General features: G+C 43.3%; 2 protein-coding genes across 6 annotated transcripts; both read right to left on the minus strand.

Annotated features, from left to right (window-relative positions):
* Positions 1-12,278: 12,278 nt before the first annotated feature.
* Positions 12,279-16,935, minus strand: LOC147900283 (AT-hook motif nuclear-localized protein 1-like). 4 transcript variants are annotated; one of them, XM_087376808.1, is made up of 6 exons: positions 16,460-16,935; positions 15,139-15,874; positions 14,811-14,878; positions 14,289-14,420; positions 13,409-13,570; positions 12,279-13,326 (listed from the first exon to the last, which is right to left on the minus strand). In XM_087376808.1, the coding sequence occupies exons 2-6, from the start codon at positions 15,770-15,772 to the stop codon at positions 13,000-13,002; spliced, it is 1,323 nt and encodes a 440-aa protein (XP_087232934.1). In that variant the 5' UTR covers positions 15,773-15,874; positions 16,460-16,935; the 3' UTR covers positions 12,279-12,999. The 4 variants fall into 4 exon arrangements, with proteins under 4 accessions (XP_087232934.1, XP_087232932.1, XP_087232935.1 ...); XM_087376806.1 differs by having other exon boundaries at positions 15,139-15,917; XM_087376809.1 differs by lacking the exon at positions 16,460-16,935 and adding an exon at positions 16,049-16,442 and having other exon boundaries at positions 15,139-15,917.
* Positions 16,936-46,362: 29,427 nt separating this feature from the next.
* LOC147900284 (uncharacterized) lies at positions 46,363-107,338 on the minus strand. Of its 2 annotated transcripts, none has more exons than XM_087377350.1 (4): positions 105,635-107,338; positions 81,552-81,869; positions 81,245-81,412; positions 46,363-46,485 (listed from the first exon to the last, which is right to left on the minus strand). In XM_087377350.1, exons 1-4 carry the CDS (start codon positions 106,958-106,960, stop codon positions 46,414-46,416), a joined length of 1,884 nt encoding a protein of 627 aa, XP_087233476.1. In that variant the 5' UTR covers positions 106,961-107,338; the 3' UTR covers positions 46,363-46,413. The 2 variants fall into 2 exon arrangements, with proteins under 2 accessions (XP_087233476.1, XP_087233474.1); XM_087377348.1 differs by having other exon boundaries at positions 46,403-47,461.
* Between the last annotated feature and the right edge of the window lie 14,007 nt (positions 107,339-121,345).

Genomic DNA, 121,345 nt, shown 5'->3' on the forward strand with positions numbered 1-121,345 from the left:
CCAATATTGTTGTGAATGGTATAGTGTCCTATGTTGAGCTCCATTTTAACTAGTGTGTAGAATTGGATCATTCTAATGGATTTTATAGGTGCTCATTTTTCATACTAGATTTCTCCTCAACAATTGATTGGATTTGTAGCCTATAAATATGTGGTCATCTTGTAGTTTTATGTATTTAACACTATACAGATTGCATGTTATCATAATGAGCAATAATTGTTAATGAGCCTAGCATGCTAGCCTACCTTTTGGAATAAGAGAATAGAGTGACGTGTATCTTCAGCAAAGTGCTAATTTTGACTGGCATAGATGCACCATCATCCCCCAAAAAAATTGTATCCAGCGCATCTTCTTGCGCCCGTGTGATTCAACTCATTCGTTCCTTGAATACCCTGTCATGTGCTGCTGCAAGAGATCCCGCAAATCCATATCAGCTACTGCTTGTTGCTACTTGGCCACTTCCTCTTGGACTGTGCTGATGGACCCCACAAAAAGATTTTGATGCTGGTAGAACTCCGTAATGCCTTCCACATCAATGGTGAATATTGGGACCAACTGTGGGTTAGCTTTGAGGAATTCTTCCTCCTCCTCATCCTCCAATCCATTTGCCATGTTCACAGTCTCGGCCAACACTAGTCGAACCGCATCTACCAAGGGTGTTGCCACCCCCATTGTGGCCGCATCTTCTTCTTGCCTCTTCGCACGGAGATGACATTATGCTCCCAGTTTCGCTTGACTTTTGCTTGCCATAGCCAGGGCCTACCCAAGAGTACACTATACTCCAGTGTTGGGGCTTCCATATTTAGCACCATGAATGAGATGCCAGCAACCTCCAAGACTACTGCTTGTGTAAGATTCCAAGTGGTTTAACTCGGCGGTGCTGATCTGCCATACGGACTAGGAATGGCACCGGTTCCCAGGACATCCATCCCATTTCCCGGCATGTCTTCAAGGTGACTATATTGACTCCCAAACCTCCATCCACTAGAACCTGTGCAAACGTCCGCCGGCCTTCTGCTTTTGTTGTTATCACCAGAATTCTCATGTTCATGAGAGGAACTGCTAGTATCGGAGAAGAATCATCTTGGCACGGATCCACCTCTTCTAGTTCCAACTCCTTGTGGAGGGAGTGCAACAATTGATTGTGGAATTCGAGTACCAAATTGAGAAATCTACCCACAATGAAATTTTGCAAGCAACAGCCAGCTACCATGCGTTGGCAATCAAAGGATGGTGTTGGCAATGGAAAACAGCACCTAGGCATAGCAGGCGATGGCAAAACACGATGGCAAAACAGTAGACACCATGTTGGCGATGGCAAAACAATGATGGCTAATCTATCCTATCAACTCCTCCGACCTATGCATCCATCAAGTTTGCCTAAGAGCAGGTGCAGCCCAGCTCCCCAGCAACACAGCAACATCAATATTTGGCTACACAGCAAGTTCCACTGCCTCTCATCATAGTGCCTCCTTTTCGGCCAGGAATGCCAAGCTTCCATATTGGACAGTAACGAGTCACGACTTGTCACTTAGGTAAAGACCATGTACAAACTTTGAAGCCCTCAGCTATGGACCATCTCAGGTAACCTCAACTGTGGACTCTAGAGCCACTGGAATTTGGAGACATGCAGGCAGTAGATTCACAGAAACTTGAAACAGCCCTCTTGACCCCCCCCCCCCCGACAAGTCCCTAACTTGCTCTGGCCCGATGATTGAATGATTGCAAGCCTCAAGTTGCACACTATGCTCGGCCTCCACTTTAAGTCGCGACTCACAACATCTCGAAATGCTTCAAAGTTCAAACTTCAAAGTGAAAGTGAAAGTAGTTTTGGAATCGATTTGCAAGCGTTTTATTGGGTGCCCAATTCGATAGATTGGAAGTTGAATGCCCAAGAGACCTTTGCTGCATGCAACTGATCGAGTCTAATGGAGCACTAATCTGTGATTAGAGTATCTTCCATCACGGTTGCATTCTCCAAACTCGCCCGTCGGGCTCTCTCCGAGTCTCGACTTTGCCTCACAATACCTCCTCATTAGCTCCCTTGCCTTTCTTACCAATATCTACTTTTGTTGTGGAGTTAACCCTTGAGGAAACATGCCTTCTTCCACATATTGTTGAACATCTTGCAGTTCTAGCCATCCAATGTCAACCAAAGAAACCACCCCCCCATCTTGTATTGCAATGGCTTGAGTATCTAGCTCATCTCCCCTTTGATTTTCTTTTCTCTTTATATAAACAAACTTGCAAAAATCAAACTGACCACATAGTGCCATAGCCTTCTGATTAAGCTCCCTAAAATGAGGACTTCTTGTCTTGTAATTCCCTTGCATTTGTTTTATAATCAGATGAGAATCTTATGTTACTTGCAATTGTTTAACTTGAGTTTGAGACAAGCCTCCAAACCAAGAATCAAAGCATTATACTCAGTTGCATTATTAGAAGCTCTTGTCCTCTTGCCCATACCGCTTGACCTTCATAATTTATCAAGACCATCCCCCCAACTCCTTATTGGCGTGAAGGACTAAAAGCCCCATCAAAATATCCCAAAAAAACTATTGGTGGTCTCCCTTTCACCCATAATATCCTCCTTACATTTCTTTTCTTCTCCTAGATCCTCCCATCCTGTGAGCAAATCTACCATAGTGGACCTCGTGGTATTTTCAATGACAAAAGAGAAAGAGATCTCCTGAAGCTCTGACAACCATTTTGCAAATCTCCCCCCAGGATTAGACTTGCTAACTAGATATGCTAATACAAACTGAGAGGTAAGGAAGAAAAAGGGTTGAGGCAATAAAAAGGAGTGAAACTTTCTAACTGAACACACCAAAGAGAGAGCTTGTTGCTCCATTTCTACATACCTTATTTCCACCTCTGTAAGCTATCGGCTGGCATAATAGATGGGTTACATTCTACCTGCCTCTCCTTTCTGTAGCAATACAGCACCAATTGAATGCAAAGATACTCTTGGATTTACATAAAAGTCTTGGTACCAATTAGGGGGCTTCAATATTGGTCCCTTACTCATGGCCTCCTTAAGTTGTTGAAAATATTCCTATTGATATTGATCCTCCCCCCATTGGAAAGAAACTCCTTGTCTTGTCAACAAGTTCATTAGATGCACAAAATCGATAATACTTGCTCTTTCCTAGAATTCTACGAATACCATTCACACTATCAGGACTTGGCAATGACATGATTGCTTGAACCTTGTCAGGATCCATTTGCAAGCCTTCTTTAGGCACAATATGACCCAACAAAACTACTTTTGTTTGAGACAAATGACACTTGCTAGGATTTAGACACCCTTTTGCTTCATTAATCCTGGCTAAGGCCATCTTTAACTTCTCCATGTGATCTATTCGCCGAGAATAAATGAAAACTGCATTGGCCTCCATAGGGGGCTTTCTTTGGTGCAACATGGCTTACAATGCACATAGTTAACGGTTATCAATAACATGTATTTTCACTACATGAAAACAAATCCACAGAAAATACTTAAGGGTTATCTTTATCTTAAAAACATCAAGTCCCCCTTACTTCGGGGACGAGCATTTTTTGAGCGAAATCTTCCGAGCGTCCGAGCGAAGGAAAAAAAAAGCTTCCAACTATGCATAAATATGGCAAAAATCGATCAGAAGAAACCATAGTTTCACTTAGAAATATGCAAAGTATTATAGCAATTCCTATTTTATACAAAAATCTTTAGGTGAATCTGTAGGAATGGTGAGAGCATAATGGGATGGCTTTTGAAGAAACCCACATGTAGAGTAGACTTCTCTATGAAAATTCCCTTCTGATCCTTCTTACAACTTTTACTTAATAGGGGGTGACATTGAAAACCCTCTCTCAACCTATCTTCATGAAAGAGTTTCTTCAAAGAAAACTCATTGAAGCAAGCCATCCAGGTAGTTTCGCCAGCGAAACCGCTTTGAAGCAAGTCTCCCAAGGTAGTTTCGCTGGCGAAACTACCTTGGACAGCACTTTTAAAAGTGACATAACTTTCATATCCAATGTCCAAATATAGTCATTCAACCACTCAAATTGATCGGAACACCCCATTTGAGCACATCTATGGAGTTATATTTTGGAAAATCTTTCATATATAGTATTAAATATTATATGTATTTTATGAGAGGATATATAAGCCCAAGTTAATACTTATTTATAGTAATTTAAACTTCTTTAGAAACATGTCCATAAATATGCTATAAAAACACTAAAAAGATATTGCCATATGATATAAATGTGTTAATAAGTAATTATATATGCATAGTATTATTACATTGAGAGTGATTATGAGGAATGTTTCTTAAAGGAATCAACACTTTTTTAAGGTAATAACAGGGGTACAAAGGGATGTCTCTAAATAAGAAAATTATGTTGTGTAAAAATGAATGAGTGACTAGTCTGTATATTTTTATGATAAAGGGATCTAGTTCTAGTGAAAATAAAAGTGTAAAAACCATGTTTCCTAAAGAAAAACATTTTTAAAAATCTCTTGAAAAACACGCTCGGATAAACCTGCTCATAGGTTTTTGCTCGTAAAATTGACACATCCCTTACTTCTTGTCCTTTATTTGAGATCCAATGCTTTAGCCACTATTCTATAGCTTCAATTAAGCAAGATTAGAGGCCTCCACTTCTTGAGTTCCTTCTTACTATTCTTTTGTGGGTCTAAGTATTTTCCCTACCCACCAATCTTTGAAGTAGACCTTTTCTTTTTCTATCACCAACCTCATTCTAAGCTTGAGATCACTAAGCTCCATTTGAACTATGGTGCCCTTAATTTGTTCTCTTCCAATTCCATTTAGGTTTTGTTTGCTCTCTTCTCATTCTCATCCTGAAATCCTAAATTCCATGTGAGCTATGGTATCCTTAGACTACCCAAATTTTTCACCTTAATTATTTGTGACTTCTAGTCGATCCCTTCTATTGCTTGATGATAGTGCTTTTTTTTTTAATGCGACTACACAAAATCTCACATCCTTCCGGATAGCCTTCAATTTGTTTTGTATTATTGTAGCAAGTGTACGCATCAACTGGAGCAAATCCAATGGCTTTTGGATTGTTGAAGAGGACACCCCAGCCTGGGGGATGATTTTGGTTTCACTTGGATCCAGAGGGGTGGTTGTTGGGTTGGATGCATCTCTCCTTCACATCAATTTTCCTTTGTGTTGGATAGTATCAAGAGGAAGCCCCTTTTTTGGAGCCAAGCTAAACATGAACGTGCTTCTAGGTTGGTCATGTTGGTGCCATTAAAAAGGTTGCACTAGTCAACTAAAAAGGCCCATAAGGAGTTTTATTTGGATTGGACTAGATAGTTTGGTAGGCACCAGAGCCAAGGTGGCTTGGGAGACTCCTTCAATCATCGGTTCTGGGGTTCAACAATTGGGAAGAATGTTACGACCACAAATGAACCTATAAGATTTTCTTTTTTTCTTTTTTCGAAAAAAAAACTCCCATCAAGTATGAACAAAACCCTACAGCAACTTGAAAGTAGAAATACATCATGCAATGCATGAGAAAAAAACACTCCTCTTAAAGAGGTGGAAAACAATCAAGGCTGAGGATGAAAGTTCCATCTCAACCCTACTGTAGACTCAAAGAAGAAGGGGGAGCCTCTCCATTCTCTAAAAAACTTAGCCCTCCGAGCAGAAGCTACCCAAGACGACCCTTGCATGCTTGCCTAGACAACCATTAGTGTATGTACAGTGTTTGTCCATATACTTCCCAAAGTGTGATAAGGGTATGAACCTAGGATCCATCCAATTCCTCCATGCTTCTAGCTCTCCAAGTAGAAATACATCATGCAATGCATGAGAAAAAACCACTCCTCTTAAAGAGGTGGAAAACAATCAAGGCTGAGGATGAAAGTGCATCTCAACCCTACTGTAGACTCAAAGAAGAAAGGGGAGCCTCTCCATTCTCTAAAAAACTTAGCCCTCCGAGCAGAAGCTACCCAAGACGACCCTTGCATGCTTTCCTAGACAACCATTAGTGTATGTACAGTGTTTGTCCATATACTTCCCAAAGTGTGATAAGGGTATGAACCTAGGATCCATCCAATTCCTCCATGCTTCTAGCTCTCCAAATATGCCATACTTCTATACTATCTAGTATTTCCCACGAACCCATGGCTCTTGCTACTATACTAAAATGTCCTTTCTCACTCTTTTAAGTCAAGCTCAAGCTTATATTCTCAACCTAGTTGACTTCACTTATTTGGCCAAATTATGATAACCTAGCTTTGAATATCTTCCATGTTAAAGATCATTCGATCTACCATGAACAAAGATTTGTTCTGAATCTCGAGCCAAAGTCACATGAATATCCCACATGCTTGTGGTCAAATAGCACGAAAGTGTGGTAAGTTTTAGTGTCCACCTTAATCATAACTCTCCAAAGTGGTTTGGTTGTAAATAATGTTTTATCTCACTTTCTTGAAAGGTCTCTTGTTTGCTTATAAGAGCAATAGAATTCCCATATATTCCCTAAGACTATGAGCTATGAGTTCTATTTTAGGTCATCTCAAACTTGCATTTCAAGCCCTTTAATACCTCTAACCACCTATCTTCTTGTTTTCACCCATGTTTAAATCAACCACCTTCACACAAAAATTCTCCCATTGAAAAGGAAGAGAAGACTAGAGATCTTTTCTAGAGCACACTATTCAACATTTTTGGAATTTCTCACTTTGTTTAGAATGTCACTCCACTCAATATGACATAGTAGACTCCAAAATTGGTGAACTTGCAACAACACATAGGTCACCTCCATGCAACAATGTCCTATTAAAGCTTTAAGAAAAGGTAAATTTGACGTCCACTCAACAATGATCTAGTAAAGCCCAATTTTTTGTTTAATTGCAACACTATTGTTAACCCTATGACAACAAGGGAGCAAGTGGTGCCAGACATTGTACTTGTAGTAACTTAAGCATCAAGATTTATTTGATGGATCTGATAGGATAAAAATAGCCAAAACCCTTTCTTGAAAAGATCAAGATGTACTTTCACCTTGAGAGATAAACGCTAATAGGGTTAAACAGTGTCTCCAAAAGATTAAGATGTACTTGCACAATCATGATCTTGAGAGGTAAACGCTAATAGGGTTTTTACACCTATTCCCATTCTTTTATGGGATAACAAGGTTGAGTAGAGTTGTATGAGGTTTAGGGGTGCAACGAAACACCTCTCTCTCTCTCTCTCTCTCTCTCTCTCTCTCTCTCTCTCTCTCTCTCTCTCTTCATTTGTCCATATGAAACAAAGTGGGAATGTCTTTGATTATTCATGCCCTCCAAGTTCGTATCTAATGCTTAGGGTTTAAGGTTTCATGTGGGTGTGCGACAAGGTGATTAATCATATGACAAGTGAATAGCTCCTACTTTTGAACTATCGAGACCCTCTTCCCCAACATTTATTCCCTCTACTCTTGCTTTTACCTCTCTAGTAATACCTATGACCTCTAGGATGTGTCTCCTCTAACAACTCCTATATCAAGGGTAAGAATTTGATGAAGGTGGTCATTGTCAATCTATTGGTGCATTTCATCACAATACACTCACGCCAATGCCATCTACTGTATTCTCACCACCATCGATGATGTTCTCATGGAGGATTTTTGTATGAATTTCAATTGCAATTGACAAGCTCAAAGTGTTGTAGGTGTTCCTTGAAAAACCCCTTTGTATATTTTCTACTGTGACAGAGTAGTGCATGCACGACATCAACCTTATGCTCTAAGAAAATTGATGCAATGTCCTTGGTGGAGATGGCACAAAATAGCCTATCTCTTCCCCATAGAAGTGGTGCCCTCTCTACCTTGATATATACTCTATTTGGTTCTTGTTGCAAGAGTTGCAAACCTGCTTTTGTAGTATCAATGAAATCACACTTAATTTGCTAGGGCAAGGAGTATGCCATATGTACATATACCACCACATGGAGCAGTGTACAAATGGTACAATGGACTAATGCTAAGCTTTACATAGCACCCTTGTCCCTAACTTTTATTCTTAACCATTTACATACGTTGCTCAATTTGGAGGATAGGTAGACATCGACCATTCTAATTTAAACCATACACTTGACTCATTGATGGGGCTTTTGTGTGTCATATTCCTGGAGTTACCCCATTCCAAATTGCACCAATTCTTGCATTGATCACAATATTGTAGGCATGTTGTCTTGTTTTAGATGGATAATGCACTCTTTGTTAACTACGTTAGTTGTTTGGTGGCAATGTAGTGGCAAGTCCGTAGAGCTAGGATTGTGCCTTGGAGCCAAATAAGCCCAAGATGGTTGTAAACAAATGAGGAAAGAGAGTGGTATAAAGGGAATAGGGTTGGCTCTCCCTTCAAACGGTGACATGTATAAAAGGCCAAGTGTACTTTGGTCTTCATTGTTGGATGCACAACTTTGGAATACAAGCTCCCTCTTCTCTTCCAAGAGTGTTTTTGGGTGTTCTCTTGTTTCCTTTGTAGTGCCTTTGTGTTTTCCACTCCATCCCCGTTCATTCTCCTCCCCTTCCCCCTCTCTTCTCCCATCTCCCGCTTCCCTCTTTCTCTCGTGAAAACACATTGCAATAATTTAGGAGTCACTTGAGTCTCATTTATGGACGACTTGTGCTTTGCATTGCTCTCACAAGGAGTAGCTTGGAGTGGGGGCTCCATCAACATTCTGTTAAGGTCCCCATGACACATGAGTCACCGTCGAGACCATAAAATCTTTGCTCTTGAAATTCCTCATACTAGCCCCTTGAAATGGTTTTGCTTACTATGAACGTTAAGCTTTGTACCTTGATAGTGTCATGCAATCATTTAAGGTATGTGAGCATAGGATACTTGTTTTCCTAAATTATTCCTCATTTCTTGTGTTTGATTCCACATGACTATAAGAACTTTTTGAAGGCCTGCTTTGATCTACTAATTTGTCATATAAGCTAAATTGCATCACAAAGTAATGTCACAATTGTGGTCATGAATCTTGAGTTTGCTTGTCTATGCTGAGATACCAACCATCCAATTCCCCTCGAGGGGGTCACCATGTATAAACCCTCTATATCACGTGTGCGTTCAAGGCCTATATTTAAAGTCCCTTATCTGTAAAAAATTTCATTAATAAAATGTACCCCTTTTCTATACAAATCTGTAAATTTCTTCCAAAACTATTTTAAATAGTCCCTTATGTATATTTATTTCTGTAGATTTTAGAAATAAAAAAAATCCTTCTGTTGAACTCACGTGATAGGGTTACATATGATAAGTGACCCCCTCGAGCAATTCCCTCCCTAGAGATTGAGGAAATAGATTCAAGTATTCTTTCTCTAGCTTTATCGTGCATGTTATAGATTTTTCTTATACTAAACTTCTCTTCCTAGAACATCTACGAACAGTAAAAGAGGGAGTGAGAAATCCTCACTTGTATCCATAAATAGATATGATATATGTAGGCAAAATCACACTAGCACCAAATGCCCACAGCTTCACGCAAACCCAATCTCTATTGGCCCCATTGTATGAGGGGGGGGAATCCTGAAAGTTGCCAATGTTGATACCACAGGGACCCCAACCTCATGACATATCGACCAATGCAAACTTCCCTTACTTGCACACCCAAATGCAACAAATCACTCCATGATGTTCTGTTCAAGGAATTCCTTGGTTTGACATGACTTTGTAAACACTATGCCAAAATGGCTTCAATAATAATCAGCCATTTGAAGCAAAATGCATTCGTGTGAGGTTGTGCAACTCAAGCAACTTTAACAATAGCCCCTATTTCGCAATATCCACTTTAGTAAAGCATTTATTAATGAAGTTGGATACAAGCTTTGGGCAAGGGTTTAGTAGTAGTTTTGAAGCAAGAATATGGGATAACAAAATTTGAATGTAGTAAGCTGAACGAGACCAATTCCTATGGGCTACTCATTTAAAGATATGCTAGCTACCGTACATGCTATTAAAAATGGACACTACTATGTGTTGACACTTTAACTCCTAGGTCACTAAAGTGAGTCTGAGATAGACATAATTGTTGGTGCTACCTTAGCCATGTGCAAATGTACTACCATCTCAAAAATGTGCACATTATCCAAGAAAACTAAGGCTAAGAGCTATCTCAATTTTTTGAATCTTTTTGAGACCCCTCTATTTCAAAATATCCACATTATTGCTTACAGAATGATTCCAAGGTAGAATATTACTCTTAACTTCAACTTCAAACATTTGGAATCGAAGGATTGCATGGTAGGCCACATTAGGACTCAATAAGGCCTTTGTCGAAAAGACTTTTGGGTAGAAGGATTGTATTTATTATGTGACGAAGTGTGCTTCTATCAACATAACATTGTGTCTACTCTAGCCTCTTGCCATCCCTGTAAGTAAAGGACACATAAATATCAACCTTATCATAGAACTTCCTATTTTAATTGAAGGATGGAATAGCATCATAATGGTGGTTGATAAGATGAATAAGATTGCACATTTCATCCCAACAAGACAGCGTATTCTACCTCTTATGTTGCAATTTATGACTCATTTATTCTAAGCTACATGGGCTTCCTCAAGAGATTGAGAGTGATTGAGATGCAGAGTCCATGTGATTTTCATTTGTAAGAACCCTTCTCAATGATGGTTACTAGGCTCTACTCCTTGCACTTTCCATACCCCAAAATGGATGAGAGGAGTAACTAGGATTTTTCAACCATGACACAAAAAGCGGTACTAGGAATGGACCTTGGATCAACCTTATCTCCCATATATGCATGCAAGAAACCCCAAGATGGATAGTAAATGAGAAATTAAAAAATAAAAATAACCTAATAAGCAAAGCTACACTCATGTTCTAGCTTGCCAAGTAAAAATTGGGAAAGATAAGAGAGACGGTATATATTTGAACTTGCACAGGCATTCAGATGCAGTACTCAAAGGGAGCAATAAGCCAAAACTAGCTCTTAGTTATTATAGACCCTAAAGCATGTGAAAAAGGCTGTGGACTTTGGCCCATGAGTTAGAGCTGCCCTCCCCATCTATTCCATGTCTCCCTTTTCAAGCAACATATAAGATTCTTGGTTTCAGAGACCAAGAGACTTACTGAATTCAAAGTTAGATAGCAAGACCCGCCTGAAAATGAGGCAGCTTGGTTGTATAATTTCTTCGCCCATGTTACCACTGACCTGCCCAACATCTACGTTATTGTCTTGGGAGTCTGAGTTATGCAAGGCAGCGCGGTACTCTCCAAGTTATATATACAGGCAGGCCTACAAGCGCAACGGATTTAGTTATCAATAAACTTTCATGAGCTCAATTGATATACTTCAAAAGGGAAATTGGAACCATCCTCGTTGTGGACCCCTACCCCTCCTTGATCCCAACCCATTTGCTGCTGTACATCTGGATTGACATAGGAGGCAGTTGTATAAGGCACTATTAGTGGAACCCATGAGAAATTGGTTGGTCCCACAAAGGAAGAAACTACAGGTGCTCTCCCCCCCCGCAATCTGTCTAGGAGCTGATTCAGTACTTATCATATACCTGGGGCCTCATTGTTCATTCATCTTGGAATAAACGTTTGCTAATGCTGCAATTCTAAGATCATCCAATCCAAATAGAATTGTCTCTCCCCTCCTCTGCTCCTGGCTGGCTTTGTTACAATCCGCAAGTGTATTTCTTGAAGCAGGGCAAACAACTCTCATTCTACGAGATCTAGTGATGTTATCAAGACATTAAAAATATTAAGTACAAATATTGTGGCAAAGAGGGATATTATGCCACAGAATGTTGGAAAAAGGCTCTTGATGAGTCAAAATGCCAGCGATTGTTGGAAAAGGGCTCTTGATGATTGTAAAGAAATGAAAGCACATGCTCATCATGCAGTCCTTCAAAGATCATTCAGTTTATGATGTTCAATTTTTTATGAGCGAGAGCCCCATCAATTGTTCACTACAGCTTCCTAAAAGTTTCAAAGAGTGGTTCAAAACAAAGCTCACGAGCAAGTGCACAGTTTATTGTTTGATGTAGATGCATAATCCAATTGAAGATGCTCAATTTCAGCACGAGAAGACTACAAAGCTAAATGAAAGACCTCAGCCAGGGATAGATGGAATACACACGAAGTTGCATTAACTTGGAGGTGCATACAAATAGAGACGTTCATGATCCCAATAGTTACAGCATTTAGTCACATCGCCTCACATCTGTGAAAATAGGTTTCATTTAGACTAATAATTGCAGACTAACATAGATGTTAGAACTAGTTGTATCAAAACCCTATTACCTGTACAGATCTTTTGAGTCTTCTGATTATTGAATAATTTGTCCTCTCATAATCGAGTGCCTCTGGCCTCATCTCTTGTTTTGTAAGCATTGCACGAGTACTCCATCAAAATCAACGCATCCATCGATGGCAGTGCACACCCTTAGAAGAAATCAAGCACCTTACTTGATCATCCCATCTTACAAAGGTGTCAACAAAGCCTAAACGATTAAAAATGAGACACCTGCAGTTGGGGCAGTGGTCTTTTGCAAATCCATTTGATATGAATCACAAGAAATGAGTAAAATTTTTTGGCTATAGATTATTGTACTGAGCTTCAGAGAACAGATTAAATGTGATGCTTCTAGTCAGGGAGAAGACTTGCCCAGGAAGAGAGAATGTTACAAGCAGGCAAGAAACAAGAGCTTCAAAATTAAGCTCAAATTTGTTCTCCAGAAAGTTGGTAAGTGAAAGGAAACAAAGGACCACAACTTCCAGGTAGCTACCATCATCAAACAATGAACCTCTTTCTCTTGGGAACAAACTAAGCTCCCTAAAAGGTCAACAAGAGGCCCAGTAAAATGCCTCAGGTTGTGCTCAATTCATGCAATTCTAGATTAGCCGCAGTAATGTCAGCCAAAATTTCTGGGGAGGGCTTTGTTAAGCAGAAAAGCAACAGGCTGTTCAAACATTTAGGCCTGACTAAAGATCACTGATCGAAACTCAAAGGGTGCCAAATTTATCATCCTCCTCGCAAAGAGATGTCGATGTCAGTGTTCCGCCTTGCCTCTGGTATGACGTGAGAGCCTGAGCAATACATTGATTGAATCGGAATTGCATCTGCAACTTTTGGAGGTTGTGAATCGCTGCTGCCTGCAGCCCCTGTACTGTGATTCAGTGTGGGACTTTCTGGCACTGCAGGTTTTGTATCAATCACTTCATTTATTGTGGATCTCGCTGCTGGAATACCAGGGGTTGGTGTGCCAAAAGACACAATTTGAGAGAAGCCAACTGTAGCTGGTCTAGCTTGAAGCTTTCGGGTATTGGACATAAAGCTGCCAACTACTACCTACATGTAAAGGGGAAAATTTGTCACTTACCTCTAAGGCATGCACTTATTAACTGAAAACAGTCCATGCTAAAGGTCTTACCTGAACAGGGCTAGCAGCCATTAATAGTCCAGCAACCCCTCCCCCAATAACTCTGCCATCTGGCCCGGCTAAAGACACACTAAGCCCACCAGTCCTGCTGCGTGTCCCCCCAGATTCTGTCAAAAGGAAAGAGCCAGACAGAGACAGAATTTCAAAACGCCCCTGCAAAACAAATATTGCAATCAACAGAAACATTAATTATCCCACTTGTAAGATGACAATTGTGATATTCTCAAAATAGCCAGCCACCATTGAGGAAGAATGATAGATCAAAGGATCACAAGGGACAACAAAAGACACTAGTGAATGAAGATTATCACGGAAGGATCTCAAAAGACCCTAGTGAATGAAGATTATCATGTCATACTAAGGGTTCCCATATCGCTAGTTCTTACCAAGCTAAAGAAGCATCATTTGGATGACTAATGTAAGACGACGAGGTAGTAAATGCATATTGTACGGAAAAACATGACCAAGGGTGCTGATAGGGATACTTTCCTCTATGACCCACCAAAGTCTGTTAAAATGGACCTTGGGATCAGTGTCATTGGTCACTGAACCAAAGAGGATAATAAACATATAGAAAATAAGCATAAGAAAAAACTAGACTTCTATTTCAAAATATAAGACAACACAATAGATTTACTAACAATTATTTTCTGTGTATGTCGAAGGAGCAAGAGAAAGGAAGGGCAGCAGAAGAGATGGAAGAAAACCATACTTCGTATGTTACATACAAACCCAACCCCAAAACACAGACCCCATGATTCAGGTTACCAACACCAACACCTTTTACTGAAACCAAAAACATAAGACGAGCCATAATTATTGTCATAATTTCATGAAGAACATAGAGTCCGAAAGACTTGAAGAACCCAACCTCATATGTTACAGTACCACCAGAGGTTGCAGGTTGCCGAAGCGTAACATTTGAAATGGCACCATTTGCAGACAGGATACACACTCCTCGAGGCCCTTGTTGTGAAAATGACATAATTTTACTCGCCACATCCTACCTTGTCACAGAACAAATTAATTGGTGAACCCCTGTAGAAACTTTAGACAATCAATTGCATCTAGCTCCAAAGCGAACCAGTGTGTCAACCCTGGACTACACAGCTAATAAACAAAAGAATAAACCAGTTTGATAAACACATTGACCAAATTTTTCAGGAAACACGACTGATAAATAAAAAGAATGAACCACTGGACTTCATTGTGGCTTAGCCAGCCCATCCACTGGGCGCCCACAGATAGTCCACGTCAAATGTTTTCCTTAACAATCTAAGCTCTCCATCTTAAAGAAGATAGTTTCCTCTGATGAACTTATGCTGCTGCCCCACGAATAAGTATTCAAGAATGACTTGTCAACTCTTCCATGTTTAAATATTAAAAAACTTACCTCCCCTGCTGCGACTGTAATGGCATGTGGAGTAAAGCCAGAACCCGCAGAGCCTGCCATCAATTCTCCTAGTATGCATACAAAGGATGGCCAATTTAGCAAAGGCCTAAAAGCATGTGACGGCTTAAACCAGACCAAGCGTTGTCCACGTCTGTTAGTCTATCTGAGACCCTGACCACACGGGCACAATTCCAACTCGCCTGGATTCATTCATGTATCTAATTCATTTGAAGAAAACTGGATGAATCTTGCAACAAACATAGCAATGCCCCACAAATTTTTGAGAAAGAACAGCCTCAGTATGATGCAAAAAAAGAGGAAAATTCACCTAGAGCTGCCAAGAGCTGCTTCCTGCCGGATCCTGGCGGCCTGCCCCTGCCTCGCTTTTGAGATGGCGACACAGATCTCGGAGCTGTTGTGGCTGGAGATGGCGACACAGAACTGGGAGCTGTTGTGACTGGAATAAGTGCCAAGGTCATACCGCCATCGGGTGCATACTTTCTGGGCCTACCTCGCTTCCTCTTTAAAGACCCCGTTCCAGCGCTCACGTTTGCAGCCTCTAAGTGATTGGACGTTCCAGTGCTCACGTTTGCAGCCTCGGAGTGAGTGTACGTTCCAGCGTTGTTTACAGCCTCTGAGCGATTGTACATTCCAGCGCTCACGTTAGCACCCTCTGATTGATGTCCAACCGCAGTCGAGACGTCCCGAGAGTATAGAGGGGAAGATAGATGGGCTGAAGTGGAGGCCGCATTGACGACTGGACTTGCTGCGGGCCTAGTACTCTCAGGTCTCACAGCTGCTGGGGTATGCACAACTGAGGATGGTGTCCCTGAAACCTGGAGTGGCAAGTCTCCCGGTGGCAAGCCCAAGGTTCTTTGAAGCATCGCACTGAACGACCCCGAGCCTGAGAGCACACCAGTAGATCCCGGGGAAGGTATGCCCATAGTAGCTTTATTTTCCATGCACAGATTCCGCTTTCTTTACAACAATCGTCTCTCAGACAAAAATGGACGATCAACAGAGCGGGACGATGTGGTTTCCCATATGTCGCTGATGAAAAGATCCTGTCAAAGCATTATTGGTAGCCAAGGACCGGTCAAGGAACGTCTGTTTTTTTACAGTCAAGAAACAAACTTACAGGTGAGCAGATTACGAATTTATGGTGAGAGAGCGCGCCCAGAATTGAAGGCACATTTTCAATGAACTCATAATCATAAATTCGTGAAAGCGCAATCGACCTCCATCATCGATCAGAGGACTTAGCCGGTCGAGAGTCGTGCGCAGAAAACGGAGTTGAAGGTGAAGAGCGGATTTTTTCATGTAGGGCGTCCGCAGCAAAGCGTTTCACAATGTGTGACAAGACTATGAACTGTGACGATGCTAAGCTATTGAAGGCCGCAGCAAGCGTTTGTTCTCGTGGCGGAAGATCTAGTGCAGGTTTGTTACGATAGTCGTGCAGGCCTGTCGTTCTTGGATTCTTTAGCGACGAACGTCTGTGTTCAGAGAGAGAGAGAGAGAGAGGCTCGATTTCTTCCTTGCGTGAATCAGGCAGAGCTTGCGCATTTTGTCGCAGGCGCAAACCGCTGGCAAAAAATCTACCGATTTCGACAAAGAAAAGGAGGATCTGGAAGCGACAACAAATCACTCACCTGGAGGGGAAACAGTTTTTGGTAGGATTGGAACGATTTTGCGAAGCGGACTGGGAGCTCAGATTTCTAAACTCGGAAGGCAAAACTTTGGGAAAGCCTCTGGCTCGACCTATGCAAGAAGAAACGCCTCTTGCGCTTGCTCCCTGGTGGCCTTCTTCAAGAGATGGAGCAAGAACCCGCCTTGCCCGCTTTCCATAGCCAGGCCTCCGTCTCTGCGGGGTGCACTGGTGTATCTGCGCTCCCGGTTCCCCCTACAGAGCCATGATGTGTGCGGTGTGTCGCGCTAAGAAGCCATGGCGAATGAGAACCATAGACGAGGGAGACGACGCTGTGCGAGGGATTGATGAGCAAGAAGGCGGCGACAGTCCTTGATCAAGTGTCTGGCGCTGCAAAGTCTTATAGGAAAAGCAAGAAGGACGATGGATTTGCTGAGGATGGGAGCGCCATAGCCGAGCTTGAGAACAACAGGATGAGCAGCACACAGGTAAAAAAAACTCAGTACCAACAAAAACAAGCACACGAGAGAGATGACCCCCAAATTTAGCCCATTCTTATCCACATTTAGCAAAACCATCTCCATCTTTGGCCCCCGCCGCCAAATCGGCCGCTTCCGTTTACCCATTTATTTTTATTTTCAAATCCCAAAATACTATATATATATATATATATATCCCCCCCCTCTTTTTTTAAGGAAAACTTGCTTTTTTGGAACTCGCAAATTATTAAATATTCCTCCTCATTATTTTTTTAAAGCGCGCCTTTCCGTAAAGAAATTAAATTCAGCTTTTTCTTTTTGTGCATAATTAAATTAATACTTTGTCCTTGCTTACAATCTTTACTTTATTGATTTTCCTGCCTTTTTTCTCTCTTTTTTTTGGGCCTGTCTTTTTCTAGCATTTATCACGCCAAAAAGACCCATATCCTACCTTTTTTTATTTTCTATTCTCCATCTTTCTTTCTTTTTCCCCCAATTGCGTGCATTATAATTATATGACGTTACTCTACTTTATTTGCACTTTCTCATTAATTTGATAACAAGTTAGACAAAATATATTTTCCCCAACGTCCTATTACAAAAATGATTTTAATTTTAAAAGGAAAGATAATTATCTAGTCTATTATTTTATTTTCAAATATGGAAGTTTTCCACTAGCACCAAGATTGAGAAAATCACATAAAGTCCTTGCTTTTGAATTGACAACTGCTATTATCCTCTTTTTTTCACTCGGTAATATCAAGCTTACCCAATTTTTAAATACCATAATTTCTCATGAACAGTTTCAAACTTCGAGGAGGAAATTTTCACTCGGTATTCAACTAGGCTCTGGTTTTCATTTGGAATCTTGATGGTGAGTCTAAGTATGACAAGTGCATGTAGCTCTATTGCAGAGACTTGTACTTACATCATTTGATAGATTACCGCTACTTGATCATACATAATATTTTATAGTCTCATTGTCTCATAAAACATGTAACTGCTAACTCAAAACTCAACCTGAAGCTGACCTTTTTATTGTTTTGTTTTTCTTAAAGAATGAGTAAATTGTGGACATGAGACACAACAGAAGGTCCATCGGGACCTAAACCTCCCTACAAAGCTCCAAGGTACTACTTTTACTATTTTCCAAGATTGGTACTTTTTGGGAGGTGAAAAGGCACACAAGCTTCTCTATCTCCACTACCTAAATCTAATACATCCTCTACTATCTTGTCATATCACAAATAAATGCATAATAAATACCAAGAACTCAATCCAAAAGACAAAAGTAAATCAACTACTACATAACACCTACAGAAACCCTTAAAGCTAAAGTTGTCGAGAGATGACAAAAATCTTCTACTACATAAAGGAAACCCTTAAGTCAACACAAACTTGATGAGGGATGGAAGGGAAAGTAGCTACTACATAACACGTACAGCATACTCTTAAAGTCGGCACATAGTCAAAAAGGGAAAAGTTGACAACCAACACATAATAGCAAAGTGCATCAAATGAAGCCCGTTGCCTTAAACATTAGCATTGGGCAAACAATTGAAACAAAACACGCATGCATCATGAGACATGCTCGAAAGCAGCATCACTAGCAAGTATAAGATCAATTAGTTGCACAAAGCACATTGTGTGTGATAGGAGCACATTCTATGTGACAGTAGCACACACAATGACTTTTACTATGAGATCCCATCGAAGTAGCTTTGCCATTGTGCCTCCTTTACCTTGTTCATTACACTCTTTTGCTTTAGCTCTATGAGCTCCTCTAGCTCATCGCAACCTTTCAAGGCTCCACCACTAATTGGTCTCATGTCTTGTTTGTGATCTGTGTCTTCTAGCTCATGCAACTCATGCTCGCTTCCATTAACCTCCTTAGTCCTTTGCACCTTTGCATTGCCGCTATGCCTTAGTGTTGCCTTTAGCCTTGCTACAGGGTCATCACTGGCTAAAGAGTTAGACCTTAAACCACTAGCCATAGAGTTTATGGCTTCTTCTCCTATGATGGTCATTGAGGACCATCTCTAGAAATCATCAGCCCTACTACTCCTTCATGAGCTCAATTAAGCTCTTTGGCTCATCGTTTAGGCCCTAACTATGACCTACTACATATAAGAACTATGTGGAACCCTCAATATGGAGCTGAGGATGCGAGGAGCAATGGATCTCGGTTCAAAACACACTAGGAGTCCCAATATTGTGGATGAATTATGGCAAGAATCTAAAGAGAAAATGACTCTTTATCATCAAAATGTCAACCTACTCTAGGCATTGCCTCACTATATACAAGGTTTTCTATCACCAAGCTTTTTAGAAAAATCTATTAGTAATGCTTGAGGCCTTGTTCAAAGCTTCTTCAAGCTCAACTATTGCCACTCATTGCTCTTGCTTTGGTTCTTCAAACTTTACTATTGCCACTCATTGCTCTTCCTTTGCACTTGTATTGTTTGCCACCCAAATCTTTCCCAAGGCCTCATAGGCCTTTGAAGGATTTATTGTCCACTAAGAAGCTTGGAAGAAACAATGCATTCATTTTGGTAGAGATGATGGCACTTGTTTGTGAAAGGATCAAATACTTCACAACTTGAGTGTATCATCTGAAAGACCCTTATGATTTTAAAAATCTTATAGAAGGTGGCAAAGATGATATTAAGAAATTGAATGTTTTGAAATTTCATCATCTGTTTCTTATATAGAGAGAACATATTTGTACAAGAAAGGTGGAAAAGCAATGTCATACAAGATGCTCACAAGGTGGCAAAGGTGAAGAATGGTGTATCAATCAATTCAATTTTTTAAAATTTAAGCATCTCTTTCTTATAGGGGAAAAGTTTAAAGAACATATTTGTATCGCTTGATCATGACCTTCTTGGTTGCTTATACTGTGAGCTGATATCTAAGCTCATCATAAGAAATTAGGCCACCTTAATTGCCTTTGTTGAAAGCCAATCTTGGACAATACCACCGCATTGGAATTGGAAATATCATAAAGGTACATACTTATAGTTTTGGAGACATGGAACCATGAAAGTAATGAATCCCCATAAATCATCCACATAGGGAGATACTTCCCCACCCTATGTGGACACTTTGAAATCTAGACATGTAATTCCCCGTTTTTCAAAGACACAAGACACTATACATGCAAACCCCTTCTAGGATCAAGCATGATTGATTACATGGTCATGAGCTCGTTGACTACAAGTCGCACAATAAAATACCTCAAGGATTCTTGTGTTGTAGCTAGTCATGGCTTCCCTACTCATCACGTGGTCATGCTTAAATAACTCTTATGCACTAAGTTTCAAACCCTTAGTAATCAAATCCTCATGGGGCTAAGAAAGGGAATCCGTCTCAAACTATTACGGAAGACCAAGATGTTTTTTGAATTTTAGGTGACAAATTCCATGGTAAGAAGTAGAGTCTATCTCCCCACCATGTCTCTTGACTACAAGTTATAGTCAGGAGATGTAGTGATGATATACACTCTGCTTATCACCACTAAATTCATCAACCATAATTCAAGGACCACCATGTATTCCACACCATGGACACCATATTCCTTCAATAGATCTATCTCATTTGAATCTCCTTCACACTCATTGGCTTGCAGTTGTGGTTGACCCTTACCCCAATATATTAAGCAAACCACTACTTCCGCAAACACAATGAATGATCTTTCTCTCCCTCTCTATTTCTCTCATGACTCAGTTGTGGTCCACCTTACCCCAGCATGCTAATTGCAAGAACTATGGACTACAATGAAGAGCACTCGTGGCTCTCACAAGTCTTTTAGAGGCAAAATGGGTGAGAAATATAGTCAAAAGTATCGGTAATAAATGGTGTGATCCTACTAGTATATATAGATGTACCAGTGATATTTACCACTGTTCCAACAATATCGTTAAAAAAATCATTGGTATTTTGTTACCACAGAATTAGACCTAATATTGTTGGTATATTTATCTGGTTCGTTGGTGTATTTTCTAGGTTATCAACGTGATCATGTTATTTTCAATGCATTTTTGGAATGAATATGATGTTCGTGAATAGCGTCTTAACACAAACATGAAATTGTTCACAAAATCCCTCTTGTCCAAGCTTGTATCCAACTCGTTTAGTAGACATTTGATTTCCTGCACCCAAGCACCAATAGGACATAGAGTGCAAGCAACAAGAGTGCAAGAGATGGCAACTTCTTGAGACAAGCACCAGGACCCAAGCACTCACCAAGCACCAAGTAGTCACCGATCAACTCAAGGGTGAGAGAAAAATACCAATATTTGGTGATCCTAGTAGAAGAGTTACAGAAACAATTGGAAAAAGTGGGTGCATTGAGCATTAGCACATTCACTAGTCACGAGTTCACACGCATTAGTTTATGCTGACAAGTAGCGAGCTATGACAGTTGCTTGGAATAGCATAAATTGCATGCAAGTCATCCAAGTGTCAGAACATGACTATGCATCAACAAGCATCTAAACAAAGGATTGTGAACAAGGAGTTTACAGAGTACTTGGAGACTTAGCCAATGTTTGGACACACTTGGAACATCATGAGAGGTAATAGATGTTGGCAAAACCAAGCTAATCTGAGACTAGAATTGGCACATTCACTTAGCAGCTGGCAAAGGAGGCATCAATAATGATGATGGTAATGAGGCAAGTCACTTTCAATTTACAGTTGTTAAAGGAGGAGAATTCATTTCATGTATAACAACAAGATTAGCAATTCAAAAGACAACTGTCAAAGGAGGAGAATTCATCCCTTGTATCATGACAAGGCTAGCAATGGTATAGATAATGTGATTGACAATGAGTTCATAATGGTTTTCAAACCTTGAAAGATTATAACATTGTATATGATGCTCAAAGTGAATCAATATTTGTTGCATTGAGAAGCTAATTTGTCATGAAAAACAAAAATACTAATTTTGTGCCTTTATAATAACTAATATAAAAATTGGGCACCCGAATTCAAAAATTCAGAGCTACTAATCTACGAGCGATTCTTAGCCCAAATCAATTGCAGGCAATTTGAAATATTCTGAAGAAAATTCTGAGCACTAAATCAAAGTGCTCACCTGCTCTACCCCCCTACATATACCTTTCTAGGTGAGGTTCCATCCTCTCCTTTTTCCCACTCATGCACTCACTCATGATTGCACATATTTCAACATCCCCCCTAAATCATGGTTTGGGATTCATGCTATCGATGTTGTCTGCATGTGGTCCATCCTCTGAAGGATGCAATCTTTGTCCATCTTTTCATTGTGAACCACCTTTTTCATTCTATTAAGAATTCTTTTGAGGATATTCAAGCCACCTCCACAAATTTTCAGCCCCTACTTCTCCTTCATGAGCTCATATAAGCTCTTTGTCTCATCTTTTAGGCCCTAACTATGACCTATTGCACATTTAATGAGCTCTATGGACCCTCAGTGAGGAGCCAAGGATGCCAGTAATAACAAAATATCTTAGTTACAAAGGCACTAGGTCTTGCAATGTTGTGGATAGATTATGGCAAGAACCTAAAGAGAAGATGAAACGTTTTAGGAAAAATGTCAATCCAATGATGAATTATGGTGAGCCAGATACCTAAAAGAGAAATTCTTAGCACTCAAATGATAGTTCAATTGTAGGATGAGAGTGAGCTATCATGACCAACAAATTGAGATTAGTAGATAGAGGAAAGTTAGTAGAGGGGATAACCGTTGTACCATATGTGACAGTAAGGAAGTGGAAGACGAAGAAGATACATTAGTTTTTGCACTTTGCTACCACGAAGGCCTTGTCTACCTCTAGTTATGCTTCTAGGTTCTTGACGTATTACTCGTCATGCAACCTGCTCTAGGCATCACCTTCCCTAAGAAAGATTTGGTATCATTAATACTTTTAGAAAGTTTGATTAGTAATGCTTGAGGCCTTGTTCAACTATCTTATCTGCCTCGGTTAGTCATGATGAAGGCATGTTTGACTATCTACCTCTACTTATTCATGATGAAGTTGTCTTTAATTCCCATGCCCCTAAGCTTTTTCAAGCTTTGCTATAGCACTCATGCCTATTCCTTTGCAACTCTATTTGCTTGTCAAACATTTCACAAGCAATCAAGCACCTTTGATGGGATTCATTGTTCAAGAAGCTTGGAAGAAACAATGTGCTCACTTTGGTAGATATGATGGCATTTGCGAAAGAATCTAATACTTCACAACTTGAGTTGCATTAGCTAAAAGGCCCTTAAGATTTCAAAAATCTTGTACTAGGTGGAGAAGGTGGATAATGGTGTATCAAGAAAATTGAGTGTTTTGAAATTTTAACATCTCTTTCTTATAAAGAGAAAAGAGCATATTTGTACCAAAAGCTAGCAAATAAATTTTAACTAGGTGGAAAAGGTGACAAATGGTTTATCAATTTTTGGAATTTCATCCTCTCTTTCTTATAGAGAGAAAATAACATATTTGTATTGCTTGGTCACAATCTTCTTGGTTTCTTGTATTGTGAGTTGATCTCTAAGCTCTTCTTAAGAGCTTTGGCCACCTTAATTACCTTTGTTAATGTTGTCTTTGATGGTATCCTTGTTTTTTGCAACTAGTCACGTCTTCCTTGTGTTTTGCAACTCATCACAACTTCCCTGTTTGTCACTTGGTCGTACCTAAATAGATCTTATGCACTAATTTCTAATCAAATCTCATGGGGCTAAGAAAAGAACTCCTTATCACACCTGCACATGCCCTCCTTTTTTCACTGACACATAGACCTATGTCTAGCAAATTCCATAATGTGAGAAGAGCAAAGTATATCGTAGTTTAATACACATAGAAAAGTAAAAACATGGTATTAATCCATCTAATAAATTGAGCCATTAAAGAAAACAAAACAATACCTCCTAAGATGCTTTTGTAGCTCTAGCAAGTGTAGTTTTTTGCTCAAATGCCTTGGAATCTACATTCATCTATCCTACAGCTTCTTGCATTTGAATATTTTCATATTGCATAAAGACATTAATATGCCACTCCCCTTCTAGTTCCAACATTAGATCAAAATGTTCTTGCTAAGAAATAAATACCTCGGCAACAATACTCTGAGTCCCATTATGCAAATCATCGTTTATCACTTCCCATCATAGGTTTTTCCATCTAAAGCTTGTAAATATGAAAGACATGCAAAGATTTTTCATTTCAATGAAATACTACAAAAATTAGAATCTGCCTATACCTACTATCCTATAACATTATCATTATTTATACAAAAGCAAAGCTATTAAGTTTCAAATGCATTTGGTATTTGGTATTTTGTTAGAGTTATTTGGTACAAGAAAACTTCCAAATAATTGTTTAGCATGCTCATTGAGGTGTCACATCTAAAATGTTCAATCAGCATTGTGTAAGGTCTTCAATATGAAATGTTTCTATTGTCCATGCATTGTCAAACAATTCTTATAGCTAGTCCTAGTTCTAAGCTCTTGCAAGTATATATTATCTTTGTGTTTCTTAATCACCTGCAATTAGAAAAGGAACCAACAAAGCATGGAAATGGAAGAAACTAGCTTAGCCTAGCATTTCTTCCACTCGTACTTGGCTTCATAGCATTTCTCACATCATTGACCAATCTATTTCCATATGAATCACTAATCTCTGTGCTTGGATGCAGCCACTCTTAGCTGTCAAAAGAAGGCAAGGGAAGATATTCTAATCTTATATACTTGCCTTCTTGATCAGGCATGCTAAAAACAAGGTATCCTTCTTCAATTATCATGGTGTGTGACCTTCATACTAAAGACTACCAATCTCAGCATGGAGGACATGCAACACCCTAGTTATGCATCTTGCAGGCTCCCAATATTTTGTAATTAGATGGATGCAAATCTATCAAATGAATGCATGGGATAAGAAAGTTGTGTCAATGTCCCCAACTAAATTAAATACTTTGAAGCATGACCCAGTACACTATGAAGGACTTACGACTGGGCCTATGATATGGAATGCCCATATTTATCTGCACGTATATGTGCACGTGGGTGAAGACATGTTGAATATATATGCACATGACTCTCTTGTTGCTGGGATACAATTCCAATTTTCGGAGGTGCCCTTTTCATCCTTCTGAGAGACTTCTTAGAGGGTTACATTGTGATCCAAGAACGTTTCTTGTAGAGTTGAGGAATCCATTCCTTATGTTCATCCTTGATGTTCTTTAGTATAATAGACTATAAAATACCTCAATATCTATCATTTTCCATCTCCATAGTCTCTGTCTATGTACCATATGATTAACAATATCTCTCTTTCTCTCTCTTCTCACCCATAAACATAGTAGTCATTTGAAATATCCCTCAAATTTGATAATATATGTCTCTCTCTCTATCTTTATTCTCCCTCTCTTTCTCTTTCTCCCTCTCTTTCTCTCTAGCTCTATGTCTCTCTCCCTCTCTTTCTCTCTCCCTCCTTCCCTGTCTCCATTAACCTACCCCCTCACACAAACAAACAAAAATTTATTTTGACATACATAGATTATTTCGCAAGATATGATCTGTGTGTGTGTGTGTGTGTGTGTGTGTGTGCACGTACACATGTGCGTGCATACATGCACATGCATGTGTAGCTCTGTCCCTCCCTCCCTCTCCCTTTAAGCTACCCCTCATAGGCCCCTCACACAAACAAATAGAAAACTATTTCAAAATACTTAGTTTGGGATATTACCTCTCCCTTCCTCTCTTTCCCCTTTCCCTTTACTCTTGGATATGATCCCTCCTTATCCTAAAATTTGTAGCTTAGTTGCAGATGTAATCTCTCTCTCTCTCTCTCTCTCTCTCTCTCTCTCTCTCTCTCTTTCATCCCCCTCAACCAAAATAAAACATAGCAGTTTGAAATACAGCCTCTCTCTCACTCTCTCCTCATCCCTCTCACCCCTCTATATGTCCCTCCTATACCAGAGAAGAAACTAATGTTAAAATAGTATTATGGCTCTAAATATCATCTACCTCTATCTTCCCTCCTCCATGCATTTTGCAACAAACATATAGATAGATTGTGAGATGAAATTTTATCTACCTAATAAAGAGACAACTTTCAAAGGAAATCATTTCATTACCTTAAAAGTATGTGCTCCTTCTTCTGAATTTGATCATCTATACTCCAATAAGGCAGAGAAAGGGAAAAAATGGTAGGACACTAGTTTTCATTACTTCGTCCAATTTCATTCAAGTCGCACCTTGAGTTTCTAAGAGAGAGAGGAGTAAGTAGAGAATGAATGGAAGCGATGACAAAATAAGACAAAAGAGGAATAGATAGAGCTTGGATGGAAGTTTTCTATGAGATATTTTTGCAATTGGGAAGAAGAATGTGAACAAAGAGTACAGCGACTAATCAAGAGTGAAATGAAGATAGTTTGAAACAAGCTACTAGAGGGTCGTAGGAATGCATTTTTGGAGTGCATGAAGAGGTGAAACGTTTGGAAGAGAGAGAGCTATGAGAGAGTTGTTTTGGAAGTCAATGTTTTGGGCCAAAATGGTTGAAACAAAAGGAAAACATGAGCACAGTTCTAGTTAGGTGATAATTTGGATGGGATGAAAACAAGGAGGCTTAACATGGTAAAGCTAGGCGTGCCAAAGGCAATATTTTATTGTGAAGTGCCAATAACATCTTTTTCGGTATTTTTTACAAAAAAAGTGGAATTTTATATAGAACTCGAGAGCCTCTGTTACAAAGAAATCCACGTGGCATAATCTCCTTGATGGATTCCATATTCTCTTCTCTAGGCTTCTAATATTTTAGTAATTCTCTAAAGGGCCTCTTTCAATTTAGAATTTTTGTAATTTATGTATATGCCGTCTATTATGAGACCCATGGATGATACCATTGCCATTTACAAGAGGGGTATAGCTTTGGGCCCCTCTCATCCATTTTCATGACTAAGTTTGTGTTAGTCCTCTATCTAATCGAGATGCAGCAACATAGAGAGACTCAAGTAAGAACCAGAGCAGATACTAGGATATGATTGCACCATAAAAGATAGAGATAGACCAAGCACAATGACATGTCACAAACTTCTACGCATTTGAGTAAGCCCCAGAATGAGACAATGTGAAGCTATGGAGTTAGAGAAATTGAGACCACACATGGTGCAGAGATTGACTAGAGCGCACATGATGGAGGTCTAGCCTATCTAACTTTATTTAGAGAGGACCATCAAAGTAGATGTATCACTCTCGATATGGCCCATTGGGTATAAATGTCACAAAGACCACACCCCCCACCAGAGTGAGAGATGAGCCGATAGAGACGGATACGAGATATCTTTGCATGCCATCGAGTGCATTGACTATTCTCAATCACATCACTTGTCATCTCGTGATTTCTGAGTTTTATATTTTGAGAACTAGTATTTTCTTAGTTTCTTAGTATACTTCTCAATAAGGTCTCTAGCAAGCCCTTTTCCTCAGCCCATACTTGCTTGTATGGGTTACTTATTTTGTTGTACAGTGTCTTATAAGGACTCCCAAAGATGATAATACATCTTTCTTATTTCTTCATTTCTCATGCAATGAGATAGTCACCATAGAGATGACTTGTATACAATTAAAAAATTTGTATCCTAGTGCAACCACATGCCACCAAATGAATTGTATAGAAACCATTTTCTTTGCTTGACTGAGGCTGGCTTTACCCAAACATTGAGACACATAAAAATCCAATTATTATATGTTGTATGGAATAGCTATGGACAAGATCTAGATGGCATCCCATCATTTTCACATGCTACCAAATTAATTCTATAGACTCCATTTTCTTTGCTTAATTGAGGCTGGCTTTACCCAAACGTTGAGACACATACAAATCCAATTATTATATTTTGCATGGATAGATATGGACAAGCTCTACATTCATCCCTTCAATTTCATATCAAAATAGTATAAGAAGTTGAGGCACCACAACACCACCAAGAGGTAAGACTCTACACCTTATGTGGCATGTAGGAGGTGGAGACAAAGTAGTACAAACTACAAAGATGTCCCAAATATTGTGATATCAATGATAATTACTATTGCTTTTTGGATTCTAGGACATAAGTTGAGCCATTGACTACCCCTACGCTAAGGTCACAAAAACAAGCAAAGATTTATGCAACTAATAGCAAATCAAGGCCCAAGGCAATAGAGAAACATAGACTTTTGTGGTAAAATGTGGGTTACCTCATGACATGAAATCCACAGCACACTCTTCATAATTGTCAAACCAAGAAGAGGATGCCTACAAGGTCAACAAACAAGCATCCTATTCCAGGCACTACGCAGATTCCATCATGGTGCCAACTAATCTCAATAAGTACCAAAAGAGTCAAGCAAAGGGAGATAGCAACAAATCTCATATATGGTATAGAGACAACAAGATTCTTAGTGGGGCCTCAACTTTGCTTATGTGTAACTTGGATCATGCACAATAGATTAAGAATCGGATCCACCCACCTAAGATATATATGGTGAACATACCATATCTTTGGCTCATTCCATCCATCCCATATATCCATGACTTTTTTCATGTTTCAGTAGATACATAAATGTGTGCTACACACCTCTAGTTCCCCTATAGACCATGCTCATGGGTTTTTGAGGATTTGGCCTTCCATAACCACTAGAGCTAGTCCCCATGGAATCCATGTTCCCCTCTTAATCGACTCTTTGCAACTAATGTTTGAGTCCCCATGCCCTAGTCTTCCAAACTGCCTTGCATTCATATGTTCTAGCTAGCAGAGTATCCAGCACAATCTTGCCTCTTCCATCCATGGACTCTGGCTATGACAAACCAATTGTGAGGCTACTAAGTTCTCACAACTGTGAAACATTGCTTCACTGAGTAAACCTCGTTCTGCTTCATTTGCAACCTAACAAGAAACATTTGGGGCCTAGTGATTTTAACTAGTATCCCCTCCCTTTCCATTGCATGGGGACCCGATCTTATTAAGATTCTCTCTCTCTCTCTCTCTCTCTCTCTCTCTCTCTCTCTCTCTCTCCCTCTCCCTCCCTCCTTCGCTCCCTCCCTCCCTCTCTCTCTCTCTCTCTCTCTCTCTCTCTCTCTCTCTCTCTCTCTCTCTCTCTCTCTCTCTCTCTCTCTCTCTCCCTCCCTCCCCCCCCCTCTCTCTCTCTCTCTCTCTCTCTCTCTCTGCCCTCCCACTCCCAGATGTCGCTCTGCCCTCCGCCTATGCTCCCGACTGTTCTGCCCTTGCTCCACCTCCTACTTTGCCTTGCCCTCTCGCTCTATGCTCCTCCACCTATGCCTCACTTTCCTTCCTGGGCCTTCGCCTCCAACTTCGCTGCCCCTCCTTGGCACTCTCCGCCCACATGCAGCTTCCCCACAGTAGCTCCCACACCTATAGCTCCTCTCTCCCTGCCAGCAGCACCCTCCCTCCTGGCTCTCTTCCCTGCCAGTAGTACCCCCCCTCTCGGCTGCAATCCCTCTACCCCCCTCCCATATTTTTTGCCTTAGCCTCGCTTCCAATTGCTCCACCTCCCCTCTGCTCTTGCTCCTTCTTCTCCATACATACCCCCCTGGCACAACAACCCCTCCCTCTTGCAACTATCTTACCCCACCCCTGTCGTCGCTTCATCGACCCACTCCCCTTCCCTACAATGAGTGTGCCTCCCACCATGGGGGGGGCCCTCGTACTCATGCTTCCACTCCATGTCCTACACTAGGACCTATACAAGGGAATGTGAAGTCAGTCCAAGAAATGGGAAAAGGCGATAAAGAGGGACAAATCTAAGAAAGACGATCAAAACAAAAAATAGTAAACACAAGTGAAACTCGAGGATGTAAACACACGCTACAACCGGAGTGGTCTTGGGGTTGATAGCAAGGAAAAGGTGGGACCCAATTTGAGTTTCAATTTGAGCCCCTGCTACATCCTCATCTTTAGCTTCAGCCTCATGTCGGCTACAGCCTCTACATCCCTAGCCATGGTTACTGTTAGTGTCATACCCATGACAGCCAGTGATATACCCATGACATTCACCTCTTCCCTTTCCTCTGGGATAGTGAGGTTGTCATAGTCCCCTCTCTCTCCCATTATATCTCTCGCATTGCTTATGACACCTACTTCAGAGGTGTCATACATTAATCCACATTATGCCTTGACCTTTCTCTCCCCTCTCCCTCTCAATCAGCCTATGCTCCCATATGCCATTGGGATCACCTCATCCATGCCATTGTCATCTCCATACCTTTCCCAGCTCACGCTGTCACCACCCAGCTTCCGGCCTCATCCTCATACCTTTATGTCACAACCATTCCAGTTTCATCTAGGACACAAACGAGTTGACACACTAGAGGAGGCCTGGGAGACCTTGCTCATGGAGGTAAACAATTTCCATGAGCATGAGATGGATCTGACACGCTTCGCATAGGAGCAAGTCCGCTTCAACTAAGAGCAGAGCCCCATCATACAAGAGCAAGCTCACACCATTCAAGAGTAGGCTGATCTCATTTAGGGACTTAGACAGGATATCTTGCAACTTTGGTAGGAGGTCACAGCCATTCACACAATCCCAGGAAGCACCCCAATTGTTGAGGCATAGATTGTGAGCATGCAATCTGTATTTGAGGAGTCTTCCAAATGGGTTGATGTGGCCAAATGGGAACCGGCAAGGGTAATCATTTCAGCTACCCTCTTGGAGTAGCAGCAGAGAACTAGTAAGGCTCTCAATATCAAAGTTCATGGGATCCCATGCATTGAGCCTACATCGATGATAGGTGCAATGGCTTTCGTGGTGGCCACTACTCTGGGTGTAGTTGAGCACAGGATTGAGCATGGTGGGTGGAGAGAGACCCCAACCAATCAGGGTCCAGAGTCTTCTTATAGAGATGAGATGAGGGATATAGGGGGAGTACGAGGGTCAAGAGGAGTAGCAGTCCTTTATAGATCCACCCTTTCCAAGTTTCTTTGGATCCGAATTTAACACATGGATAGTCAGGATCTATTGTTGCAATATGCTACTTCCCTCCTAATACCTCCTACTTTGCTAGATATACTCGACATAAAGATGAGACATGCCCTTTATCAAACCATTGTCGACTTCTCTAGCCACAGACATGTCCTCCTAGTTGGGGACTTCAATGTGAGGATAGGCACCTATCAAATGCCACTCCTTGACTTCAAGGATGATTCCATTCTACTTCCAAACATTGACCTTGAGGATGCAGGTACACTACGAATTTCGACTAATAGACAAGGTGCCACATGTGATTTGAAAGCCTAGGTGCTCCAATTAGGAGTGGAATAATGTACGGAGCCAATCAATGGATGATTTGGATGCACAAGCAGCTATCTTCTCTAAGCAATGCTTTCTATACTATGAGTGATGTTTTTGTGGTGTCTATTGCTCTATGAGTTGATTGGGTCGATTTTATGCATAAATTTTGGGTATTCTCCTTAGTTTATGTCGATGGCTTCTCTCTTATGAGCCCCAACCAAGCAATATATGCCTGAGAGGATGTTTATCAAAAGATCCATTGATATGGCTGTAGCTTTTGTTTGCCAGTTTGATTTCTAGATAGAGATCAATTTCCTCTATTGCAAGCTCTTACATTTTCATTACTATAAATCAACCTATTTTCCTACAATGTGTTGTCACTCAACAACCCTACCACTACTCCTATCAACCCGCTCTAGCCTCTGCTCTTGCAATGTGGCCACATGTACTCCAGTTAGCTAGTTGGATGTGCTTCTTGGCCCTATGCTTTTGTGGCCCTGTAAGGGTCTAAGGGATGGACATGATTAATTTTTCCTAATCATGTCCATCCCACTTATTTCAGTTCATTTGGTCAATTTGATCACTTTAAGTTTTGCTTTAGTGGGCTACTTAAGGCTTTCTAATGCATTGTGCTCCTTATGTGTTGTTAGGGTCAAGTTTTGTCCTCTTGTGGAGATCCTAAATGCTCTTGTCTTTTGTTCGGTATTTCTCTCTAGAGATGTTGTCTCTTGTATGACACCACCTTTATTAAAAGCATGTGTTATTACTCTTGCCAAAATAGCCACATCCTCTCTTTTATTTAATGGTCCATTCACCACACACACACATCTTTTCTCTCCTCTCTTTCACTCATCTAGCTTTCCCAGTATTGCTTCACCTTATTTGCTTTTTCTCTTTCTCTTTCCTTCCAATTTACACCTATCATTCAAAGGTGGTAGCATCTAAAATGGCTGAGTTAGTGAGTGTAATGCCATAGACCCTGATGTTGAGAGCCTTATTGTCTCTTTAATGCTGCTCAAGTAGAGTGGCTAAAATGGTTGCATTTGCAAGCCCATGTTTCACAACATCCACCCATTTGGAGGCCTCCTCAATGAACATCTCCATCATGGTGATTCTCTCCTCTACCATGGGACTGCTCCCTGGGGCTACTTCGATAAGCAATGAAGGTCATCCACCTATTTCCAATGATCAGTGGGGCCATTGTCTCAGCTGCTCCACATCTCTACCCCTCATGTGGTCCACCATCTCCATGAGGAACTACTGTGTGGGATAGGCATACATCATGGACGTGGTGGGCTTTGTATGGGTTGGAGAGCAACTGGTCATGGTCTGGTATGGCATGGGTGCCTTAGGAGGGGAGGGTGTGACATGAGGGGAGAGAGGAGACATTGTGTGAGTGGGAGAGGGAATATGATCAGAGATGGGGGTATCAAGAGGGGCAATCTTAGTGTCCTTAAGGTCTGGGTAGCCACCATTGGTCAATGGGAAGAGGTGCATCACATCTGGCCATGTAGTGGTGCTATTCACCTAGTCCGTTCTTCCCTACAAGTGTACCTTGTATTGATTCTTGATATTGTCTGGAGCTGGACCTTTTTCCTTTTTGTTTTCATTTTTGTATTTTTCTTCAGGCTCCTCCATTTTGCTTATTTCCTTAGCCGTATCCTAAGACATAAGTGAGAGTACTATCCTAATTGAGGATAAAGGTGGGGGGGGGTTCACTTCTTTGGACTCTCAAAGTCACTGAGGCTCGAAGGTAAGATTTGGACCATTGGATCAAGGTACTGTAAATCTCAGAAATGGGTGGGTGCTATAGCTTACCTAACGTGCTGAAGACTTTGGAACTTACCCATCACATCATGATAAAACATCCACAAAACATTTGACATGTCCAAAACTTTTGATTTAGCCTATCACATCATGGTTAATTTTTCAATGATTACCTCGTCCTCACCTCAACTTTGACAATTGGTAGAAGCCATGAGTCAGCCTTACCTCAAAGTAAATGAAGCTTAAATTAAAGTGACTCACGATAAATCTGAGGTAAAGGCCTCCCCTTGGAATCCGAGGTAAAGGCCTCCCCATGGGCTCTACTTGCTCCATGAAAATCAAGAGATGTAGTTGTAGTATGTAGAATTATGGGCCAATGTAGGTAGCACAAGAGGTTATTACAAACAAAGTTGAACAAGGTGGGGATCCCACTAAGCATAGCACACTGAATGAGACACCACTAGGGATCAACATCACTAAATGCCTCACTATAGATAGCCTCATTGGAGACCTCATAGGGGGTTGAACAAGACCTCACTAGAGATCAACCTCTCGTGATATGTTTGAGACACATAAACTCGAGTAGCAGCATTGCCAAGTGTGCATCTTTATGGGACCACCCTCAAGATCACATGGATGAGAATATTACTCATCTACACATAGAGGAGAGGCTGTCTCTTATAGTAGTAAGATGCCATATGTAAGGATGAGAAGTGAGATATGGTATGCGGGGTTCGGCCAGACCTAAGCAAAGGCTTGTTAACACACGCATATAGGGATATAAGGTTTGTGAGACTCACAAGACCATGACCCTTGCTTGTACCGTTTGAAACTATAATGGAACCTTGTTGTTAGAGCCAAGAAATTTCTTGGAGTCAATACACAAGATGATACATTGCCATCCACAAAATCAAAGCCTAGAGCATCCACTACCACGAGCCTGTGGATACACATGGGAGTCTTCTTATTGGGATGAGACTAGGAAGGCTTGAGGGGTACCTGGATCCAACAAGATCCCACTTTTCAACCTATCATCTTGCATGGGGATGATCACCATGGAGAGACACAACCCACATGCTAGATTCATCTAGTTTCGGAGCAGAAGAGTACATTGTCGAGGGATAGTTTGCCACTTTTCTCTAGAGGGATGCTTTCATGATAGTTTGCTACTTTCCTCTAGAGACCTCACATTTTGCCAAGGAGATTTGGTAGGAGGGAGAGGCAAATCGTTGATCGCCAAGTACCAATCATTGATTTTCAGCATGACTTGGCCAATTATGTTTCCTAACAGTGATATACATGAGGCAAGTATAGAATCACAAGTGTCTACAAATCAATGATCCCTAATCACTTCATATAGGCATGCCTTCATTGGTATGTGAAAGATGCATGACCTAATCATATACACTAGTCTGAAGCGATAATTGTCTTTAAGTGGGCTCACGTGTTTCCCACATGGAGGAGGGACTAGCATAGTTGACTATCTCATGGGATCCCTTGCCTTTGCCTCTCACATCATAGGCTTTTTTATTCCCAACCACCTCCTAGAGTTGACCTTTTCTTTAACTTATCCATCCCACTACCACCACCAAGAGCCTGACCCTCTGATATGGGTGTGAGCCTCAATGATATTCCTCTTCTCGAGTACAGAGCCACACTAATCACCCATTTCCTATATTATGCTGCCATCTAGTCTTTCCCACACTCCACTAGATCTACCCTTCCACCATCTGTGGAATCAATTTCCTTGAAATGGCTAGTACAATGAAAAATGTAAGGTCTTGTGCTATCAACTCAGACTCGAGACCAACTATCACCTTCTAACTAAGACAAAGACTAAGCAAGAGTATCAATGTCTAGTCTATCAGAAGAAGAGAGAATTTATTCATCAGAATGAGAAAGAACTACAAGGATTTCTTGCAAAGGCTTCTCGAGTGAAGGATCACATCCCCTCTCACTGACCTGATCATTGTAGACTCACACATGCAAATTTCTATCATCTCTCATCAGCCTAACTAGACCTCCCATATTTGTGTGCCCTACTTCCTATTTAGTCCACCATCAAACAAGAAACTCTCAAGCTACACAATGGTTGAGCCAAAGATCATCAATGGCTATGTTTTGAGTACATTCCAAATGGATTGATACCCTAGCCCCAATCTTGGCAAATCTATTGAATGAAGTGGTTTTCATCGATCCCCCCCCCGCCCCTAAACTCCCCCTAAACAAATATGGAGAGAGGAGAGGAGAGGAGTGGAGATGAGAAGAGAGGGCACAGTGAGAGAGCACACCACAAATGACGAACTGTACACTAGATTTAGTTTAAAAAATAAAATATAAACAAACCCTTTAGGATTAGGGTTACAGCTTCTAACCCTTTCCTTTATAGCACTCTATTGAGTTAGTGCTATGCACATATCGAACATATGATGTTGAGATGGTTCCTCAACATCTTCCCTCAAGATCAAAATCATGAAGTAGGCCTTCCCTCAAGATGATGATTCTGTGGAATGGAAGAAGGATTGAACATTACATTCCATTAGACCCCTTTAATGGGAATGTCCTTCATCTACATCAAATGAAGAGCTTGTTGGTGCTTCTCAAAAAGCTCTTTGCCAAGTGGTTTGGTAAAGATGTTTGCAAAATTCTCTTTGCTATCACAATGCTGCAGTGTAATGTCAGCAAGTAACACTCTTTCTTTGATGAAGTGTTCTCTGACATCAATTTGCTTTGTCTTGGAGTGGTATACTAGATTCTTGACCAATGCTTGAGCCGATTGATTATCACAGTATATTGTTGTTAGCTTTGCTTTGGATTTGCCATAAAATTGTGCAAGTGAACTTATTGCATAACAAATATATAGCCATGTGATACTCAGATATATAAGAGATTTGAGGAGCTACTGATAGTACCTGTCATTGACTGTAGGCTTTTTTGAATCTTTATAAGTTTCAAACTCTATTCCATGGGAGTGGCTACAATCTTATAATCTTCCATATGAAACTTCTTCAGGAGACTGCAACATATTTTAGCTGACTTGTGAAGGTGCTTTTTGAGTCTCTCATAGAACTCAATTCCAAGATAATAGTGCATAAATCCAAGATCTTTCATGTCAAATCTCTGTAGATAAGTCTTGTTTCAACTTCTTGATGAAGTTATCATTACTTCCTATCACAATCAGATCATCTACATACAAAAGTGCAATAGTGATGTCTTCCCTTGAACTTTGTAGTAAAGAGTATGATTTGCATTGGATGATCTGCATTGAGTCTGCATTAGACTTCATGTATCCTAGATTAGCAAAATACTTGTCAATTTTATTGTACCAACTTCTGGGTGCTTGCTTTAAGTTGTAGAGAATTTTATTTAGATGGCAAACTTGATGCTCTTTCCCAAGTTCAAAATAAGTTGGTTGTGGCATGTAGACTTCCTTGTCTAGGTAACCATTGAGAAAAGCATTCTTGACATCTAGCTGGTACACATTCCATCTGCTGAGTGTCGCTAGTGATACCAAGAATCATATGGAATCCATCTTTGCTACTGGAGCATAAGTCTCATCATAATCTTGACCATATTGTTGTGAAAATACTTTTACAACTAATCTAGCTTTGTATCTTTCAATACTTCCATCTGGATTATACTTCATTGTGTAAACCCATTTGTTTGTGATGGCCTTCTTTCCTGGTGGAAGGTCGCATAATTCCCAAGTATTATTCTTGTACAAAGCTTCCATTTCTTCATTCATAGCAATTTGCCATTCTGGCTTGTCAACTGCATCTTTGAAGTAGATGAGGAGATGATTGTGGAGCTCTGCAAGTCATTAGTGATGTCAGTGAGCATGTATGAGGAGCCTACTTAAGGACCTCACTCTTCTTCATTCCATAATGCAAGTATTCTGAGTTTGTGTCCACTCTTCCCTTTTCCTTTCAGTTTACCAACATGGTATCAGAGCCCTTTGATCCCCCTTGAGCCCATTTCTGCCACATCTCTTCTTCTTCCCCATTTTCCTCCTTCTTCCCAAAATCTTTGAGAGCTTGGTTCTCTGCCTACCATCATGGCTCTTTTGTAGCCATGATGGTAGTCGTAAGAGCATAATTGGTAGTTTCAACCTCTATTGCTTCGCCTTTTTGACCATATGTCAATCTAGCTAGTGGTCTACTTTCCCTAGTAGATTGTTAGAGTTGTTGCTCTTCTTAGGATGTCTTTGGCAACTCTTGACCTTCTCGAGGTGTCTCTGGCAACTCTTGCTCTTCTTCTTCAACCTTTTCTGTATGTGACCAAGCAATCGGGGTGTCTATCTCCTAAGAATTTGATGTTTTCCATTCCAATTCTTTATCAAAAATTACATCTCTGGAGATAATGACCTTACGGTTGATGGGATCATGTATGTGGGCATATGCTATGCAACCAAATATGCGGAGATGCCCAATGCATGGCTTGTGTCCAGTGAATGCTTCATAAGGTGTCATACCCTTAATCAGTTCGGTTGGGTAAGCAAGTAGTTTGTAGTGGCAATTGCTTCTGCCCAATACTGATTTGGAAGATTCTGATCACTGAGCATTACTCTAGCACTGTCTACTAAGCTACCGTTCTTCCTTTCAGCTCTTGCATTCTGCTGAGAAATAGTTGAACAAGTGAATTGTCTCCAAATGCCATTACTTCTACAAAAGTTCATGAATGTTCATGAATGTTGAAGATATGTATTCACATCCTCTACCTAATCTCATATTGATCTTTCTGCCTCTCTGGTTCTCAACCATGGCTTTGAGTTCTTAAAATCTTGAAAACACTTTAAATTTCTTTTTCAAAAAATAGCCCCAACAATATCTACTGTGGTCATCGATGAAAGTCAAGTAGTAAAGTGAACCATTGATGATGCAGTTCTAGGCATAACCCCATACATTTGTATGAGTCAAATCAAGAATACCTCTAGCTTGAGTGGTGCTTCTGCAAAAGTTGGTTCGCTTTTGTTTACCAAAGAAACATGCTTCGCAAACTTTTCCAAGAAACTAAAGCTTAGGAATTCCAACTTCCATATTCTAATTTCTGAGCTATATCAAGCTTTTGAAATTGACATGTCCATATCTCTTGCTGCGGAAAGTGGCATCTATTGTAGTTGAGCTGACGTGGCATGAAAATCTAAAATTGAAGCTAGTATTTTGAGCAAGTGTCCTTCCTTGACTGCTTTTCCTGCTAGCTGATATCCTTTGGATTTGTCTCTGATAGTGCATTCATCTACGTCAAAGATGACTCAATAGTAATGTTCCGTCATTTTTCCAACTAACAAGAGGTTCTTGCTGAGCTTTGGAACATAGAGTACATCTTTCACCAATGCTTTCGTACTAGTGAAATTGTTCATAATGACAATTTCTTTCCCTTGAACTAGATTTGGTGTGTTATCTACCGTATAGATAATGTTTTTCTATCCTTCTAATGGTTTCATCTCCTTGAACTATTCCGGATGCTTTGTCATATGGGATGATGCACCATTATCGATGTACCAAGGATCATGGTCTGCTTGATTGACTTGATAATTGCGTTCCCCTTTTAAATTGCAATTAATGTCAAGATACAGTCTATAAGTCCTCTGCATATCCTCACTTGCAAGAAACATGTTCTTAGCTTCATTGGCACTCTGACTTGAATGTCCACCATGATGATTTTCTCTTCCATGAAAATTCCCTCGATTGTTGCTGGTTTGACCACCTTGGTCATACTGTTTATTGCGGCAACCTCTTTCATAGTGTCCAAACTTATGACAGTAGTTGCACTGAATGGTTGACACATTGGTGGATGCATTCCCTCATCGTTGGCATCTTCCTCTATTGGAATGATTTCCTCTTGGTTGCTAATGTTTAGGCCACCAAGGATGATGCTTATGCTGATTTTGCTGATGATGACCACTTCGTTTTACATGATCTAACTCTGCCTCTGCTTCTATCTGAACCTATGAATTCTTGATCATTAGAATGACCTTTGCGTGCATGACTGGCTTGAGCCATGAGTTCTTCACCAAGTAACACTGACTGTAGCTCTTTCAGTGTTGGAATTTATCATTGAATGGCAATACTCTAGACTAGATTCTCGTATCCCTCTCCTAGTCCATTCAGGATGACTTGAACCATTTATGTGGGATTCATGATCTCTCCTGCTACTGCGAGTTGATTGTTTAAATTCTTGATTTTGAGTACATAAGCATCACCGGTTTCATTGCTATTGTGGAAACTATAGTTGATTTGGTTTCTCAGTGTGAGAATCTTGGAAGTGTTCTTAGACTTGTAAAGAGCTGCGAACATATCCCATGCTTCTTTGGATGTCTTGACTATGTTGAGTTGTCCTAGCATGACATCTTGGACATTTTGCTTGATCAAATGATATGCATATTTGTCTTTCTTGTCCCATTTTGCCTGTGCTTGAGCAATGGTAGGATCTACTACAGGTGTAGACCCTAGTGGTGCAGCTATAAATCCCGCTACTGCTGGTGCTACGACAACCATGGGAGTGGAGTTACTCTGGCTGGATCATCCAATGGTCTAGGTGTAGACCCATCCACATACTCCCATTTTTCTTGAGGTACAAGAATGGTCTCCATTCGGTATTTCCATGTGCCATAGTTGGATTTGTCTAGCTTAGCAGATGCCTCCAAATTGAGGTTGCTAGTCATAGACATGGTCCAAGAAATGTACTCAAAGTGCTGTGAAAATCACTGTCTGAATCAACTGTGATACACTATCTGTATCAAGTGAAATCTGAACTATCGTGAAGATAGACTGATAGCACTGCAATATATATCCAATTTGGTACAAGGCTTGTGGCAAATGATGCCGGAATAGCCAAGAGTCTTTACAAGGCTTAAATGATGTGCATAATGCTGGAAAATTGCCAAATAGGCTTTACAATGGTGGCATGTGTATGCAAAATGAACAAATGTGCAATCTGTCCACTGGTGATCAATCGGCCAATGCCTCTGAAAAACTCTGAAGTCTGCTCAGTGAATTGTGGAATGTCAAGTTTCAGAGAATGTAATGATGTGAAGCCGCATGTGAGAGTAGGGACTGACTTTGAGTAGGAACTATTTTTTGGGCATGGCTTTAATTGGCTGCTTTGGAGTTCTCTCGGCTATGGATGATCTAATCTAGTCTGATCTAGATCTAGACCAACCATCGAGCGATGAAAAAGCACCAAATAATTCCTTTTCTTTGTTCGTTTTAGGTGATCGATCAGATGTGTCGATGTAGAGGTTGATGTGAATGCAAGAAGTGGATTTGATGCCGAGATTCAAAAGTGTGTGATACTTGTGCCGAAATGTGTGCATGATGTGACGAGCTTGTAGAGCACAAAAAATTGAGCGTTTTTCCTTTTGTAGCGCCCTCAAATTCTTCATGGATCAAGAGATATGACTTGATCTAGGTGGAGGGGCAAAAAAGGGTGTAAAATGCACAATGATGGTGTGGCAGGGTGAGTCACATGCATAGGTCTGCCTACCAAGGGATGTCCCACTAGAGCCTATGATGATATGGTAGCTAGGTGCACCTACAATGCCTGTGTGTGGGGTACCTGTGCCTATTAGGGGATTGCCACATGGTAGTGCTGAGGTGGCAGATTTGCTAATGTGGATCTGTTGACATGGCATAGATGATGTGGCAATTGACTATGCAGGGTGATGAGGCCCTGATGATGTGACACCCTTGGCTAGGTTGATGATGTGGCATCGTTGCTAGCATGGCAGTGATAGTTGGCAGATGCCATGGAGGCATGGACATGGCACAAGAATAGGGATGCTAATGTGGCACTGCGTCGGTGGTGATGTGGCATCGGATAGGGTGCTACCTGGCTTCCTTTAGACTACTAACCCTAGGTTGATGACACGTCTAATAGGGCTATCACATGTTGATTGGCGAGCAAGCCACGTGTCACTTGTTTGGTAGTTGCCACGTAATGTGAAGATAAGGTCGATGAACAAAATCTTTAGGATTTCGAGAGAATCTTAAAGATTTTGTCATCATCCACGACAAGCAAAGGGAGTCGATGGGAGCCCATCGTCGTTGTGCAAGAGGTGCAGGTAAGGTGTGTAAGGGGTTACAGTCCTGGCACTATTCGGGTCTACAGAGAAGGGGCCGGCATTGATGTTTGTAGAGCCACTCGTCGGTATGGAGATAATGAGCGCTAGAATCGTCCGGTGGTTGAGAGTTCACCGCCATATCCTGTACGAAAATTTAACTCGTTCACATAAGAAGTACGTGATTAAAAGAAGCAAAAAAGAAAGCTTGTAATAAAGATGGTGCCATAGAAGCTAAAAGATAAATAACTAGCACTACTAGCTAAGTCTATAACTAGCAATTCACTAAAAAGCCGTCAAGGAGGCCGTCTGGACTGTAGAGTCAAGTTGCTTAATGAGCTTGATACTCTTAGAAGCTTGAAGGGTTTCTCTGTAGATGATAGAGCATACTAGAGTCCTCTCTCCACAAAACTCTTTGGACACGAAATACATCTCTCTATCTGAGTCACGAAGAAACCTTTCTCTCTATTTCTCTCTGAGACAAGAAGAATAAACTGCTCTTTTCTCACAATACATTAGAAGGAACCTTTAATCTCTCTTTCTCTCAACAATGAAAATTCTCAATAATGGAATAAGTAGAATTCGACAAAAATTCTTTCAAAAAAATGAACGGAAGTCTCTCACGGTAGATAACACTAAAGAACTCTCGATCTCTCAATCTCTCTCACACTCTTGCAATGATCACAATGCCTCAGCAGAAGGCAAGGGAGCTTTGATACCATGAACAAATATGGAGAGAGGAGAGGAGAAGAGTAGAGATGAGGAGGGCACAGTTAGAGAGCACACCACAAATGACTAACTATACACTAGATTTAGTTTGAAAAGTAGAATATATGCAAACCCCTTCAAGGTTAGGGTTAGGACTTCTAACCCTTTCCTTCATAGCACTCTATTGGGTTAGTGCTATGCACATATCGAACATATGATGTTGAGATGGTTCCTCAACACACACACCCCACCACCACCACCACCACCAGCTAAACCCTTAACACCATTATTCCAAGGATTTCTAGCAAAGGTTTTTGGAGTGGAGCTCCATATCCCCTCTCGCTGACCTGATCATTATGCATGCAAAATTTATGGCCTTCATCGTCAACCTAAACTAAACCTCCCATATTTGTCATGCCCTACTTCCTATTCACTCTTCACCATCAAACACGCAACTCCCAAGCTACACAATGGTAGAGAGTTTACTTTTGCTTTGCGGATTCCCACAAATCCTTTGACATTGTACCACAACCCGACTATTCAGACTACTTAGTTTGGGGGACAATCAAGACATCATACAGGTCACTCCGAACATTATATGAGCCGGTATCAGGCAGAGTCAGTACATCAACTAGATGGACAACATACATCATGAGCACAATTGGGGTCAAACAAGGTTGCTTGATATCACCGACCTTATTTCACCTATACATCGACGAGCTCGAGTTCTTCATCACTGACTCTGGGAGGTGCTGATTCCACCTTAGTTGGCTTGTTATCTCAAATCTACTATAGGCAAATGATGTGGTTCTACTCTCTTTCTCAATTAAGTGCCTCCAACAGCATTTGATTGCACTCGAATCAGTCTACGAGACACAAGATCAACCTGGTAAAACCAAGGTTGAGATCTTCATCACATTCTGTGTAGCCGCACATCAAGAGCAAGTTACCTTTGACTGAGGCACCTGATTTGTGAGTTCTCTTCTTGGTCCCAATCTTCACGATGCATCCAGGCATATAGGCTTGTTTGAGCAAAGGATATGCTACACTGGCTAGACTCAAGCATCACTATTTTCCCTTGCATTTTAAGGACCCAATACCACGTCTCTTTTATTTGATTCACTTGTTTGTCCAGCTGGGATGTATGACAATTCCGTGCTCGAGCCTCCTCGATGACATCACTCAATGTGAAGATGGTCCATCGTATTATGATCTGCTTGAAAGCTTGACTGCCCCATCACTCTAAATCTCGCAACGAGGATGAAGTGGGTGTCAAGTACTGCAGCATAAATCTTGGACATAAAATGTCTGATCATGATGCTCTTGTAGTTTTTCAGACTCATGGGATCCCTTGCCTTGTGGAATGGTGTTAAGGGTCTAGGGGTTGGTGGTGGTGGTTGGGGGGGGGGGGGAGACGGAACTGATACAAACCACTTCATTCAATAGATTTGCCAAGATTGGGGCTAAGGTACCAATCCATTTGCAATGTACTCAAAATAGCAGCGCGACTCCTCTATAGCTCAACAGAGTCTTTCAAGTGGTCACTTATTTCCATAGAGTTAGGACTTTGGTACCAAGACATCTGGATGGTATAGATTGCCATGGCTAGCCTAACTTTGTCTATGGCATTGGAGGCAAAGGGGAATTAGAGTTGGTACACTCGAACATAGATATGGTTTGCAGGCTTAGGACTACAGATGGACACATTGCCATAGTTTGTGAATAAGTCTGGAGGCTCCATCCATTCTGCTTGCCGACTAGGACATGAACTAGGTCATCAATAGATAGAGAAACAACTCATCAGCATAGAGAAGAGGACAAGAGGGATCGTTGCAGCCATGTCATAGCACAATCATGAATTTTTCCTCCACTGATTTGAGCCAAGGACAGCCAAGGACCAAATCTAGAGAGAGCCAAAGTGCACAACTCAGCAGACCCGACCTTGAGCAAACACCTTCTTTTCGACTCAAGAGATAGGCCATTGGAGTGACGATAACACTAATCAAACAATGGGCTACCTCACAGATACTACTGAGAAGGGACCTGGATCAGCTGAGCACCAGTAACGATCCATCAATGATTTTCTTTCTTAACTTCAATCCTCACTAGATCGAGAGCCATTGTCAGATAAGCTCCTCGTCTTTCCTACGTCATCCCATGGAGTTGGTCTCACAAACAACATACATAGGTTCAACCACTCAGATGGATAGTTGACCAATTGGTAGATGACCAAGGACTCCCCCTCGTCACTTTTTCCTTTTTGGGTTTTCGATCTCTCGCAATGACAATTGGATGTATGATCACTATCTATCTATCTATCTATCTCTCTTTATCTATCTATCTATCTACACCTCTATCTATCTCTATCTCTATCTCTATCTCTATCTCTATCTCTATCTCTCTATTTGTCTCTATCTCTGTCTCTGTCTCTGTCTCTATCTCTATCTCTGTCTATCTCTATCTCTATCTCTATCTCTATCTCTATCTCTCTATACATCTCTCTATCTCTATCTCTATCCCTATCCCTATCCCTATCCCTATCCCTATCCCTATCCCTATCTCTCTGTCTCTGCTGCCTCTGTCTCTGTCTCTGTCTCTGTCTCTATCTCTATCTCTATCTCTATCTCTCTATACATCTCTCTATCTCTATCCCTATCCCTATCCCTATCCCTATCCCTCTCTCTCTCTCTCTCTCTATATATATATATATATATATCTCTGTCTCTCTATATCTCTATATATATCTCTATATATCTCTCTATATATATCTGTCTCTGTCTCTGTCTCTATATGTCTTTGTCTCTGTCTCTGTCTCTCTGTCTATGTCTCTGTCTCTATCTCTCTGTCTGTCTCTCTGTCTCTGTCTCTGTCTATATCTCTATATCTCTATCTCTCTATATCTCTATCTCTCTATATCTCTCTCTCTATCTCTATCTCTATCTCTATCTCTATCTCTATCTCTATCTCTATGTCTATCTCTATCTCTATCTCTATCTCTATCTCTATCTCTATCTATATATCTCTATCTATCTATCTATCTCTATATCTCTATATATCTATCTCTATATCTCTATCTATCTATCTATCTATCTCTATCTATATATCTCTCTATCTCTCTATCTATCTCTCTGTCTCTTTGTCTCTCTATCTTATCTATCTATCTATCTCTCTATCTATCTGCATGTCTGTCTATCTCTGTATATCTGTCTACTTGTCTATCTATCTATCTATCTTTATTGTCGCTTTGTGGGTTTCAACAAAGCCTTTGATACGATATTAAGGGCTTGACTCAGTAGGCGACCGTAGGAGTTGGGATATGACCAGGAGATCATCTGGGATGTCATGGCAAAGTCTCAGGCAAGGGCCTCTCTTTTTAGACCTTGTTTTTACAATGAGAGGAGTGATCCAAGCCCATCTCAGTAGAGGATATACCTCCTTAGCCAAGCTAGAGAGATAATGCTTCCACTCACATTTTAAGGATTCCCCGACCAAGGCTCTCTTGTTTGACTCTTTGGTCTGGCCAACTGGGATATATGGTATCCGTTGTTGGGAGCCCGATCTCTCAGATGCAGAGAGAGCTCAAGTGGAGCGTCTTCAAGTTATCATGCTATCACGACGACTAATTCTCAACAAACCGTAAGCTCTTACCAAGTCATTCAAGTTGAGTTTGAATCATCTCCACTACGACTTGATACAACATTCCAAGTCATCACATGTTCAAAGAACCATGAGAGCTTTTGATGAAGCGTGGCTTTTACACAAATCACTACCGACTGAGGGTTTTATTGGTCCTTTTGGCTATACTCACATTCACCTCCCCCATTCACTGAGAATCTCTATTGGGTATTTCCGAGTCCCTTCACATAACTCCGCATTTAGACTAAACGATGTACCTAAGGAGAGCCACCTCCGTGTCTTGTGTGAGCTGCAAGAGATCGAGCCAAAGGAACATTTCATCTTTGAATGCACAATATACTACAAGATCCGAGAACACTTTTATTGCCTTTTTAGAGATAGCTTCATGCTACTCTCCCGTTTCCTCACCTTCTTAGACCAAAGATGTCTTACCGCCTTCAATCCATGTACAATCTCATAGACCCATCGCTCTTCTAAAGACTTTAATAAACTCTCTCTCTCTCTCTCTCTCTCTCTCTCTCTCTAATTATTCGAAAGTCGAGAAATGTTTTTCCCTTAGTAGATTATATATAGCGAAAATTCATTGTATTGCTAGAACAAAGCATATCCATATGTATTGGTTATCCTTTCTTGTAGGATGAAAGCATGCATGCATGCACAACATAGATACTTGTAGCATTAAGAATTCCGAAAAGTAGGTGCTAATATAAAGGACGCGTATAGTATTACCTAGGTTTATAAATTGCAAGGGCACCTATGGATCTAAGTGAATAGCTTTACATACAATTGCATTGACTTATTGTTGCTTGCATAGCTATGCACTCATGTGAATAAATGTGTTCTCACACCTCTAGAGATTTCATTCAAAGTCTTTTTTTAAATCTTACTTGAGAAAACTTCTAAACATCCATGTGCATGATAAAAGACAACACATGTAACTATTTCTTTATCAAAAAACAAAACGCAACACAATTATTAGAGCTTAAGTTCCTTTACATATGCAAAAAGCATGAGGAAAAAATTTTAGATCCTTCTTATTTAGATTTGTGTCATCTTTGTTCTTTTATTCCTTGGGAAACAAGGTGGTGGGATGCTTGTGGCCGAGTGGTATAATTAATTGTCTGCAAAAACACAAAACATAAAGTAAATTTCAATACCATGATGAATTTCAATGTTTGAAAGATGATACCAATGAATATCTATCATGCAAGCTTGGTGCAATGTATGCTACTAGAAACTTCAATGTTGCAAACAAACACCAAATAATTGATTTTCAAATAAATTGGGATAAAATGGTTACCAAGGTCACTCTTTCACTAAACAAATAAAACTTTCTCCAAAAGTGGTGTGAAAATAGTTTACAAGCTTATAGTAGAGATTGCTCCATGTTTTAAAGAACATGTTTGACTTGATAAATAGATCATGCAACGTGAATTGGCATAATGCACTAAGCTAATGAATCAGACTAGGGCCAAGTGTCGATTATTTTATAAACATGAAAAGGATAATAATACTATATAAAATGCTATTAAGCTCACCTAGAGGATCCACAAACAAATCACTCATTAGTTGCTCCAGCTACTCTATAACCTACGCCCATATGAAGGCCTATGATACGTGCATGTGAAACCAATGCAAGGCTTTCAATACACTAAACATGAAAATATGACATTGACTGCAAGCAAAGTCAACATCAGATGCATGGATGTGTTCAAGCTCTCAAACAGGCATATGCGCACAATACCAACAGAGGTTGTATTCCTTACACACCCATGTGCAGATCACCCCAGATTAGTTCCCTTTAGAGTCGTCCTGATTTTCACTCAGAACATCCAAAAATGCCCACTATTCCTTACGAGTGTTTCATCTAAGCAAGCTGAAACTTTTCTCCTTTTCTACTGCAAGTGAGCACTCGAAGAGTCATAAGAACAGGGGGGAAAAAAAAGGAACAAAATCTTTTTTTTTAGTAGGGGCGGAGTGGTAAATAATTTCATAGACAAAGGCCCCCTAAGACTCGAGCTTGAATGCATGAATCCAGATTCCACAAGGGGAAAGAAGCTGATAGTGCCTTGCGAACGAACTGGGGTAAAACTTAACCTGCATCAAAAAAAAGACATTTTCAAAATCCTGTAAATTAAATACTTGCAACCCCCATGCCCCCCCCCCGGCCCCCCCCTCCTTTTTGAACCCTCGTGTTTCAGTGTTCTGCGATCACCATAGCTCTCTAGTTTAAGAAGCTGAGGCCAAAGGCAGTGTCTCCACTCCCCACAGCATGTGAAGCATTTAACGTTTACCCTGCAGCATCTTCAGAGTCCATGATAGGCTCTCCTCAATAGCATTCACGGAAACACTAAGACGGCCCAGCTTACTGCTGAAGACAAACTACCACTAAGACGCCCAGCTTACTTCACTAATACAATACTACCACGTAGCACAAACGTTCACCTAGCAAAGTTTCCCCAGCTGGCATGAGCAGCCAATCCACTCCAAAAACACTCCATCAAAAGCTAATTATTAGTTATGAGCCGAATACAAAAGTTCTTAACCTTGATGAGGATGCATTTGGATTTTGCAGCACCTTGAAAAATTTCCCCCATATAAACTGATTGCTCCACATAAAATAAATCCGTGCTCATCCTACACAGGACACTAATCCCATTCAGCCTATGGGATGGAAATTTCAACATGGCTCCATCGCAATTGTGTTAAGATTTTGCACATTTCCGAGCACAAATAGTCTGAACTAGCATCCTAAACTCAAAACAATGCATATGATCTTGACATATCAATACAATACTATCTCCTCTCAAGTCACCAGCTCATATCCAATGGATTTGAGTTGTGCATCTCAGAATATTTCCTGCATTAGTGCAGAAGCAAATGTTAAGAATGGTGTAAATTGCACCATATACTAAGGTCTAACACATGGGAAAACCTAACCCTAAGGGATAAGTTGTATCTATTCTCATTCCTCTTCACTCTTCAATAGAGTTGTACATCTCAGGTTTCTATGGTGTACTCATTCCTAACCAAGGGATAAGTTGTATATATTCTCATTCCTCTTCACTCTTCAAACAGTTGTACATTGCAGGTTTCTATGGTGTACTTCGTCACTCGTATCTCTCTCTTGCCTCTCCACTTTTACATGGTATCATAGCCTTCCACCAATGGGGGATGTAGAGATTATAAATGTGTTGCCTTCTAATGGGGCTTGTGTTTGCACTCATCCTCACACGCTGGGTCCATTTTAGTGTCAGAATGGGTGAGTTCTATGGAAAATATAGCAGCTGCATGTGTAAATGGACTTGGGCTTTTGGTCCTAATTATATGAGGTTCGGTCACAATAATAAGGATAGTTCAGTTCAGTTACACACAGTAACCCAAGATAGGTTAAGTTAATCAAACCCTTGTTAATGTAACCTTGATGATGTGGCAGATGCCATGCGTCAGCTTGTGAAAGCTCACCCTATCTGCCATGTGACAAACTTTAATGTATGTAGACATGGCGGATAGATTGTCATGTGTCTCTTCCTCCTTTTACATCCGAGTTCTCCTGTTGCATTGTCGTCCGTTTGACTATTCCATCTCCATGAGCATCAAAAGCCCAACATCTTGGCACATTTTCCAAGTCAGTATTATCACTTTTGGGCATAATCACAAAGTGCAGGAATTAAGTTCAAACACTACAGTTTTGACAAAATCTTGATCACCATTGATTAAAATTCAGTTCTATCTCCACAAGCAAGTTTCCCACACTGAAAGTTAGTTTCAAAGGCTCAAAACCCCCAAGTGGAAATTTCAACAATAAAGTACAAAAAGGTGACAAAACTCATGTGACGTCATTTTCTTGGACCGGAATACAGAATTGAACGACAGCTATGGCAATTGAAAGCTCACATTGGTGAATATCTTCCAATTAAAAGAATTTCCTTAAACAGAGAAAGACTTGAAGCCCCTAGATCAGTAACTATGCAAACCAATCAGCATCAATTAGCGAGGAAATAAAGAATGAAGTACTAGCTCAGATTGCACTAAATGATCAGCATCAATTAGCGAGGAAATAAAGAATGAAGTACTAGCTCAGATTCGCTAGCAATTCAACCAAGTTGTTGCACATGCATATCGGACAAAGGCAAGGAACCTGTACCCTAGCATGGGCATCAGTCGGACTGTTTGGCTAGGTGGGCAAACTCTCTATTACAAAGACTCGGACAGCCATGATGCTTTCTCCCCGCCACGCGGAGGGTTTATGGATATCAGTCCTTCAGACCGTTCAGCTTCAGCAGCCTGCTCGACACAGTTTTGGATATCAATCCTTCAGACCATTTCATTTTGAGCAGACTGCTCCCTAGTATGGGGATTACCTTGGCACAAACAACACATTCTCTGTACCTCCAAGCATCTTTTTTTCGGGCTTGAGGCCATCATCCAGTTTACAGCTCTCTGCACAACTTGGCAAACGGAGCCATCTATCTTGGGCCGACCCACTGGTGTACATTTGAGCACAGGTGGTCCTTTTACTACACCAGCTAGCATGCATAGAGTTGCTTTGGCTTCACATTGTCAGTTTACAGCCCTCTGCACACCTTGGCAAATGGAACCATCTATCTTGGGCCGACCCACTAGTATACATTTGAGCACAGTTGGTCCTTTTACCACACCAGCTAGCATGCCTAGAGTTGCTTTGGCTTCACATCATAGTCCACAGCGGTGGGATAGAGACCGATCCTCCTCTCATCTTTTATTTTGCAGTCTTTGCATCTAGATGCATTTGGCAAGGAGTACACAGCGAGGGGTTCATGGTCCCATTGCGCCACCAATGAGCTATAAATAATGCTCTAGCAGAGAGTAGAGAGAATGCCCTACAAGCCACGGTTTCTCTCCAACATAAACACCTACAGCTATCTAAGGCCTTGAGCCAAAAGGAAAAGGTCGAGTTATCCCTCCCCCATATGCAAGCCACTTGTGATGATATCAAAAAGAAATTGGTGCAAGTAAATGAAAGATTATTACTTAAAGAGGATCAGCTCCATGCCACATTAGACACAAACAATGAGTTGCAAAACAGCCTCAAAGAGGGTGAACATCAAATTCAAGCACTAGAGAAGGAAGGCATGGAATCAAGGGAGATACTTGTGCACACTAAAGCAGAATTAGACACTCAAGAACTCCAACTCCGCGTGCTTAATGATCAAGTTCAAGGGCATCCAAAAGAAGCTCAACAATTCAATAGTTTAAAGCTTGCATACACCTCCACATTGGGTAAGTATAAAGATAAGTGCATGGAGTGGCAAAATCAAAAAGCTATAATTTCCAAGTTGGAAATTCAACTACTGGGTCAAGCCGATGATGATGTGGAGGGGTCAGCACAAGATCTTTTGATACAAGGCATCACTACATTATACCAAGAGTTTGTTGCAGTCCTTCAGCAAGAGGATCACCTTGAAGGAAGAATATGCATACTCTGGAAACACTTGCAAATCAAAATGTTACATGTATCTGGTCTTAATTTAGTCATACACAGCCCATGCGGCAGACAGGTTGCTCTACATTTCAAATAGGTTGTTGGCTATGGACAACAGCCTACTATTGATAATATGTTGTCCAAGGCCTTGCACTCATACAGTGACTTCCCTCTTGACAGTTGTGCTGAGATGTTGTTTCATCGTTACGTGAACCTTAAGCGTAATGTGCCCGTATGTTTGGGGATGGCCAAGACAGAAACTTGTCAAGGATAAGCTCACAGTGCACACGTTTAAAGATGACATTTGCAAATTAGCTGGAGGAATGGCTCATGAAGTTTTCGCTTCTACCCCAAACAGGATGAGGAGCACATCCTATTTGCAGGGATGCATTTGCAAGATTATGCTCACACAATGGTGGCGGTACAATGAGGGATTCTCCATAGAAACCAGCCACTTGGGTACAGTTTAAGCGGCGGATGGTCTTCCTTTTTAGGTATATTGACTTGTATTTCTCTTTGTTCACTCTAAACTTGAATATAACATATTTTATTTGCCCCTATCCTTGTATATATCCAGTCCCATTTCGAAACCTATCCGAACTTGAGAAAGGAGATTGAATTTAAATAAATTTGAAGAATGTGTTTGTGTTTTGAATTTCCTCTTTAGTGTCCTGACTTGTATTTCTCTTTGTTCACTCTAACTTAAATATAGCAAATCTTATTCGCCCTATAAGGCTATATATTTAGTATCAATTCGAATATCCATTTTGTCTGTAAAAGTTGAAACGAAACGAAACAAAACTTGTCGAAATGAGGAAACGACGAAACGTTCCTCGTGACTATATTCAGGAGTATTTGCAGCGATTCTAGAAACCTTCCTCTTTTTGTGCATTATATATTTGAGATGGAAAGTTGCTGTGTTTTATTCAGGACTTGCATCCCTCGATGTAGGGGCTCACGAACCCCAAACCATTGAGCAAGCTGCCAAGCTCGTGGTCGAGCCCAAGTATGCTAACAGATACACACAGGCCACTGGCCGCACACATGGGACTACATTGGAGGCTGAGAAGAAACCCAACATGCTTGCGTGGCATGACCAGTGCTGTAGCTGTTAGATATCGGAGTCTTAGTGTGAGTCCTAGAGTGGTAAAGTGAGTGCCCCTCACTTGTGTGGGCGTGAAGAAGTGTCCTTAGGTGTGGATAGGATAAGTGTGACATGTGTCACTATCACGTGCGCGTGTGTGTGTTGTGTGTTTGTGTGGTATCCTATGTATCAACAGATAAGGCTGAATAAATAAGGCCTCTATCATGGCAGTTGTGCATCAAGCCTATCTCCCATCATGTGATTGTCCTTCTCTCTGTCTCCCAAACAATGTTTTACTACATGGTATCAGAGCCAATTCGTGAACTTTTTCTTCCAGCTCAGCGTTTCCTCTTTGTGCATGTCCCTGATTTCTTTGCACTACTGTGAGCATGGTGGCCTGAACGAAGCATCCCATCAGCCCATCATTCCTGCTCCAAAACCTGCACGTGCACCTTGAGCTGTTAGACGCTCTTGTTCTAGCCGACTACTGCTTGCTACAGATTCTCCAGGCAGACCTGCCCCCCTATCTTTTTGCTCAGCTTGAGGCCACATCTCTCCAAGCTGCCTTACCAACTAACTGAAGAATACTCAACCTCTGCTGAGGAAGGTTACCCAATTCTGAAATTGTTGCCACATTAGAGTTGATGAAACTTTCTGTGCCAGTACTCACACAACAATCGCCCACTCGCTTCGAGGTTTTTGCTACTGCTATACTCGTCACTTTGGTGGAGAAAGGATCACCCGAATATCCAACGAAGGAATTGATTCTACACGATGTTTTTTTAAGGCAGTGGTTACTTTTTCTCTCTTCAAGCCATTGGCTGGTGCTTCACAAACCCGCCGCCAATCTGCTGCCCACGTCTCTTTGCGTAGGCCTTTGTTGGAGCTCCACTCTTGAAATGAATTAATTGTTGTTCTATGACGTAGTTGCTCAAGGCTGCAGGTGTCGGCATACATCCAGAGGTTTACCTATTCTTGATGGAGTTGCCTTCATTACAGCATAACCTAGATATAGCCAGCCCCTTTTTTGAAGATGCCACTTTTCAAACAACCTACCACCTTCAGCTCTGATGAGTAGTCTTTCTACTTCAAAATTTACCACCTATATCCTTTAGTTTGACATGCTTTGAAACTGCTAACTCACATTGAACGTAGCTATACTAATTACAGGAACTGTTGGTTGTTGATGAGGGATCCTTCGCCTGAACGGATCCTTCGCCTGAACAGACTAGGAGGGATAGACTACCACTCGCCATATCATTTCTCTTCATCCAGGCATTCTTAGCAGCCTATAGCAAATTGTATATCATTTGGATATTTTTGGCTCATATTTTCTGCCTGTCATGCAATCTTCCTCCAAAAATCGTCATGCAGGAAATTTGATGCATTAGTTCCATCAATTCTTTGGACCTCTCTTTTTCAAATCTCTCTCTTGCATTAGGATTCACGCCTCCAAATGTAAAATTTAAGGCCTTTTGACAAGCTGATTTTATCTTTGTAATCAATTTTTATGAATGCCTTGAAGATTAGTGCACTTGTTGAGAAGTTCTCTAGAACGAACTTCCCAACCTGGCAAACTAAGATCAGGCTTCTTCTCGTGCGAGAAGGAATCTTGAATGTAGTAAATAGCAAGAAAAAGAAGCTGAAGTCAGGAAAAAAAAATCTCCTTCACTGGGAGAACAAGAATAAGAATGATAAGGCCTTGGCTATCATTGGCCTAGGCCTTGCTGACAATCTAATGCACCATGTGGATTTTGATAAGACAGCACTTGAAGTGTGGATAAAACTTGAATATCTTTTCGGGAATAAAATCATCAATTCAAAAGTTTTTATTAAACAAAAAAAAAAATGTAATCTCAAGATGAAGGAAGGAGAGTCACCTAGTGAACATCTGAGCACTCAAGGGTCTATCCTTCAGCAACTAGCTACCCCTAAAGCCATGCATGGAGAAGATGAGCAAAGTGGCTGTTTTGCTCTCCTGTATTGGTGTATCACCAAATATAGTGAGGTACTCGCAGTTCTCACAGCTCACCCTGATTTGGGATACGATGATATGGCTATGTTGGAAATGGAAGAAACAGTCACTCAATCCACACACACGCAATGGATAACACTCATCTCAAGATAATCGCATTCACTTGAATCAACTCACTGATGAAACATCTTGTTATAGAGCGAGAGACAGAGAAAGAAGATATTAACGTCCGCGGAAGGCCTATGGGACAAAGTGCAAAATACACCAAAAGGGAAAAGAACTAATACAAGCCACAAAGGGCTGGAGCAAAGGGCATGCTAAGACCCTTGCTGAGTACTATGCTTATTCTTTCACTAATTGTGGGCAAACCAAACTCAGTGTGAGCACAAAACAAACACCTCAAGGGTGAGGCAAAATCTATGATGAGAACTCTCCTCCTAGGACTCCTAGTGCGTTGTCTGCTGTAAGACTTCAGTGCAGGAGTGATTGCCAAATGAGGGGCCAAGGTATTTATGGCGTGGTAGCCCCCCTTACAAGCAACCTGACTTGACAGGCAGGCCCTATAAATAGGCATGCCAGGGTCTTCAATTGCTCCTGCCGTGGGGCACTCCCTACCATGCTTCTATGGCTTCTTCCTGCTGCTGTTCCTGCACCATATCCTACGCAGTTATGTATTGAGTCCCCCCACCCCAGTCCCCTATGATCTAATGCCCCCTTGTCCGCTCAAATCAAGGAGGCTCACAGGTGAGGACACCAATCTCTAGCACCCCCTCTCAATTACACCAATGTGGGACAATCCCCATGCGTTGAATGAGGTGTTCTATGGGAGCTTCTTCGGTTGAATACATCCAATAGGTTGTCAATGGTTGGATAGTACATCAGCTCATGATGCCGTCGATGATGAGCTCCCATACGAACTGGTAGTTGACTTCGATGTCCTTCCTTCGTGCATGAAACATTGGGTTCTTTGCAATGGCAATGCAACTCTGGTTGTCGCACACAACCACCGTTGCATTCTCTTGAGTCATGTCCATGTCCTCGAGGATCCACTTGAGCCACAACGTCTCACATGCTATAGTGCAAGCAGCTCGGTACTCCGCCTCTATGGAAGAAAGGGCAAGCGAGTGTTGTTTCTTGCCAAGTCGTGAAATGACCCCTGACACAAGCACAAATAAAATCCTATAGTCGAACACCCGGTGTCACCATCACTTACCCAATCTGAATCATTGAAACCGCCCAACTCCGAATCTTGTGGTGTAAGTAATACTATAAGTGCAAGTACCCTTAAGATACCTCAGCACTCATAAACCTCCCTTCCAGTGAGTCTCCATGGGTTTTGCAGAAAACTGACATAATAGTCCGAATGGAAAACAAATGTCTGGCCTAGTGTTGGTTAGGTAAAGCAAGCTGCCTACTAGTCTTCGATACCTGCTGGCATTCACCAAATCGGAAGAGTCATGAATACTCAACTTCTGCCGGATCTCCATTGGTGTCACAGCCTCCTTAAGTCCTCCAACTCGAACCGCTTCAATAGCTCCCGACTGTACTTCTCTTGTGAGATGAAAATGCTGTCCTTGTTCTGCTTGACCTCAATCCCAAGGAAATAGTCCTATAGATAATGTAACCCTAGGAAGAGCAAGGTATTACATTACCTTTACAGATGATTTCAGCCGCAAATAGTGGTCAAAAACATGATCAAGAGGCTGAATTATGGCATAAAAGGCTTGGCCATATCAATTATAGAAGGTTGAATGAGATGCAAACAAAAGAGCTTGTGAAAGGGTTTGCCTATTTTTGGACATTTGCATTTCAAACATGTGTGTCCAGCATGTCAATTTGCCAAGCAGTCTCGTTTTTCCATTTCCAAAAAGGGGGAGAGAGATTAAGTATCCTTTGGAAATAGTAAGGAGATCCCAGATCTTATCATTTCAAACTCCTTTTGAGTAGCTCCTTGACCTGAGAAATCTTCCCTTTGTGGTCACCTGCAAGGATCAAATCGTCCACATACAGGATCAATAGTTCAGCCTACTCCCCCCCCCCTCTGTAAAGAGAGTGAGATTAGCATCTGATGGACTTCGTTTCAACCCGATCTTGGAAAATAACTCATCGATGCGCTAAGCCTTCTTTAATTTGCATACCTTGGAAGCGGTACCTAGAACTTGACAGCCAGGTGCCTGATCTATGCAGATCTCCTCTTCCAAGGTTCTGTTCAAGAATGTTGATTTAGCATCCATCTGAAATATGGACCAACTGTGATGAGCTTCAACAGTCTCTTGGTCCTTGATGTTGCCTCCTGTGGGAATCTCTCCCGATGTTACTTGCCCTCCAAGCAAGCTCTACAGACTCTGTCAATGCGTGCAAATTGGTAGGAGTCCATCAACCATGTTTGACTTCTACATTTCTGTCAAAGTACCATAGTTGACATGTGCGAATCTCTCATGCCACAACTTACGAGCGTTCGTGGTCCCCATGTGTTCTCCTCAATTCCTTGGGCCACCCACCTGTCCTCGTGACCTCTCCATTTTCAAAGAGTATCGACATCTTTTTCTTGTCCATTTAACTCATTGAGAGCAAATTCTTGCAAAGATTTGAATAACATCAGTTTAAAACTGAGAGTCTTTGGATCTAGGTTTGAAGTCTCAAATGAGTGCCTTGCCCATCTCGATAAACAGCCCATTTTCCCTCTCTAAGTACTTCCGTCACTTTGGTGAGTTCATTTGCCCTTTGTTTAGCTGAGTCAGAGTGAGCCCTTCAAATAACCAAATTCTAGTACCCTTCAACTTGTTGGTTTGTCTGAGAATCTTGATTCTTGAAATCTTTTCTTTGAAGTAGACATATACTTGATTCCCTTTTCGAGTGATAAGGCCTATGTCCTCATCCCATTTGATTTCTTGTATTGCCTTCTTGAGTCGGGTCTTCTTCTCTTGCTCAATATATTCACCTTCCTCATCAAAACCGTTAATGCAGCTATCTTGCAATCCCCTAATGTGTAAAATCTTCTTGTTACTTGCTATGGCTCCCTCCTCTTGTACCTCTCCATAAACATCACATTTGTCAATCTTGTTATGCATTATTGTTGTCATTTCTTGTCCCATAGATTTGTGACAATTTCTAGTACCTTGGTCACAAGCTATGGTGCAAGAGCTGCAATACTACATTGCTGCAAAACTTCTTGGATTACCTCTTGTTTGCCATTCCTATTCACTTCTGAGATTGCCTTCTCCAGAGAAGCGATGTGAAGCTTTGCCTCCCTGAGTTCTCGCTGTAAGAAGTAAATCTTCTCATTTGGGTCTCCTTGGCTTTGAAATCTGTGGTATGCTAAGGCATAGGGGTAGGGCGTTAAAGCCATATCATCGTAGGATGGATTCTTGCTAGCTGGAGTAGAGGGTAACAGCTTCCTCTTGGGGAACTCCATTAGAAATGACTTGCAAATCTGTCTTGCCCTTTGACTATATCTAACCCTCAGGGCTAGGCCAAGGGCTCAACCTAGCCTGGGGTTCAAGAGCTGAAAGGCTGAAAAGTGGGAAAGGTACGACAATCTGAAAGACTCAAAGGTGGCAAAAGTTGGAACATCTGTATGAAAAGATACGACGGTCTAAATGAGACGGTGCAACAATTTGTACAGAAAGGTATGAGAGGCTAAATGAAGAGGGTATGACGCCTGTACAAAGAGAGTATGACGGCCTGCACGAGAGTACAAGGGATGGACGGTGAATACGGGGATTGTACGAAAGAGGTACAAGACTGTACGGAAGAGGTACGAGGATGGACGGTGCCTGTACGAAAGAGGTACGGCACCCGTACAGGAGAGGTATGGCACTGGTACAAGAGAGATACAGGACTGGTGATAGGGGGAGATGGGGGGGGAGAGAGAGAGAGAGAGAGATTACTCTTCTGCTAACTATGGGCAACCAAGCTCAGCGTGATCACAAAACAAAACCTCAAGGGTGAGGCAAATCTCTGCTGAGAACTCTCCTCTTGATACTCCTAGTGCGCTGTCAGCTAAAGACTTCAGAGCAGAAGTGATTGCAAAAATGAGGGACCAAGGGCTCCTATTTATAGGGGGCATAGTAGTCTCCCTTACAACCGACCTGACTTGACAGCCGACTGTCAGTCAGTAAAAAATTAAGGGACGAAGAGTAAGAGTGATGGTCGATGATAGTGCAACACATAATTTCTTGAACTACTCGTTAGTTAAGAAATTAAAATTGCCTGAGAGTCCTAGTGCCCATAAATATGTGGTCTCTTTGGCAAAGGGCAGTGATAAAAAAGTTTGGGACACCATGATACATGGTGTAGAGATGGATATTCAAGGTTATCAGGATGCCTTGGATTTCCAAATCATGCATCTCGACCGAACAGATGTAGTGCTTGGTCGAGAATGGTTGGATAGTCTTGGGCATAGCTTACAGAGGAGTTATCTTAATAACTCCATTATGTTTGAAAAAGAGGGTAGAGTCTTCCAGATTCAAGGAGAACATGATGTGCCTAACTCTCCTCTTATTTGTTCGATAGAATTGAAACGACTACTACACCAAGAAGAATGTGAGGTATATCTTTATGAACTTACTTTAATTGGTGATTTTATGTCTTCTGCATCGGAAAGAAGTAATGCTGTTTTTTGTAATGTTAAAAAGTATAAATCTTCTTTCAATGATTTAATGTTTGAATTTTAAGATGTTTTTTCGTCTAATTTACCTCATGGATTACCTCCTGAGAGAGAAGTAGATCAGAAAATAGATTTAATTCCTGGATTTACCCCTGTTTGTAAACCCCCGTATAGGCTTAGTCAAACAGAAAGAAAGAAAGAAAGAAAGTTTATTAAAGTCTTCGGGAGACCGTGAAGGTCTATAAGACTAAAGATAACTGATACAATGAGCATAACGCTGGCGGTCTCAAAACGGGCCAGCCAACCGTTTCTACAAAAAAGAGGTTATGAAGGACGGTGTATCTAGTCCTGATACAAAAAATATGTGTCTACCTCCAGATGATACAAAAAAGAAGGGGGGGGGCACCAAAAATGGGGCAGAGGGGGGAGATACAATATATATGTGCAGGTGGTGATCGTCAGAGACCAATCATAGAGGGGCCGTCAAATGGGAGGCCGGAAAAAACCCTGCGTCGTGGCTCTGGCTCTCGCTCACGTCCGCTAGACAGGGGAACGTGAGGTCGAAAGACAATTAACGGAATATCTTAGGAAGGGCCAAATCCAACCAAGTAGCTCACCTTGGTCTGCACCAGTTTTACTGATAAAGAAAAAAGATAGTACTATGCGTTTATGCATAGATTACCAAGCACTAAATAAAATCACCATAAAAAATAAGTATCCTATGTCTCGCATTGATGAGCTCTTTGATCAATTGCAAGAGGCAAAATACTTTACTAAAATTGATTTAAGATCAGGATATCACCAAGTACGAATTAGGGAAGAGGATGTCCCTAAGATATCATTTCATACTCGGTATGGGCATTATCAATTTAAAGTAATGCCATTTGGATTAACAAATGCTCCAACAGCTTTCATGACACTTATGAATAGTGTCTTGAGGCCATATCTAGGAAAATTTGCTGTAGTATTTTTAGACGATATCCTTATTTATAGTAAAACCAGGAAAAACATTTGGAACATCTGCAAAAAGTGTTCCAACTGCTTAGAGATAATTCAATCTTTGCTAAAGAATCCAAATGTGAATTCTTTGCGAAAGAAGTGAAATACTTGGGACATAATATATCCCAAGAAGGGGTTCGTATGGACCTTGATAAAGTAAGGGACATATTGGAATGGCCACATCCTCCAAATCTAGAAGAATTACAGATATTCTTATGTTTGTCAGGATTCTATAGGAGATTCATCCAAGATTACGCTAGGATTGTTGTTCCAATTGTTGGAAAGGTCACCTCCCCATCTGTAAGCCCCCAAATGAGGAGAGCGTGGGGGAGGGAGACCTGGGGCAGGATGTGCCCAAGAGAGAAGAAAGAGAGCGGCCTGCCACATGGGCAGCACCTCACATCAAAGACCATGGAAAGTACCCAGAGCTAGGATGGATCTGCAGCAGCAAAAGGCGAAGCAGTAGCCAGCACAAGCGACCCAAAATAGGAGGCGATCACATGGCGCTGACATCTGCAGGGTGTACGGCTCTGTACACTACTAGAGAAGAGCCTAGCAGAGGCGCAATGATGGCAAGATGTGCAGGATGGATAAGCGCAGATGTGGAGCAGGTTTTGGGACTGTTTGGAGGCCCTGGTTTAGGGCTGGAGAGTGGGCACCCAGGTGTCCAGAGGCAGCAGCAAGGAAGGCTGCAAGGGACTGACCCTGGGGGGCATATTTATAGCCCACACAGGTTGGCCAGGCAGGCTTATATAGGGCTGGGCCCTTGCCTAGATTGGAGGGCCAAAGGCCCTAGAAGTGTGGGGCCAAAAGCTCTGGGTTATGAGCCCTTAAAGGGCTGGACCAGCCACAGTCTGGTTGGCCAGTCTGGTCGGCCAGATTAGGGCAGGCTGGTCGGTTTCTTTGACAGGCCCCTAGGCCTATAAAAGGAGAGGCTTGATGCCTCACAATTCATTCAGCAGTGCAGCTTCCAGCAGAGCAGAAAGGAGCAGCAGAGCACCACCCTTGGGGCCTACATCCAGAAGCTGAAGGAGTACTAGTGTTGCTGCAGACTTAGCTCAAGTGTGAGGCTAAGACTTTGACTGTCTACTAGGGCAGCAAGGAGCTGAGGTCAAAGGATGGAGAGTCCACATAAGCTCGAGGTGGAGCACGTAGGCTCGAGTCTAGAGATAACTGGCTGATAGGAGAAGGACCTTGTGGTAAGATCAGAGGACCACACCATTGGTGGGACTCTAGATCTATATCTTTTGTATTGTGTCCATAGTTTTGGACAGAAATATATTTTGGTGGTTTCTCTATCTAGCTGGTTCATTGTCTATTGATGAGTTTGCACATCTATGTGATGCACATTAAGTAAAGAAGTTTGTGATTCCACACCCCACACCACACTGTGTGAGCTCCTGGGCATTACTATAAGTCTTCCGCTGTGTGTACCCTCTATTGGGTCTTTTCTAACATGGTATCAGAGCCCAAGTAGGAGGCTCACACGTGTGGGAGCCTGAAGGCAGGGACCTTGCTGAAGGACAACCCTGATTCAGAAGCTCTTGGGAATCGACTTCCACGACTGGAGGATTGTGCCCTTGCGAGAAGGAGGGTGAATCAGATTCAGTCAGGTGCGTTCAGAGTTCTGGTCTACTGAAATTGAGTTTGGTTGACTTTGCTGTGTGGTATAAACAGCAGAGATGTCGACCTCCACACCCTCTTCAGCCCCTGCTTTCCCTTCCTCCTCCCCCAATTTTCTCTCATTCACTATCCCTAACTTTGGAGAGTCTGGGAAACTCGACGGGACCAACTACCCGATCTGGAAATTGAAGATCCGAAGTCATTTAGTGGCTCGGAACTTATGGAAGCTGACCACGGGAGTGGAGTCGAAGCCGGAGGACATGGTGGACAGAAGAGGGGAGATAGTCATGGCAGTAGATAGAGAGGAGCTTGAAGCTTGGGAAGACAGAGATGCCCATGCCCTGGCATTAATCATAGGGACTACAACAGACTTTGTTCTTCCACATATCCAGTTGGCCGAGATGTCAGTAGAGACGTGGGGCACTCTGAAGGATTTGTACGAGACGGACAACACCTCCCAGATTTTGCTTCTTCAGCATCAGCTCTACAATCTTGATATGGAAGAAGGAGATACGGTACATAGCCACTTGACGAAGGTCAAGGTGGCAAGGGATCAGCTGGCAGTAGTTGGTCAGAAGACAGACTCATGCCATTTGACCTTGATGGTACTGAGGAGACTACCTCGGAGTTTCAAGAGCTTTGTTACGACTATGACAGCAGGACAGAGGAACAAACCTCTAACGTTTGAGGAGTTGGGTCCATTACTGCTACACGAGGAAGCTTGGGAGAAGCTCTACAACGAGGACAAAGACGACAGGGCGATGCTGGCGAAGGATGACGCTGGCAAAGGAAAGGGCAAGCCTAACACTGGCAAGTTCAAGAAAGACGACTCTAATGACGAGGAGACTTCGAAGAGGAAGCAGAAGAAGCAGTGCTTCTACTGTGATACGCCACGACATTTTGCAAAGGAATGCAGAAAGAAAAAGGCGGATCAAAAAAACAAAAAGAAGTCCGACTCAGATTCAGAGGGAGAGGCCAAGGCAAATGAGGTAATCAAAGAGTTGTTCCTGGTGACATCACCGAGTGTTACCGAGGTCAGATATGTTGATCCCGAAATCACAATGAGGATGTTTGACATAGAGATGTGGATCGACGAGGAGTCAGATGCCTTTGTGAAGGTGAAGGACAGCATGGAGCGCTTGGTACCTTCCAGCTGTGTGGCTGTCGACACTGACACGAGGGTGGATTCCATGGAGGGCCCTGGGTTCTCATGGTCAGATGGATGCTGCACTTCAGAAGGGGACAGTACAGGATTACACAGGTTTTTTGGTGGGTGCCTCAATGAGGTACAGGATTTGCTTTCAGGGCAAACACACAAGCAGTACAACAGTCTGGTATGTACTTGATATTTTGCATTTGAGCCTTTATAGCATGCTATGGAGAGACTCTGCTCTTCATTTGATACGAGATTGGAAGGATTTGGCCTTCTTCAAAGGCAGAAGGGGAAGTATTGGTGCTTCTTCAAATCTCGAACGCAAATTGCTAGAAGGTGATGGACAAAGAGTACTGAAGCCAGAAGAGTACTTGCTTGAGAACTCAGCGAGAGTTCATGGTCCAGGTTATCTAGAAATATTCATTGATTGCAGACCTTGCCAAAGGAAGGACGGGTTGAAACAGACCCTCAGAGCATGGTGCTTGGAAGACTCCAAGTTGTTCACTCATTATGAGGGGGACAACTGGAAGATCGTGACAGCTGGATTGCTCGAGTTCGAAGGCGGGAACGTGACTGAAGGAGGTGGTGCCATGAGGTGCTACCAAATATCGACTTGTGTACCAGGATGGTGTGCGGCAGCGGAACCAGACCTGGTGGAGCAAGAGCCACTGGATGAAAAGCCAGGAAAAGATTTCGACATCGAAGTGTTCCAGAGGACTACAACCGGAGCATCGTCATCAACGTGTTGGCATTGGGCCAAGATGTGTCGGTGAGAGGGGCTGTTGGAAAGGTCACCTCCCCATCTATAAGCCCCCAAATGAGGAGAGCGTGGGGGAGGGAGACCTGGGGCAGGATGTGCCCAAGAGAGAAGAAAGAGAGGGGACTGCCACATGGGCAGCACCTCACATCAAAGACCATGGAAAGTACCCAGAGCTAGGATGGATCTGCAGCAGCAAAAGGCGAAGCAGTAGCTAGCACAAGTGACCCAAAATAGGAGGCGATCACATGGCACTGACATCTGCAGGGTGTACAGCTCTGTACACTACTGGAGAAGAGCCAGGCAGAGGCGCAATGATGGCAGGATGTGCAGGATGGATAAGCGCAGATGTGGAGCAGGTTTTGGGACTGTTTGGAGGCCCTGGTTTAGGGCTGGAGAGTGGGCACCCAGGTGTCCAGAGGCAGCAGCAAGGAGGGCTGCAAGGGACTGACCCTGGGGGGCATATTTATAGCCCCCACATGGCCAGGCAGGCTTCTATAGGGCTGGGCCCTTGCCTAGATTGGAGGGCCTAGAAGTGTGGGGCCAAAAGCCCCGGGTTATGAGCCCTTAAAGGGCTGGACCAGCCACAGTCTGGTCGGCCAGATTAGGGCAGGCTGGTCAGTTTTTTTGACAGGCCCCCAGGCCTATAAAAGGAGAGGCTTGATGCCTCACAATTCATTCAGCAGTTCAGCTTCGCAGTGCTGGACACCCGGGAATTCAGAAGACATATGTGCTTCTGAAAAGACAATTCTTTTGGCCTGGAATAGGTAAGGCCATCCAAGATTATGTATTGAAGTGCCAAAAATGCTAGGTCAATAAGGCTGAACGCCTTAAGGTAGGAAGTCTCCTACACCCATTGGAGATTCCATCTGGCAAATGGGAAAGCATCTCCATGGATTTTATTGTGGGATTACCTAGGACACTGAGGGGGCACAACTCTGTGTGGGTAATTGTGGATTGGTTAACCAAGATGGTTCATTTTATTCACGTCAGTGAAGATGTTAAAATTCCAGAATTAGCTAGGCTATTTGTGGAGCATATCTATCACAGTTAGGGAAACGGGGAAACGGAACAGAAACGTTTCGGGATTTCTGGGAGGGCTGAAACGGGGAAACGCCATGTCAACAAGGGGGGGTTTAGAAAAGGGGGTTTTGAGATGAGAACACTCACATTTAGAATGCTACAGCCTACAGCCTACCTGTAACTTAAAATATAGTGCATAATACTTACCACATGGCAAAATGTCACTTAGAAGTTAGAAGTTAGAACTTAGAACTTAGAGCTTAGAGCTTAGTAGTTAACTTAGCAGTGAGCAATACATATTACAAATATAAATGACAAATCTGAAATCAATGAAAAAAGCTGAAGATTGACAAGTTACAAAATGCCAAAGGCAATATAATATCTGATTCATATATGAAAGAGGGGGTTGAAGGAGGGCTGAAGAAGGGCTGAAGAGGAGTAGATGATGATGGAGGGCTGAAGCAGCCTGCAGGAGAGAAAGGAGAGGAAAGGAGTGAATGGGGCTCAAGGAGGGCTGGAAAACCTTGAGGATGGAGAGAGTATGAGGCTGAAGGAGTGGAAGGAGTGGAAGGAGGCCAAAATTGAAAGCAAAAAGACCAAAAACGGGGCTGGCGGCGGATTTCGCGACATTTTAAAGACCTAGCAGCCTGTGTTGTCTGAAACAGCCCATTTTAGGGCTCTGAAACGCGTTTCAGACTGGCTGAAACGTTTCAGCCAGCTGTTTCAAGGTCCTGAAACGTTTCAGACCCTGAAACGCGTTTCATGAAACGGGGCTTCTCTGAAATGGCGTTTCAGGCCTGGCTGGGCTCTGAAACACGTTTCAGTGTAACTATGATATCTATAGACTGTATGGGCTACCAGCTGGTATTGTTAGCGACCGGGATAGCAAATTTAACAGCCATTTTTGGAGGGTTGTGTTTAAGAGGTTGGAAACTTCATTGAATATGAGCACTACAGATCATCCACAGAGTGATGGTCAAACTGAAGAGTCAATCAAATCATTGAGGATATGCTTAGAGCATATGTAAGTAAACGGAAAACTAATTGGAAACAGTATCTGCCCATATTAGAATTTGCATATAACAATGCCAAACATTCAGCTACAGGTTTTAGTCCATTCAAGATGATGTATGGATTTCAACCAAGAGCCCCAATGACAGTGGGACTCGAAAAAGAGAAGGTTCAAGCGGCAAAAGACTTTCTTTAAGATATGAATCAAACGCTTAAGTTAGCTAAAGAAAGCATAAGAAGAGCTCAAAACAGAGCACGAAGTTATGCAAACCCCCACCGTAGAAAGTTAGAGTTTGAAGTAAATGAGAAAGTCTACCTTAAGGTACCTAAATCTTCAAAATCTCTAAAGACGGGTAAATGTCCGAAGATGTCTCCTAGGTATTGTGGACTATTCACAATACTTAAGAGAATTAGAGAACTTGCTTACAAATTAGCCTTACCCAAGGGATGTAGAGTACATCCAGTTTTTCATGTCAGTAGGCTTTGAAAAAAATTAGGAGATGATGATAATCTCATTGGAAATGAAGTCCTAGTTGAACTCATTGAACCTGCATCTTTACCACAGGAACCAGAAAGAATTTTAGATAGATAAGAAAAAAGAACGCGACATACTATATGGCAAGAATGTCTGGTTAAGTGGAAAGATAGATCTGAAGAGAGTTCAACATGGGAAAGGGTAAGCAGTCTCTTGAGGAGGTTTCCCAATTTTGTTTTCGAGGACGTAAACCATTCTCAAGGGAAAGGGAATGTTACGTCAGCCATAATCCCGCGATTGTCTGGTGTGATTATGGTGAAGCAGGAAACCAGGGAGCTCGACAATGCTTGCATCAATATGGAGTGCATGGTTAAGGCCTAAAGGGTAGAAAGGTACTAAGGTCCTTTATGGACATGTGGCACTCAGGTGGGCTCCAAGTGGCAAGCACTGGGTTCAGGGGAGATTTCTAGAGACAGGCTCCATAAAGGAAGAAAACGGAGGGAACTCCAAGGGAGTTCACATAGGAAAGCAGAGAGAGCACTCTAGGAATCGTGGCTGGGTGGAAGAATCAAGGAAGAGCCCTTTTTGTGGGGATTTGACACTCTTGTAACCTACCTCAGCCCTAGGGGGAGCAGCACAATTGTCCCTAAACTTGGAACCGTCGACATCAGAAGTAATAGCATCACCAGCCGGACCACGGACTGCCCCATATGCCTCCTGCCTATCACTGCTACATCTCAGCCAGCCCCCCTTCCCTTCATCAGCAGGTCTCGCCCACACTTTAGGGGCCCCATCACCCTCCTTTGTCACCCACCGCTCAACTCACCTATCCCACACTCTAGCCACCCACGATTCACCCCACCCCGCCACATTTGTACCATCTCCTTTCGATTTCTAGCTGCCATGGGGGCCCAACTTCCCAGAGCCACCCCACCCGAGGCCTGGGAGAACCTCTTGGTGGAGTTACATAATGTTCGACCACGAGAGGTTGAGCTGACCCGCTTCATTCAGGAGCAGGCCCGCTTCACCCAAGACCTGGCACTCATCATACACGAGCCAACAGGGTTCATCCACGAGCTCAAACAAGATATTATACAGCTTAGGGAGGAGGTGACCACCCTGAGGACAGCACCAGGGGGCGTACCAGCGACTGTAGAGGTCAGATAGCCACGATGTAGTCGACCATCAAGAAGACATCTAGGTGGATGGATGTGGCCAAGCAGGCAACTGCAAAGGCAACCGTTCCGGCCACTATCTTGAAGTAGAAGCAGAGGGCCACTAAGGCCCTCAACATCAAAATACAGGGGTCCCCCACACAGACAGCATGCCCATGGATGATGTGATTGCCTTTATGACCACTACTTTGGAGGTCTCAGAGCATGCGATTGATGGGGGCTAGCAAGTGGGGAGAGATCCCAATAGGAAGCAGCCACTTGTCATTCGATTCCATGACACCCAGTTGAGACTAGCAGCGCTCCGACGTGGATCGGCCCTATGAGACCATCTAGAGATATCTACGCATGAGGACCTTACCACCTACAGATTGAGGAGCGACGTGCCCTTTTGCAGCAGCGGAATGTGGCCCACAAGGAGGGAAAATGGGCAGTTGTTCCTGATGGTAGACTCTTGACCGGCCCCCATCGGACACCTACCCACTCTCCCACATAGGGAGCGGGGTCTATGAGACTGAGGATACTGAGATTCTATCATGTACCATTTGGAACTGTAACGGTACCTTATGGTGAGATCCAAGGAACTTCTCGGAGTCATACATAGGATGAGACATAGTCTTCTACACAGAGACACATCGGAGTCCAGAGCGCCCGCTCCCGATCGTCGATAGCTACACATGGGAGTCAACTTTCATAGACGAGACGAGGGAGACAGGCGGAGTACGAGGGTTCAGACGTGTGGCAGTACTTTACTGATCATCTCTCCTTGTAGTCATCTCAGTGGAGAGGAGGGATGCACACTCTAGGTTCTTCTGGGTCTAGATCCGACGTACTCTCCTTGTAGTCATCTCAGTAGGGAGGAGGGATGCACACTCTAGGTTCTTCTCGGTCTGGATCTGACGTGCAATTAGTCGTGATCTTTATATAGCAATATGCTACTTTCCGCCTAAGACATCCCACTTTGCCAGGGATATACACGAGGAAGGCGAGACATCGCCGTCTCAGACCGTATGGAGACTGCACATCTGGGAGACATAGGCTTCCATGGCACGCTTTGGCTTTCGTGCATGAGTCTTGCAGTTGGGGGGGACAAGAGAGGCTAGTATGCACAGACAGCATGTGGTTCGAGAGATAAGGGCTCTACATGGATAGATTACGCCCCTCTAGTACAACCTAGACGCCGCCTCTATCCCACTTGGGTACCACGAGGTCAACTAGGTCATTTGAGAGGATCTCTTATAGCTACACACATTCAGGACCTGGTTGGAGCCGATAGAGCTTCCAGTGAAGCTCAGCTTCTATACTGATTCCGTATCGAGAGCGGACGAGCTGAGGGGATACCCACGAAGTACCGCCTATGTACGCTATGCGAACGACAGGAGGTTGAGTCAAAGGAGCATTTCGCACTTAAATGCCCCGTGTACTACGAGATCCATAATCACTATTATTGTCTCTTTAGAGACGGCTTTGGGCCCCTCTCGAGATTTCTTTTGTATCCAAACTAGGTGTACCTCGTTGCTTTCATTCATGAGGCAATTCAACATAGAGAGCACTTACTCAGGATACAAAGGCAAGGCTTGGGCACACTGCCCGACTCTTCTCATAGAGGATCGCGGAGTTAGTCGGATCGTACGGACCACCCAATCACTGACTGTAGACACGTTAGGGACCCGAAGCCCGAGGCATGCCATATTCGATAGCGGACAGACACGCAGATCATATTGTGTGACCTCCCATCTTTGTTCAGACCTGTGACACGATCCGTAGGTGTTACAGTAGACTTCATTAGGAGCAGAGCCACTACCAGGAGATCAAGACGGACAACGTGTCATGTGTACGGATTGGTATCTGACGTGTACTGGGCACACAAGATTGGCTCAAGTAGCTTGGGGAGGCTTAGGGCTAGGCAGGCTTGATTCTCGGGTTGAGTGGCAAGGGTACGAACAAGTTAGAGGTCTTCGCTATTTTTGGCGCATTGGGCCCGAGTCTATATAAGGGGCCCAGAGGTTCAGTTCTCAGTGAGCTGATGGGAGCAAGTCTCATTCCCAGGTGCTAGGTTTGATCTTGGATTGAGTCGCAGACGCACGCCTGCATCATAGCATAGCCCAAGGCCCAGCAACAGATCTCAAGCTTCATCACTTGGTGGTATGGGACACCAGGCTGGTTAGGATCTAGTTGGGAGTTCGTGCCAGTAGCTCAGCTCGTGGCTTGAAGGGGACATCTCTTGATTCGGGATAGCATCCCGTAGATGTCATGGTTGGGTGGTGAGCAGTGTGCTCAGATTCCTCATGTTTGGTGAGTTCTTGTGTTTGGTTGCAGATCAGAGGTTTCAGGAGTGCTCGGGACATGTCAGTTGGTATCAGAGCCAACTCCTGATGTAGGAATCTCTATTGCGAGAAATTTGGACGAAATTTTCTCCATGTATGCCTCAATTTTGAAATTCATGTTCATGCCCTGCAAGTGTCTGTCGGTTCATCGTTTAAGGGTAGTGGTGCTGGATTGGGAAAGAGAGAAGGAGAAAGAGAGAGTGGGTGAATTCGATGTTGATATCAGGGGTTAGGTGAGAGAGAGTGAGAGGTGTAGGTTGGAGAGAGCGGAGAGGATTGTAGGAGAGACGTGAGAGGAGCCGCTATGGGCTGAGGGGAACCCTAGTGATCTCGTGTACGGCCGGGCTGCACACAGATCAAATGGCACCATGCCAGGGAGTAGAGGGGTGCCCCATAGGCTGGAGCATGGTCGCGGCAGGGCTGAGCTGTTTCGGGGGGGCTGGAAGCTAAAAAAAGGCACCACCCCTCCAAGATTAGGAGGGTGGGCTTTCTAAGAAAGTTGAGCTTTCTAAAAGCTGGATTTCCCACCTTATAGCCTGGCGAAACCGCAGCTCTGCCCCAGGTCGTGATTGCACGCACGTGAAGATTTCGTCACCTAGTACGGCCTGCAGCATACGTCCGTACGGCACAGCAAGGAGTGGGAGTATCCAGGTTCAGTGACTCGGGCTGATCGTCAGCTTCGTATCTCTTTTCATCAGCCAGCCTCTCCTCTCTTTCGTCACCTCCTATCTGGCGAACTTTCCCTCTGCTCCAATCTCCTAGCTCCGATCCCACCTGTTGCTTCTCTTCTCTAAGTCTACTTCCTTCATCAGATCGGATTTCAGATATGTCTGATTCCGTAGACCCCGGGCTCGCAATGGGTGATCAAGATATGAACTACCATGCAGATGATCATCAGGGCCTCTACTATGATTTGATTACGAAGACTGCCTTCGGTGAACTCACCACTACTCTCGATGTTAATGCAAGATTTTGATTTTGAAATACGTTATCTTTCAACTTGTCCGTATAATGTTGGATGCGAAAAGGCAAGTTTTTGATCCTGGTGTTACACAAGAAAGTAGTTTCATTTGCGAGTTCAATCTAATAGTCCATGAGACTAGGATTGGTGGTCAACCGAAGTTTGTCGACCATAGAACTAGCTAGGAAATTATGAGAGCAGCCACTGTCGATGAGGATAGTGACCGTTGTTCCACGAATCAATCCTTGAACACAAAGTACTTGAGTGGCCAGGGACGGTTCGAGGTTGCTGGCAAGGCTCAGGTGGATGGTTTGCCATTCGAACAGCTTTGCCTTTCTTGTCTTGTGTTGGGGTAGCATCTTCTCTTTGGGAAGTGCTAGGTTCCATATTGGAATTTTGCTTTGGTCGCTTGGGACAATCAAACCATCTATGGTCGCCTATACAGATGATACAAAGTCCTTTTGTGCTGGAGCTGTTTTTCTTGTCAGTGGCCGCACCTTTATGCTGGGGATGTCGGTAATGACTTTGTGAAGAAGAAGACACGCGATCCTTGGAGGAGTGCTTCTGTCCAGCATATGATTTCTGAGACTTCTGGGGATCTTGAGACTGTCGCTGACCTTGATTACCTGAGTTTTTTCAAAACCTGAGGTTATCTTGAGGGCGAGCACCTTTGGCCATAGTAGAGTTCTGTGTGCGATTAGCACTCTGCTTCCCTGTGTTTTGGAAATCTGTAATGCGCTCTGCGTAAGCAATAGCACCAGCTGTGGTGGTGATGTTTGCTTTAAGGACATCAATGCGTAACGAGGGATTTAGGCCTGAGATGAAAGCATGAAGGCGATCATCCTCAGTTAAACCATCTATCTTCAGCACCAATGTGGTGAACTGAGAAATGTAGGAAGACAGGGAGCCCGTTTGCTCCAACTGTCGGAGTTCTGAACGTGCTTGGAAGTCCGCATTGGCAGGTATGAACTGCTTACGGAGCACGTGTTCAAAACGATCCCATGTTAACACACTTTTGCCGTCCTTTAAACGTCTTTGCCACCATAGAAAAGTTGTATCCTTGAGGAGGGAGGCTACCAAGGCGATCTTTTTGCCTTCAGTGAGGTCAACAGTATCAAAATACATGTGCATTTTTGCGACCCATTGGTCAACTGTTTGGCGATTGCGTTGACCAGTGTAGGCTTCCGGAAGTTTGATGTTAAGTCTTTTAGTTTTGGAAGCTTGAAGTAAACGGTAGAGGATACGTAGTTCAATGTTTTCTACCTCTGGTAGGAATGAATCCGCATAGTCGTCTGGTTGCGTCACGTCATCCTCTGTATGTGTGGTACTTCGAGAATCTTGAAGTTGTTGAGCTTTCTGGACCAAGTCGAAGATGCTGTCCTGAAGCTGAGATATTTGAAGTTGTAGTAGTGATTCGCCTTGTACATTGACTTCAGGGGTCTTTTTTGGACTTGAGTCTTTGATCTCTGGAGAGGCTTCACGCGAGCGTTGCGACATATCGGAGATCCCTGTGAGAAAAGCGCGAACTTGCGCTCTAGTTTGTACCATTCCTGGAAGAGGATTCAGGCTGCTCCCTGAGGTTACTCATGTTGGAGGGGGCAGGCGAGGCAAAATGGAACCACCCGTGGAAGTCTGGTAAAGGAGGTCCTGTCTGAGGTAACACTGGTGAATCCGAAAGTGGTGTTACTGCTCGTGAGAGGACAGGAGTAGGTTGCAGAGTCCACGGATCTGAGAAGGGATAAGGAGCTGCTATCGGAAGTGGAGGATATCCAGGAGAAGGAGTGCCTTCAGAGTGTAAATACTGTCTTGGGGAAGGTACAACCTGTATAGGAGGATATCTGGGAGCTCGAGGTGGAGAGTAGCCTGGAGATGCCGAAGGTGAGGGGTAAAATTCTCTCCAAAGATGGACAGCAAACTCTTGAGGAATATCGGGTTCTGGGTATCTTCATGTCTCGTGGAACACAACCTGTACTGTGCTGAGGAAGTAATGTAACTGAGGTGCCTCATGCAGAAGATATAGGATGTGGTCCAAATCACTAGGAGGGCATGTGACACAGAAAACCCACGATGCAAAAGCTCCGAAATGGGCTGGTTGTGCAATCTGAACACGATATTGTGTGGTAGATGATGCCTGAGGTGTCCTTGAAATGCCGAGTGAATTACCAGGGGTTTCCATGCATTAAAGGACATTCTTTCATTTGCTGTAATTTGATAATGACAAGAGAATCCTTAAAAGCAGAATGTAAAGACTCCACCTGGCAATAATTTAATCTGCCAAATTGTTGCGTAGAAGAGGCCTGCAGATTTCTGTCCAGAGGTCCATGTTGCAATCGGTGGCGAGGAGCAGAACTAGGCCTGGCATTTAACAGGCTGTCTTCATCGCGATAGGAGGCTGAAACTGCTGCTGATCTGGCAGGAAAAAGGTGGCGAACCAAGGAGAGCAGGCTATCAATGGCAGGCTGCAGGTACCCAATTCTGGATCACAATAGGGGCTGGCGCACCAGGCTGCTGCTGTCATGGCGAAAATCTGTTTGTAGGCTGTTTTGCGACCGAAGGACTGGCTGGTGCTGTGCTCACGTTGCAGGCTGGAAAGGAGCAGGGCTGCAAAACCAGCGGGGCTGCAAAGGCAAGGAACCTGGCAGCGAAAAAAACAAGGGGCTGGCAGCGAAAATGGTGCGTGGAGGCTGGCAGCAAGTGGCGTGGGCTGGCAGCGAGATGGCGAGGCCAAGGCGGGCAGCGAATTTAAGAGGGCTGGCAGCGAGATGGCGAGGCCAAGGCGGCAGCGAATCTGAGCGGGCTGGCAGCGATATGGCGAGGGCTGAGGCGGGCAGCGAACCTGCGCGGGCTGGCAGCGAGATGGCGAGGGCTGAGGCGGGCAGACCCTGCAAGGGCTGCCAGCGAAATGGCGATGGCTGAGGCGGGCAGACCCTGCGTGGGCTGCCAGCGAAATGGCGATGGCTGAGGCGGCTGCTGCTGCGTGCAAATCCGTACGGAACGTCAAAGAGGTCTTTTTCGTTGGGGGCTGCCTAAGGTTGGGTGGTTGCCCAAAAATTAAATGGTGGGTTTAATTAACCCTAGGGTAGCTAGGATAAACCTAAGGTTTGGGGCTCGGTTTTCCATTTTAACCCCTCTAGGTACCCTTTTATAGGTCCTTGGTGCCTAAAAGGTGTGCCTATTCGAAGGGGTGTGACCCTTGGAATAGGTGCACCTTTTCATGAAGGGGTGTGTCCCTGTTTTTAAAAGGGGTGTCCCTACATGAATAGGTGTGTCCTTTTGTCCACGATGGGGTGTGTCCCTTGAGTGAGGAGTCGAGACTCTTCATCAAAAGGTGTGTCCGATGGTGGAAAAGGTGCGTCCCTTGGTTTTGGGACAGCCCAAGCACCTGAAAAGACACGATTTGTCGTGTCCATTCCCATCAACTTGTGATGTGTGGGAGATGGAGAGCATAGGACTGGTTTTCTTGAGTTTGCTGCATATTTTGATTTCTACACGGCCTGCAGATCGGCCTCCTCTACCGCTAGAAGGTGGGGAGCATTTCCTACAGGCTGGAGCGAATTTTGCTCTGATACCACTGTAAGAAATCCTAGATTTACTATATTTAGAAATGTGCTAAGGAACAGAAAGGAGACTGAAATAGCAGAGAACAAGGAATAATTGTATTGCTTGAATGTCTGTAGGGTATCCGTTGTCTGTCATCCATACAATTGAGCCTCTCTTATATAGAGAGTGAAGAGTCACACATGAAAAGGTGTGTACTCCAAAGGGTATGTGCATGAAGAGGTGTGTACCCCTTGTGAAGGGTGTGAGAGGGTACATTAGAATGTCTCTTCAATAGAATGTCTCTTGTGAACGGTTGTGCCTCATAGGAAGTGTCTCGTCGAAAGGGCATACCCTTCCACAAGTGTCCATTCATCAAACCATCCATAAGTCTAGAAATAGAGAAACGAATACGTCACAGATCGTGACATTATCGGGTTATCTTTGTGACTAGAGGCTCGCCGCCCGTTTGCAGCTCTTGCCCCGCCTGCACACCAGCCAATAGCTGCCAGCCGCATGGGAGCTCAGTTCCGTCTAGTTGGTGAGGTGCCTTGCCAGTAAATTGCTTGGAAAGTATTCCGTTGGTCGGGCCATTGCGTCGCTTGGAGATGTTGACGTCATGCGGTTGACAAGCTGTAGTGGGACAGAGTTTGATGGAGCTTGAGGCGCTATTGAAACATTGAGGGTCATAGGTGCTGGGAGGAGCTGCGATCCATATGCGTGGTCGTGCAGGCTATGGTAGAGCCGCCAGTCGAGGACTAGCTGCGTGGTCCTCATTGGCGCCTAGCTTGCAGCGTCTGTTGGAGGCAAGGGAGTCGATGGAGACCCTAGAGGCGTTGCTCGTCGTGTCTCCTGGTCTACCGTGTGCTCGTCAGTTAAACGCTTACTATTGTTGCTTGAGTACTGTGTCGGATTGGCCATTTTGCATGCGTTCAATTTAGAGCAACGCTGAGTCAGTGAAGCTTGTGGTCAGCCCTAGGACAGGGATACTCTCTCGTGGTGAATGTTGGTTGTCAAGAGAAAGATCTTGTGCATATGAGTCCCATTTGAAGCCGTTCAAGGCAATTCATGATACACTCAACGGATTCGCAAAAACAGGGAATTCATGGCTAGATCACAATCAGCTTGCGAATCATCCCCCTTTAGATTTGCGCCAAATCTCATCGCTATACGAATTGTTAGCAAGTACCAATCCTATTCACATTCTGTTTGACCTGGGCAGCTCTCACAATTTTGTTAATTACAAACTTGTGTAGAGGATGGGGCTGTCCACAACACCTAGCGATCACACCTACGAGGTGCAGCTTCCAACTGGAAAGCAGTTTTGGGATCGCAAGATTGATGCACTTTCTATCCGGATTCAAGACTACACAGTTGCTCTTACGTGCTATGTCATGCACTTGGAACATGTGGACTTGTTAATCGGAATAGAGGGGTTTAAAACCCACGATATTCGGATTGGATGAAAAGAGCATACAGTCTCTTTTTTGAATAAGGACACACACTTTTGTATTCTGTGTGATAATATTCCCTCTTCTCAGGGACCTATTGTATCTGCAATGCAGCTTCGGTATATAATAAACACTTCTCATTATGATGTGTATCAGTGTGTTTTGAATCCACTTTCTTCATGTGTTGTCTCTGTTAATAACAAAAATGATTTAAGCATGTTTGAATGTATTCCTACTCAACTGCCGGAAGATTTACCTCCATAAGGCAATAGACCATCACATAGATTTAGTACTTGGGGCGTATTCCATCTTATAGGATAAACCAGCTTAAGGAGAATGAGTTAGCTTTACAACTACAAGATTATTTGAATATGGGCTATATTCACCCAAGTAAATCACCTTGGGGAGCACCTGTCCTCTTAAGAAAGAAGAAAGATAATTCATGAAGAATGTGTATAGATTATAAACGACTGAATAAAGTGACAATTAAGAATCGATGCCCTCTTCCTCGTTCCGATGATTTGATAGACCGTTTGGCCGGAGCGAAGTATTTCACTAAGATTGATTTGCAGACGGATTATCGCCAAATCCGTATCTATGCCAAATACATAGATAGAACCGCATTTCCAACTAGGTATGGCCACTACGAGTTTCTCGTATTACCTTTTGGTTTGACCAATGCTCCAACTACATTCCACCAAATGATGAACGATTTGTTCCAAGATTTTCTGGGCAAATTCGTTGTCGTGTTCTTAGATGGCATCTTGGTATATAGCCGTACACTAGAGGATCACATTGGACACCTCCAGATTGTCTTAGTTATACTAAGACAGCATAAGCTCTCTGCCAAGATGAGTAAATGTGACTTCTTTATGAAGGAGATCATTTACTTAGGACACAAGATTTCTTCTAAAGGTATTAGCATTGATCTAGATCGTATCCAGAAGGTTTTAGAAAGGCCCATCCCTCAGATAGTGAAACAACTTCGTTCTTTCCTAGGATTCACGGTTTTTCTACGAAAGTCCGTGCATGATTATTCTTACATCACGACACCCCCGACCAACATATTAAAAGGTCGTGGACGCAGGTCTACCCATCCGATCTCTTGGAATGATGCATTGAACAAGGCTTTTAAAACCTTGAAGTTAACTATCAAGGAAGCACATGTTCTTGCATTACCCGACCAACCCGGCCTTATGTTTTAGAGGCCGATGCGAGTGATTTTGCGATTGGGGCAGCTTTATTCCAAGAGGGCAGACCTGTAGCTTTTGAGAGTAAAAAGCTAGACAACACCCAATATCGCTGGCGCACACTAGAAAAAGAACTCTATGCAGTTGTGTATGCTCTGAAGGTTTGGAGACACTACTTATATGGTTCGAAGTTTCATGCATTGACAGATCATCAGTCCATCAAGTATGTGTGTGACGGGTTTGAATTGAGGGGACGAAAGGCTAGATGGGCAGAGTTAATGCAAGATTTTGATTTTGAAATACGTTATCGGGTTATCTTTGTGACTAGAGGCTCACGACCCGTTTGCAGCTCTTGCCCCGCCTGCAGCGCCTGCCAATAGCTGCCAGCCGCATGGGAGCTCAGTTCTCTCTAGTTGGTGAGGTGCCTTGCCAGTAAATTGCTTGGAAAGTATTCCGTTGGTCGGGCCATTGCGTCGCTTGGAGATGTTGACGTCATGCGGTTGACAAGCTGCAGTTGGATAGAGTTTGATGGAGCTTGAGGTGCTATTGAAGTGGAGCTACTAAACGAGCGTCCATACCAATGCAAAATGCAAAATGGCAAAAATGCAGAATGGCAGTACTAAGTCCTAAGTACAACATAGTCATGTCGGTGGTCGACTATATATCAATCTCAGCATCATCATCAATATCATCATCATCCCCAGCAACAGCAAGATATCAGGATGGATGAGGCAGTGGAGGCATGAAGTCGACAATAGAGTGCTGTCGGCCACTCAGAGATGCGGTCCTGGCACGTCTCTTGCTCGTAGCTCTACGTCTAACCAGGGCTACTGTGACCCCCCGTCGGTCGGGCTCCAACTCTAAACAAGGAGGGGATGTCTCCAAGTGTGATCTGTGTGTGGACCCTCTGTCTGAGCTGTCGGGTCACGGGCTCTCGGTCACGGTCATGTCGAGGCCTCGTCTCATTGTGATAGAGTCAACCGAGGAAGAAGTCTACTCCTGTCTCCGTGCTCGAAGTATCCTCTCGCGGTGTCTAAGTGCCTCATGAATGAAACCTACCAAACACCGCTAGTCTGGGTAGGAGAGGAAATGGGCTAAAATTCCATAACTATCTCTTAAGAGACAGTGGAAACACCCTCGGATCTCATAGTACACAGGACACCTGAAGATGAAATGCTCCTCTGTCTCAACCTCCTGTATGTCACATATATGCGCCGCTCCCTGGGTAGTCGCTCTACTCTGCCACTCTTGATGCGAAGTCTGTGTGAAGAGACCCGAAACTGCCCAAGAGAGATCCTCATCGAGTGGGGTAGGTGAATCTGTGTGTATCCTGGTGGGTCAATGAACCCCTCCATTGTGATATGTAAGAAGTGATCTCTGTAGAAGCTAAGCTTCACTCGGAGTTCACTCCGTTCCAACCAGGTCCGAAAAGTGTGTAGCTGTAGTAGATCCTCACAGATAACCTGGTTGACCTCGTGTGATAAGAGGGAAGAGAACGGAGCATCCATGCTATACTGGAAGGGAGGTAGTCTATCCATATGGAGCCCCAGTCGCTCAAACCATCTCTCTGTACGTGCATACCAACACCTCTGATCTCCTCCTGCTGCAAGTGCCATAGAAGAGGATAAAGCTATCCATGGTAGCCTGCTACGCCCCGAGGTATAATCCCCATATTCCCTAACTCGGTACAGATATGTGATGACCTAAAATGCAGCATCTAGCTGTAAAGGAGGTGACCCAAACTCAACCTGAATGATCTGGTGAGGAACGGATGACTTACCACGAATCATCCATGATAGCATGAGAACCTGTAGCCGCTCCACACAGGCCCACTATGTATCCGACAAGTATGGCCCCCAACCCTGAGGTCGCACACTGTTGGCCTCAAAGGGATGAGGCTACCAATCAGACAAGAGGAGGAGCTTCTGGACTCGGAGTTTGCAGATGATTCGGCCTTGTATGTGGAGGGTTCGGAGGAGAGCCTAGATGCGGTCAAGGGGGGCTCTTGAGGTCTATTACACCGCCTCAGGATCAACTGGGGCAAATCAGTCGGTTTTCTTTCAGTGACTGAGTAGTCCTAGGAGATTCTTCGGTGGGGCGCATTGGTAGGCTTTAGGTGGATCCGGAGTGGCCAATCGGCGAGGTACTTGGGATGCCGTATGGGCATTGACATCTCCGCAGAGTAGCAGATAGCCCCGGTCCTTGAGAGTGTGAGGCGCAAGCTTCTTTACTGGAGCTTAGCCAAACTCTCTCTGGCAGGTAGGGCCTTGGTGGCGAAAATATCCTCTGACCTATTTCAATCCTTGAGGGGGCTTTGTGCAACAACTGATAGTCATTTCAGTTTTATTGGCAGAAAGTACAGGACGGCAGCTCCATGGTTGACCAGGACTTAGGGATTGTGCCACCTATGGTATAGGCGGCTGGAGGTCAGTGGATGCTTAAGAACGGCTTGTTGTTCCAGAATGGAAAGTTTCGGATCTTCGATCCAAGATTCTCTGGGAGTGTCATGATGCTCCTAGTGCTGGACATCCAGGTATCCATCAGACTCTGTCTCTTGTGAAACATACCTTTTAGTGGCCTAAGATGGGTGGATTTATTGAAAACTATGTGGTAGGTTGCCGGGTTTGTCAGGTTACTAAGGCGGAACGCCTTAGAAGCACGGGTTTATTACAGCCATTACAAATCCCGAGTAATAAATGGGAAAGTATTTCCATGGATTTTATTACCGGTTTGCCTAGAACGCGCAAAGGTCATGACTCCATTTGGGTCATAGTGGACCGTATGACAAAAATGGCTAGATTCTTACCTACTAGAACAACCATCTCAGCTGTTCAGCTAGCTCACAAGTTTGTGGACTGTTTGTTTAAGCTATATGCTTTGCCACCTGACATAGTCAGCGACAAGGACTCGAAGTTTACAAGTAACTTCTGGACACTTGTTTTTTAGAAGTTGGAAACTACTCTAAGTATGAGTTCCTCATATCATGCACAATCTGATGGCAGTACAGAGAAGGTCAACCAATTGGTTGAAGATATGCTTCGGGCATATGTTTCTAAGAGACAGTCTTCATGGGAAGATTATCTCCCCATGATAGAATTTGCTTATAACAGTGCAAAGCATTCGAGTATTGGTTACAATCATTTTATGCTTATGTACGGGTTTCAACCTAAATCACCAGTTATGATTGGGTTCAAGAATGATGCTGCAAAGACATTCTTGCAAGACATGCAAGAAATGTTACAGTTTGCCAAGGAGTCTATTAGAAGTGCCCAAGATCGGGACAGATTTTATGCTAATAGACATCGTTTACCCAAAGAGTTCTTTGAAGGAATGATGGTATATTTGCGTATTCCCAAGGAATCCAAGAGCCTAAGTACTAGTTTGGTTCCGAAATTATCCCCCAGATATTGTGGTCCTTTCAAGATTATTAAAAGAATTGGACCAGTTGCATATAAACTAGAATTACCTCCTGAGGTTAAAGTACATCCAATATTTCATGTCAGTAGACTGAAAGAGTTACTGAGTGCGGATGATCAACTTGTTTCTCTTCAAGAAATAGTAGAAGTTACAGATTTAAGTTTTATTCCACATGAACCTGAGTGTATTCTTGAATTTCGTGAAAGACAAATTCGTAATAGAACTATCACAGAATACAAGATCAAGTGGAAGGATCGTGTTCAGGAGGATGCAACATGGGAGTCATTACAGAACCTCTAGAGGACATTCCCGGGTTTTTTAGCGAACTCTAAAGTGAGTTCTTAGAGGAGGGGAAGTATGTCATGTGCACGGATTGGTATCTGACGTGTACTGGGTACACAAGACTGGCTACCTGTAGAGGAGGGGAAGTATGTCATGTGCACGCATTGGTATCTTGTGTACTGAGTACACAAGACTGGCTCAAGTAGCCTAGGGAGGCTTAGGGCTAGGCAGGCTTGATTCTCGGGTTGAGTGGCAAGGGTATGAACCACTTCGCTATTTTTGGCACATTGGGCCCGAGTCGATCTAAGGGGCCCAGAAGTTCAGTTCTCAGTGAGCCAATGGGAGCAAGTCTCATTCCCAGGTGCTAGGCCTGATCCTGGATTGAGTCACGAACATGCGTCTGCATCGTAGCGTAGCCCAAGGCCCAATAGCAAAACCCAGGTGTCACGGCGCCACCTGGTGGTATGGGACACCGGGCTGGTTAGGACCTGGTTGGAAGTTCGTGCCAGTAGCTCAGCTCGTGGCTCGAAGGAGACATCTCCTAATTCAGGATAGCATCCCGTAAATGTCGTGGTTGGGTGGCGAGCAACCTGCTCAGATCCCTCATGTTTGGTGTGTTCTTGTGTTTGCTTGCAGATCATAGGTTTCAAGAGTGCTAGGGACGTGTCACAACGCCCACAGATAGCCGCCAGCGCTCCATCACTGGCTACGCATCAGCAGGACCTCGCCCCCTCTCGAGCTCCCCTTAACATTTACATCCTCTAAGGCCGCATTGTATTTGCCAGAGCCGGCATGGCTTGGTGACGTGGATTGATCGACATGATGATGGTGATGTCATTTTATTGATGATATGAATATGTACTACTTAGGACTTAGCATTTAAAAGGGGTGATGATGTTCGTTTGGTAGCTCCACCGTTTCTGCTTGTTGTATCAAATTTTCTACCACTCTCATTCCGTAGACTATAATAAACTTTCTTTCTTTCTTTCTCACTCCCTCTCTCTTGCTCCCCAGTAGAGGCTCTAGCTTTAGGAGGGTCATCCTTTGATAGAGCTATAGTGGGATCCAAAAGAGTGGTTTTCGCCATCCGAGGTAGGGCAATCATCCGAGGTAGATGCAAGCCTTCCCCGTTCCATGTTTTCTTTAAAAAAGACTTTATGATACAATTATCAAATAGCCTACAAACCGACATTGAAACGAAGGAAAATAAAATGAAACGAAACAAAACAAAAGTTCTTTCTTCTTTGCAAATGAAACAAAACAACAGTTCTTTCATCCACAAAGAAGAAACTCTCGAAGTGCATTATAAGCAATCATTGACTCATACAGCAAGAAAGATCGAATTTCTCCTACAAAAGAAATGGATTCACCTCATGTTTTAGTATTGTCTGAGACAAGCCTAAAGGTTGGGCAAGATATCGTCTGCGGAAGTCAGCGTCTGTACAGGCAAGCATTGATGGAAGACTCTTACAAATTCCACGTTCTGACAGCTGTTTATGCCTAGGCTTTATCCTATTCTCCAAGCTGTAGCCAAAATACTTTGGCAAGGAAAAGAAAAAGAAAAAAGTTCTTGAGTGCTCCAAATTTGGTGATTATGCTTAAACAACAAAAACTAGGCATAAGCTTAAAACATGAGCACAAAAGCATACAAACACAAAGGTCTTGAATCTTACATACTTGGGGAAAATCAACCAACTCCTGCACTGTGCGCTTCATATCTATGACTAGATATTCATACTTGGGTGTTAAAGACCGGTCCATGTTTTGTCCGAGCATTGCAGGAAAAAGAACTATCATCTTTGCTATAGCCCCCTTTGACAATCCAATACTTAACAAGAACTCAAACTTGGGCCGCAAGTTTTTCTCAATACTGCAGCAGAATATTTGAGCATCTCTTAATAATATAAACTCCATATCTCTATCTTTATCAAGGCCAATGGACCGAAAGAACTCTACTCCTCGTTTCAATTTGTCTTCTGCATTCAAAGTGAAGACCTGAGCAACAAGAGGATGAATCTCACTCAAAAACGCTAAACATTTTTAACAATGTAAATAGAAACCTATCTCCCTCTCTCTCTCTCTCTCTCTCTCTCTCTCTCTCTCTCTCCATATCATAAAGCTATAAAATGATAAGGGAGCCCTCGGAAAGAATTCCTAATTAAACTTTTAAGTAAGGCCTTATGTAAAGTTTTTCCAATCCACAAAGCAAGGGACCCCATGGACTAAGGACCTCTAGAGTAATGAAGCAGGTACCTTGATGGCAAAGGTATATGCATCAGCACTAGAGATGCAAATCTGTGAGTATGTAGAGCACACAGGCATGCGAGCAACATTCCAGGCACGTTTCAGATTGGATCAATCCACCATAGATCACATATTCACGCTATGAACTGTTATCGAGGAGGTCATACACCAGCAACAAAGAGTATATCGCAGTTTTGTGGACCTCCAAAAGGCATTTGACTTAGTGCCACAAGCTCATCTCATCTCATGGGTCCGAGACCTGTGTATCAAGAATGATGTCATATGGGCAGTCATGGCTTTATAAGGCAATCACAGGCAGGGTTTGCATTGCACGGGCTATATCCGAGGGGGTGAGTAGCACCATCCTTGTGAAGTAAAGTTGCTCACTTGCCCCCACCCTCCTCATCCATACTCTTGATCTTCAGTCTCCCCGAACATGTACTGACAAACCTCCAATCAAGACCTTTGGTGAAAGACTATATCTTGCCATTCCTGTGACTGACTGTATAGGGAGATGCAGGAGTCGATATTATTTATATTGTACAATGATGCTACTCGAAGAAGTTTCACATGCAAGATGTGACAGCTCATTGATATGTAAATGCCCGTTTGATGAGCTAGCATCTTTTGTGAACACATTCAAGTGGAAACGGATCATCCCTGGCAATCGCTATAAGCATTGGCAGGTACTGAAGCGCATCTTCCATTACTTGAAGGCCACGCAGAATTTGGGACTCTTCTATGGTGATCAGTCTTCATTAGTTTTACATGCATTCACAGTGTCGCAGAGTGGCAATTGTTTCATGCTTGGCTCTGCATGCATATCTTGGTTCAGCAAGAAGAAGCCTACAATTGCTACTTCCAGTTGTGAAGCTCGGTACAAGGCAGCATGCATAGCTACAAGAGAGTGTGTTTGGCTACATAAGTTACTTTCAGATCTTCATATCAACCAGAACACTTCTACTACCATATACACTAACAGCCAAAAAGCTTTGGCCGTTGCACGTCATCCAATGTCCCATGCATGTACAAAGACATTGAGGTACACTATCATTATGTTTGAGAGCCACTGTCAGTTAGAGACGACAGTTTTCCTACGTTCCCATGGAGGATCATTTAGCACATGTCTTCACAAAAACTGGTTCAGCATATTTGGCAACACTAGTGAAGCTAGCTCAGCGTGAAACATTTACCCTAACAAGCTCTATACTTACCCAGAGAAGGAACATCAAGCAAAATGCCAACCGCGCTCAGAATGCGGGAATAAGGAAAAGCTAGGAATAGAAATGGGAGTGAAGCGCCACATATTGTATACAATTATATACACTATTGCAAAGAGACATACACAACATAGAATTACGTTTTTAGAATAGTAACAAATTATGATCCACAGTTGATCGAGAGATAAGATCCTTCGAATTCCAAACAATTCAACATTCAGGAATTCACAAATAAAATAACATCCTGAAAACTCAGAAGACAACAATACAAATGATCTAGAGGTTTATGCAAAAGATTCCAAAATATATATAGAATCATACTGATAAATACTCATAGATTGCCAAACCAATTATGGCATACAAAAGCGAGGCAACCTGGAAAGGTCCCTCAATAAGAGAGCTTTTTGAGTTCTGAAACTTGAGCCATAAGCTTCTACAAACCTGAAATCTCATATAAGTAGTACTAGTCTGGGACACAACAAAGGTATTACAAATACATCTATCGCGTGCTAAAGGCATTTTATTAGACCAGATCGGAAACACTAGTGAAGCTGGCTCAGCATGAAACATTCCCCTTAACAAGTTCTGTAATTACCTAAGTAGGATCACTATGTTTGAGTGAGAAACTGTGAGATTGTATTCAACAGAGAGAAGTTTGATCTACTTTGTTACGCATTAGAATGTTGTGGATTTTTTCATGTTCTTATTCAAGGAACACCATGTTGTGAATAAATGTTCTTATTCAAGGAACACCATGTTTATGCTGGTGATTACGCTGGCTCAGCATGAACTGCCAATAAAGAAACAATTATTACTGGTGGAGTGTCTAGTATCATAATCACCAGCCCAATCTAAGTCATTGAAAGCATGCAACTCAAAGTCACCCCCCTAGCATAGAACAAACTAAGAGACTGAGTATCCTGCAAATATCTGAAAAGGAACTTTACAGCACTCCAATCTGTCTTTTGGATGTGCATATACCTGCTCAATTGGGATATATTGAACTGAATATCTGGACAGGTATTGTAGAGATAAATAAGGCATCCCACATCCTGACTGTATATGACAGCATCAAAAGGTTCACCTGCATCATGCATGGATGGCCTCAGCTCTGGCTCCAAGGGAGTAAGTCTTGGAAATTGAGCCTCTATAATAACAGTCCTTTGAATATATTTTGATTGCTTGAGCACAATACTAGTGTAACAGACCAGATCTGACATCTGAACCGAAGCTTCAAGATCAATATTGAAATCTGACAATTTTCTCTTCGCTTATGTCTATGAGCAGCATATCATCCACATACAAGATGACAATCAACAAATCCTTCTTGAGCTTTTGGACATAAAGGGTACTTACTTTCAATTGGACTCTTAGAGTGTACTTTCAATTGGACATAAAGGGTACTTTCAATTGGACTCTTTTCTAGGCCCTTATTGGTCAAATATGTATGAATCTTCTCATACCAAGCCCATGGGACTTGTTTCAGTCCATAAAGTACCTTGTGCAACTTCCATACTTTGTCTTCTTGACCAAGCAACAAGCTCACTCACATACACTTCTTCATGCAAGTCCCCATTGAGAAAGGCTTCTTTGATATCAATCTATGTACTCGCCACCTGAGATGAGCAGCCAACGAAACAACACATCCTATGTGGTCATCTTGGAAGTGGGGGCAAAAATCTCATCATAATCTATCCCCTTAACTAACCTTGCCTTGCACCTATCAATGGTACCATCAGATTTTCTCTTGATCTTGAACACCCGCTTTGTCCCATAGCTTTCTTTCTTACGGGCAAATCCACCAGTTCCCATATATTTTTTCTCTAAAAGGAATCCAATTGTGCTTCATGGCTCTCATCCAATTCTCACTGTTTTGAGCATCCTCAAATTTGTTAGGTCCATTCGTATCACAAGTGAACTCATCTAAGCTGTATCAGCATAGTATGCTCCTCCTAAGATCTCAGAGGGTATGCGAGCCTCAGTGAATGCGTATGGTGGAGAATAGTATTGGCGGTTGGCCATGAGCCCTTTTCCCGATTGGATCTGCCCCGGGTCCAAAGTCTTTTCAGAAAAGGCATGTGTTCTTAGTCCCAAATTCTCGGGATGCGTCTAGAGGCGATACGTTTTGTGTCAGCCAGATTTTCACTAAACGCTAGGGAAATAGCTCTAATTCAGTCTGTGCTGGATAGGTTCCTCAGTCATGGCCTTCTAATTGCATTGAATCGAAGGATTGCAGGGTGAACCACTGGCGTCTTGCTAGGACGTGTCTGAAAAAAATCTCAGCTAGGGTGGTTTACCGTAACCTGTTGATGGTATAGCCCTTGTGCATGAAGCCTAATAAGAAATGGGGGTTGCATCATTCTCCAAGCTGGGGGATTGAGAGATGCAAGAACATGTGGAAAGGTTGCAGAGCGGGTAGATGTAGTTTCTTGTTGTGGAAGACGCTTCACCAATGGCTTCCAATGCGGGTCAAGTTGGCTAAAAGGTTTGCGGTGAATCCTATATGTCCTTTCTGTGGGACATCCATCATCAGACACTTGTGGTGGCATTGCCTAGTTACTAAAGGGATTTGAAGTAAGGTGGAGGCTATAATTCGTAAGATGGGCCTTAAGACTTCGTTCTATTTGGATTCCAACTGGAGGCTGGTTTTGCTTGGTGATCCTGCTAGCTTGCCGTCGACACTAATGGCATGTTGACCGTATATCAAAGCTGCTGTAATAAACACTATGTGGTTGATTCGGAATCAAATAGTCTTTCGTCAGAATTTTAGTGAGGATTCTCTAATTTTGGGTGCTCTTACATGTGGCCTGGCCTGTTAGATCTTTTGCTAGGGTGACTAGTAAAAATGACACTTGTTGGGCAATTCCTACCTGACTTAGCCGGTGCCCTTGTGGTGCTATAGATTTGACCCTTCCGGGTGCTCCATGTCGGCTGTTTACATACGTAGGCCACGGGCTATGAGCCCCTTTAAGCCTAGTGATGGCTAGCCTGGGCTGGGCTGGGCTTGGCGCGGAGTGCGTATGGTCTGTTTGGTCAAGGAGGGCGGATGGACGACGACGGATTGCGATGGCGATGGCGATGGCAAGGATTTGGGGGGTAGCGCGGCAGACTATTCTTGGCATCTTGACCCGTTTTCTTCTATTTCTTAGGTCTGAGCAGGACTAAGTAGGACGGAGAAAAGCACTTCAAAACAAGTGTGCATACATTCTAGTGCAAGACATGTCGGCATGTTTACATACGTAGGCCACGGGCTCTGAGCCCCTTTAAGCCTAGCGATGGCTAGCCTAGGCTGGGCTGGGCTTGGTGCGGAGTGCATATGCTCTGTTTGGTCAAGAAGGGCGGACGGACGATGACGGATTGCGATGGCAGCGGACGGACGACGACGGATTGCGATGGCGATGGCGATGGCGAGGATTTGAGGGGTGGCGCGGCAGACTATTCTTGGCATCTTGACCCGTTTTCTTCTATTTCTTAGGTCTGGGCAGGACTAAGTAGGACGAAGAAAAGCACTTCAAAATAAGTGTGCATACATTCTAGTGCAGGACTGAATAAGTATGAGGTGGAGCATACACCTTGATGATCCTTTTCTTCATGCTAGTGATCGGAAACAATTGTATACTTCCAAATCTGCATGCCATAATTCTGCTTCTTTTTGTTGCAGAAGTAACTTTTGCCACACATATGCATTTGTCATATTGCTGTCATGTTTGTCCAACTCGTACAAACCCTAATGGTAAGTGCCTATAGTAACAATCTAATAATCCTTTTCTCTATCATTGACAATTCACTTATCCTCCTCAAAAATGACAGCATAACCTCTTCTCCCAAAGAGGCAACTAACAAAAAATTCTTCTTGATCCTTGGCATGTAAAGGGCATTTAAAAGGCATTTGATGATAGAAAAATCTTTCGGACTCCCCTAACCTGGTATGAAGAATTATTCACGCAAGACACTCTCTTGCCAACTGGAGCAAGCTGTAAATCTGCAAATAAATTCTCTCTAGAAGTGATATGCCTACAAGCCCCACTATCAAAAAACTAGACTACAGCCGAAGCAACACTATCATAATTGCAGACCAAGAAGGACCGATCTTCACTCACACAGTTTGCTGAAGCACTATCCTTTTTTGCATCTAATGCATTGAATCTGAAACTGTCATTCGAGCTTCCTTCATTTTTAGGCTTCTTACTGTAATGATACTTACTCTTCCTTTTGGGCCGACCTACATTATCTGAATTTTTCTTTTGATGGCTGAGCTGCATCAATCCCGGACTGATGGCCAACAAATTGTTCTGCCTTTTGCCAACAAGGCTCGATCCCCATCATGCAAATCAACAGACATGTCCGTTCTTGTCTATTCTTCCTGCAATAACTGTCCCACTAGATCCTGGAAACTAAATGAAATTGTGGAAAATTGCAACAAACTGATGGATAGCTGAAGAACGGCTGAATGATCACACTTAGCATCATACTTGATGAAATTTGAATTGGACCATGCAATCGAATGCGGAGTGGCTGTAGTGGATGTAGAGGTCTGAGCCGGTGTGGACACAGTAGTGGTCAAACTGGCCTACATAGTTGGCTGATGGATAACGGGACGACGGCTGAATGATCACACTTAGCATCATACTTGATGAAGTTTGTATCGGACCGTGCAATCGAATGCGGAGTGGCTGTAGTGGATGTAGAGGTCGGAGCCAGTGTGGACACAGTAGCGGTCAAACTGACCTACATAGTTGGCTAACATCTAGTCATGTTGAAGTTGCATGGCCTCTCGATCAAGTCTGTGCTACTTCTCAATCTGGGTAAGCTCTACGTGTAGAAGTGCCTCCTCGTGCTTGCATTCCTCTCACATCAAGAAGAGCTGTTCATCAAATTTTGAGTCTCCTTTAGATTCTAGAGGCTTTTCTGCCTCCTCTTTTTCTTCTAGCTATCTCTTGCTTTCTTCCAACTATCTTCAGCATTCTTCCAGCTGTCATAAATTTTCTTCTAGCTGGGATTGAAGGTGCCAATTTTGCTCCATTATCATCTCCATCATTTCTTGAGTGCTTCGCGGAAGCATATCTTTTATACTATCTTCAGTGAAGTCGGTTTCTTGGCAGAACTCTTATGTCCTCTCTTCCATGGTACTTGGCTGCATAGTTACAAGAAACGGGCGTTTCAAGCTTGGAAATGGAAACGCTGAAACGAAACCGCGTTTCTTCCAAAAACGTCGTTTCGCAATCACTTTTTTTTTTGGGAGGAGGGGGTAGTTTTTTGGGTAGCCCTCTTTTGATTAAACTGTGTTTGCCTTCTTTTGATTAAAACGTTTTTCACCGATTCGTCGCCTCTTGTCGTTGTTTTCGTTGCCTCCCGTGTTGCTGCTCTCCATCCTGCTACTTTCCAACCTCTCCATCTTTGATTCTTAAGCCTTGCCAGCCGCAGCCTGCTCTCCTCTTCATCCCTCCATCTTGGGTAGCTGCTCTTCATCCTGAGCCTACTCTCAGCTCTCCATCCCTCCACTACCTCTCCTCTCTTAGCTCTTCATTCTCCTTCTACCTCTCATCCTCCTCCGACTCCTCCTACCTCTCCATCCTCTTTCACCTCCCCATCCTCCTCCTACCTCTCCATCCTTTCTCACCTCTCCATCCTCCCTCTACAACTTCAGATTGTTGTAACTTCAAACTTGTTAGAAGTTAGAACTTAGAACTTAGTTCATGGCACATGTTGATTGTTGAAGTATCATTCATGGATAATAGATGATACTAGATAGATCAATCATCATAGGAATTTAAAATCATAGAAGCATGCATGATGCTTCAAGTATAGATAATTGTATTATGTATAATTTGCACTCTATTGATAATTATATTATGTATAAAAAATAATTTTTAATACATAAATTGTACCATATTGCCGTTTCTTCCGTTTTCATTTCAACGAGGGCCAGAAACTCCATTTCCCTGGTTTTTCCCATTTTTGTTTCTTCCGTTTCTGTTTTGGCTGGTAACTATGCTTGGCTGAGTGGTTTTTCTTGATCTCAACATGACCATGCACTCACGGTAGTCAAGCTAGATCACACCCAAAGATCTAATACGAATGTAACATGCAACGGGTTACTGATCATGTGAAACTCAACAAGACCTTCTTTAAACCTTTGGCGAGTCATCTTTGATGCATTATGCATACCACAGAGAGGGAGTAGGGAGAAAGAGAGAAAGATGTAGAGAGATCAAGGAGTTGACAACCGATCGAGTCCCTATACCCACTAAGGGGCCCCTCCTACAACTATAGGAGAATTTGGAGAACTGAAAATACAATGCTGAAATACACTCTTCTAGAGAACAAGAGAATGCAACTCTGAAGAAGGACCTTAAATTAGTCAAGCAATGCCCAAAACACGTGAAAACAACTCCAGCCAATGATCGGAGGCCTCAACACTGTCCACATCGTCAGTGTAGACCACCCTGCAAGGCCTAGAATAAGGCTTCTACTGTCCACAGGCATGCAGGTGACTACTTGAGTGAAAGAGTTGAGAGAGGAGATGAACTGAGAGATGAGATGAGATGAGATGAACTCAGATATTAGAGAACTGAGAATGACAGAGAGAATGCTGAATCAGGCCCTGGGCTTGCTCCACCTGCTGATGTCTGCTGCTGCATGTGGAAAATCGGCCCCAACGAGAGGCGATATGAAGCTGATCTCCTGAATCTCTGCTGCACCTGTGCGTTAAGATTTGCTGAGATTGGGCTGCAGCAGTGGATGGCAATGAGGGCTGGAGCAAAGGCGCACTTGGGCTGGAACTGAGGTGCACGAATCTCCAAGCTGAATGCCGGGGATTGCGCCCCTTTTATAGGGCCTGGCCAGCCCGACCTAGACGGCCATTGACTGAACTAGTCAGTCAGTTGACCAACCTGGTCAGCCGACCTGGTTGGCCACCTGAGCAGCCTACCTGGGCAGCCCAAGCTGGCTTTTTTGCCTACCAACCAACCTAGACTTAGACCTGACTAACTTGAGCTAGAACCTAACTAACCTATGCAGTTCTCCTAGGGTACAATTGACTTGGACTGTCCTAATGGCTGGGAGTTGACCTACGTAGCTAGTGCATGACTCGTCCTTGGACTAGGGCTCAGAATGTGGCCATGGCATACAACAAAATGTCCTAAATGGGTCCTACTTTTGTACATTCTTTGCACTTGATGATGAGCCAGTGTGTGATAATGCACCCTAGTGTAGGGGTGCATGTGACAGACAGCTGGACCACGTCCAACTAGTCAGCTAATCCCTAATCTCCTTCATTTTTGTGAGATAGTCATGCACAATATCTTTCTTTCCATCATCATGGTGAACAATTGATTCCAGAGGTTAAGGCTCCCCCTAGAGTTATTCATGTCGTACAAGTCCTTCAAGATGTCCCATGCTTGTTCTGCAATACCCGCCAACTAAATGTATATATGGAATCATGGCATCTACTACCATTTCAATACTCTTGACAACACCTCAGTGTCTTTCCTTTCCCATCTTCATCTGCAGTTTTACTACCTTTCCTATCACATCCACTATGGGCTAGGGTTTCAGCTCCCCTCTTATCATCACCACCTTCTAGACCTTCCTTGCCACCATGTGGCTCCATATCTTCACGTTCTATTGTATGATGTCGACCTATTCTGGCAAGGTCAACCATGAGTACAAATGTATCAAGCAACCCAAGACTCAAGTGGCAATAAAACTCTCAAGGTTATCGATAAATCGAATTTACCACTTGAATCCATGATAATCCTCATCAAAGAGCATGAGAGTGACAACAAGAGGCCATGCAAGCAAGGTGGCAACATCAAAAGGCACAAGAGCAATATGAGGACTAACGAGGGAGCTTGACCTAACATAAGGCAGGAGGTTGAAGGAATTGTCGCAAATAATGCATCGCTTCCAAGGTTTAACTCTGAAATACAAGTGCTTCCTGATGCTAGATGCTTCATTCCACGACACAATTTATACGATATTGTGAGCAACGCACCTAACAAGGACTTTTAAATTTTCAAATATTGCATCATTAAGCAACACATTTAGGTCAAAGGATGTGCTAACACCACATCTCCTCGTACGACAATCAGCTAAGGTACTCAAGCTTCACAATGCACTTGGGCATTCTCACCAACTAGACACCACCAGAGCAGTAGCACAAGATGTCAAAATTGGCATCAATAGGACGGCCAAGAAGTGAAGTTGTCAGAATGTTGATAGGTTGAAAAGAGACATTGCTGACATGGTGCTTGACAGGATCTGGACTGTCTTTGGTTTATGAAGAAGACCACGAGATGAACTTAATCGAGGTACCAAGATTGCTCGAGAACCTTGGCATGTCCGTGATCAAAAAGGTGGTGCCATGGATGTTTGGTGCTACAAGGATTGTACCTTGTTCCGGGATGGCTTACTTGTGTAGAACTGGACCTGGAAGAACAGTAGCTGCTGGCTCAAGGAAGAAAGATCGAGGACGCCTTAAATGGTTTAAGAGAACACTTTTGATGGAGCCAATGGAGCATCTGGTATAGGCCCACGGTGGGTCATTGAAAGCCTTTGTTCATCTCTTTCTTAAGGGCTCGTTTGCATAGTTGGATTCATTGTCATCCAATTAGGCCCAGCACACATCATCTTAGGTGCGCCAATGCTTGCCGAATACAGCACAATAGGCAATTGGCAAGACCGTACCGTTACAGTGCAAGATCATACCATTATGGTGCAAGATCATACCATTATAGTGCAAGATACAAACAAACAGAAAGTCCCAGGTGGTTCACTTCAGGTAGTACCCAAGCTGACACAAAAGAAGCTAATAGCTGGTCTACCATGACCCAGCACAAGCCTTTGTGCTATTGGAATTGGCAGAAGATGACGGATGACAACGAAACAAAATGAGCTATCGAAATCGATCCTGAGGAGGCTCGGGAAGTCTTCAGACAGCTCCAGCTGACAAGCTAGCCGAGATGGTATCTGGTGGTAAACGCCAAAGCCCTTTGAAACCTTGTTGGAAGTGTCAGCCATCCACCCACATTCCCAAACCACAGGTACAGCCAGTCCTTGAACGAGGAATGGCAGACTTGTCCTCTGTTCCAGTTTCAGCAGAAGGGATGTCACAGACAATCCTCAGCCCGTGGCCATCTGACTGCAGAGCAGACAGCAACAAAGAAGGACCAGGGAAGTAGCAACCAGTCTGGGCCATTTGTAAGGCTCAGAACTGGTCAGGTCAGGGCAGCAGAAGGCAGCAGCGAACCATGTACTTTCAACACAGACAGGTCCCTACAGACGGGTGGGCCAGTCAACTCCAGGGTGGCAAGTAAGCTTCAGATTGGGCCCTCACAGACCAGGTCGGGCCAGTTCCAGGAGGGTTGCGCCTACATTAGCAGCCACTCCCCCATTCTACAGTACACTTAGTGCAGTAGCTCCAGCAGAAAATACCACCTAGTCCAGCAGTCCAGCACCTGGTCCAGCAGCATCAGCCTCAGCCCCAACAGCTACTTCAGCCTCAGCAGTTCCATCAGCACCAAGCAGCAGTAACTCAGTAGCAACAGCAGCCCCTCGGCCTTCAGCTCCAGCAACTTCAGCAGTTGCTTCAGCCGACCTCAGCAGCCCATGCACCCACCATAGCCTCTCCTTAGCCCACCCCTTCATGGACACAGTTCCCTCAGCTCCCCACAGGCAACACCAGCCAATGTGCAGCCAGCATAACCTCAGCCTACAGACCTAGCCGCACCCAGATAAAACAGATCAGCCCTCTTCAATTAGGATGATCAACAGTTGTACGGGGATCAGGTGATTGCCAGGCCCAAACTTATGAATAAAGATATTCGTTAGCATAACTCTAAGTGCGACAGCGAGGTGATGTGTTCTATGCATCTACCTAGATGAATCCAAGAACATTCCCAAACTCATCCTCTAATAACACAACATAGTGCAGTTTCAATCTCACGATAGTCACTCATAAGATTGAAAACCATAAACTCCATCATGCATAGCAGGGACTAGCTACTATGACATCCCCACTGACGCCATCAGCGCCCAACAGTGGGTGTAGACCGTATGCTCTCACACATACAAATCCACACACCCACACATACTTGAGCATCCATTTATACAAAGTCTTCGTACTGAGTTTCTATCGGCACTCCGGAGGTGAAGGGCAAACTCAGCCATGATGAAGGCTAGCACTAAAGGAGAAGGTTAATCAAAAAGTAGTCCAAATCTCTTCATTCAAGCTACAACTGCTTGTGAAGTCTAAACGATTTCATTTTAGTCTCTCCCAAACGAGCATCTAAATCTAAATCTAGCTGATAGGACAACGCACCATTTAAGATAGAAAGAATTATCGCAATACCAGCAGGCCGCAACTTGGACGAAAACTTCACAACGTGAAATTTGCATGTCCGCTAATACGGCAGAAGCATATACCTAGATGAATCCAAGAACATTCCCAAACTCATCCTCTAAAAACAGAACATAGTGCAGTTTCAATCTCACGATAGTCACTCATAAGATTGAAAACCATAAACTCCATCATGCATAGCAGGGACTAGCTACTATGACATCCCCACTGACGTCATCAGTGCCCAACAGTGGGTGTAGACCATAGTATAAAAGTATGCTCTCACACATACAAATCCACACACCCACACATACTTGAGCATCCATTTATACAAAGTCTTCGTACTAAGTTTCTGTCGGCACTTCGGAGGTGAAGGGCAAACTCAGCCATGACGAAGGCTAGCACTAAAGGAGAAGGCTAATCAAAAAGTAGTCCAAATCTCTTCATTCAAGCTACAACTGCTTGTGAAGTCTAAACGATTTCATTGTAGTCTCTCCCAAACGAGCATATTTACTCTCTCTCTCTCTCTCTCTCTCTCTCTCTCTCTCTCTCTCTCTCTCTCTCCTTCCTCTCAGTTAGCATTCACACTTCCACACCCCACAGTACAGGGGGTGCCATTAGTGAGAGTGATGTAAGCTCTTGCTCTTGCCTGTTACAGCTACTAAATGTGATATAAGCTTGGTATCATCTTCCCAACCTCCCAACCTTATATATATATATATATACATACAGAAGACTAGAATATATACCTTCATGAGACTAGGATATATCGAATCTTACAAATTGTAATTTTGTATCGAACAGGTGAAAGAACAAAAGAAAGAAGGTAGTTTGTAAGTGACTTTAGACAAAGTTCTGAGTAAATGAGATAAAAGATAAAAAATAATTGAAATAAAAAATAAGAATAAAAATAACTTTTGAAGGTAGACACAAATCAACTTGAGTTGTTAGTACTAAATGTGCTTCCCAAGAGCTTCAAAGGTTGATCATGACACTAATGTTGCAGAGAGATCCAAGCATTCAGTTTTGAGGAGCTGGGCTCGATGCTCAAGAGCAAGACATGAGAAGAAGTACAGGGATGACAGCACACAGGGCAAGGCCTTTCTTGTGTCAAGCAAAGGCAAACAAGGGTGTGAACCTGGACAAGCTAAGCCCAAGATGGTGACTCTTCAAAAGAGCCAAGGGACTCTTAGAAAAGTGAATGCAAGAAGAAACGAAAAAAATGTGTCTATTGTGACAAACTTGGACACATACCAGAAGATTGTAGACTGAAGGAGGCTGATCAATAGAAGGATGACCAATCCCAAAAGCAAGAACCAACAGCCAATGTGCTGAAAAACTAGTTGTTTTTGGTAGTTGCCTCAAGCATCCTAGAAATACTATTTGTAGAGACAAGGGATGATTGTCGGAATGCCAATCATTGAGTGTGGATCCTCTAATTTTCACTTCATGAAGGACAACATTTGGCACTTAGAAACAAAGATTGATACTAAGGAAGAACTTTGGACACATAGCAAAATGTGTCTATTTTCGCAAACTTTGGACACAGCAAAAGATTGCAGATTGAAGAAGGTTGATTAATAAAAGGAGGACCAGTCGTAGAAGGAAGAACCAAGAACCAATGTGGTGAAAGAGTAGTTGCTTTATGAGTTTAGCAAGACTAAATGGAATGTTTGGTTGGCCTAGAGTTCTCAAATCAAAGCTACACTTATGTTCATATCAGTACCCAAGCATAAGCTGCCATCTGGGTTTCAAAAGATTCCCAACCTTTCCTTCTCTCTCTGATACCTTCTACATCTTGTGTGGTTGTAGGGGTACACACACACACACACACTCTTTTTTGTTTTGGGTGAAATCTTTGATTGATTATATTACATGAGTAGCAAACTCAAAACAAGGTGCTACAATTACATCAACTGAAAATTTCAGTATATGCCAAAAAGACCTCGTGATCTATGCAGTAGGTCTACAGGCAATCAAAGAAAGATTGCTGCAGAGAACGCCTGAAAAAGCCAAACAGAGAGAAAGTAGGATCACCAAAGACTTTACAATTCCTATATGTCCATAAAGTCCATAGTGCCCAGTAGCGAACCCAAATGAAGAAAAGATGAAACTCCGGTTTGGATGGATGAAACCCAAATAGCCAGAAGAACTTCCCAAACGGAACAGATGGGAATCTCGCGTATAGGCGCTATTGAAGCAGATCCAAAAACTCATGAGAGCACAGACAGTGCCAAAACAAGTGAGGCATAGCCTCCAAAGAAGCAGAACATCTGTGGCAAAGTGCAAGAGCAATGTGTCGATGAGCCAATAGCTGTCCAAATGGAAACACTCCCAAAAGAACTCGCCAAAAGAAAACCTGTTGCCGAAGCGGTACTTTATAGGCCCAAAGCTGCTGTAATATTTTTCTTCACCACTTGGCTGGGTGATGTATTCGCCAAACAAAATCACCTCTCTCTAAAACCCAAGGTTGAGGCAAAAGAATTTTATACAATGCAGGCACAGTAATCTGAGATAGTCTCAAAAGACGAGAAGAGGACCCTGGAGAAGTCAAAGTCCAATCTTCCAGCTAGTCCCTGAGTTCCAAAGAAGAAATCGGAACAAAGGATGAAAGCATAGAAGTAATTTACTACCACAAAGGACGATAATGAGAGCCCAATCCATATCTGGTGGCTGCCAGAGAAAAAGGGAGCATCAATAACATCAACAATAGAGGTGATGCCTTTAAACGAGACAAAGTAGGAACGTCGAGGTTCCTGTAAAGCTAAGGGAGGCTGAAAGACTTTCAGCCAGTGAATGCTTTCAGCTCTCAAAGAATTCCCAAGCAAAGACTGCCGACCATTCCATTCCAGATGAGAAAGAACATGCTTCCAGTCAAAAAGCAAGCGGGAGACAAAAGGGCAGCCAGGGAAAGTGCTATCAGTGCAACCAAAAAGGAAATCCCATTGATCAAGTTGTCAATGACCAAATGCAGAAATACTGATATGAGTGGCCAGAGATCTAATCATAAGAGCCCAAGGCTGATCACCTTGTAGAAATTACAGCAACATTTTTCCCCTGTGGGCAAGGAAATGCAATTGCATGAGGGACCAATTGAGCTCTTTGCACAGTACTATGAACTGAAAAGGACAAAGATTGTTTAGCCTTCGACATGGAATGAAGAAAGGTGAGGTCCATATGTAGGCACCTCTACATGAGCTACCAAGCTCCACAATCATCTCCTCAATCAGCTCCTAGAATCTCTCAATCATCCTATGTGGCATCTACCACCACCTAACAGTGCTTATGGGCGCCTAGCTGTGCCTCTAGCACACACACATAGAACCCAAGGTGTGCCTGGGGCATACACCTTGAGATATCCCATCATACCCCCCCTCAAGGGAATGCCTGAGGCTATGTCAAGGATACATCTAGTCTCATAGTTTCTCATGCCATCTCATGGTGGTCAAGGATAAATCTATGGCTAGGATCTCATGCTAGCAAGGGTTCCCAAGGCTGTTAAGTCAACAAAGGGATACATAAGACCTTCCAATGGTTATCTCCCCTGCATGTACATGCACACAATGTCTGCAGGAGGTACCATGGAGCAAAACACATACACATGGCCTACATCATATGGTGACGAGAGGTGTTTACAGAGAACACAATAGTTTATTCCATTCATTTTGGAGGACTATCCAGGCTGAGTACCTTGACTCAACATAAAAGAGAGATCTGGAGCATATATGGAGATGGTTCAAAAAGCATAATCATCATAGGAGGCCTCATCTTGTGGAGACACATCAACTGAAAGTAAATTGGCAGTTTCTGGTTTTGTAGTTGCTTCCTTTTTGGCTTTACAATACTTTTCATGGTGATTGTTTTTGCCACAATATTTGCCAAGATTGATCTTGAAGCAATCTTTTGAGAGGTGATTAGTCTTCCCACAATGTTTGCAAGGTGAAAACTTGCCCATTTGAGTTTTTATGGCATAGGCTGTGTCATTGCCTCTCCGGAGTTCCTTGTGCCTTTCTTCTTCTTGAAGAGCGCTAATAAGACCTTCAAGAGTAGGATTAGGAAGATTTTTCAAAGTGGTAACAACATGATCATAATCTTCAGGCATACTTTTGAGCAATACTGCCATCGCATCATCTGTAGTGATTGGAGAGTTGATAGAAGCAAGTTGAGTCATGAGACTCCGCATGTGATTGACATGGGCAGCCAAGGGAGTGCCACTAGCCATCTTTAATTCAAAGAAAGCAATTTTAAGTGACAATTTTGAGATGTGAGAGCTAGCACCAAAAATAATATCAAGCTTCTGCCAAGCTTCAGAAGAAGACTCCAAATCAGAAATGTGATGAATATAGTCATCTCCTAAGCCAAGAGCAATAATGCCATAGGCTTTCTCCTCTCTAGCAGGATCTCGTGCCGGGTGTGTAGGAGCTGAGGATTCTCCAGCATTAGAGGCTGTTGAAGAAGAAGTTGAAGCAGGTTTGACAAGCCCCCAGAGGTTTTTCCTCATCAATGCAAACTTAACCTTCATCTACCATGTGTGAAAGCCTTTACCATTGAACTTATCCATATTCAAGAAGGTAGCCATGAGAGGGTATAACGCAAAATGGGCAGTGTCTACTCTCTTACAAGGCCAAAAAGAGTTGAAAAGCTTCAAAGTACACATTTAGTGTAGCAAAGACTTGTAACCAAATTTCATACTAAAAATCATAATGGAAATGATACTTCAACTTGCATGCTTCATAGAGGTGGCCAAATGAAAGTATTCCAAGCAAATCCAGGTATAGCAACCTAAAGGAAAGTTGTAGCCACAGTTGTAATGATGCTATTCAACACTTTAAAACATCAGAAATGCTAAAGTAGCATCTAATGTAGCACCAAACTCAAAACATTGTCAAAATTGTCCAAAATAGAGGCTGATCTTGGAGGGCTTGTATCTCACTCTCAAAGCAAAGAAAAGAGGGCTTTCTAGGTAGAAATAAAGCTGGTATACCAGAGAAGAGGCACTGAAGAAAAGAGGCGAAATGCCGCGTTACGTCGCCATAGCCAGCAGCTTGAAAGTCGACTGGTTTTTCGTCTGTTTCTCCCTCCCTGGTGGACCATTTCACTTCAAGTCTCGACAGAAGCTAGCTCATACTGTTGTGCAAGCTTGGCTCAAAGGAATTTTGGAATGGCTGCTCCAATAAGTCGAATTGAACGAAATGGCGTCAAGAAGAAGGCAATTGTTGCGCAATTTCGTGGGCACCATTGTCTAATTCCTCTGACGTGGAAAGAAAGGGGCAAAATAGAGAGGAAGGTGAAGAAGAAGAAGAAGAAGATGACATGGCATAAATGGGCTCAAGGAGGATCATAGTGCTCTCATACCATGTTGAAGAAGTGAAAGGAAAGCATGAAGTTGAACACGAAATGAGAGAATGCTTGCTTGCTTATAGAATGAAGAAAGGTGAGGTCCATATGTAGGCACCTATACATGAGCTACCAAGCTCCACAATCATCTCCTCAATCAGCTCCTAGAATCTCTCAATCATCCTATGTGGCATCTACCACCACCTAACAGTGCTTATGGGCACCTAACTGTGCCTCTAGCACACACACATAGAACCCAAGGTGCGCTTGGGGCATACACCTTGAGATATCCCATCAAGTAAGACTAGAATAAGTCCAATCATACAAATCTAGATTTTTTGTTGTTCTAAAGACCAAAAATCTGTTAGATATCAATGCTCCACTCTCGTGTAACTACGCGGGAACCAGCTAACTCTACTTGTAAGCCCCCCATATGAGGAGAAGGCATTTGAGTAGCTAGGTTATCCGATTGGTCCTGGTTTGAACACCAGATCGGGGCCATGTGTGGCCTGATGGCTGGACGGCTTCAGATAGAGTTGGCACACTGCCAACTAGGCTACATGCAAGTGCAGGAAGGCATCCCATGACTGACCGCACTGAGGGTAGACGAAGCATTTCTCGGGGCAGCCCACTCTCGGGTTGCGGGGCCCGTTTGGAGCCCCAGATAATCCCAGATGGCTCTGGGCCGAACGGAGACCATAGGTTAGTTGCTCTATTTTGCGCCACGGTTCTATCGTGTGGTCAATGGCCTATTTCGAGACTGACCTCCAGTCGGCCATTTTGGGCGGACTGGGTGACCACCCAATTGGGTCTAATCGACTACGATTGGTGGCTATATAAGAGCAAGCCCATGAAGCCCATCATCATCACTGGCTACAGCAACCCTGATTCCTTAGCATCCAGCCTTCGTCCTCTACTGTTTCCAGCACGCCATCGAAGCTTCTCACATAGGAGCGGACGGCTAGGAGGCAGCGCCATCTATTGTATCAATTTTACAGTAATCAAATTTTTTATTCTCCATACTATCTCCTTTTCTCTCTTGCATACGAGATCCTGTTATCTGTTGAGCACAGACGTGGTATTGTTTTCTTACATGGTACCAGAGCTTGGGCTCTAGCAAGAAGACTTGGTAGTGTGTTTCTGTTTGCGAGCAGATTGTGAGAGATGGCCCAACCCGCAAGACTACGAATCCCACCGTTCGACAAAAGTAAAAAGTTGGATGGCACTAACTATCCACTCTGGAAGTTCAAGATAAAGACCATCCTAAGCGCATACGACCTTTGGGATACTGCTACTGGGGTGGACGTGAAGCCGGTTGCGAGACCGAATCCAGCCAATGCAGGACAACAGATAGTACCAACTGCAGATGAGATTCTCGCGTGAACAAGAAGAAATGCAGATGCGCTGTGTTCTATTGTCTACAGTGTAAGTGATTCTGTCATGGCGTTAATTCAACATGTCACCACAGCGGAGGAGGCATGGACGGTCTTGAAAAATCAATACGAGACCACGAATCAGACGCGGATTCAGAATCTGGAGACTCAACTCACGAACGAGAAACTGTCTGAGTTTGAAACGGCAGAGAAGTTCATCACCAGGGTGAAGAATCTGCACGATCAGATGGCTGCGATTGGCATCACCATCACCAGTGAGAATCTAGCACGAAGGTGCATACGGATTCTCCCACCAAAGTACGACGGTCTTGTTACGACGATGAATACGCAGAACAAAAATCCGTCCCTCAACTTTGAGGATTTCAGCATGATGCTTCTGGAGGAGGAGATGCGTCAAAAGACGAGGATTGAAGAAGATTCGGCTTTCTCGGCTGGATCAAAGAAAGGTAAGGGTAAGGACTCTGGTAACCCATCTTGTTCTTATGATAAAAAGAGAAAGAAGAAGATCAAGTGCTTTTATTGCAACAAGATAGGGCACAAGCAGAATGAGTGCCGGAAGAAGATTCCAGATGAGAAGAACGGAGTAAAGAAAGAGTCCAGCAACAGCGCGCACAGGCAGTACCAGTAGAGCTGTTCGTAGCCATTGAGGAGATTTGCACGGAGACAGTTCATGTACCTGCGGATGAACCTTGGATTATTGACAGTGGTGCATCGCGCCACATGACCAGTCGTAAGGATTGGTATACCTCTCTACATCCGGTAAGGAATGACATCCTGGTAGCAGTCGGCAATGATGCAAAATGTCCAGCAAAAAGAAAAGGTACGATTGCTCTCAAGTTAGATGGAGTTATAAAACAGTTGTCCGATGTTCTTTATGTGCCAAATATCAAGAGGAACTTGTTGTCCGTTTCTGCGATCACGGATCAGGATCTCAAAGTTCACTTCGATAAGAATGGCGCACAGATTTTGGATCTTCAAGGGAAGGTCATTGGTAAAGGTACACGACGCAAAAACATCTACGAACTCTCAGCTTTCAGTGCTCGAGCCGATGTGAGCAACACTAAGCTATGGCACGAGAGGTTTGGTCATCTAAACCTTAGTTCTTTAAAGGAGATGCATAAAAGTGGAATGATTGTAGACCTACCAGAAATTACAGATCTATCCGATGTATGTGAAGCTTGCATGATGGACAAGCAGCATCGGTAGCCCTTTCCTAAAGAGGCCAGCAGGACAAAGGCTCCTCTAGAGCTCGTTCACACGGACCTCTGCGAAAAGATGGAGACGGAAGCTTTGGGTGGTTCCTACTACTTCATGACGCTGATCGACGACTACAGTAGAAGGATATGGATATACTTCCTAAAGACTAAAGACGAGGCTTTTAGTAAGTTCAAAGAATGGCATGTAATGGTCGAGAAAGAAAAGGGGAGGAAGGTGAAGAAGTTGAGATCAGACAGAGGTGGTGAGTTCACATCAAGTGAATTCGAAAGTTATTGCAAAAGTCACGGGATCAAGAGGCAGAAACCCCCATCACATATATCACAACAAAATGGAGTAGCAGAGCGCAAGATGCGCGTCATCTACGAAATGGACAGGAGTATGATGAAAGGGAAAGATTTGCCAAAGACTTTCTGGGCTGAAGCATGTAACACGGCAATTTACATTCTGAATCGTAGCTACACGAAGGCTGTAAATGGGATGACTCCACTGCAGGCCTTTTCTGGTAAGAAACCTTCAGCTGTACATTTCAGAGTTTTTGGATGTGACTGTTTTGTGCATGTCCCTGATGCTAACAGGACCAAATGGGAACCGAAGAGCCGGAAGTGTATTTCCTTGGGCTATAGTGAAGAGACGAAGGGTTACCGTCTCTATAATCCTGTTACCAAGAAGGTAATAGTAAGTCGCGATGTGGTCTTCTCAGAACAGCCACATCAATTGCAGGAGGATGCTTCCTTCCCAAACAACCAGGACCAGGATATCCATCCAGTACAACCACCAACAGCAGACAGAACTCCCCCAACGGTGCTTGGGAGAATTCAAGATAAAGAAGAGGAAGAAGAGCCTGCAGAACCACAACGGCAACGGCCATTCCCGAAGTGGGTAAAGCAGCTTTTGGACGGCAAAGAACCTCCAGCCATTGAGGAGAAATCATCCGAACACCGCCAGTCCAAGAGATTAGAGGAGCAAAGAAGGGTGCAGGAACACTTGGTCAACTACGCTTCGATGACAGAGGTGATCCGTGCTGAAGAACCCAAGTGTCTTGAAGAGGCACAAGGTGATGATAGGTGGATGGAGGCTATGCAGTCGGAGTATGGCTCCATAATAAAGAACAACACTTGGGACCTTGTGGATCGACCACCAAAACGCAAGGTAATTGGCACCAAGTGGGTGTACAAGACCAAGTACAAGTCTGACGGCACGTTGGATAAGTACAAGGCTCAGCTCGTGGCAAAAGGATTCGCACCGGTACATGGTTTTGATTATGAGGATACTTTTGCTCCCACAGCTCGACTAACCACAATTCGCAGTGTTTTGACTTTAGCAGCACAGGAAAGTTGGCCTGTGTTTCAGATGGAACTAAAATCTGCCTTTCTGAATGGAGATCTCAAGGAGGAGGTATACATGGAACAACCACCAGGTTTTGTGATCCCCGGTTCAAAAGGTAAAGTCTGTAAACTGAAGAAGGCACTTTACGGACTAAAACAAGCTCCACGAGCGTGATACCAGCGGATTGATGCCTACCTTCTGCAAAACGGGTTCAGAAGGAGCCCATCTGATGCAAATTTGTATATCTACAGAGAAGGAGGCAGGTGTATGATCGTGGTCCTTTATGTGGACGACCTTGTCATAACAGGGAACCATGAATAAAAGATCTCGCAGACAAAGCAGTTGCTAGGAAGAGAGTTTAAAATGACAGACCTCGGACTGATACATTTCTATTTGGGGATTGAAGTTTGGCAAGAGTCAAAACATATCTTCATTTCACAGCTGAAGTATGCTGGAGAGATACTGAAGGCATTTGGCATGGCTGAGTGCAAGACAGTTGGCACTCCTATGGAGGTTGACGTGAAGCTCTCAAACAAGGATTCATCACCACTGGTGGACGACGAAGAGAAGTACAGAAGACTTGTGGGCAGTTTGATTTACTTGTGCAACATGCAACCGCACATCAGCTTTGCGACTGGTGTATTAAGCAGGTTTTCCAATAAGCCCCGGGAGAACCATTGGAGGGCAGGGATGCGGGTGCTGAAATACATCAAAGGCACACTTGATTATGGCATCACCTATACCAAGGACAACATCTTGACCGGATTCTGTGACTCGGATTGGGCAGGAGACGTGGACAGCAGGAGATCAGTGACAGGTTACTGTTTTTCACTAGGATCTGGAGCTGTGTCATGGGTCAGCAAGAAGCACCCCACACTTGCTATTTCTTCTACCAAGGCTGAGTACAAATCAGCATGTTTTGCTTCTTGTGAGGCAGTGGTTGAGGAGGATTTTAGGGGACATGGGTGCAGTGCAGAACAAGCCTACGCAGTTATCATGTCGCAATCAGAGTTGCATGGCAATTGCCAAGAACCCTATGTACCACGCTCGTACAAAACACATTGAGATTCAATATCACTTTGTTCGCGAGCTCATCATGGATGGAGAGGTCGACTTGGTGTACTGTTCGACGACATAGAATGCTGCGGACATCTTCACGAAGGCTCTTGGAAGAGACTTCTTGGAGAGGCATCTTCATCGACTTGGCATTGGGCCGAAAAAGTAAGTTCACTTGCTGGTGGACATTGAGTGGGGTGTTAGATATCAATGCTCCACTCTCGTGTAACTACGCGGGAACCAACTAACTCTACTTGTAAGCCCCCCATATGAGGAGAAGGCATTTGAGTAGCTAGGTTATCCGGTAGGTCCTAGTTTGGACACCAGATGGGGGCCATGTGTGGCCTGATGGCTGGACGGCTTCAGATAGAGTTCGCACACTGCCAACTAGGCTACATGCAAGTGCGGGAAGGCATCCCATGACTGACCGCACTGAGGGTAGACGAAGCATTTCCCGGGGCAGCCCACTCTCGGGTTGTGGGGCTCATTTGGAGCCCCCAAAAGTCCCGGATGGCTATGGGCCGACCGGGGACTATAGGTTAGTTGCTCTATTCTGCGTCACAGTTCTATCGTGTGGTCGATGGCCTATTTCGGGACCGACCTCCAGTCGACTGTTTTGGGCGGACTGGGTCGGTCACCCAATTGGGTCTAACCGACTACGACTGGTGGCTATATAAATATGTAAGCCCCTCTCAAATCAAGGAAATCTCTCTGTCTCTCTCTCCCTCTCTCGCCCATCACAAACAAGCCAAGCAAACATATAAGGGAACCTAGTCTCATCGTACCAGCACTTGGCCTGCTGTTTTAAGTCAATTATGAATGGAGACATGTTCAGAAAACAATTATGAATGGAGGAAAGGCGCTGTTCCGACTAGATGCAGAAATCCTGCCTCTGAACTTTGGAGACAAGAAAGCTTTTATTAACAACGCTAGTGTAGCCAGTAATTCGTTATAACTACCAGATATGGGCACCAGGGATCACCATTGGATACTGGAAGAGAGTAGTTACGGTGAGAAAAAAGTTCACTTTGCTAGCTGAAACAGTTATGCTTTCTTTGAATGGGGAAGCACTTTTCCAACATAGCCAAGCTCTTGCAATGATTACTACCAAAGGATGATACAAATCAAGGACAGAATGGATAGAGAAATGGGTAATAGATGCTTCAAATTTCCGGACAGAGATATGAGTGACGCACGAAGTCCTTGACTAGATATCACAAAAACAAAGGAGAAGATCACTTCGTACAGAAGAGAGATCAATCAGAGACAAAAATACCTTGAAGAGGAAATCTCCCTCTTCAAGAATATGCAACAGCTCACGTGACCTTGAGGTAGGAACAGGCTATATTCCAAGAGAAGAGAATATATAACATGTGTAAGGGAAGCAACATAAAGGACGAACACTACATATTGCTCGATTGTCGAGCATACCAGCACATCAGACAGAAGCTCCCAGAGATTCGCACAGCCTGTTGGAGCAGCCAGTCAGACAAGTGGGTTAAAAAACTTTATGGAAAACCCATAGACAGCGCATGATTGCCACTCATAAAGCTGGCAACCTGTGATAGATGTGTTGATTTATTTGTGTCCTAATCATTCTCTCTCTCTCTCTCTCCCCTTGAATACCTGTGGTGACGAAGTTATCATTCTCCCAAGCGTAGCTTCCTTCACGCCTAGATTCTTCAGATAGTCAACAGTTCTTTCTAGCTGTGGCATTGTACACGTCATAATCTGTGGCCTCTTAACTATGACCTTTCCAATATCTTCTACTTTCACTCCAAGTCCCAAGAAATAGTTGATCAACGGCTCTAGTTTTCTTTCAGGGTCTAGTGACAACAGCTCTGCGTATCTTCTGACGGCCCTAGTCAAATCCTCAGGCTGCATCCAACCCTGCAGATATTTGAACGTGCTTCGCATGCTTGGTACATCGTAGCTTAAAAGATTAGGCCTCCGTAGAAGTGTTCGACAGAAATCCTTCCCCTCCACGCCCACGCTTAGCAAAAAGTCCACAATATCTTGGATTCTACTTTCTTGAACAGACGGGGTGAGTATCGCAGGTTCTCTTTTGAGCAATGTCCTACAATCTGCTTGTGAAATCTTGGCTTTCAACAGAGCAGATACAGTACTCTTTACTAAGCCCACGTTGTGCTCAAGAATTTGCGGCCTTCTTAAAAGAATAACCCGTAGATCCTCCTTTTGGATACCAATAGACAAGAGGCTGTCTATGATCTGACTCGCGGCTTCCATATCGCAAACAAACAAAGCTGGCCTTTCTACCAGGATTCTTATGACATCGGCATTACTGAATGCAAGGCTTGAGAAATATCTGAAGATTTGTTCCACTTGAGATCCTTTTACTTTGACGAGGGAAGGATATTTGGCAATCATAGACCTTAAATCACTTCTTCGTAGCTGAAATGACCTAAAAGTACCCATTAATTTCATTATGTCTTCTTCTGTCATCTCAAACACATGTTTCAAACATTTATCCAAAGTTGAGCCCGTCAAACCCAATTGTCGAAAATAAATGACAATCCTGTTGGAAGGATTGTACAATGGAGTTCCCTGGGAGGATGGCATAGACCTGCGGGTCTCAGAACTTGCGGTAATTTCAAATGCTGGTACTTTTCTTCCCTCCACCGAAGGCCATTTTGATGCTGTGTCCTCTACATCGGATATAGCTTCGATTGCAGTGGCGACAGCAAATAAGCTACACATACATCTACCTACGAAATGGAACGAGGTTTCGTCCTGCCTGATTTGCAGTGGACCTCTGTATTTTGACTTTGAGTGAGACGCAAAATAGACAATGTTGCACCACTTTCTTTCCTTTGGTAGTGCGTACGAAGGATTTGTCCGTGCGCCTGATGCCACTTGGCAGTTGAAAGGAAGAAACAAGGGCTGTGTGTGTATCGCTTGCATCCAACGCGGGCAAGGAGTCTGTATTTCCATGCCTGTGGAATCAGTTCTGAAAACTCACAAAAAACAGGCGTTGTGGGAAGTGCTCCATACACAGAGAACAAGAACCATTGCTTTCAACCCTGAGGGATGCCGCCAATGCAAGCTATGCACAACGCTGGTTGAAAGGAAGCTTGAAAGCAGATTTCAGAAAGCCTTCGGGGATGGCGAGAGGGCTCCTGAAACAATGAAAAAGGACGATTGCGTTTTGGAATGCAAGCATGCTTCTCGAAGCAGAAATCAGATTCAAAGGAAGGCTTGGAAACTGCTGCAGAAAGCCGTGATGGATTGCGGAACGGAGCAAAACCAGAGAAATCAACAGCTCACAGGAAATGAGGCTTGCAAGAAATTGCACTCGCAGAGAAGCTGTGAACAAAATGATCCTCAGCGAAATTCAGAGTCGGAGAACACATTTATATGGAGAGGATGAGATAAGGAATATGACACATGGCGCACTCCTATTGGAGGGAACCGTTCCCCCCCACGCCCTTCCTCACACGCAGCCACGTCAGCAGAAAGGACCAAGAGCAATCGGCCCTGTTTGTTTGCCACATCAGCTCACCTTCGGCTCTCGCACACCCAGCCACCCTCAGTTCTGAAATTTTCCAAGTTTCCAAACAACTTTCACTACAACACCAAAGCCAAGGGAGATTGTGATGCAGAAAATGCTACAGAGGGGCAAGTCATGCGAATTGGGCATTCACCCAACTGAGCCACTCCTGCTCTTGACTACCAATATAGAGTTGTACCTGTCGTAGAAGATGGCCGGGGTGTATGTGTCACCAAAAAAATGTGAGAGTGTAAGAGGGGAGGGAGGGAGAGCAAGGGGGACAGGGGTCAGGGCAAAGGAAACAACATGAATTTCATTCATGTGGCCTGCCCTAGATGGTGAGCTGCAAAGGGGGTGAATTGCAAGCTGAGAGGGGAGGAGAGAGAAGGAGAAGAAGAAGAAGAGAGACAGAGAGAGAGGAGGGGAGAAAAAAGTCGAGGATGTAGAAGAAGAAGAGGAGAGAGAGAGAGAGAAAGGTGGAGAATTTCATAGGATTATGAGATGCTCCTTCAATCAATGGGATGCCAAAAAAAAAGTGAACATAAAAATAACAAAATACTTGATTTTTCTCTTTGGAGGCCAAACCAAACGATTATTAAGGCCTACCCATTGAGGGCAGGCCAAAAAACTTTCAAACTCTAGAGGCTCATCCTAAATCCCTAATGAACATGTCCTAATCGCTCCTTCGACCAAAACGCAATTAATTTCTCTTCCCCTCCATGACTCTCATTAACCTATGCACTCTCCCCGAATTAATATGCATATGCTCTCTTCTAAACCAAGAATAGAGTGGGCAAACCCACCCTTTTCCCCATCCCAAACCCAACCCCTAGACCCCATAGTATACTTTGGGTTGATGAAATATGGGCAAAAAAGTGACTCTTCCCATCATACATGAGCACATGTATGATGGGAAAAAAGTTACTGTTCCCATCCTATTCCCCATCATACATGAGCACATGCCCTCCATGTTTAGGACAGGTTTCAAATAGGGGAAAAGTGGTTTTACCGTCATGTTCCCCTCGTATCTCCACTCATGTGCTAAGACACCAAGATGCATCGGAATAAGATATATAAAGGACTGGGCTGGTTGGAAATACATAGTGGTCAAAAGGTCATGAGCTATTTTCCATGGAGATTTCAACAAAGCCCTTATCCATATCCCCACATGAAATGTTGAAGGGATGGGTGGTAACTTTTAAGATGATTGAGTTGATGGTGACCTTTTACTGTGGTTAATCATTTCTTACTTGGCTACCAGTCACCTTCCAAGATTCAAAATTTCACAACTAATAAACAACATATTATTTCAACGTAGAATCAAATTGTGGATTGATTGTAATTTTGAGAAGAAAATTCCCATGACATTTCGAAGGCTACTCGAATATTGTAAGCTGCTGCGTGTTTGTCACCTTTCGTATAGGCGGCAAAATAACCTAAACTCTGCCTCGCTTATGCCTCACTCAACCCCTTCTTCCTCCCATCTCTCCCATCTTTCACCTCCCTCTCCCTCTGCCTCTTTCCCCCTCCCCCCTCTCTCACTTCCTCGCTCAGCCATGCCTCCTTCTCTCTCTCCCTTAGTTTTGTTTTGTTTTGAGAGCCGGCTTTGTTGCGTTGGGCTTGCACCCGGGCTTGCACCCACCAGACATCTCATAGAGAACTCTTTCCCCCCACCTTATTTATTCGGCGCCACCTCAAGTGTGGACCCTCTGGCAATCAATACACCTCAGAGAGCGGAGAAGATACCAGGGCCCTGATGAACCCAGGCATGCAGGACGACTTGCCTCAGTCTCTCTACCTCACTATCTCCCTCGTTGTGGCAAGACCAAGGCAAAGGCAACCTTAGGCAAAGAACATTCGAGAAGGAACCTTCGAGAACGAGAACGAACAAGATTGGAACTGACCATCCTTAATTTTTCATAACATACCTTATGTTAATCATTTGTAGCTCTCCACTTGTATTAGTTAATAACCCATTAAAACTCATCGTGGGCACCTATTTGGATAATGAAGAGTATCTTTCTACTTTTGGTTGGTTAATACACCTTCTTGATGTTGAAATACACCATTTAATACAAAATAAAACCTTGAACTTATCGTTTTGTCCATAATGATCACCAGAAAACATTGTGTTTCACACATGCCATACCAACCATGATAAATAATTTAGTGACAAGGTTCAATTGCCATCTCCTACAAATTAGACACAAAAATTAAGGGGGAGGGGAGAGAGAAATTAAGGGGAAATGCGAGAGAGAGGGGGGGGGAAGGGAAGAGAGGAGCTGGGTGGGGTGTGTTGGGGCAGGGGATACAGGGAGGGAAGGTGGGAGATAATGGCGTGTAAGCAAGAATTATGGGGGGAGGGGAGAGAGGATAGGGGGGAAAGAGAGGCCCAGCAGAGGGGGGGTGGGGGGATAAGAGGTGGGAAGGTAGGAAGGGAAGAAGTATGGGAGAGCAATTAAGATAAGGTGAGAGAGAGAGAGAGAGAGTTTATTAAAGTCTTCAGAAGACCGCTAGGTCTATGAGACTATGAATCCTGGTACAAACGAGTGGTGAGGGTGGAGCTACTAAACGAGCATCCACACCAATGCAAAATGCACAAATGCAAAATGATAGTACTAAGTACAACATAGTCAGCCAGTGGTCGACTACATATCAATCTTATCATCATCATCATCATCCTCAATATCATCATCATCATTGTCACCAGGACATCAGGATGGATTAGGCAATAGAGGCATGAAATCAGCGATAGAGTGATGCCGGCTGCTCACGGGTGCGGCTCTATGACGTCTCCTAGTATAGCTCAGCGTCTACCAAAGGGCCACAGTAACCACAGTAACCCTTGTCAACCGGGCTTTGACTCTCAACAGAGAGGGGATGTCCTTAAGTGTAATCGGTGCGTCAACCCTCTATTTGAGCTGTCTGGTCACTAGCTCTAGATCGCGATCATGTCGAAGCCTCGTCTCGTGGGTGTCCATGTGATCTAGTAGGAAGAACTCCATGATAGAGCTCTGAGAAGGATCTGCTAAGGAAGAAGCCTGCTCATGTCTCCATGATTGAAGTATCCTCTCACGGTGCGTGACTACCTCATGGATGAAGCCGGCCAAACATCTCTGGTCTAGGTAGGAGAGCAATCGGGACAAAACCCCAAAGCTATCTCTGAAGAGGCAATAGAAACGCCCTTGGATCTCATAGTAAACAGGGCACTTGAAGATGAATTGCTCCTCCGTCTCAACCTCTTGCATGTCACATAATATGCATATGCGCCTCTCCTTGGGTATGCCCTCTGCTCTGCCGCTTTTGATACAAAGTCTATCTGAAGAGACCCGAAACTACTGGCCAATAGATATCCTCACTGAGTGGGGTAGGTGGATCTACGTATATCTTGGTGGGTCAATGAAACCCTACTTTGTGATGTGTAAGCAATGATCTCTGTAGAAGCTAAGCTTCACTAGGAGTTCACTTGGTCCCAACAAGGTCCGGAATGTGTGTAGCAGCAAGAGATCCTGATGGATTACCTGGTTGACCTCATGTGACAGGAGGGGAGAAAACGGAGCATCCATACTATATTGGAAGGGAGGGAGTCTATTCATGTGGAGCCCTAGTTGCTCAAACCATCTCTCAGTGCGTGCGTACTAGCATCTCTGGTCCCTCCCTGGCGAAAGTGCCATAGAGGAGGACAATGCTAGCCAAGGTAGTTTGTTGCGCCCAGAAGTGTAATCATCATACTCCCTAACTTAGTGTAGATACGTGATGACCTGTAATGCAACATCTAGCTATAATAGGGATGACCCAAACTCAACCTGAATGACCTGGTGAGGAACGGACGACTTACCGTGAGTCATTCGCGATAGCATGAGAACCTCTACCCACTCCACATGAGCCCCCTCTGCATCCGACAAGTCTAGCCCCCATCGAGGGCTCCCATACATCCCCCCTGGGTGGACCAAGGAGTCAAAAAGCAGCCCCTTGGTCCATGGATCCTGAAAGTGAGAGAGAGAGAGAGAGAGAGAGAGAGAGGGCATAGGAAGGTAGGGAGAGAAGGGGTATGGGAGAGCAATTAAGGCCTCTGTGTGTGTGCGCGTGTGCGTGCGTGCATGTGGGTGCATATGTGTGTGTGTGTGTGCATGCATGCACACGTGTTCACATGCGTGTGTGTGTGTGTGTGTGAGCGAGAGAGAGAGAGAGAGAGAGAGAGAGAGAGAGAGAGAGAGAGAGAGAGAGAGATGATAGGGCTTAAGGGCGAGGAGAGAGAGAGCAGGGCGTTGTGTACAGAAAAGAGGGGGTGGGTGAAGGGGAGAAAGGAGAGGCGGCAGAGAAAAGAAGCAAGTAAGGGGAGGAGAAAAGTGGGGTTTTGCGCTGCCTCCCCCAACCCACGTGCATGCAATACCTTTGGTGGGGGGTCAGGGAAGGTGCGACGGAGGGCAAAGAAAGAGAGCAAGAGGAAAGAGAGGATAGGGTTTTGTTTCCCCCTCCCCCCGAAGACCTAGCTACTTGCAGTAGGCCAAGCAAGGGGGTTGGGGGGGGGGGGGAGACAAGAGGGGGGGAATGAGGGAGGGGAAGGGGAGGGAAGACGAGAGAGAGAGAGAGAGAGAGAGAGAGAGAGAGAGAGAGAGAAAGAGAGAGAGAGTGATAGCTTTTCATGTTTTTCTTTTTAGCGTGCCTTGGGGGAGATCTAATTGAAGATGTTTAATTATTTAGAAGCAAAATTGGAAGTGTGATTTTTTTGGAAATTGCTCTCACTAGTTTTGGTGGTGTAGAGGCATTTTCATCGAGAATCCGTGCATTTTTGCCACCTTCGTCGTTTCCTTTCTTCCTTTTCTCTCTCCTTCAACTCAAGTGCAACCTCACGAACTAGTCAGCCAACACCAATCCCATTGCCCAAATGGTTGTAACCGCTGCAACTTCGAGTTGGTATGAGCTCCACCAAATCGTGGCAGTCCCATTTGACTTGTCGTTTGTATCAAAAATCAAGGGAATGATTGTTGTCATCAGTTGTTTTGTGCACTGTTGCTAGCATTTATTTTTGCAGCCTGTTCATGGTTTTTGTTGCAAGGTCAGATTTGTGCACCTTGATATCACTAGTCTTATGCTTCTCTTTGGATTAGTCAATAGATTTTGTTACCTTAGGAGTTAGTAGCCAATTCATCTTTTCTTTTTTCCACCCCAGGACTGCTTTGCATTGTTAGCGTGTGTTGGGGAATCTCTTTCCTTCATCGAAGCACTTGCAATTGATATATCCACAAGCATAGATTGCAAGAGTGTCTTCTTGCTATTCATGGGGGAAATCTCTTTCTATCATGAGCATTGTGCATGGCCTGCCCTAGGGGAAGGCTTATTGAAAATGTTTGCATGAGCAGTCTGCACAGATTTGGACTTGATTTCCATTTCTCCTCCACAACCTCCTTTGGATTTGGTCTCCTCCACAACCATCATTTTCAAGATTTGCCCCCTCCTCAGGTAGGCCTAATGAATACGATTCATCTTGTTTACCTTTCCTCTTTTGGCCTTTTTTAGCACAGCCTTAGGTTTTAGGGCTTAGTGACTAAAAGTGTAATACCCCACATGTCATTTCAAGATCATGGGAGTACCTCAACCTATTGATCATCTTCAAAAATTTGCAAGATGAGGCAACATGTGAATTGTTTCAACTTGTTGCCGGCACAACAAGCCAAAAGCCAAAAGTTCAAATTGTTGCAAACGCAACAACTTCAAAAGCCAAAAGTTTAAAATTTTAGCCTATACAACACCTTCAAAAACCAAGTGTTTTTTTTTTCAAAAACCAAGTGTTAAAATAACAATATGCATTAGTAATAATAGCATTAGTATTAAAATAGATAAATAAAGAATAAAATAAATTAATAATTTAAAAACATTAAAATGATAATAAGTACCAAAAAATTAACTCTCTTCTCCCAACATCTTTTGGTAAATTTATAAAATAACATTATTGATAGTGTGATGTGCTCAAGAGTTGAAGATGACACAAACGAGAGGAGGTAAATTGCGATTGTATTTTGACCCTTGTAACTGCACATGCAGTCCCCTTTTAACCCCTTTGCATGCATACATATGCGCACCAATCGTTGGCCGGTTATGAACCTTAAGGTCCATTTACATTGGACACCCACAATCCATTCACACCTCCCCCCACCAAACATTGAATGAACGGCTTCATGCAGACTCTATGGGCTATGGTCTTCTTAACATTCCTTTCACGTTGTAGCTCATATGCGTTCGTGCGAATGTTATGCAACACGTTTTTTTGTTTCCAGGAAAAGCAACTTTCTATTTATGATTGGAAACAAGGGAACAATACAAGTCAATTGTCCCAAAGCTACCGAGATTGGAAAAGAAAACTCCTTCTTGCTTGGCAATGGCCAACCTGCCTCTCGAGAACCCAACTAACTACCTAGGGTGTCTTTAGGATAGGGGCTAACAATCAGGGGGGCGGACTTCACAACCAACGAATTCCTCGCAACATGATGATGTAGAAAACTCTTGCAGGCCATGCCTTCCAGAACCGATGTTGCCTTTCAACGGTTGCTCTAGAATTCAATGCCCCACACTCCTAGGTGGCATGTAGCATATAGATGATATCCTGTCAAATAGCGACCAGAGTGGCTGATGGTGGGACCCAATGTCCCCCCATCTCTAGGTTGTAGTGCGCACCCCATATGTTTTGTGCCATGATGCTCACATCTCATCCTCTGGCGCCGAGAGAGGCCGGTGTTGGGGGTTGGCGGGGTCGCCTCATGTAACTCAATGCGATAAATACTATGCCTGTGTATCTTGTAAGCTGGGGAGACGTCGTCAATGTGGAAGGCATGAGCCCCCTTGGTCAACCAGGCCACCATGCCCTAAGTGAAGTCCCGATGGAGGTTTTGCATTTAGGCTACAAATCCACAATCCGGAGGGATCCTAGCCATACCCTTTGGGCACTTGTGCAGCTCCAAAGGCAATTCGGGATCATCTCCAACACACCCTCCAAGCAGTGAACGCCCATCCACCCGCATTTGCTCCAACAAGGGGCTTAGGGGTAAACCCCCATGGGCTATCAGCCCGAAAAAGTACGAGATCTTTCATGGTCATTGATTGAACCAAAGTCTCATCCAAAAATGTGAGTGGACCTCCTGAGATACCTGAAGTGCTGCCTAGTGTCTCTCCCTCAAAGGCATCCAAGGTGATGCCTCCATTTGTAGTCGTTGTCCTATCTGAGTCATGTATGAGAAGAAGGGAACCTCCTCCACTCTCTCTATATGTCCCGACCATAATCACTCTCCTGGATGCCAGTGCATCTCCCAAAGAGGCCGACCCTCCCAAAGCCAGAGTTGCCAGCGGGGGGCTTCTTGGCCTAGGATACCAGGAGAATCTATAAACGAGGCCTTGCCCAATCGGGCTACCACCTTGATCAATTGCCCATGGAGTGAAGGCTGCCATCTCTAGGTCCTCCTCTATCACGGCCTAAAGGAGACTCTTGGCCTCCACCCTGAACAAGTTGACTCGACCACCACCATGCCGCATTAGAACCCTAAGGGGGAACCCCAATCTAGAGAACTAGCCCAGCCAATTGCCATCTGCCCATGTCTATAGGCCTTCCCTCCATCTCTCATGTATGGTTGTGTCAATCTCTCTCGTTCAAAGTCCGGCTCCTCTAATGTGGGAGAGAGCTCTATGTCTCACCTTTGGGTCCGGCTCCAGGTCTCGAAAGAATTGGCTGGTCTGCTCTCCCACTGAGCCCAACCTATTTGTGTCTTCTGTTTGAGCATACAACTCTCATGATCTCAAACCTCGGGATGCCAAATAAGTGGCTGCCACTCAAACTCCTCCTTGCAGTAGTAGGGGGCTCATATGAGTCCTCCTCCTAAAAACGCCATACCCTAAAAAGGCTCCTCGTTAGTGGGGATCCCTTCCCTATGAGGGAGGCCTCTGAAAAAATCCAATGATGGGACCCCTACCACTAACCACCTAAGTGTGGGGTGTTCTTGAGAAGCCCCCTCTATAGGAGGAGCTCTGTAGGAGGAGCTTTCAGGGCTCTACATCGGGGGTAAGTCCACGAACCACTAATTTTCCCAAAAGGGCCCTACTCTGCATTTTCATGTCGATGATTCCTAGGCCTCCTCGCGCCTATGACATGATCCAAGCAACCCACCCCTCGTGTTCCTCATGCCATTTGAACCAACCCAAAGGAAATTGCACACTAGGCGCTTGACTGCCCCATGCATCCCCTATGAAAACACCAACAGGATGCGATGGACCAGGCATGTCTAAGAGAACCTCATTGGCTACTAAAGCCATGCCTGCTAAAGAAAGCTTGGCTAAATTCCAGTAAAGGAGTTTTTTTCGAACGCTCTCCAGGATTAGGGTGATCTACTACTATGCTAAGATGTCAATCCCGACCTAACAGCCATATACCTCACTGTTTGCCCCTCGCAATCCATTGAAAACCAAAGGTGGTGACACAATCCTGAACCTCCTAAGCCTCCCTTGTCCTAGTGAAGAAGCCCATCGACTTGGTCAAGTTGATCTATCTCTCTGCATATGCACAGGCATATAGATGAATTCTATATGATGCAACTTTGAAAAGTTTCAGAACATTCTCAACTAACATAATTGATTGATCCTAATCAATTATGTTATCTTCAATATTCAACAAGTCTATACAATATTCTCCTAAATTTTCAAGTACCATTTTGCCAAACATTTGTCAAATACAAGGCAAGATCATCCATGAACAAAATCTTCCTCTCTCTCTCTCTCTCTCTCTCTCTCTCTCTCTTTGTAACAAGATTTAAAGAAATCACCCAAGTGACATGATTGCTTAATCCTCATCGATTACATCATCATCATCACCATCATCTCCAATATTTACCAAGTCAGCTAAGATTGGTTCCTCTCCCTCTCTAGGTCCATCATAAGTATCTAATATATCATGTGGAAAATCCGAGTCTAGAGGCTACTCCTTCTAATGGGTTGGGTGTCTCATCCCTGCCAATCGTGCGGACTGGGAGCGTAAGAAGTAGTCTAGTGCCTCTACTATGAACAGGAAGAGGAAGGGCAAGGGGACAGCCCTGTTGTATCAAGCGGGAGAGAGAAGGCCTCACCCATGTGGCCACCAATGAGTACCTGGCTAGAGCTCCTTGCATAGAGAGCTGGGAGCCCCCGGATCCACTAGTCTGAGAAGCACATCCCGCTTATAATGCCTTCCAAGAAAGACCACTCCACCCTATCATATGCCCTCATGAAATCCAAGAGAAGGATAGCAAGAGGCTGTGAATCCTCCCTGGCCCAGTCTATGGCCTCCCAAAAGGTGAAGATTTTGTCCAAGATGTTGCACTCCTCGAGAAAGCCGGTCTACATGTCGATGTCAAAGAGATGGGGGTGTAACCGCAAGCTCAAGACATTAGCTAAGATCTTTTATGCAGTATCCAAAAGGGTGATCGGTCTCCACTGGTGAATGTCTGATCTGTCGCCTCCCTTCGAAATCAAACGAATCCAGCCTTAGCTCAATGAGTGAGGAAGTGAGTCACAATTGAAAATCTCCTGGCAGGAATGTCTTAGCGGTGTGGCTATAAATTCTCAGAAGCTCCAAAAGAAAGCTAGAGTTAGGGGCAGTCCCACTTTTGGGGAGGGAGGGACTTGAGGGCCTCCCATAAATCCTCGTCCGTGAAGAATGGTGCCTCTAGCTGCCTGCTTTTAGCCTCGACAGGATCACTGTCGGCACCTGGTCATGCATAGATGTAGTTTGGACTATTGATTCTCAGGTGGTCTTTCAAGATGAATTTAGAGTGTTGTTGCATGATTGTGGGCTAGTGAATGGCGAGGACAGTGGATTTTAAGGTTGGATCTCAATTTTGAATGGATGGGAGGACTATTAAATTGACGAGTTGGGGGTGGACTAAATCGATTCTGTCTTGGACATTTTGTATTTGATGTTCTCTCGACAATGCATTGGCTATGATATTTTCCTTACCTGGGCAATACTTAAGTTATTCTTGAAGGGAGAGATTCTACTTGAGTAATATAGGATTTGTGTGGCATTTTATGCTCTTTTTCTTTTCCTATAGTGACGGATGTGCCGTGGCAAATAAAGGTGTATTTGGTGAATGACCAGACTATGGTGATGAGCCCTCAATTGTGGAATAATTTTGTTCATGTTGTGAGAGGCTACGGTTGATGAAGTAGATAGGAAACCAATCATTAGTATTTTGGCCTTGTTGGAGAAGGACTGCGCCGATGTCATGTCTAGATGTGTCTATGCAAAGCAAAAAGGGTTTTGAGAAGCAAGGTGTCGTAAAGTGATTATTAATGCCACTAACCTCTTCAATTCTTTGTAAGCTTGCTTGCATCTTCCACTCCATATGAATGGTTGACCTTTTGGCAATAATATTTTGAAAGGGGCGGTTACGTGAACGAAACTTGGAATAAATTTTGTAGAAATTTGGATCGTACTGGGGAAATGTTGAAGCTACTTGACAAATTGGGGCTGTGGATTGGGTCTGAGAGTAGTTGATGATGGCATCCATTTTTGTGGGGTCTATGTCAATTTCATCTACTGAGCTGATGTATCCTAGAAATTTGAGTTTGAGTGTGGCCCATTTGTATTTTTCGAATCAGAGTTTCAAATTGTATTGATGTCATTTTCCACGACTTGTCGAAGTACTTGCATGTGCTCTTCCCATGTCTTTTGTGTGTACAAGGATGTCGTCGATGTAAACCACCAGCACCTTTTGTTTGATAAGGTCTTGAAAAATTAGGTTGACCATTCATTGAAATGTGGTGCCTATATCTGCTAATCGGAAAGGCATGATGGTGAATTCATACAATCCTCTAGGAGTTCTACATCTGAATTTGTGAGTATATTTAGGATTAAGCGGGGATTCGCCAGTACCTTGTAGCTAAATCCAATGAGGTAAAATAGGTTGAAGTGCCAAGCTGGTTCGGGAGATCTTTAACTCAGGGAAGGGGGTACACTTCATGTTGCATCACGGCATTTAATGTAGAATCATAAGTCCCCAGAGGATTTTTTCGCCAGATGAGGTTCAGATACCCACGAACCTTTTGGAAGGTTGGATCATTTTTTGTGCAACATTTCTTGGATGGTGTCTGCAGGTGAGATATGACAACTGTGAACTAGCTCAAAACTTCTTTGATCTGTGTAGCCTGAACTAGCAGGGGGATAGTCTTTTGAATGTGAGAATAAATGTGACTGTTGGACATGTAATGGGAATTTGGATCATGTAATGTTGAGATGATTTCTCAATGAGATCTTTTGAGACTGAAAATCGATCTATCCCTTGTGAATGTCTAGCCAGTCACAACCTATTGTGACCAACATTGCGGCAGCATCGTTGGCCAACACCCCAGAAAATGAGTAGGTAGGCTCCCATCGGAGATCAGTGGCCCACAATTCCAATCTTTAACATGCTCAGGTCAGAAATTCGTCACCACATTAGTCACCCATATTGCTGATGCACCCACTCTAGCACTTTTAGATTCTAGAGTTCATTTTCTTCAATTAATTCCAAGCTAGTCCAAATGCACAACTTCCAAACACAATAAGCACCACACATAGAGGTCTTTTTTGGAGATCATCTCAAAGCCTACCAAGATGACTTGGTTGCCATTCTCCCTTTCACCATTAATGACACCACATTCAAACACTACCTTTACATTCTACCAAGACAACTCTTCCTGATCACCATGGGCATGGCAAGTTCAACCGATGACTTGGTTATAGGATTAAAATTTGCAATCTGTTTTTTGTTGTCAAAAGCATTTGCTAGAATGCATTATGCAATTTGTATCGCATCGTTGAAGATTCTTGGTCCTTGATCCATTGTTTGTCTGGAAATGTTATGTCACAGCCATGGCCAAAGAAAGAAGAGTTTCATCTCTTCAGTCATATTTGGTTTTGCTCACAACAATAGTTGGTTCATCTTTACTGCAAACTGTGACAATGGCTCGTTAATTTCTTGGTCCAGATTTTGCAATTGTTCATTGTTCAAGTGTTGTCTGAGTCAAATTTGTTTGTGCAAAGTTTTGAATGATTTTGGTGATGAAGTAGCATTCAAGTGGATCGGACTACTTTCAATTTTGTCATAAGTACCAAGTTGTGGTGATCCTTTCTAAAACTATGTGGATTTCATGTGCTTTACCTGGCTCATCCCACTATTGGTATTTACTGACGTTCGCGAAATGATGGAGCTAGGAGATAACATCTTCGAAAGGTAGGCCTTCGAAAGGATTGGGGCGTACATATTGATCGAAACTTTCATAAAGCGTGAGTGGTATTGAGAGGTGAGGAACGCCACGAGTGCTTGATTCGTTTGTGGAGAGCTGGATCAAGACAGTGCTTACTGTATGGAACATCTACTTCATGGAATATGTGTCGATGTGCATCTGTTTCATCTCAAGCATCTACTCGTACTATGGTGTCTCCATCCTAGCATCTCCACCAATATTTACCTACGTGACGTGCTTAAGAGCAGAAGATGACACATATCAATGAAGGTAAAATGTGATCATATTTCAACCACTATAATTGCACATGTCATCCTCTTTTGCCCCTTCGAATGCATGCCTACACATGCCAACCATTAGTTGGTTACCAGCTTAAGGTCCATTTACATTGGACCCCCATGACCCCCTTCATAAAAGAAGATGAATTCAAACTTTTTAAAATTTATATCAAGAAGAATGACCAACAGGTTGTTTTGCGACCAACCTATTACCTACGTAGCAAGTTGGGCTATGAACCAAATCTCCTACTAACATTGTGAAAATTTCATTGATTTGAGTAATAGGTTGTATTGCCCAACCTCTTTCTCACATTGGTCTAGGTTGTGCTGCTCAAGCAACCCCTTGGAGTGAAACACAACTTGCTTGAATCCACAAAATTCCTTCATTTAAGCAAGAGATTGTGTTGCACCCCTACCTCTACTCAAGGAACCAGTTGGTGGTTCATGGAAGGGCCAACTTATTGCTCAAGAAAATGATTGCATGGAATACAACAAATCGTATATTTTTAAAGTTATGACAAGCAATTTAGAATTTTCTAAATCATGTTTGTTGCAAGAATTGAAAATTTTTATTGATTTAGTACCAAAAAAGAGGGTTTCTAGAGTTTAGGGTTTAGGGTTTTTACGGATTAAGGCTTTCAAGAATTGAGATACTTTCTCAATGTCTATAAAATGAAAATCTAGGTTTACGATAGCATTTGTTAAGTTCTTGAAGCAACACCTTATATTCATCATTTTAAACAAATGTTATATCATCAAACCACCTTTATATGTTGATTTCAATAGACTCTTGAATTACTCTATTTAAGTCATGATTGAAAATTTCATGCAATGTATATTTTCACTGTCAAACACTTAAGAAAGGTGTGGAGGTGACCTAGGCAATGTTGCAACTAAAGCAAATTTCAGACTTTATTGAGATAGTCACCACTTTTACATTGTATATTTGTGTGGAGGTGATCTATCTAGTGTTACAACTTTACCCAGGCTCAGAGTTTAGTAAGTCATTATTAAGCAGAGGTGACCATTCTATAAAAAAGTACGAGACAAACCAAAATTGTTGATTAGTGTGATAGTAGACGAGAAGAACACCATTAAGTTAAGAACTCTATAGTAGTCGCATCAAGGTGCATGGATTTAGTTATTGTTAAGCTCAAGGGTATCTCCTAACATAGAATATTTGAATAAACAAAAATGATGGTTGCATAGAATGGTTTTATTAGGGGTTGGAGGGTGGAGAGAGAGAGAGAGAGAGAGAGAGAGAGAGAGAGAGAGAGAGAATTGTTGAAAAGTAAAGACTTTTAG

Source organism: Dipteris shenzhenensis, chromosome 7, assembly GCF_047967505.1.
Source record: "Dipteris shenzhenensis isolate YYH24624 ecotype China chromosome 7, Dip_SZ_1.0, whole genome shotgun sequence".
Classification (NCBI taxonomy): Eukaryota; Viridiplantae; Streptophyta; class Polypodiopsida; order Gleicheniales; family Dipteridaceae; genus Dipteris; species Dipteris shenzhenensis.

Excerpts from the sequence above, each read along its gene's own strand:
- LOC147900283 (XM_087376808.1), bottom strand. The coding sequence starts at position 15,772 with ATGGAAAATAAAGCTACTATGGGCATACCTTCCCCGGGATCTACTGGT. Across the intron at positions 14,879-15,138 it reads GCAGCTCTTGGCAGCTCTAG|GAGAATTGATGGCAGGCTCT; the intron begins GTGAATTTTCCT and ends TATGCATACTAG. Across the intron at positions 13,327-13,408 it reads TGGCTGCTAGCCCTGTTCAG|GTAGTAGTTGGCAGCTTTAT; the intron begins GTAAGACCTTTA and ends CTTTACATGTAG.
- LOC147900284 (XM_087377348.1), bottom strand. The coding sequence starts at position 106,960 with ATGGAAATACAGACTCCTTGCCCGCGTTGGATGCAAGCGATACACACA. Across the intron at positions 81,413-81,551 it reads AGTTGGTTGATTTTCCCCAA|TATTTTGGCTACAGCTTGGA; the intron begins GTATGTAAGATT and ends TCCTTGCCAAAG. Across the intron at positions 47,462-81,244 it reads AGACAATACTAAAACATGAG|GTTAAGTTTTACCCCAGTTC; the intron begins GTGAATCCATTT and ends TTTTTGATGCAG.